Consider the following 144179-nt stretch of genomic DNA (forward strand, 5'->3'; position numbering starts at 1 on the left):
AAATATGTGACAGGGGGCGATACACTCGTTTTTTATCTGACCTATTATTAGGCTATATTTATATAAATATATATTATAATTTTGGTAGCCTATTTTTGTATAGCACTTGCAATCAGTGGTGTAGTGGTCCCTGGAGAAGTGGGACTACAGTACTCTTCTCAAACTTCGAATTCTGACTTTAATCTCAGAATTCTGACTTTCTTCTCAGAATCCTGATTCAAAGTTATAATCTAAAACAGTTATTCACAATGTTGATTGAGGCTATGTCCATTTGGATGAAGCCTTTGCAGTATATAGTGACATTATGTGACATTGTTTGGATCTAACCTGCAATTACCACCCACCGCCATAGGTGTCACCCAACTAAAAAAGAAAAAAGAAAAATGCAAGTGACCCTAATAATCTCCGGCAATATTAAATTGTGTGGTATAAAAAAAAAAAAAAAAAAAAAAATCAGGCAACCCTATTTGAATTCCAGGCGACCCCACTTAGAGTCGCGATCCTAAGTTTGGGAACCACTGCTCTACACACGTATAAAATATATTTGTGTTGTGTCACATCTGGTCCATTTTCATGTGTGATGATGGCTTTTGGAGGCTGTGGCTCCAACACTGGTAGAATCTGACGTCGTTTACGTCTGTATTCCTTTCCTTCAGACTCTACCACGTATGAGCATGGCTCACCACACTTCCTCCTCACACCTCCCATTTTGTCATTTTGTCATGTTCTTCTTGTGTTTGGAAAGTACAAAAAGGCACGCACATCCAGTGAGGGATTTAAAACCAGGTGCAGGACTGAAGTGCAGATAAGTAATAAAAATAGAGTCCGCACACTGGCAGTTGCTCCCAAATATTTATTCGACCACAAAAAAGTGTGACGTTTCGGGCAAAGCCCTTCCTCAGACAAGGAAGGAAGGGCTTTGCCCGAAACGTCACACTTTTTTGTGGTCGAATAAATATTTGGGAGCAGCTGCCAGTGTGCGGACTCTATTTTTATTACTTCTTGTGTTTGGAGTCTCACCACTTGGTTTGGTGTTAGGGGAACAAGTGGCTTGCTTGTCTTGTCTTGTCTTAGCAGCGTTTCTGAGCACTTCACTTCTTTGTGAGCTGGCTGTTGTTTTTGCTGCTGGTTTCAAAAGCTGTTTGCAGATGGGCAGTGTTGTCCGAGTCCGTCTGGACAGAAGTCTTTGTGCAGGTGATCCCAGGATATTGTCTCTAGGCACATTCCGTATGTTTAGCAGGTTCAGATAGAAGTCTGTTCCATCTCTTTTTGTTGTTTCCAACAGTTTTCTCCCCGCACTCCTCACAGCTCTTTGATTGAGAGTCTGCTTCAGCTCGGTGGGCATAGCATTCCACATATGAGAGCCCTCAATGGAGAAAGCAGTCTGCCTGAAGGAGGTCTTATGCCGTAAGACTTACAGTGTGCAATTTCACAGTTACCACTAGCATGCGCCCCCTAGTGGCTCTAGTGCCACTATGTCTTTTAATAGATTTGCACAGAACCTCAGGATCCAAATTATGCAGACATTTAAAAACTAATTTAAGAGAAGAAAATGTTAAGAAGTTATCCCAACTGAGCAGGTTATATACTGCTTCAGTATGGCAGTGATGCCAGCTCATAGGTTTTTTTTACATTATTTGTAGAGCTGTGCTTATCTTGTCTGTGTTTCGGTCAGTGTGCGTGATGCGTATGTCACAGGTTTACCATCTTGAAGGAAGCAGCTCCTAAGCCATACTGAGATGCATTACAGGTGAGAGTCACTGGTTTGTGCACATCATAGTAGTGAAGCACAGGTGGGCTGCTGACACATGTCTTGAGATTGTCAAAAGCGTCCTGTTGATGCTGTGTCCAGCGCCAAACCACATCCTTGTGCAGCAGCTGGCAAAGTGGTACTGACAGTTCTCTTAGGTTTGAGAGCGGGCTATCTCAAGCCAGCAGTATCAGTCTAAACTTAGACCTAGACTACCTAGACCTAAATTAGCAGTATAGTATTAAGTCATCCTAGTAGCATGGACAGAATATCTAATATCCGCTGAATAAACTTAGTCCTGAACTGCTGAGCAGGCTGTCTCAAGCCAGCAGTATCAGTATAAATCTAGACTTGATTTTGTAGTATAGTATCAGTTGTCCCAGCAGTATAGACAGGAAATGATTAGCTCGAACCTAGTTCCACCTCTGAGCAGATTCCTCCGTACTGGCTCTCCCCCCTTCTCTCTCTCCTCCTATGGCCTGACTTACATCTCTGAAAAAGAAGAAGAAAATCTGCACACTGATTTGCAGCTCCCAGAGTATTTTAATGACTTAAAAACAACGTTGTTTTTAAGTCATTAAAATACTCTGGGAGCTGCAAATCAGTGTGCAGATTTTCTTCTTCTTTTTCACTTATGGACTCTATGAATATCCAGCACCTGGCCTGACAGAGGATTGGATGTGCGCACAACTACTCTGTCTCTCTGACTTACATCTCTGCCCGCCACCGCAGCCCTCCATCCGATCATCATCGTCCTGGCCACCTGACGTCACTCTGGCCCATCTACACACTACTCCTTCGCCTGCCTGACGCCCTTCCCCGGCCTCATCATCACCCCTGACCCCTATCCTCCCCTCCTCTCCTCTTGGTCGATGCCAACAATGCGGACTCATGGATCCCTCAGATCACCCTCGTGGAACTCGTGATCATTTTCCCCCTTTTCACCTAGCTAATTAGCTAGTATTTCCTGAACTTACTAACACTTAAAGACTCCATTTTTGTTTTTGGACTCTACCTTTTTACATTTTCAACTTTCCTCCCTGATCTTAGGAACATTTAAAGACTACATTTTCGTATTCCTTTTTTGGACTCTTATTTACATTTTAAATTTTCTCTTTTTTGTATTTCTATAATCTGAAACTCTGTAAATGGTTTAGCCCGGCATCATCTCGGCCTATCCCGGAGGGAGGTCCCCAGATGGGGTCCATAGTTGGGCCCCTACAGTACATCGGCCCTCACAAGGTTCCTCCTCAGCCAACAAGTCACTGAGGCAATCCATGTGGTGGAAAGGTTTTCTTGCGCGCACTGGGGGTGAGGGGGTGCCGCTGTGTCCCGACCTGGCCTTCTCTCCCACGCCTTATGTGTATGGGGGTGGGGGCCGGGGTGGGGGGCATCGGTGCTCTCCATCGCTGGTAGAGGGATGCCGGTAGGTTAGAATAGCTTAGGTTAGGCGATAGATTAGCTACAGCCTAGCTATAGGCTGTAGACCTGTTATAGTGTTCAGGCTAAAATCAGACTAGAGCAGAATAGGACAGGGCAGACTAGGCTGTAGATTAGCTAGATTCCCTGTGTTCAAGTTAGTTTCGGTAAATGGCTAGAGTAGTCAGACTGTCTGAACTGCCCCTCCCCCCTTTTCCTGCTCTCTCCTTTCTCACATTCCCCCTGCTCTCCTCCCCTGCTCCCTCCCCACCTCCTCCCTTTCCTGATCTTTCCTCCCCCACTATTATAAAGCATGGCATCCATTCTATCTAAATATAGTAGAGTGGCGCACACCCAAAAAGTTTGAAGAGGTGCAGACTAACGAAAATTCAAAGTAACATAAAGAAAGGCAGTTGCCGGGGGCATCCTCAGTGTCCGGACACTGAGGATAGCCTACGGCTGAAACGTTTGTCTTGTTGCTGTTGTGCAGAATAAACTTTGTGCAAATCTACTTGTGAGTGCTGCCGTGGTCTATTGACTATAGACTCCTATTATCTTCATGTTCTACTGGGCCGGCACCCTAAGGATTTAAAGACAAGAGTCCTCTGGAGGTGACATTTCACTGACTGCTGTGATTTGTGTTGGATCTGCTTTAAGTCCATCGTCTGTGAATATATGTGATAGCTCACCTCCTTGAGCCTGAACTTGCACTTTTTTGGGTTGAGCCTGAGCTTCACCTGTCTGGCTCGATCCAACACTTTCTTCAGACCATGCTCCTTTTCTCCCTGGCCACCAATGATGATGTCATCCACGATTATCCGTGTACGGGTATCCAGCAAAGATTTAGCTGCACGTCATATGGCTGCTCATTTAGACTGTGATGTAGATTCACTGCACCGATCAGCTTGATCATGGCTCCTCCAAAAGCAACAAGTTTAACTTGCTTGTGTGGCTTGTACAATTCTTTATTTTGCTGTATGACTTTGTATGTATCAAGAGAAATGACATTACATTTGGCACCTGTGTCCACTTTTAACTCAAGTACGGCAACCATTTTATGGCATCCTCCTCCGTCAGAGTATAGGCTATCGTTCCTCACTCTAAGCGTTGTCAGTTGTCATGTCTCCTAGTAAACTATATGGAGTGTGCTCTGAAACACCTTCAGTCCTCACACGAAAATGCTGTCATTCTTCCTGCATTACTGTTTCACTCCTCACGCGTCAGTCATCGCACAATATGGCATCACTCGTCAATCATCAGTCCTCATTCCTCAGTCCTCACTCATCAGTCCTCACTCGTCAGTCCTCACTCGTCAGTCCTCACTCGCCAGTCCTCACTTGTCAATCATCAGTCATCACTCCTCACATCTCACACGAAAACGTTGTCATTCCTCCTGCAAACTAGCTGTCAGTCATCACTCCTCACGTCTCACATGAAAACGCTGTCATTCGTTGTTTTGGTTGTTCTTCCGTGTGTGATGGGGAAACCGCAAGAATGCCTCTGTGAATTTAGCAACAATTTTTTACAACTTCACTTCCGGTTGAATGAGTTTGCCTTCAAAATAAAAGCGCAAGTTTTTATATATTTACAATATAGATTAAAGTAGTAATCTATGAGACCCAACTAGTCTAGTCTATTGTCATCAAACATTAAACTAGATGTTCCTCTTAGTGTTACTATGTTAATTATGTTGGGTCTCATAGATTACTACTTTAATCTATATAATATTGTAAATATAAAAAAACTTGCGCTTTTATTTTGAAGGCAAAATCAAAGCAAGTGGGCCAGATGGCATTCCAACCTGGCTGCCTAAAGAACAGGCAGAGGACCTGGCTCCGGTCATTAGCTGTTAGCCATCAACATTCGGCCATATTACCTGCCGAGGGAGATTTCGCATGTCATCGCGATAACGGTGTACATCCCACCCTCTGCTGATGCCAGTGCAACCTGTAAGCTCATACATGATGATGTTGTAGCACGGATGCAGACCTCACATCCACAAGCCGCCCTCCTCATCTCCGGTGATTTTAACCATGCTTCGCTGTCCTCCTCTCTCCCTACCTTCACCCAGTATGTCAAATGCCATACCAGAGACAATAAAACACTGGATCTACTGTATGCAAACATTAAGGGCACCTATAGATCTTCACCCCTCCCCCCACTGGGCCGCTCTGATCATAATCTGGTGCAGCTATACCCCATTTACATTCCCATGGTAAAAAAACAACCCCCAACCACAAGAACAGTAAAGGTCTGGTGTGAACAAGCCAGTGAGGCGCTGAGGGACTGTTTTGAAATCACAGACTGGGAAGTGCTCTGCAGGCCACATGGTGAAGTGCTTTGCAGGCCACATGGTGAAGTGCTCTGCAGGCCACATGGTGAAGTGCTCTGCAGGCCACATGGTGAAGTGCTTTGCAGGCCACATGGTGAAGTGCTCTGCAGGCCACATGGTGAGGTGCTTTGCAGGCCACATGGTGAGGTGCTCTGCAGGCCACATGGTGAAATGCTCTGCAGGCCACATGGTGAGGTGCTTTGCAGGCCACATGGTGAAGTGCTCTGCAGGCCACATGGTGAAGTGCTCTGCAGGCCACATGGTGAGGTGCTTTGCAGGCCACATGGTGAAGTGCTCTGCAGGCCACATGGTGAGGAGGACATTGATAGTCTGACTGAATATATCACAGACTATATAAACTTTTGTGAAGAGAACACTGTGCCTACCAAGAAAGTGAGGTGTTTCTCTAATAATACGCCGTGGGTGACCCCTGAGCTAAAGACCCTGTTGACTGAAAAGAGGAGGGTCTTTTCCAGAATTTCCCCTATTTCCAGAATTTCCCCTTCGGGGATGAATAAAGTACTCTATCCATCTATCTTTACATCCGGAGATAAAGAGGAGCTGAGGAGAGTACAGAAGGAACTTAAGAATAAAATAAGGAAAGCTAAGGACGGCTACAGGAGGAAGATGAAGAATCAGCTACAATAAGACAATGCTAGAGGAGTCTGGAGGGGCCTGAAAAAAATCTCAGGCTACAGCAAGGGCAGCAGTGGGGGCCTAGAATCCGGTGACCGTGAACAAGCAAACAACCTGAATGTGTTTTTCAACAGATTCGATTTGGGTTCCACTGACCCCCCCTCCTCCTCCCTCTCCCTCCCCCACCTATTGGACTTCAGATGAGCCAGCATCACCTCCCAGGGCATCTGGGACAACTGCATCACCCTCACACGTCTCCATCTCATCCACCCGTCCTTCCTCCAGTCTCACCCTAACTGCTGACCAGGTGAGGTGGGAGTTAAGAAAAAACAAAGGAAGGAAGGCCACGGGCCCTGATGGAATTAGCTCCAGACTGCTTAAAGACTGCGCTGACCAGCTCCGTGAAGTGGTTCTGTATATTTTCAATCTGAGCCTCAGTCTGGAGTGAGTCCCTGTGCTGTGGAAAACCTCCTGTTTGGTTCCTGTCCCAAAGGTCTCTCACCCAAGGGAGCCCAATCACTTCAGACCGGTGGCCTTAACTTCTCACCTCATGGAGACTCAGGCCCGGTTCTACGGGGGTGCAAAAGCATGCATTGCACCCTTATTTTAATTGTCTGCATGCTCAGTTGAAAAGTAAAAAAAAAAAAAAATCATTCTACTTCATTCTTCATTCTTCATTCTATCATTCTACTTGAAATGATGGTCAAATGCATTATTTTTAGTAAAATAACATGTCAAATTTTCTTAGGCCGGGCATCTGACCCTTCCTATCTAGGATGCACCCCTAGTCATCTTGTTCTGGAACCGGCCCTGTGGAGACTATGGAGAGGATCGTACTCAAACACCTCCGTCCTCTGGTGAGCTCTGTGATGGACCCACTGCAGTTCGCTTACCAACCGGGCATTGGGGTTGATGACGCCATCACCTTCTTTCTGCACAGATCCCTTTCACATCTGGAGAATGCTGGGTGCACTGTGAGGGTCATGTTTTTTGACTTTTCAAGTGCATTCAACAACCGTCTTTGCTCAGGGTGAAGCTTGAGGAAGCAGGAGTAGACTGCCCCCTAGCTGCATGGATCATCGACTACCTCACCAACAGGCCAGAGTATGTGAGACTGCCTAACTGTGTGTCTGATGTGGTGCTGTGCAGCACGGGGGCACCCCAGGGGACGGTGTTTGCCCCTTTCCTTTTCACCCTGTACACAGCAGACTTCAGACACCACACGAACAGCTGCCACCTCCAGAAGTTCTCCGATGATACAGCCATCGTTGGGTGTGTATCAGGGGAGGATGAACAGGAATATAGGGGGGTCATCAAGGACTTTGTTGACTGGTGTGAGCATAACCATCTCCAGTTGAACGGCAGTAAGACAAAGGAGATGGTGATTGACTTGTGAAGGAAGAAGCCCCAAACTCCATCACCGGCGAACATCCAGGGAGTGGACATCGAGGTGGTAGGAACCTATAAATACCTGGGTGTTCACCTCAACAATAAACTGGACTGGTCAAATAACACTGACATCCTCTACAAGAAGGGCCAAAGTCGTCTCCACCTTCTGAGGAGGCTGAGGTCCTTTGGTGTATGCAGATCTCTATTAAGCACTTTTTATGACACTATTGTGGCTTCTGCAATCTTCTATGCAGTGGTCTGCTGGGGAGGAGGGATCACAGAGAGGGACAGGAAAAGGCTCAATAGACTGGTGAAAAAGGCTGGCTGGGTCCTGGGCTGCCCTCTGGACCCCATTGAAGTGATGAGTGAGAGGAGGATGCTTGCCAAGCTGACGGCAATCAGGGGCAACTCCTCTCACCCCCTGCATGAGACTGTGGGTGCCTTAAGCAGCTCCTTCAGTGCCAGACTGATACACCCACGGTGTAAGAAGGAGCGCTACCGCACATCCTTTGTCCCTACGGCTGTCAGACTTTTTAACATCCAATAATAGTTCAGCACAATATAGCACTGTTGTTGTTGTCGTTTTTATTGGTAACTATTGTTATTGTGTGCTGCTGGCTATAGTTTTGCACTTTATAGTGTTGCACTTTACATTCTAATGCCTTTGCTGCTGTTGCTATTGTTAGTTGTTGTTGCTGTTCTTATCTTTTTGTGCGTGTATTGGATTTATCTTTGTGTTTATTTTTAGAGCTGTTTTTATGTCTTCCTTGTGAGAGCTGCTGTAACGAGTAAATTTCCCCACTGTGGGATTAATAAAGGCAATCAATCAAAAATCAATCAAAAAGGGTCTATTGCAGGCGCTTGTTTTGGAGGAAGTGCTGTTTCCTTTTTACATAGACTCAGACTAGATACATTTGTCAGTCTGAAATTTCACATTGTTTGTGCGTCAATTCATAGACGATTCTATGGGCTTTCCAACCAGGGGGTTCACCATCATGGTCCAAAGTGTAGCCCGACTAAGAAATGTTATACATATTAAAGTAAAATGCATTCATCTGGTGCACTCTGAGAGCAAAATTAAGGGGCTAGATATATGAAGAACTACACACATCACACTAATATCCTCTTCATTATGCTGTCGCTTTACAATGATGAAAAAATATGAGTGACTTGAGTTGAGAGATCAAGTACAGCATACAGATTTATTTTATTCAGAAACACAAACAATGAAATATAGATATCTACAACACATTATATATATATATATGTAGTTCTCAACGTAAGTTCAAGCAGGAAGACTATAATATCTTTTACACTTCCTTAATTCACTTTATATCTCCACTCTTCAATCTACTCACAAGATCATAATAAGCTGTCAATTTCCGGGTTTCAATGAACAATCAGCTGGTTGCCGCCCAGTCTCTGTTAACCAATTGCATAGTGTCACATCACTGCTCTCATCACCTCTCACCCTACGCACCTCCAGCATAAGCCTATCACGTTGCTCCACAACCCAGTCGTAAGCCAATTGCTTGGAGGCGGGTTCCTTAAATATGCTTGTTTCTGTCTCATACAGCCTCTCAAACACCGCTGCTGTCAGGATCGCACCCTCCTCCTCCCCTTCTCCTCCCGGTCATCGCAGACCTATCCGATTCCAGTCGGAAGAGTCTCATGATGAGTCTCAGAAGGAAGATCACCAGCACCACCAGTATCTAGACACTGCAGGGGGATATATCTGGATGCTGATCTGGGCTGATGCTGCTCTCTCAAGATCTCCCTGCGGTGTCTAACCGCCAAAGACTAATAACAATACTTTATTCTCAACATTCTTCTGTAGTCAATTATTCACTTTATTGTAATAAATATCACTTTATTCATACTTTGGTCTCTAGTCTCTCCTGATTGAAATATATATATATATATATATATATATGTATATATATATATATATGTGTGTCTTACTCTACGTACCAGAGCCCTTCCCCCCCCCCGGTCCCGGCAGAGTAGTTCCGGAGCAGCGGATTGAGTGGCCCTGACTACGTGACCACCTTCGACCCTTATAGAGGGCTGACCGTGGGTAGCTACTGGGACGTAAGTTGGGGCTTGGCCAGCCCTGGCTGGGTCACCTGGGCGAGGGTGTATGATGTTGCGAGACCCGAAACATCCTATGACCCCAGGGTACATCACTGAGGATACGTCCCAGTTGCATCCATGCAATGTTTTCTCTATAAGCTTCATGTTATGTTTATATGTTTATATGATATGTTTATTATTATTGGAACAATGACAAATACTGTCCAGAGTATTCTTCAGAATAACCTCAACGGTGTGCATGCTGAACCATACTGTATAGTGAAGTAGAAGCATATAGGCTACTGTAGTAAGCTGCATAATTAGCCTACTGGTTCATCTGAAGAAAAGAGCACAGGAGCAGCTGTCTGCCAGCTCTCTCCCCCTCTCTCTTTCTCTCTCCATCTCTCTATGACTCTGGTCTGATCGCCCTGTCTGTCTGTCTGTCTCGCTCGCTTTCTCTGCCTCTCTCCCCCCCGCGCTCCGTCTGTCTGTCTCTCTCTCTTTCTCTGCAACTGTCTGATCGCGCCCTCTCTCTCACTCAAAATGTGGGACATTTTCTCAATTTTAAGCTGAACTTGCCAACATTATACCCATTTTCTTCCTCCTTTTCTGCTTACCGGGGTTTCTTTCTGCTTGCTATCAACGTTACTGCTTCCTGATTTCCCAAACTACGGGTCAGACCAAGGCTCAAACTTCAAAGAAAGTGCATGCGTTAATCGCGCGTTAAAAAAAATAGAGGCGTTAAAAGGAATTTGAGTTAACGCGCGATTAACGCGTTAACGCTGACAGCCCTAATATATATATGAAGAGTTCATTTGCAAGAACAGGTATCTCCGTTTGGATTTTTTATCATTTTATTTTATATATTGATGTATTTATACTGTAATTCATTTATTTTTGGGGAATTTGTATTATCAATCATAACTAAACATATTGATCTGGTAATTTTCACATAAACCACCTCAATAATGTTTTCTGCTGTATGTGCACTCCACGGAGTATCAAACATATGTTGTTTTTTCATTTTAAGAATGGCGTTTACCGGTTTTTGCAAATGAACTCTTCATATATATATACCGTATATATATATATAGGGTTAGTTTTTGTTTAATAGATTTTCGTATTTTTTTATCTGGCCACAAGATGGCACGTGCATCCCGTGCACCGATGTAAAATCGCCAGTGCGACCTATTATTGTTTGTGTTTAAGGATTACACAAATAAAGATATTAAAATGTGTGTGTGTGTGTGTGTGTGTGTGTGTGTGTGTGTGTGCTTGCGTGTGTTTCTCTCAGACTGACTGAAGTCCAGAAGATGAGTGTGTGTGAGGAGGAAGAGGAGAGCAGAGCAGAGTCTCCAGTACCCAGCTGTCTGACTCCGTTTAAGAAGACTGACTGGTCTAAAGACATCGGCAAAGACTTCAGTGATGAACCTGGACCTTCAGACACAAAGTAAGATGACTGTTATACCAGAGGTGCCCAATTATTTTCTATGAAGGGCCAAACATTATTCTGGATGGAGGACCATGGGCCCCCAAAAAAGGTGGATGAAATCCCTTGTGCTGATGCCAAAGAGGGCGTGACTTTGGAACTCTATAGATCAGTGGTTTTCAAACTGTTTCACGTCAAGCTCCCCTAAACTGACACAAAATTAGACCACGGACCCCCATTTGATTAAAACATTTTTTTTAGAGGTTTCAGTACAGAAAGTGTATGAAACCCATGCCCACAGTCGTACATTCTGTCACTGTGTTACTTATGCAATTATAATGAAAATAAAATGTTCCCCTTTCTGCTAGGGACCCCCTGAAACCTCCTTGGCTGGCCTTGGGCACAAACAGTTTGATGAATAAATAATAATAAAATATAAATAAATAAATAAATAAATAAATAAATAAATAAATAAATAAATAAATAAATAAATAAATAAATAAATGGCAGATGAAATCGCTTGTGCGGATGCCAAACCCAGAAGAGGGCGTCCCTTTGGCATTCTATAGAGCAGTGGTTTTCGACCATGTTCACATCAAGCACCCCTAAACTGACACAAATTAGACCACAGACCCCCATTCATTAAGATTTTTGCTTTTAGAGGTTTTATCACAGAGAGTGCATGAAACATAGGACCAAAAAAGTCATACATTCTGTCATTGTGTTACTTATGCAATTATAATGAAAATAAAATATTCCACTTTCTGCTGGGGACCTCCTGAAACCTCCTTGACTTGCCTTGGGCACAAACAGTTTGAAAGCACTACAGTAGCACACATGAGACAGGCCAATCAACACATGACAGAGAACATGAGCACCGTGCTGAAACCATCACATTGAAGCAAACTAATCAAGACCTACAGTGTGGTCTTCATCACACTAACGAACACACAATACATTGCAATATGCAACATCACATGCATTGTTGTCTGTCTTTACTAGAACTAATGATGTGTATAACACATGTCTGTTTCAGAGGTCAGTACCACAGGCAGAGAGCAGAGTCTCCAGTACACAGCTGTGTGTCTATGAAGAGTGACAGGTCTAAAGACATCGGCAAAGACTTCAGTAATGAACCTGGACCTTCAGACACAAAGTAAGGCTGCTTTCTCACTGGGAACGATTGCTTTCATTCTGTTCCATTCCGTTCCGCACCCGGGAACGATTGCCCCCATCCCCTCTCCCCTCTGGTCAGCTTTCACATTACAACATTTATTCCACGCTCGGAAACAAAACAGAGTGCACTTGCGTCATCAACTATGCCTGCAGTGTATCCTTACTCCGTTTGTTGTCTATGAGGTTCCACCACCCCCACCATTGGTATTTAGTAGGGTCCAGAACGGTTGCTCAGTCTTTGCCTGTCCAGGTCTGGAAGAGGTGGCGGACGACTCCCGGTGAGACACACGTGTGGATCAGCATGGAGGAGGAGAAAGAAAGGAGCTTCTATAAACCACAGCAAAATGATAGAAACATGTTAACTCAAATGTGTGCACTCAAATGAAAAACACGATATCAATAATGCTACTAAATTTTGACCATGTTTGAAACAAAGCCTATGTGTCAGTTTGTTATGTGGTGGTGGTGATGATATGTGTATTGTAAACGTAAAATATGCTACAAACTAACTGATGAACAAAGGGAAAGGCATTTTGTAAGGGTGTTTTACTGACACGATGTGTGACGATTTGGTGCAGCCGTCACAATAATGTCTAATGATGTGTATAACACATGTCTGTTTCAGAGGTCAGTACCACAGGCAGAGAGCAGAGTCTCCAGTACCCAGCTACCTGTCTATGAAGAGTGACTCGTCTAAAGGTTTTCTTCATCCAAACTTCAGTGATGAACCTGGACCTTCAGACACAAAGTAAGAGGACTGTTATACTGTCAGCCTACCTGAGAAGACTTGAGTAATGATGATGAAGGAACATGTTCTGTAGAATTGGTTCCCTTCACTGTTACTTAGTTCAGTGGTTCTTAAAGTGGGGTCCCTGAGGCAATTCCAGGGGTCCCCAGCTAAAAACGGCAATAAGTTAATTTCACTATTCTTCCATTCATAAGTAGCACAATGACACAATGCATGACTATTTTGGTCATGGGTTTCATACACTTTCTGTAATAAAACATCTAAAAGCAACAATCTTATCATATAGGGGTGTGTGGTCTAAGTTGTGTGATGTGTGACTATTTTGGTCATGGGTTTCATATAGGGATGGGAATTTCATGCATTTTCCTTAACCCTTAATTGAATACGTTAACAGTCAATTAATCGGTTAATCATTAACGCTGCATACCACAATGAATAAATAAATAAATCAGTGTGGCTTGTGCTTTGGGGGGACGCGACAGCCTGGTTCTCAATGTAGTTCAGTAGCTCACAAAATCCCTCACAGTCCACCATGTTTATCTGCATCATGTCCTTTCCCACCATGAAGCAAATCCTCTGAGTTATTGTCTCTGTTGCATCACTACAGCTTCTTCTAAACAGTCAGATGTGAGTTTAACTTCTGCCTCACGTCAGGTACAACATTGACAATGCAGACTACTGGAGCTGTATTTGAGAACGGCATCGCAATATACTTCATTATTTCTTGAATTACCTTTGACTACTCGCTCGCTCCACTGGAAATAGGAACGTATCAAATCCACCGCGCCAGTTCAGCTCACCCCAAAGTGCTGTGTGTGTGTGTGTGTGTGTGTGTGTGTGTGATTGTCTCTGTTGCATCAATACAGCTTCTTCTAAACCATTGAGAATTTGAGAACTGCATTGCAATAATATATATAGTTATAATATTGTAGCGATGTGGGGTTGTCAGTAAACATGTGATTGTCTGAGTGTTGGGTTGGTTCGCTGGGGGGGTTGTAGAGGGTGTCCCACCGCACTTGAACGCGGCTGGGAATAGTGTAACGCACCTGAAGGAGACATGGAGTCATGTGGGGTGGCTAGCTCGCTGGGGATTGGTTGAGCGGGACACGGCCATTTTGTCGGCGGGGAAATGTGTGTGTGTTGTCAGTCTAGTTATGCGAGGGAGCTAGAGCGGGTGTCTGTGTAGAGCAGGGGTGGCCAAACTACGGCCCGCGGGCCAACTGCGGCCCGCTGCCCGTTTTTAAGTGGCCCGCCATGAATTTAGAAAAAAAAAAAAATTGTTAAAAAAAAAAAAAAAAAAATTGCTAAAAACGTTTTTCCGTTTTTCTGTTTCAAAGTTTAAAACGGAAAACGAAAACGAAAACGGGGGAAAAAACGGAAAAACAAAAACATTAAGAAAAATAAACAGAAAAACAAAAACAAAAAAACGGATTCCCCCTATTTCATTTTTTCAATTTAAAACCATTGAAAATGGGTTATACTTGGGCACCCTGACCTGGTCTATTTATTTAAAAAAAAATATATATACTGAATGAATGTTTAATACTAATGTTATGTTAAATTATCTCTGTCTTAACCTGTTGGCACAGGAAAATAAAATTTGACAGAAATACCCATTGTAATAGGTGAGCACATCAATAAACTATGTGTCATATATTTATTTAGGTAGAAATAAAAATTTTGATGGCACAAGGGTTTTCTGGTCCAATTTTTTTGCCGCGAAAACTGACGCGCTTAATATTGTTTGGCCCGCGACTCCTTATATTTTTCTGTATGCGGCCCACAACCAAAAAAGTTTGGCCACCCCTGGTGTAGAGCTAGCTGAGAAGCTAGCTGCTAGGAGCTGCATGAGCCTGTCAATAAAGAAGCCGGTACCAACCCTGGTTTCTACATCATTACATTGGTGTCAGCAAGTGAAGCGGTAGCGCCTCTGATTCGGTCAAGAGGGGAGAGAGTGAGGAGGAACGGGGGAGGAAAAGTTGGAATCGACGGCTGACGGCTCGAGCGACCTAGCGGTAGCAGGCTAGCTGCGTGTGCTAGCTGCTAGGGGCGTCACGTGCGATGGTGCGCGACGGAGAATGGCCGTTGCTGAACGGGGAGAAGGAGCTTGTGCTGGCTCCCCTTATACTGACGTTCGGCTCGATGCTGGCGGGCATGAAACCCCGGGTGTTGAAGGAGGTCAGACGGCTGTTGGAGGCGACGCCGGCCTGGGCAGAGGGGCTTATGGAGCTGCTACGGGAGGTCGCGCAGCGCGGAGAGAAGCGGACGGAGGAGCCGCAAAGACTGTGTTGGACCTGTGGAGAACCGGGCCATGTGGCGAGGTGGTGCCGAGGCGGTCCCGGGAGACGGACCGGGTATGCAGGACAACGACATGGACAGCAGGGAGCCTGCTGGGCATGCGGCGCGATCGGACATTTAGCCAGAGAATGTCAAGAAGCTGTCGGGGACTGGAAGACAGCGAGAGAGGAGAGACGTGCAGGCGGCGGACAGGTGAGGCTTTGTTGGACTTGCCAGTCGCCTGAACATTTAGCCAGAGACTGCACTAAGAGTGTGAACGCTGGAAGAGACACACAGCTGGGGGAGCAGCCGGAGCAACAGGCAGAGGAGCAGCGGAGTAGCAGAGCAGTGGAGCAGCCTGAGCAACAAGCGGCGGAGCAGCGGAGCAGTGCAGAGCCGGGCATTCAGGTCGGGAGAGTAACGCTCGTGTCTCCGGGTGAGCGAGAGGGGTTACCGCCGGAGGAGCCGGCCCAGCCTAGCTTCTACACACCCCCCACGGTTGCTGAGCAGAAAGCGGAGGTGGAGATCGCTACCGGTGGTGTTCTCCCTGCTGTCCTGAACATGCCGCCCCCCGGGGGAGGGGGACGGGAGGACAAGCGAGTGCAAGAGGCGGAGGAAGAGGAGTACTGTTCAGATGTGGACCTGGAGGATGATGACATGGACATCACGGATGTCGACGTGGATGAGTGGAGACGCAGGCAGGTGGAGGACGCGGACATCAGTCAGATGCTCGCGTGTGTGGCGATCGGACACCGGCCCCCTGTGGAGGAGACGCACATGTTTTCCGGTACAACGAAGGGACTGTGGAACATGTTCACCGACCTGCGTCTGGGTAAAGAGGGGCTGTTGGACAGGACAGGGCACGGGATAACGGGGGTTCAGAAGGTTGTACCCAGCCACCTGCGGGTATTAGTGTTACGGTGGGCTCACAGGGGACTGAGAGCGGGTCATCAGGGGGTTCAGGAGACGCTCCGCAGAGTTCGGAAACATTTCTATTGGAACCAACACAAGGAGGATGTGCGGAGCTATTGCCGTGCATGTGGTGTCTGTAGAGCACAAGGGAGGGACTAGAGTGCTTCAGATGGGACAGAAGCTGTGAAAGGGGGGATAGAAATGTGTGTAGAATTTAAAGGAATGGGAATGTTAAATTGAAAATGTCAATGATGTAGATGATGGTGTGTGAAAAAGAAAAGAAAAGACTGTTGTGGGGAATTAGAATTTAATGTGGGGATGGAAAAAAAAAGATATTGGGGAAAAAATGTTGATGTTGTTGTGCATGTTTACTGTGCCACTTGGGACAAGTGTTTGTTTAAAAGGGGGGGCTGTGTAGCGATGTGGGGTTGTCAGTAAACATGTGATTGTCTGAGTGTTGGGTTGGTTCGCTGGGGGTGTTGTAGAGGGTGTCCCACCGCACTTGAACGCGGCTGGGAATAGTGTAACGCACCTGAAGGAGACATGGAGTCATGTGGGGTGGCTAGCTCGCTGGGGATTGGTTGAGCGGGACGCGGCCATTTTGTCGGCGGGGAAATGTGTGTGTGTTGTCAGTCTAGTTATGCGAGGGAGCTAGAGCGGGTGTCTGTGTAGAGCTAGCTGAGAAGCTAGCTGCTAGGAGCTGCATGAGCCTGTCAATAAAGAAGCCGGTACCAACTCTTCGCCTGGTTTCTACATCATTACAATATATAATATAGTTAATTATTTCTTAAATTCTTCTTGACTACTCAGTCGCTCCACAGGAAAAGTGAAGGTATCAAATCCACCGTGCCAGTTCAGCTCACCCCAAAGTGGTGTGTGTGTGTGTGTGTGTGTGTGCGTGTCTGTCTGTCTGTCTGTCTGTCTGCCTGCCTGCCTGCCTGCGTGCGTGCGTGTGTGTGTGTCCGATCATTCCCATGCTGGATTTAACGCTACGTTTTGACCGCTTCTTGCCAAACCATTTCTGTTTCCATGGCCCATCACTAACATGTAACCAGATCATACAGTGACATCTCAAAGCAACAATCTTATCAGATGGGGGGTGTGGTCTAAGTTGTGTGCGTTTATGGGTCTTTAACATGAAAAGGTTTGAGAACCACTGGTTTAGTTGACACAGTATGAGATGATTGTATTCCTGAAGCAAAGCTTGTAGTGAGGATATGATGGAAAGTAAAACATAACTGTTCACTGTTCTGCAAAACAGCTATTCAACAAAAATAGATATTCCTCTGGATTATGTTTTCCCAAAACTATATATCTTCTCTCAGCAAAATACTACACTCAAGACACACACATTCATGTGTTCCACATTTACATTCACAATAAAGATTCTGAATTAATAGAATAGAATATATATATATATATATATATATATATATATATATATATATATATATATATATATATATATATATATATATATGGGTGGGCGATATGGCAAAAATATCATATCACGATTTCTTTCAGGCAGGATCACGATCCACGATCTTATCATGATTCTTTTTTATATTGGTTTTTAAGACTATTTTGCAAGTTACTGAACAGTACAAGTACAACCAAACTAATTCCAGGGTACGTACGGCCATGAGAAACCTCGAAAACTCATGGAAATTTAAAATACAATTTGTTTTATAAATATTTTCATGTCATTAATTTACGCTGAGTTTCCAATAATTCATGTGCTAAAAAAGAATGTTCACAAGCATGCAAACACTATCTATCTATCTATCTATCTATCTATCTATCTATCTATCTATCTATCTATCTATCTATCTATCTATCCATCTATGTCTTGGTTCACTGTTATTTATACAGTAGGTTTGGGCAAAGGGACGAATATATTGGCTATCTGCGATTGAGTTGCGTGATTGTCATTTGTCAATTTGCTAATTTAATGGAGAGAGAGAGAGACCGACAGACAGAGCGTGGGGACAGAGCAGAGACATGCGGCTCAACACACACACACACACGCACACGCACGCACACACACACACACACACACACACACACACACACACACACACACACACACACGCACACGCACACGCACACACACAAACAGCGTTGAGCTTTAAGCAGTGAGAGAGAGGCGGGGGGGAAGAAAATAAGGTGGAGCAGAAACGTGCTCTCCTGAGAATACGAGGCAGCAGGATGAGGGCAGATTAGGAGCAAATATGCGTCCTCACATTTAAAATAACTGCCAAGTCTGACTGAAGCAAATGGAACTCAAACTATCAAAAAGAGCAGCCGAGATTCAGACACTTTTTGCGCGAGTTCCGCTCTATCTGCCTGTTTGTCTCTCTGCCAGTGCCTGGGAGGTCCTTCGTGTTAAGGCAACTAACAATTCTAACTATCTGTCTGGAAAGGCAGATCGTGAACGATCTAAGATCAACAGTGCCCGCATGTCTGTTTAGCGTGTGTGTGTGTGTGTGTGTGTGTCTGTGTGGCATGTCATTTTTAACGCTGTTCACTGTAACGAGCAGAGCGTGTGTTTAGGCTATCGTCCGGCTCCGTCCCCAAATTAATTAACGCTATGATGATACACCTGGGATGACGGGAGGTCCTTCGTGTTAAGGCAAGCCCTGGTTATGTGTGTGTGTGTGTGTGTGTGTGTGTCTCGGTGTTGTCATGCTGCTGCACTTTGCAAAGTGAAAAGGGGGAGGGGAGGAAAACTTGGGAAGCGTCTTTCACACATAGAAATGCAACTGATAGAATGTGCACTGCATGTAACGCGATTCTAACGATCTGTCTGGAAAGGCAGATCGTGGAACCATTCTGATCGTGAACGATCTAAGATCATCATATCGCCCACCCCCATATATATATATATATATACCGTATATATATGTGTGTGTGTGTGTGTGTGTGTAAAGAACCAATGATGATATGTATCAAACATTTGTGTTTGCAGAGGTCAGTACCACAGGCAGAGAGCAGAGTCTCCAGCACCCAGCTGTAAGAGTGACCACTCTAAAGGCAGACCTCCACATAATGAACCTGGACCCCCAGACACAAAGTAAGAGGACTGTAGCACTCAATAACATCATAATATCTGGAAGATGTAGTAAAATCTGCACTTAACTTGATCCAAAATGTAATGAACCTAATAATGTAATAACTTCACCAATAATATAGTAAAATGTCCTGGCTGATATTGTAATAATATTTTACTGATGGGATGTAATACCTTTCAATATAATAGACCCCAATAATGTAATAAGTTGAGTCAAAAGTTTAAGTGGGATCCTTGCAGGTAAAAAAGGAGTGGAGAGCAGGAGAACTTGGAAAAACTCCAAGGCAACAACTGTTTCAGAAGTAATAATGAAAAAGCCTTTATTGTGGCACGGCTAACAAAGTTCAAACAGGGACCTACGTGTTTCAGCTCAGCAGAGCCTTCATCAGGGTAGAGGCCCAACACAACAATGCATATATATATATATATATATATATATATATATATATATATATATATATATATATATAGTGACATCACTCAGCAATCAGTGAGTAGTAGACCTCCCAGACACACCTGTGTCTCACAGAGAACCTGCATCAACAATCATTGTGAACAATAAGGCATCAATACATGATGCATAAAATAAAGAAGATCCATAATAAAGTTTAAAAACAAAAAGTGGGTACCCAAAAAAAGAGAGACACAGAATGCAGTAAATGCACTGCAAGTGGGAGCAGTGCTGAAAACACTGCCCACAGACTAGAGGTAGTAGGAGGAATCACAATCCCAACCTGGCAGGGAGAACTATATACAATCAACAAGGATACAGCCTACAAAGGTGAGGCAATAGAGGCCCTCACAAGGAGCCACAAATTGAAAAGTAATATAAACAGCCCAACAATGGAATGTAGCTGAGAAAAACAATAAAAAATGAACAAAAAACAATCTCAACCTCACATTGAGCCCAGATTCCATTAGTCTACTGTGGGCTAAGCCCAAGAAATGTACTTTAACTACTTAAATCATGATGCAAATATGAATGTAGTTGAACTACCTGCAGGTTGCTGCAAAATGTAGTTAAACTACTAGTTCAATTACATGTAGTTCACTACTCTCCATCACTGAAAATAGAAAAAAAAAACAGTTTAAAACAAAACACTTTGCATGTCTCTATGTCCCCATTTAGAAATAGAAGGATAAAATAGCATCAATTACTGTAATTTAAATTGATACAGCATGTGTTGACACCTGACCATGCACATATTACACTGACTTCCTCACATAACAAATTATGCCCTGCCCTCTACTGTCCTAAAGGGTGTATTACACTTAATGACAGTTAATGTGTAAAGCACACAGGATGTTGCACAGAAGGTATGAAGACAGCTTAATCTAAGACAAAACACTTGAAAAGTTCAATTCATTTTGAGGTACTGGTCTAAATGATTAAATCATGGAAAAGACTTGAACTGCCCGACACTAAGAGCCCTGAACAGACCTAAGTTTGCTGCAGTGAAAGAAAGGCACAGATTCAATAGAGCCAAAGTCAAGCCCACTTTAGGTATATGAACCATAGATGTGAACCAAGGGATTTCATCCTCCATTCCTTTTTGCATAGATATTTTGTCAAATGCTGATAAAAATACTTTTACTTGGTCAAACCAAGTGATTCAGCTGCAGGTGTTACTCAATTAGTTTGACCACTTTTCTGCTGTATTGCTGCAGTACACAGCAGCTCAGCAGCGCCCCCTCACTGCTGCCACAGCAGCACCCCCTCACTGCTGCCACAGCAGCTCAGCAGCACCCCCTCACTGCTGCCACAGCAGCACAGCAGCGCCCCCTCACTGCTGCCACAGCAGCTCAGCAGCTCAGCAGCACCCCCTCACTGCTGCCACAGCAGCTCAGCAGCACCCCCTCACTGCTGCCACAGCAGCTCAGCAGCACCCCCTCACTGCTGCCACAGCAGCTCAGCAGCACCCCCTCATTGCTGCCACAGCAGCTCAGCAGCACCCCCTCACTGCTGCCACAGCAGCTCAGCAGCACCCCCTCACTGCTGCCACAGCAGCACAGCAGCACCCCCTCACTGCTGCCACAGCAGCACCCCCTCACTGATGCCACAGCAGCACAGCAGCTCAGCAGCACCCCCTCACTGCTGCCACAGCAGCTCAGCAGCGCCCCCTCACTGCTGCCACAGCACCAAAGAAGCACCTTGAAAACATTGAAAATGTGGCAGTAAGACGGCAAAGTTACATGAGTAAAATCTGTATTATTGGAATCACAAGAGACCATAGAACATTTCACTCAGAACAAAACCGAGTGCTTTGACCAAGTAAAACTATTTTTATAAGCATTTAATGGCAGATGAAATCTGTTCGTATGTCTAAACTGGAAGTGGCCGTGACTTTAGTTCTCTATTGTGGAGTCGATGCACCAGCTCGTGGGGAAAGTGTTTGTTACATAACAGCAAAACGTCATTAAAATTACACCATAAAAAAAACAGTTTTGAAGCCAAATTAGAAAAGTCCAAAACGTACTCATTATCTGCTAGATTTTACACACTTTTTCAACACTGGCTCACAGCCACAAGTGTAGCAAGCCAATAATGTCTTGAAATGCTCTGAAATACTGTGATTAGGCCTCTGAGTAGAGTGTGCTGAACAACCCAGTTAGGGATGCATTAGTCTCACTGGCCAGCCTCCCCTCCCTACCGGGAGAGGAGTCTGGGATAACTGGGATAAACCCTCCCCTGCTCTACTCTGCTGTCCCATTGGAGCGACTGTTTCAGTCGCTGTCGGATGTCCGCTCCCGGCTTATTACAAGCTCTGTCATTGGCTCCGACCATGTCAATCAGAGCGGCTTCCGCTCCCTCCTCCCTGTGTGTCGCTGTAAATAGCGCCCTGCCGCCGCAGTGAAAACAACAACGCTAAGTAGCTAGCCAGTTAATGGCACAAACCTCCACGCTAGCTCATTGCTACATGCTGAAAACGGCAAGTTGGATTGTTGGAAACTATTTTCCATGGGCAGTGCCGCTAAGCGCCCATGGCACCGCCCATGGCAATCCCATTATGGAGACCTGCGGTGCCAGACTCTCACGGTAGGGAGGGGAGGCTGGCCAGCGAGACTAGGGATGCATCAATATGAAAATTGTGACCGATACCGATAACCGATATCAACTTTGCTGTTATGGCCGATAACCGATATTTGCCAACATTTATTTACTCAAAAGGAATTTCAGCATTTCAGTTTAATGTGTTTCCAAACGCAGCTGCTTCTTTTAATTAAATACTGCTTCACTACCCTGTTTAATTTGATGCAGCTTTTAACACTACTTTTAATCAATAGCACGTCCATCATGTGTCAATCAAATTGTCTCATCCCGCCCACCAGTAATGTGTTCACACTATGATCTGTGTACTCAGTGATCCACTGCACTTGACAGGTTTATGTTTGTGTCATCAAGTTAGCAACAAAGATGCTACATGTCTTTCTGTGAAGAGATGCAGGAACAGAGAGACAAGACGCTTCTCTTTTGGCCCAGCAAGTAGCTGGAGCCGCTTATTTCCGGGTACTCTACATATTCCATCGCTGCTCACAAGATAGACTGAATCACTAAGCCAGAACGTGGCAATACCTCAACACATATCCCATAGTCCTTTGCAGGCCATGTGACTGTGACCCTCCTTGCCCAAACCTGTACTCGTGATTTATGTCCACTAGATGTCACCACAACTGATAGTTTCCATTAATTCCATACTCTGCTTGCTAGCAACAAAAGATAGTTAAACCCTTTTATAGTTGTTTTCCTACCTTTATAAACTCTTCTAATCTGTATGAATGAATTGCCTTCACCTCCACAGAGAGAGGAAGACGAGTGATGACAGACGAAGACCTGGACTGCAGACATCCAGCCAAACCAGCATCGTCCAAAGTAAGACTTGGAGTGTATCTACTGTTGTCACCATTTCTACAACCAGGACTTATTGTGTTGCTACAGACACATTGTTCTTTCTCATGCAACATACATACATACACAGTGTGTGTGTGTGTGTGTGTGTGTGTGTGTGTGTGTGTGTGTGTGTGTGTGTGTGTGACATCCCAGTGTTTGACAATAGCCTATTTTGTTTCCTGTGATATTTCTATGTATTGTTGGTTGATTCTCTCATTGTATCAGCTATACTGTATTTACCTTTTAATCTGACTGGTGCTTGCACCTGTCCCTGCACTGGATGTAAGTATGTATGTGGTAACTTTTCATTGGCTGGGAAGTGATGATGCAGTAATCATGCCCTGCCTATGAGAAGTCCTGATTTACCTGCAGGGGAAGTATTTATACCTGTCATCCTTCCCATGTCTCTGTTTGACTCTGAGGAAGACACGTTTAGTGTTGAAACGTTAGTCATTATTTGTTCCACCTATTAAATTTGCTAAAATTGACTGTTTGCTCCAGATCTCATCTCTCATTTTGAATCATTTGTCCCTGGTCTGAGAGGCACCAGTCTGCAACGTTCGTCGGCTGAGGCGCGGATTTTCCCTTCATGTAAGACTTGGAGTGTATCTACTGTTGTCACCATTTCTACAACCAGGACTTATTGTGTTGCTACAGACACATTGTTCTTTCTCATGCAGCATATATACATACACAGTTTGTGTGTGTGTGTGTGTGTGTGTGTGTGTGTGTGTGTGTGTGTGTGTGTGTGTATGTATGTATACACACACACACACACACACACACACACACACACACACACATAACATTAATACCAGAGCCCTGTACTACGAAACTAGTTTAACAGATCCGCGATAAGTCCCTTTGATCTAGTTTGACTGAACAGGATCAAAGCTATCTAGTTAACTGATACTACGACGCTGGTTTTTTACTAGGTAAGTGGACCTGGGATCTGCCTGTGCACGCGCACGTTTTTCGCTCGTGCACAGGCGCGCGTCCACGCGAAAGAGGTGCGCTAGCCAATCACATTATGAACAGCTGAGTTGATCCACGCCCACACCCATTTCCACACCCATTTCCTCGTTCCATGAAAGCGCAGTGCATGATCAGAGTTTTAGCGGATATTTAATGTATCCGCGATTTAATGTCAGAAAGAAAATCCGCGTTGGATAGTCTGCTGAAGGGCTGTCTAAAGCAGCAGCTTATATTCACATCAGTCATTTGATTTACTTTGATCAGCGATTTCTGTCTGATACAGCTGCATACATTGATACAGCAGCAACAAATGTAAATGTGTAATCTCAGTCTATACATTTCCACAATCTGTAAGCCTATTTAGACCATAGATTTAGAAACGCATGCTCAATGAATAATGATCTCTATCACTCATGTGTGTGGTTGCACTGATCGAATAATTCATATATAAAATAGCCTAGTATAAAGCCTAATAGACTACTATAAAAGAGAAAACTGCTGAACTGAATTGAGACGATGCGGGCATAGTTATCATTGATAAAAACTAGCCTATTTTTGCTCATATATTGGCATACAGCCTACAGGACACAGTTCCAGCTGAAAGATGCAAGAATAGCCTGCATATTTAGTATTGGGGCTATCCACATTTATCCCATATCTATATTATATGTATAGGCTTTTCTGGCATGTAGGAGAATATCACCCTCACTCCATTTGAGGGTCCATTCATGATATGCGCGTGATTAATAGTGATCATATTTCTCCACGCATCGTTGAGCTGTTAAGACATAAAGTGGTAAGTAGGCTTAATTTAATTATGTAGCCTACAGAGCCACAAATGTTTTTCTTGTTATATTCTCAGTTGACTGCAATCTATTTTTCATATGGCGATCTTATATGAACGGTGAGTGACTCCAGAGAGCCGATTATATGGGTCTGTCATGGATTTTGATCTTATCCTCTGAAGCTAACCTGGTCGCGACCAGGTTAGCTTTGCAGCGTCAGTTGCCATGGTGATTGAAAGTTAACTTGCTTTGTAGTACGGCTAAACCAGGTTTAAACTCAAACTTACTCGTATAAGGCATTAAACTAGCTTCGTAGTACAGGCTACAGATACTATACAGTATTTGAGTAACCCTTATTTACTCCTTCATGTCTTCCAGTGGACGGTGCTCTGCAGGTGGTCTTAGATGAGCATAAGATCATTCTGATTAAGAGATGTGGATTTGTGACAGAAGGAACTGAAGCAGGAACCATTGAAGCAGGGACTGTAACCTCCTTCAACAGGATCTACACTCTGCTCTACATTACAGTGGGACGAAGTGAAGATGTTAATACCCAACATGAGGTGTGGCAGCTGGAGACAGTGTCCAAGATGAAGACCCTCCATGATGCTCCACTCAAACAGGAGACAGCATCCAAGATGGAGGAGACCCATGAAGCTCCAATCAAGTGCCACGACATCTTTAAACCCTTACCTGGCCAAGAGAATGAAAAGAAAGAAAAAGAGATAAAAATCAGAGTAGTTCTGACACAGGGCATTGCTGGCATTGGAAAAACCTTCTCAGTGCAGAAGTTCACTCTGGACTGGGCAGAGGGCTTGGAAAATCAAGATGTCAGTCTTGTGATTCCGCTTTCGTTCAGGCAGCTGAACTTGATCAAAGATGAGCCGTACAGTCTTCTCACGCTGCTCCATGTTTTCCATCCAACATTACAGACGGTCACAGCAGAGCAGCTCTCTGTCTGTAAAGTTGTGTTCATCTTTGACGGCCTGGATGAAAGCAGACTTTCAATGGATTTCCAGAACACAGAGGTTGTTTCTGTCGTCACACAGGTATCATCAGTAAATGTGCTGTTGACAAACCTCATCAAGGGGAATCTGCTTCCCTTGGCTCTCCTCTGGATAACTTCCAGACCTGCAGCAGCCAATCAGATCCCTCCTACATGTGTTGACAGGGTGACAGAGGTACAAGGGTTCACTGACCCCCAGAAGGAGGAGTACTTCACGAGGAGATCCAGTGATAAAGAGCAGGCCAGCACAATCATCTCCCACATCAAGGTATCCAGGACCCTCCACATCATGTGCCACATCCCAGTCTTCTGCTTCATCACTGCTACAGTTCTGGAGCACATGTTGACTACAGACCAGAGAGAAGAGCTGCCCAAGTCCCTGACTGAGATGTACTCACACTTCCTGCTGGTTCAGACACAGAGGAAGAAGCAGAAGTATGAGAGACGTGAGAGGAGTCAACAGGAGCTGACGAAGACTGACAACGAAGCTCTTCTGAAGCTGGGGAGACTGGCGTTTGAACATCTGGAGACAGGCAACCTCATGTTCTACCAAGAAGACCTGGAGGAGTGTGGTCTTGATGTCAAAGAGGCATCATTGTTCTCAGGAGTGTGCACAGAGATCTTCAAAAGAGAGTGTGTGCACTTAAAGAAGACGGTCTACTGCTTTGTTCATCTGAGCATTCAGGAGTTTCTCGCTGCGGTCTACCTGTTCCACTGCTACACAAACGGGACTGAGAAAGTACTGGAGACATTCCAGGGAAAAGACTGGCACAAAGAAGCAGAAGACCGGTACAGGCAGAGATACAGGGGTAAAATGAATCAATCCCTGCATGTCTTCCTGCAGAGAGCCATGGACAAAGCCCTGCGGAGTAAAAATGGCCACTTGGACCTCTTTGTCCGCTTCCTACATGGCCTCTCACTGCAGTCCAGCCAGCGTCTCTTAGGAGGCCTGCTGGGTCAGACAGACAGCAGACCAGAAAGCATACAGACAGCCATCAGCAACCTGAAGACAATGAACACCTCCAGATCCTCTCCTGACAGAAGCATCAACATCTTCCACTGTTTGATGGAGATGAATGACCAGTCAGTACATCAGGAGATCCAACAGTTCATGAAGTCAGGGAACAGATCAGAGGAGAAACTCTCTGAGATCCACTGCTCAGCTCTGGCCTACATGCTGCAGATGTCAGAGGAGGTTCTAGATGTGTTGGACCTGAAGGCCTACAACACATCAGATGAGGGACGGCGGAGACTGATCCCAGCTGTGAGGAACTGCAGGAAGGCTCGGTTAGTCCTGGTATCTTATTTATTAGTTTGTTTGTTTGTTTGTTTGTTTGTTTGTTTGTTTGTTTATAAATAAGGATCCCCATTAACTCATGTCTATGGCACCAGCTAGTCTTCCTGGCATCTGAATCCAGTACATCATATTCATACAACATCACATTTGTGTTGTATATGTTCATCAATAAAAAATGTTGATGAGTTGAAATACTTGGACGTTATTTTAGATCTGACTCTGTGCTTTAAAAAACATATAAGGAAGATGAGCCAAACACTGAAATATAATCTAGACAATTTCAGACAAATCAGAAACTCGCTCACTACTGTGGCATCCAAGATCTTTTTAAACACAATTATTTTTTCTCATTTCTCCTATTGTATGACATGTTGGTCATAATAAATCCCTAAAGCTGTTTGAGTCTCTTCATAAACAAGCCCTGAAAATATTTCTCGCCGTTCTCCATAAACAATCTCTACTCATCAATTAACTCAACCTCAACCTCCCATCCCTGCCCTCCTTTGAACACCTTGCCTTCTCACTTCCCAACTCCATCACTGCCCTTCTTCTTTACCGTCCGCCCAAGCCCCACCCTCTTTTCTGTCTGATCTCTCTGAACTCCTCACCATCACTTCTTCTCTTTCCTCCCGCCTCCTTCTCACCAGTGACCTGAACATCCACGTTGACCAACCCGACTCCCCTCTGACATCTGACTTCCTCTCTCTCCTCAACTGTTTTCACCTCACCCAGCACATCAACTTCCCCACCCACACCAAAGGCCACATTCTTGATCTAGTCTGCTCTTCCTCTCTACCCATCTCCAACCCTCACCCTCTCTTTTCCCCTCTCTCTCACCACCACTGCATCCTCTTCTCTGCTCCCCTGCCCCCACCCCGCCGCCCCAACAAACGCACCATCTCCTCCCATAACATCAAATCCATTGACCTACCCACTCTCTCCCAGACTATATCCTCTGCCCTCCCCCCCCCTGACTCCGCCCCCTCCTCCCCTGATGACTATGCCACCCTCCTCAATTCTGCACTCACCGACTCCCTTGACTCCCTGGACTCCCTGGCCCCCCTGAAAACCTCCACAGTCTCATTCACCTCCTCCTCCCCCTGGTTCACTCCCCAACTCCGCACGATGAAATAGACTGGCCGGCAACTGGAAAGACTTCACAAGAAAATCCACCTCACTGTCCACGCCGAACTCTTCAAACAGCACCTCTCCTCCTACCGTGATGCACTCCTAGCCGCCAAATCTGCCTACTTCTCCACCCTCATGACAAGCACCAACAGGAACCCCCGCACTCTCTTCTCCACTGTCAAAAAGCTCCTCCAACCCCCGGACAATAACACACTCTCCTCCCCTGAACTCTGCAACTCATTTCTCCACGCCTTCAACAGCAAAATCTCCAAAATCCACTCCTCCTGACTGCCTCCATCGCCAACCCCTCCGCCCCTTCCCCCCCCACTATCATCTTCCCTCCCCCTGACCTCCTTCCTCCCTCACTGCCTTCTCCCCTGTTGACTCCTCCTTCATCACCGACATTATCACCGCCTCCAAGTCTTCCACCTGCTCCCTCGACCCCCTCCCCACCCCCCTGACCAAGGCCTGCCTCCCCGCCATCATCCCCCACCTCACTGCCCTTTTCAATCAGTCACTCTCCCAAGGTCACGTCCCCTCTGTCTACAAACTCGCCGCCGTCACCCCCATCCTCAAAAAGCCCACCCTCGACCACCCAACTTCACTCCCTCCTTCACTCCCACAACCTCTACAAACCCCTACAGTCTGGCTTCCGTCCCTACCACAGCACCGAAACCGCCCTCTCCCCAAAGTAATGGACGACCTCCTCACCTCCGCTGACTCTGGTGCCCTCAACATCCTAGTTCTACTCGATCTGACCGCAGCCTTTGACACTGTGAACCATTCCATCCTCCTCCAAAGGCTGCGCCAACTGGGTGTTGAGGGCACCACACTGGACTGGCTCACCTCATACCTCACCGACACACAACAGCTCATCTTCCTCTCCGGTCACCCCTCCTCCGCCACCCTCTCCTCTGTTTTGCAGGGGGTCCCCCAGGGCTCGGTCCTTGGCCCCCTGCTGTTCATCTGTTATATACTCCCCCTTGGTCACATCATCCGTCAATTCAACCTGGACTTCCACTGCTACGCCGACGACACTCAGCTCTACATCACCACCAAATCCCTCCAGAACCCACTCCTCACCCACATCGAAAACTGCATATCCACAATAAAAACCTGGCTAACCCACAACTTCCTCCAACTCAACAGTGACAAAACTGAACTCCTCCTCATTGGCACCAAATCCACCCTCAATAAAACCGGACCCATCACCCTCACCATTGACGACTCCACCATCACCCCCTCCCCCCTGGCTCGCAACCTTGGTTTCATCCTGGACCCCACCCTCTCCTTCGATCCCCACGTCAGCTCTGATGTTAAAACCTCATATTTCCATCTCGGCAATATCGCCAAAGTCAGACACTGCCTCTCCCCCCCTGCTGCTCAATCCCTCACCCATGCCTTCATCTCCTCCCGCCTCGACTACTGCAACTCCCTCCTCACCGGCATCACCTCCCGTTCCCTCCATAGACTCCAGATGGTCCAAAACTCAGCCGCCCGCCTGCTCACTCACACCCGGTCCCGCGATCACATCACCCCTGTCCTCCACTCTCTCCACTGGCTCCCCGTCAAGTCAAGTCAAGTCAAGTTTATTTATATAGCCCTAATTCACAAGCATGTCTCAGAGGGCTTCACAGAAAGTATGTCTAGCTGATTCTAGCTAACACAACAGTAACAAGAATATACAGAATAAAGATAACATTTGAACAATTGATAATATAGAAAATATAGAAATGAAGAGAGAGCAGAGGAGAGAGCAGGAGAAGGGGGAAGAGCAGGGGGAATTTTGAGAGAGTGATGGGGTGGGGAGGGAGTGGGAGATGTTGGAGGGTATTCCCCCTGCTCTGCGGAGCGACGAAGAGAAACTGTGTTAATTTGAGAGATCGTGGTATAATACGGAGACGGAGCGGCGGTGGTAACAGTCGGATTAATAACAATAAGGTTTGGGTTAGGATATTGCAGAGCGTTTATGGGTCGGTTACTAGTAATAGTGCGGCGCGGACAAAGCACAGTCTGTATTGGATAGACTAGGTTAATTGAACTAGCAGACTCCATAACCGCACAGGTAGAACTAACAGGCTGTCTAGCAGCCTGTGGCCCTGCATGTTGTGGGTGAAACTGTCAATCAAGGATAGTAGTCTGGGTTTGCCGTAGGCAACTATCCAGGTTTTTTGATAAAGTGCTGGCGCCCAATGGGGTAGGGTGGATGCCATCCATCTTAAGCATGCCAGTCATGCCTCTAAAGGAGGGCCAGTTATCTAAGAATAGGTAGCCCTTATCAGCACAGTGTTTGGCCAGCCAGTTGTTGAGCCAAAACAGCCTGCTAAAAATGTCAGAGTTAAGTGTGACAGGGAGGGGACCAGAGACAATTAATGGATGCCGACTCATCTTGCTAGCAAAAGCACAGGTCCTAGTTATGCTGTGCTTTGTGATCTCCGATTGTTTAAACCTAGCATTGTTTGTGCCAACATCTAGTATGATGTTATCATGGGTAGCCTGGGTAATTGTCTGTCTATGGCTGTTTGTTCGCACCCTAAGAGTAGCTTCAATGTCGGGTACTCTGGCCCCGGGCAGACAAACTATCTCGGCTGGTGTGTTAAGCTTGATATTGCGGGTTATAGAGTCTCCAATCAATAGAATAGAGGGTTTAATATTGTCGGGCGGAGCGGACGACGCAGCATGCTGAACAGGAGAGTTAGCAAGCGGCGTGAATCTATTCCGAATCTCAACCGAAGTGGTTTGTTGGGAAACGGGCTGCACAGCGACGGGCTGTGCACGTTTAACGCCACGGCAGCGTGAGACAACTGTAAACCCATCATCCACAGACTGTGGGGCCAACGAGACATTGGCCGGGTTGTTCTGCTCGTGCTGCGGGGTAGCATTAACGGGGGCACCAGCTGGACCGCAGCTAGCATCCTCGCTTAATTCACAATGCACATCAGCTACTGAGGTACATTGTAAATGATCAGGGAAGCCAGTCTGGTTAAGTGTAACAAGACTATCATTAACTCATTGAGTGCCAGCCACTTTTGGAGAACGACGCTCCCAGTGCCAGAGTTTCAGAGCGTTTTCAGTGATTTCTCGAGGCCCACAGAATATTGTGTGATATTACTATGTAAACACCGAACATGCAAAAAGAACAAGGAGACTCTATTGTATCATCAGCAAAAAAAAGTTTATTGATACCATTTTCCGTTCTTTAGTTATGAGCCGGAGAAGATTGTTTGTTGTTGTTTTCAGCGTTTTCAGGCATTTCAAATTATAAGCTGAGATATTCACCCTTTTGTGAAATGAAGCATTTCAAGCACATTCACTGACTCTAGCTAATATTTTCTGATGTAGTGATGTGGTGTAGTTGTGTCCTGCCCTGCGTGCACCACCCCCCTCTCCCCCCCTCAGCTGAAAACTCCTCCCCACACTAGTAACACACAGCCTCACGCACCCAGCGTCTATTTTCGGAGTGCTTTTTGTGCGCGCCTCCCAGGCAGGCAACATGGAAAAGCCACACGCGGACTGCAGGGAAAGGTTTGGCTTTTCAGTGTCGGCTGCTGCTTTTCTAGCGGCTAATCGTGTGGAGAAACTATGCTGACAGACAGACAGAGGCAGAAGGGCTCAGTTGTGTGCGCGGATTGACTGTGTTCGCAGGCACCGTCAGTTGCAGCCAGAACAATCTACATGGCTCTGGGCTGCAGCATGAGCGGGTTCTCTTTGATCACAGGGCTTTTTCAGGCTGTCATTGGCACTCAATGAGCTAAATGGGTGACTATACTATAAATACTAAACGTGATTTAGCGGGTTCCTTTTATCAGTTTGACTTGAAACAATGTCACAGGCTGGGAAAGGGTCTGATCTAATGTAAACAAGCAAAACATGAAAGTACGTCCGAGTACGTCCTTGGCACAGAACGCCATTGTAAAAAGTACGTCCGAGTACGTCTTTGGCAGAGAATGAGTTAAGTGACTGGCGTTTATCGTTCTCTAGTTGGGAAACACGGTTTTCTAATAGATTAATCATATCTAAGAGAGAGTGGATAGTAAGAGTTGGATCGATCTTACCCGATTCGGGAGGGGGATGGCTGGCTGTCGTAGTGCTGCGGCCAGAAGCAGCTCACGCCGGTGCGGTGCCCGGGGACCTGAGGCCTTGGGAGCAGAGGCTGGTAGCCTAGGTTGACGGACCAGTCGCTCGGATGTTGTGGCTAGTTGTTAGTTGTTACGCGATGAGGACCCGGGATACTGAGGGAGCTGGTGTTGAAGTAGTATCAGGCAGCAGCTTGAAGAAAACTTCATCATCCGAAAGAAATGAGCGTGATTCCACGGATCCACTAAGCGTTGTCGTATTGAATAGTCCCGTAGCATGGTGATTATCCGGGGGGGGAGAGCGAGGGCATTGTAAACAGTTTAGCGTTAGCTGCTAGCTGGTGGCTAGCAGCTCTTGTTTACGTTAGCCTAGCAGGCGGCTAGGCTAACGTTTAGCGATAGAACGGTTGTTTCAGATGTCCGCGGATTGAGAGAGAAGAGTTATTGAGTAGATAGTCAAGCAACGTATCAACTTCAAACTACTACTCCTCACCTTCAAAGCCCTCCACAGCCTAGCCCCCCCCCTACCTGACTGACCTCCTCATCCCCCATCGCCTCTCACGTACACTCCGATCCTCTTCTACTGCCACCCTCATCATCCCCCCATCCAGACTCCAAACCTTTGGTCACCGTGCTTTCTCCCGCACCGCACCTGTCCCTTGTATCTGTTGCCTGTTGCCTGTATCTGTTGCCTGTTGCCTGTGTGTGCTGCCTGTTGCTTGTCTTTTGTTTTACTGTTAAGCGTCTTTGAGTCTTGAAAAGCGCTATATAAAATAAATAAATTATTATTATTATTAAAGGGGCCCTATTATGCATTTCTTAATTTTGTATTATATATATGTTGTTACAATCTTGGATGGTCATATTAAACATGGGCTAAGCTTCAAATAAATATGTGAAAGTGTTTTAATGTTACCCCCATGAACCCCCCCTCTCGCCCATGAACTCTCGTAGATGAGATGACATGGATTCATGCCGATTTTGTGCGAGAACCATAGTTTTGGTGACGTCAGGCAGGACTTGTTACCCTGGCAACAAAGCGTTGCCGGCGGCCGGGGCGCAGCGCGCGCACGCCCTAGCCCCGCCCTACCCTCTCTTCCCTGTTCTGTGCTCCAGTAACCTAACCCCGTGTCACCACTCACCAGGCTCTCTCCAGCCTGGCTGTCTGGGACTAACACAACAGTAGTCTCATGGAATAACGGATTCCAGACCGCAAAAACAAGGAGACGATCATGGAAGTGAGCCAGGATGTAGGACTGAAGTGGTAAGTTCTGAAAATATGTGTCTCATTCCAGCATCGGTCCAATGTGCTGCTAGGAAGCGCTAACGTTACTTACCGGCTGGGTAACGTTAGCACTTGCTATTATGTTAGCCTAGCAGCACAGCTGCCTTATAGACATATGAACAACCGATGAATGACGAAAGGCACACATTTTCAGAACTTGTAACGTTAGTCCAACTTGCTGACTTCTCCAAGTCCTCATTTTGGTTTGGTCCGTGTAACCTTTGCTAGGAGAGGCACACTTATAGTCACAAGCATTTTGATAGCTAACTAGCTACATTAGCTAGTGTGAAGCTCTCCGGGCAGGGTGTAACGTTATGGCGGCCGCGGTAATAGAATCCCTGTTTGGCCAGCCACCGAAGGAAATGTCCGGGTGCAGCCCGGGCCTAGCCGAGCTGTAGATAGCTAGGGGGATGTTGATATAGCTTGCTTTATGTCCAAGTCACGTTTTTCATCGATGGTCAAATTCGTTTTGACAATCCGTTGCTCGTTGATATAATTGTTTTACAACTACCAAATTTAGTAGCCATAGCAGAGATCGCCTGTCTGTTTCTGTTATGCATGACTATCTATCTATCTATCTATCTATCTATCTATCTATCTATCTATCTATCTATCTATCTATCTATCTAGATAAGATAGATAGATAGATAGATAGTCAGACAGACAGACAGACAGTCTCGCTTCTACAGCGCTAGCTCTCTGGGCAGAAGTTTGCAAACACAAAAACTCCTCGCGCTGCCCGCCTGGAGTATTTCCCGGAGGGTGGGGGTTTAGGGACAGGACCTAAAACAGAGTGTTTCAGACAGAGGGTGAACTGAAGGGGGCAGTGAGAGCCAGTACAAGATAAACTGAGTTTTTTCAACTATGACTGATGCAATAAGTTACTCTAGTGGAGGCCAACAATAAAATAATAATACATTATATTAGCAAAATATGGGCCCTTTAATATCACCACTGCCGTATAACCTCCCAATAGAAAATGTTACATTTTGAAAATACAATCATGTATTCCAATATCCATATGGTGTTCAAGATAATACATAATGCTGCTCCCTTTGTCCAACTCAGCAGCAGAACAAAGGTTTTAAAGTAAACCATAGTTTATAGATATTGGTGCAGCCCTTTCAGAGGCTGTGCATATTGGATAGTAATCCCTCACGTCAGCGATGACTGAAGATTGTTTCTACTTCCTGTCACCAACCATGGCCACGCCCCCTTGCACATCACTCCCCTTAAGCGGCCGCATGTGGGGTATATAAGGCGGGCGCACATCGATCTGCTCCCAAAATAGTAATTTTTCTTCACTATTCTGTGGAGCAGTGTGCCCAGATCTGAAAGGGCTGCGCCAATATCTATAAACTATGGTTTACTTTAAAACCTTTGTTTATATTCTATTGGCTTCTATTATATTCTATTCTTGATTTGAAAGAGCTATCTAGAGACTTGGGGATAAAGGAGGGATTTGGCAACAAGGTGGCTGATCCTCCATCTGCTCTGATAGACAGACACGATGGTGCCACTGACAGAGCGCCCAAGGTGGCTGATCCTCCATCTGCTCTGATAGACAGACACGACGGTGCCACTGACAGAGCGCACAAGGTGGCTGATCCTCCATCTGCTCTGATAGACAGACACGACGGTGCCACTGACAGAGAACAAGGTGGCTGATCCTCCATCTGCTCTGATAGACAGACACGATGGTGCTGATCCTCCATCTGCTCTGATAGACAGACACGATGGTGCTGATCCTTCATCTGCTCTGATAGATGGACACGATGGTGCCACTGACAGAGCGCACAAGTCACTCACTCTTTTGGCTGAAGGGAGAGCCAATAAGAGGGCCGTTTTTAATGAGAACATTTTGAGCCATATTTTGTCTATCGGCACAAAAGGACTCTCTCCTAGGCCGCGCAGTACCAAGGGCAGGTCCCACTGGAGGGCCAGTGAGCGCACGACAGGTCTGCTGCGTCTCAAACCTCTCAAGAATCTCCTCAGAAGGTTATGGGAGAAAACTCTTCTATCACCAAAACCTTCATGGCATCACGAAATTGCTGCTGCATAACCTTTTATGGTTTCTGAAGCCAGATTTCTGGAGCCAGGGACTATAAATATGAGAGGATAGTGGGGAGGAGACACGATGTGGGTTCCACTCCCTTTCCCTCACACCAGGCTTGGAACGCAGCCTATTTTGCTGCATAAACCGTGGTAGTGGAAGGGGCTCTGGCGTTCTGAATGGTGGCCCAGGGCCTGAAATTCAATTTGCAAAATAGGGGGAAATGTTCTTCAGATAGGGGGGATTTATAGATTTTGGGGGGATTTATAGATTTTGGGTGGGATTTATTCAGTCACCGGCTAAAATCTTTGGTCGTTTGAAGCCAGTGATGTCATTATTCAGTCTTAACTATCAATATTTGGTCCTTTTCTCACTCACTCCCATGTCACCACCTGCTCTCCCTGCAGGGCTTGAAATGAACTTTCTTGATCAACAGCCAATATTGCTGCTAGATTTTAAAGTTAGCAGCCAAATAGAATTTCCACTAGCCAAAATGTTTTTCTTGAAATAAACCAGAATATGAGTGCCACTGGTTTAATTTAAGCATAAGTATCAGTAAAAATGACTTACAGCATAATTCATCTATAAATTACAGTATTTCACTGGTAAATTGTGTGATTTTAAATTGTGTACAAATGTTTTTTACATGTAAATTAGTAGGAGGGGAGCACTTCAAGTGTGATTACCCTGTGTTAATCGGGGACACCTCGGCATTCCGAAATGTCGGCACTCCGAAATACTGGCATTCCGACAAAATTGAGATCTGTCTCGCCATTGCGAAAGAACCCTCCCCCAGACCCTAACCCTAAACCTAACCTCTCCCACCCCCCACGCCTAAGCCTAACCTAACCTCTCGGCGAAACATTTTTTGGAGATAAAAAAGGGCCGCCTCTCCGAAAGCATAGAAGTCAATGATCGGAATGCCGACACTTCGGAATGGCGAGGTGTCCCCGTGTTAATCCATGCCTGACTGTATGTAACTTTTTTTTTTATAAATAATTATGATTGGGGTTCCCTCTTTTCACTTATACACCTGGGGCGACATTACAGAAACTTCCTAAATTCCAAATCCTATCCTAAATGATTGATAACCATGGTAATTAGAGTTAGGACTTGATTTAGGAAAACACCCATTACAGAACAACAGTTCCTAAGTCAATATTCTCATCCTAATTTAAAATGGGAAAAGCGTATTTAAGCGTCCCAACTCCCCAAAATCTTAAAAAAGCTCTCCTAACTTTAAGATGCCAGCTATGCTGTCCTAACTAATTTACGCTATTTTCAACTGGAACAACAGCCATCTTGCATCTCGTTATAATTTATAGCCTATTTATAGCCTACCTACCTTATGGCTGCGCTGTTATTACATTTGCAAAACCAACAAAATGTCAACAGGCGCAATTTATTTGCCGAAAGGCTCATGCGGGACCCGAATGACTGGCCCGGGACATGATACTGCAGCTAGCCGAGGAGCTGAGACCTGTGTTGGAGAGACCGACTAGGCGACACGGGGCTCTGCCGGTTGTAGTACAACTTACAAATGCACTTCGGTTTTTTGCAAAGGGAGATTTTCAAACTGAAATGGCCGACATATCCAAAATATCTCAGCCTGCTATGTCACGTAATTTAACTGAGGTAGCAACAGCCATCAGCAATTTGGCTCCTCGGTACATACAGTTTCCAAGGGAGGAGGAATGCCTGATGCGGCAGAGACGGTTTCTGCTATTTTAGCCCATTCCCTCTCTTTCACCTCCCACGTGAGGGTGGCTGAAAACTTTCCGAAAAGCACGTCTTTAACCTTTTCTACAGCGGTCACTAAGACCTCCAACTCAACTGCCTTGAAGTTAAATAACCTTCGTTTTTGGTCCATTGCCCCACAATCTAAAAAATGTTCGACAACAACAACACACATCGTTAGCCTACTAGCTAATAGCAGGCTACTAGCGCTCCTACTTCCCCCGCGAGTTGAGAAAGGAGGAGGTGTCTGTTGCTAGTGGTTGCTAGGGTAACAGACAGAAAAGTTGATAACCGATGCTGGATGAGTATTTAGGATTTCCTAACAAGACATAAGATAGGATTTAGCAAGATAAGATAGGATTCCTAAAGTTAGTTAGGATTTGCTTCTGTAATACGAAATCAGAAAAAAATCCTATCTTAAACTAGTCCTATCCTAACTTAAGATATAAGATAGGGAGTTTCTGTAATGTGGCCCCTGGTCCCCAAAATGGCTGCACATCTCTGGCTGCATCTTACTCTCAATGCAGCAGCTCACTCATATTTATTTTTCTGTTCTCCTCTCTATCTTTCTCTCTCTCTCTCTCTCTCTCTCTCTCTCTCTCTCTCTCTCTCTCTCTCTCTTTCTTTCTCTCTCTCTCTCTCTCTCTGTCTCTCTCTGTCTCTCTCTCTCTCTGTCTCTGTCTGTCTCTCTCTCTGTCTCTGTCTGTCTGTCTCTCTCTCCTCTCTCTCTCAACAGTCACTACTGTATCTGTAAGTTCTTCACAATAAAAATTGTCCAGGTTTGTCAATGAAAGCTCGCTTTTTTATCAGCAAATGTTCAACATGGCTCCACATGGCTGAAAGCGATCAGGATCACGCCTGGCACGGGTGCGGCATGTCAGGATCGTTAACTTCATTCTCATTCTCTGAATCAACTGGCACTCAGCATCGGGAGGATTAACGTTACTATTAACGTCGTTATCGATATCAGCTTCTTCATCATAACATCACTGACACTAACGTTACTCTCCCCCTTCTGACGACGTAGTGTTTGCAAGCAGCTGTCCACCGAGAAATCATCAGAGTAGTGTCGAGAGAGGACAGAGTGAGCGTGCTATCACGGAAGTGAAATTTGGTCCGTCGGTCGTGTAACCATCTCACGTGTCCGACGAGTCGTTTGAATGAAGAGCAACGTTCTGCACCAAAAAAGTTGGTTTACGCAAACCAATGCAGGATTATTCCCCCTTTTTCAATTCACAATATGTGGGAATTCAATAAAATATGCACGAATCCGGCAAACCTGTGCCCAAATTCAGGCCCTGCGTCCCACATTTGGTGACAGGCCTAGCCTTGTCAAATGCTCCCGTTCAGCAGCCAGGCCCACAGGTGCTGTCACAGCACCGGGGGCTGGAGGATGGCTCTGTCCAGTTGTGACAGAGCGTCTGTGCACCAAGGGAGTCACCACAGTCTGCCTCTCAGGAGTCACCACGGTCTGTCTCTCAGGAGTCACCACGGTCTGTCTCTCAGGAGTCACCACGGTCTGTCTCTCAGGAGTCACCATGGTCTGCCTCCTCTTAGGAGTCACCACCTCTCAGGGGTCACCACGGTCTGCCTCTCAGGAGTCACCACGGTCTGCCTCTCAGGAGTCACCACGGTCTGCCTCTCAGGAGTCACCACGGTCTGCCTCTCAGGAGTCACCACGGTCTGCCTCTCAGGAGTCACCATGGACTGCCTCTCAGGAGTCACCACGGTCTGCCTCTCAGGAGTCACCACGGTCTGCCTCTCAGGAGTCACCATGGTCTGTCTCTCAGGAGTCACCACAGTCTGCCTGTCTCTCAGGAGTCACCACGGTCTGCCTCTCAGGAGTCACCACCTCTCAGGAGTCACCACAGTCTGCCTGTCTCTCAGGAGTCACCACGGTCTGTCTCTCAGGAGTCACCACCTCTCAGGAGTCACCACGGTCTGCCTCTCAGGAGTCACCACAGTCTGCCTCCTCTCAGGAGTCACCACGGTCTGCCTCTCAGGAGTCACCACGGTCTGTCTCTCAGGAGTCACCACCTCTCAGGAGTCACCACGGTCTGCCTCTCAGGAGTCACCACGGTCTGCCTCCTCTCAGGAGTCACCACGGTCTGTCTCTCAGGAGTCACCACCTCTCAGGAGTCACCACGGTCTGCCTCTCAGGAGTCACCACGGTCTGCCTCTCAGGAGTCACCACGGTCTGTCTCTCAGGAGTCACCACGGTCTGCCTCTCAGGAGTCACCACGGTCTGCCTCTCAGGAGTCACCACAGTCTGCCTCTCAGGAGTCACCACGGTCTGCCTCTCAGGAGTCACCACGGTCTGTCTCTCAGGAGTCACCACGGTCTGCCTCTCAGGAGTCACCACGGTCTGTCTCTCAGGAGTCACCACGGTCTGCCTCTCAGGAGTCACCACGGTCTGCCTCTCAGGAGTCACCACGGTCTGTCTCTCAGGAGTCACCACCTCTCAGGAGTCACCACGGTCTGCCTCTCAGGAGTCACCACAGTCTGCCTCCTCTCAGGAGTCACCACGGTCTGCCTCTCAGGAGTCACCACGGTCTGCCTCTCAGGAGTCACCATGGTCTGTCTCTCAGGAGTCACCACAGTCTGCCTGTCTCTCAGGAGTCACCACGGTCTGCCTCTCAGGAGTCACCACCTCTCAGGAGTCACCACAGTCTGCCTGTCTCTCAGGAGTCACCACTGTCTGTCTCTCAGGAGTCACCACCTCACAGGAGTCACCACGGTCTGCCTCGCAGGAGTCACCATGGTCTGCCTCCTCTCAGGAGTCACCACGGTCTGCCTCTCAGGAGTCACCACGGTCTGCCTCTCAGGAGTCACCACGGTCTGCCTCTCAGGAGTCACCACAGTCTGCCTCTCAGGAGTCACCACGGTCTGTCTCTCAGGAGTCACCACCTCTCAGGAGTCACCACGGTCTGCCTCTCAGGAGTCACCACGGTCTGCCTCTCAGGAGTCACCACGGTCTGTCTCTCAGGAGTCACCACCTCTCAGGAGTCACCACGGTCTGCCTCTCAGGAGTCACCACGGTCTGCCTCCTCTCAGGAGTCACCACAGTCTGTCTCTCAGGAGTCACCACCTCTCAGGAGTCACCACGGTCTGCCTCTCAGGAGTCACCACGGTCTGCCTCTCAGGAGTCACCACGGTCTGTCTCTCAGGAGTCACCACGGTCTGCCTCTCAGGAGTCACCACGGTCTGCCTCTCAGGAGTCACCACGGTCTGTCTCTCAGGAGTCACCACGGTCTGCCTCTCAGGAGTCACCACGGTCTGTCTCTCAGGAGTCACCACGGTCTGCCTCTCAGGAGTCACCACGGTCTGCCTCTCAGGAGTCACCACGGTCTGTCTCTCAGGAGTCACCACCTCTCAGGAGTCACCACGGTCTGCCTCTCAGGAGTCACCACAGTCTGCCTCCTCTCAGGAGTCACCACGGTCTGCCTCTCAGGAGTCACCACGGTCTGCCTCTCAGGAGTCACCATGGTCTGTCTCTCAGGAGTCACCACAGTCTGCCTGTCTCTCAGGAGTCACCACGGTCTGCCTCTCAGGAGTCACCACGGTCTGTCTCTCAGGAGTCACCACGGTCTGCCTCTCAGGAGTCACCACGGTCTGCCTCTCAGGAGTCACCACGGTCTGTCTCTCAGGAGTCACCACCTCTCAGGAGTCACCACGGTCTGCCTCTCAGGAGTCACCACAGTCTGCCTCCTCTCAGGAGTCACCACGGTCTGCCTCTCAGGAGTCACCACGGTCTGCCTCTCAGGAGTCACCATGGTCTGTCTCTCAGGAGTCACCACAGTCTGCCTGTCTCTCAGGAGTCACCACGGTCTGCCTCTCAGGAGTCACCACCTCTCAGGAGTCACCACAGTCTGCCTGTCTCTCAGGAGTCACCACTGTCTGTCTCTCAGGAGTCACCACCTCACAGGAGTCACCACGGTCTGCCTCGCAGGAGTCACCATGGTCTGCCTCCTCTCAGGAGTCACCACGGTCTGCCTCTCAGGAGTCACCACGGTCTGCCTCTCAGGAGTCACCACGGTCTGCCTCTCAGGAGTCACCACAGTCTGCCTCTCAGGAGTCACCACGGTCTGTCTCTCAGGAGTCACCACCTCTCAGGAGTCACCACGGTCTGCCTCTCAGGAGTCACCACGGTCTGCCTCTCAGGAGTCACCACGGTCTGTCTCTCAGGAGTCACCACCTCTCAGGAGTCACCATGGTCTGTCTCTCAGGAGTCACCACGGTCTGTCTCTCAGGAATCACCACGGTCTGCCTCTCAGGAGTCACCACGGTCTGTCTCTCAGGAGTCACCACGGTCTGCCTCTCAGGAGTCACCACGGTCTGTCTCTCAAGAGTCACCACCTCTCAGGAGTCACCTCTCGGTCTGCCTCTCAGGAGTCACCACGGTCTGCCTCTCAGGAGTCACCACGGTCTGCCTCTCAGGAGTTGGATCATAGTTGGGAACTACGACGCATTAGTACATTCTGGTGCTGCAGTATCAAAGATAGGCCGTCCTCCTGAACCTGTGTTAGGAGATGTGAAATCAGGGGGACAGGAGGGAAGGCATACAGGAGGGACTTGGACCAGGGCTGATGGGAGAACGCGTCTACCCCTAGAGGGGGTTTGTCTCGTGTGTTCAGGAAAAACCACAGAGGACATTGCACATGTTCTTTGCTTGCAAAGAGGTCCACCTCTGCCCTGCTTCTTGGACTAGATCAGGTAGCAACTTCCATTCTCCTGGACGAGGACCACCACGTGACATAAGGTATGTGGCTTGATTTTCCACCCCTGAAATAGAGCTTTGAGGGATAGCAGATGTGTTTGTGTCCACATCAGCAAATCCCTTGCTATTTCCAGGAGTGTGGCAGAGTGTGTCTCCCCCTGGCGGTTGATGTACGCCGCTGTGGTTGTGCTGTCTGTTCTGACCAGCACGTGATAACCTGACAGCTGGGGGGCAAAGTGCTTCCAGGACATTTATGTGCAGGGAGAGCACCACCCCCCCCCCCTCCCACGAGAGGGGTCTTAGGACACCCCTCTCGTGGCGTATCAAATCTACCTTCATTCGATTGAACCACCACGACGTGACTCAATGCCATTGTCCCCAGTAAGTGCCTCACAGTGAGGGCTGTCACTGTGGCTCCTGGGTCAAATTGATGGAGGAGTGAGAGTAGGACTTCCACCCTTTCTGAGAATAATCTCCCTCTCATGACCCTGGAGTCGAGGTTTATCCCCAGATAGGTCATTGTCTGACTGGGGAGGGGAGAGCTCGTCTTCCAATTTATGGCAAAACCCAGTGATTGGAGGAGCTCTACTGTCTCCATCGTATGCAACAAGGCAGTCTGTTCTCTTGACTTGTCCAGCAGAATCAGGTCATCCAGATAGTGGAGGACCCTGATATACCTCTCCTTCATAGAGGGGCTAAGGCTAGCATGCACTTGGTAAAGGTTCGAGGGGCTAGCGGGTAACCGAAGGAGAGATGGTTGTATTGATAGGCTACCCCCTGAGAGGAGAAGCGCAGGTATTTGCAGTGTGCCTGGCAGATTAGAATGTGGAAATATGCATCCGCCACGTCTATTGTCACAAACCAATCGTGTTGTTTTCTGCACGACATCAGATGTCTGACTGTCAGCATGCCAAACTGACACTTTATTATGAAATTGTTGAAATATGACAGATCCAGAATCGGTCGAACACCACCTGACCTCTTGGTTGTGAGGAAGTAACAGGAATAGAAACCGCGGTTGCGGTTTATAATTGAGGGGTGAATACAGCCGTGCTGTCAATCTGGCTGTATGACCCGAGTTATAAACTGGAAACCGGAGTACGTTATAAACGTTATAAATATAGTCACGTTATAAACAACTAATCAATGCTGGGGGCCCGTGTGGAAAGTGGAAATCGACATGGTTAAAAGTTCAAATCAATTTGGTCATTCAGTGGCGTTTTACTGCCATTTAAAGTAACGACAAGTAACAGTTAGCCGCTAACATTAGCCACACTACAGCCGATTACCCATCAGCACACTCTTCTGAACAGGTTGCGTGCCGCATTCCAGTGGGCATTCCCATGCTTTCACATGGATGTGCATCGCTACGACCGGGCGTAGTGTTCAGACGTAAGCCCTGTTGGTGCAACAGGCGTAAGTGCACTCTGAAGACTGGTGGTCTTAACCGACGTAGGAGTTACGACCAGGCATAGTTAACAGTCCAACATAAAATCTCTCAAATAAAATTAAAGCAAGAGCTTGTCCTCAAATAAAATGAATATAGCCTAGTGCAATTCAAAATAAAATAGTAGAATAAATAAAATGCAAGTCACTTTCCGGGAGGAATACCAAAAACCTTGTGCAATGTCAACTGAGTTTAGCAGCAGTCCAACATAAAATCATCATCTTACAGTACAATGGTGTGCAATTTTCAGTAACAGTGCTCTTAATTTTGGAGAAAGACAAAATGCTCCATGTAAGATGGTCAGACATCATCCAGACACAAGACTGTGTCTGTAGCATCCACACCCAACATCGGTTGCACCAACTGGTCTTAAAGAGAATGAGATGGTTAAATAAAATACTGAAATTGAGAAGTTTTTGGTTATTTATTTGTTTTGGGTAAATTTATTGTTATATAATAAAAAAAATTAAATAAAAAATAATCCTTAGATTAACACATTGAGTGCCAGCCATGTTTTCAATCCTGTGGGTAAGTTGTGCCAGGGGTGTTTTTGACGATTCTGGCTCATTTTACAACAGCCGAGGATTATTTTCTGTTAAGAATTCATGAACACCAATCATCTAAAAATAACTAATAGAATGTGTGCTTTCTCTGTCTAAAATAGTTAGTTTGCAGAGTTAGTAGTTATGTAGATATTAGCCGTTGAGTACAGCATGGTTTCAGCGTCTGGAAATTTATTCAGAGATAAATGGCTTTTTGTGAAACAGTCACTTTAACCATTCATTTTTGGCATCAGTAAGACCGTCAGACATTCTAAACAATAGTTTTGAACAGTAATTTCCTCCATAACAACAGGAAACACCCCTCTCATTCAAACTCCTCCCTCCATGTGTCTTCTCCTCCTTCCTCCTGGCTGTACAGCGGGCGTGTCAGAAGCGCGTTGCTGCTGCCTGCCTGCCTGCCTGCGTGCCTGCCTGCCTGCTTGCCTGCGTGCGGACGCTCCTTGTGCGAGTCAAGATGGGCCGGGGAATGCGTGGGCGATGGGCAGATGTTGATTCTGGCCTTTCTGAGGTGTTTCAAAGTGTGTTTCACCTATAATCTATTTTGCAAATCGCTCTCCGCTCTCTGTGTGCTGCTGCCGGTGCGCGGCCGCTCTCAGGAAAGACAAGTCTTGAATGGATTACTGTAAAATCGCCTCGCCATTTCCTTGAACGGCTTGCTCCCGCGGCAGTTTTTTCTTTGATTTCGGTCGTCTGGGGGAGCACTGTCAACACTTAGTGGGTCGGTAACATAGATTATACACATTCTCTTGCTCCAATAGTGATCCCCGCCTACAGTATGAGAATGAGGCTCCTTCTTTTCTGACTGTAAAATCGCCAAGCCATTTCCGCGGGAGGCGGCTGCTTTTGGTCCACGGGTCCCGTGGCTGTGGCTTCTCTCTGTCTCTGTCGCCACTTAGTGGTCGGTAAAATAGATTACACACATTATCTTGCTCCAATAGTTATCTCGAAGATGTAAAAGGGGTTGATTGATGTCCCACCGTCAAAAAAAAAAAATGTTTATGTAAGACGAGTTAGCTCGTCCTTGGCACTCAAGCGCTGGATTATGTAAGACGAGTTAGGTCGTCTATGGCACTTAATGTGTTAATCGACTAATCGAAAAAATAATTGTTAGATTAATCGATAAGAAAATAATCGTTTGGGACAGCCCTACTTCACTTCAAGTTTCTGCTGTGGTAAAAGTGTTTAAATGTGATTAAAACAACTGTTATTATGATTATTACAATTATTATGACTAGGATTATTATCATTGTGATTATCATCATCATCATCATCATAGGTATATTCATTCAGCATACATTTTTTGGTATGCTTGTTCTCAGCTCTGTTTTGATAATAACTGAGCTGGCTACAACATGGAGACTCTGAGGTCAGACATGCTGTCAGTTCTTTGTTCATTAATAGATGTTATGAATATCATGCTGACATTTAATGTAAAGAACACAGGAGGTGGAGATGAGCACCCAGAGACTTCAGGTGAGGTGCAGACTGTCTGAAGAAGGCGTCAGGTGAAAAGATGGAGAACTGCACACTCTGTTATGCTTCTATATTTAAATCAAGTTGTGACCTGATTAAATCTGTCATCACAGACTTGGTGACTGTTCGCTCTCAGAGACTCACTGTGAAGTCGTGGCCTCAGCTCTGAAGTCCAACCCCTCCCATCTGACAGAGCTGGACCTGACTCACAACAAGCTGGAAGATTCAGCAGTGAAGCTGCTGTCTGCTGGACTGGAGAGTCCACACTGTCGACTGGAGACTCTGAGGTCAGACATGCTGTCAGTTCTTTGTTCATTAATAGATGTTATGAATATCATGCTGACATTTAATGTAAAGAACACAGGAGGTGGAGATGAGCACCCAGAGACTTCAGGTGAGGTGCAGACTGTCTGAAGAAGGCGTCAGGTGAAAAGATGGAGAACTGCACACTCTGTTATGCTTCTATATTTAAATCAAGTTGTGACCTGATGTTTCAACACACTGTGCCTTCATCAAGGTCACAAAAAGTGTAGACTTTACAGCCTAACTTAAGAGATAAATAAGGTTCAGTTGGTACAACAGTTACCCTCTTTCCTCTAAAACATTGTATTGCTCATGTAGTTTCCTCATTGGTTTTACTGTATCTTTATTGTTTTATTGCATCTGTAGTGATGGTGTCATTTGGTTAACTTGCTACATTTTAATGTTTCTTTTCTGGATTTCTCTGTGTGTCATCACACCCTGAAGAAGGTGCAAGCCGACACGTGTTGGTGTATTTTAATGATTCAAGCCCATTAAATTAAAGGCCTTTTACATTTTCAAACCTCCTTGAGTGCCTACACCTTGAGTTTTAGGCCCTTTTGCTTATGAGTCTTTGTTTTCTAAGAGGCGGAGTGTTTCGGGGGATGATGCTCTAGCTGTGGTATACACTAAATACCACAGCTGTGAACCAATCAGATTGCTTGATTTGAGAGAGCCATTTTATAATTACTCATAGACCCCAAAGCGTGGGACAAGCTGGATGCGGAGCTGTGTGTGTGTGTGTGTGTGTGTGTGTGTGTGTGTGTGTGTGTGTGTGCGTGTGCGTGCGTGTGTGTGTGCGAGCACATAGGAGGAACCATCGGGGCAATAGCTCTTAGCTCAGGCAAGACAACAGGGAGAGTTAGCTGAAGTCAGACAGGGAGAGGAGGAAGAGTTCAACAAACTGGTAGTTGAGGAGGAGGAGGAGGATGGTGATGAGTAAGAGGACAGTTTGGCCTCGGTTCATCTTGGTTCAATTGTTAAAAACAAAAGGAAGAAGAAAAACAAAAAATAAGCCTCATCCATGTTTTTATTTGTTTGATCGCTGTCAGGCGGGGACCTTGAATTTAGCAATATTACATGAGAGGGTGTACTTTACCGTGGTTATTGGCACGACGGTGATGCAGCAGTGTGCGTCACTGAAGTGCCAATAACCACGGTGAACAGGGCACTCCTGAAAAAGAGAGCATTGCTCTCAGTGAGACTCCCCCTGTATTTAAAATATATATCGGCATGAAAACCGATACCGATATTTTCCGATATGAAATTCTTATGCTAATATCGGTAGGCCGATAATATCGTACATCCCTACCAATAACCACGATAAAGTAGACCCTCTCATGTAATATTGCGATTATCCAACAGTCCCCACCCCCCCCGATTTTTTATCCCATTTTTATCCCCCATTAGTGCTAACGTAATTTCTTTATCCTGGTTGCTACTCCACCCTCTGCCGATCTGGGGAGAGCCAAAACTGGCTCCATGCTTCCTCCGAGACATGGGCAGTTAGCCAGCCGCTTCTTTTCACCTGACAGAGGAAGCTTCACCGGTAGGACATAGCACGTGGGAGGTTCACGCTATTCCAACCAGTTCCCCTCCCTCTGAACAGGTGCCCTTAATGACCAGAGGAGGAACCACATTAGCAACCAGGATATTGCATGTTTTTGTGAAGGGGGTTCCTATATGAAGGAAACCCCCGGGAGGCACGGGGAGAACATGCAAACTCCACACAGAAAGGCCCTTTTGACGACCCCACCCGGGCATGGGCACTCGAGGACATGCGGACGGGCACGCATTCCTTCACCGTTCACATCGTCCCAGGTGGGAATCGAACCCACGACCTTCGAGCTGTGAGGCGATAGCGCTTACCACTACACCACCGTACCTACCAATTATCCAACAGTTACCAACAAAATACAAGCTATAAACAAAAGGTGTTCATATTTTGGGGCCATTTGCTCTCAAAATAACAAAGTTTTTGCCTAGTGTGTTAGTCCGAGACAAGAAATGGTGTCAGCCAGCCAATATGCTCATCACATGAGTTAACTGTAACAAACACCTGTGCAGAAAGCAGCATCTAGCTTACAGCGTTGATGCAAAATGGATTGTTTTGTTGTTTTAATTTATTTGGCGGACTTACTGTTGATGAATGGTTGGAAGGAAAGATAAACAAACAAGCTGCTGGTTTCATCTGGCAGCGTCAGGTTAGGACGGTAACGTACAGTATCAGACTGAAAATACTACTGCCTGTCTGAGATGAAAGAGGGTTGAGAGGCGGGCCATAACCCCACTGGGGTTGGCGTTGGCTAATCCTGGCGTGTTCTGCCCCCAAATTGGGTGTGTTCTGGCGCTAAGCGAGTGGGTTCCAAGACAACCAGGCTCTCTGAGGCACGCGCCAACTACGTTAATCTGGAGCAGTGAGGTGAATACAATATTCCTGGAATGCGAGTTTAATAAACTAGTTACATGTCCTATCTATGCATTCTACATCAAATGAAGACATTAGTTTGTTTTATTTAGTATGTTACATACTTATTGGCCAAGTTATTAGTTTATGGGATAGAAATTATGTGGGGTTACAGGCCATGTTGCCTGCAGAATTTTGGCCGCTGCTGTTCTCTGCTGAACAGACTGGCCGGTGGAGTGATATTTTAGTGATGAGGCCGTTCTCAAATGACCGATTTGAGAACAGCTAGGTGTGCTGTTATGCTCATTTGAGAACGGTCCTTGACCAATCAGATTGCTTGGTGGGAACTACATGTTGTATAATTAAGCAATAGTACACGAGAGGGTGTACTTTACCCTGATTATTGGCACGACGGTGATGCGGCAGTGCCCGTCACTGAAGTGCCAATAACTACGTAAAGTACACCCTCGAGTGTAATATTGTGATTATACAATATACATTACATATATCTCTGCCACAATGATCTTAAAAAGACAATGCTCCACCTTTGACACCCCCCCCCCCCCCCCCATCCATGTGTTCACAGGTGTAGGACAATCAGTCTCTTGTGGGAGTGTCTCTCAATAATTGACAGGAAGCATTTGTCACCTTGAAGAGACCCAAGACAAATTGAAAGAAGTGCAACATCACAACAAATACACATAATTATGCCGACAGTAATTCACGCATACTATATTTACATGAATATTTACAGAGGAGCACAACAGATGAATGAAGACATCAGCCTAGTTGCAGCTTTCATAAATCATTCAAAAGTGTGCCACATTTATGTTGAATACTCCACCAAACAAGATATATTGTAAACCCAGAAAGTCAGAGTTTCTGGGTTTACAATATATCTTGTTTGCTTGTTTGCATGACATGCCATGGGATCTCATCATTCAATCCTTTAGGGGAGAACGTTTGCAAGTTATAGATCCAGAACAATTCTCTTCTGTTCAGAATGGCATCAATGTTACGGGAGCGTACCTATGTTCCCCGGGTCCTATGTTCCCCGTTTTAACACTCTCCGTAACATTTGGGGTGTCTATCCGCTATGCCGACCACCCGCAATGCCGACCTTAGGTTTAGGCGTGAGGAGTGGGAGAGGTTAGGTTTTGGGTTAGGGTCTGGGGGAGGTTAGGAAGGGTTCTATGTTCCCCGGTCCCACAAAAACGGGGAACATAGGACCCCAATGTTACCACCAGAGCCGGGTCGGCCCTATACGCACACTACGCAGCCTTAGTTGAGGTGCTAACGCAGCTTGGAATCTCTTTCTCTAGCTCGCGGTAGTCTGTCTGTGTATGTTTGCTAACCTAGTGCTTGTTGTTGTAATGCTAGCCACAGTTCCAAGGGTGTGCAGTGTTCTCTGTGACTAGTATAAATGCCAACTTGCAACGGTGTTCATAGACTAGGCTACTATAAACACGTCGCGCGTGCACAACAAAATTATACTAGCATTTATTCAGCAAAATAGACTGGATCACTCCTCATAGATAGATCGATAGATAGACAGACAGACATATAGATAGATAGATAGATAGATAGATAGATAGATAGATAGATAGATAGATAGATAGATAGATAGAGACAGACAGACAGACAGGCAGGCAGGCAGACAGACAGACAGACAGACAGACAGATAGATAGATAGATAATATTCTCAGGGAGAAAATTATCTTCATAGTTGGGGGTGGTGCACTGCGCACACAAAAAAGAAAGGCACAATCCAAAATAACAGGAAGACAAACAATAACAAGGACAAAAACTACATTGACAATAATAAACAAGGTAATCTAGAGTCTATCAAACTCAGTCAAGATCTACTCTGGACTAATGCAAGATGGAAAGCAAGGTATTGACATTGACTAAATAGCTATTGATTAAATATCAACTTTGGGCATACCTGTAAGCTAATTGCACAGCTTTATGTTTAATATTTTTTACTGTTACTACTATTTGGAGACAAAGCTGCCTGCAGCCATACTGTAGCCTATAGGCTTATGTTTACATTGTACAGCCAAAGCTAATTGTGTGAAGACTAGACTAATTACCAGGCAGCAGAGCCAAAGCTCAGTGTTGTATTTTTCTACATTTTATATTTTCTACTATTTCTTGTTTATATTAACACGTTGAGTGCCATAGCCGAGATATCTCGTCTTACATAATCCAACGGTTAAGTGCCATAGACGAGCTATCTCGTCTTACATAAACATTTTTTTTTTGACGGTGGGACATCAATCAACCACTTTTACGTCTTCTATATCACTATCGGAGGAAGAGAATGTGTATAATCTATTTTACCGACCACTAAGTGGCGACAGTTCTCTCCCAAGACAGAGAAGCCACAGCCAGCCACAGCCAGAGCAGCCAGCCAGCGCGCTGGAGAAAGCCACAGTGTAATTTTCAAGGAAGCAGCTCGGCGAAAACTCCCTCGATCCCACACACACACACACACACACACACACGCGCGCGCGCGCGCACACACACACACTCGAGCACCCCCGCGCATAAATAAGACCAGAATCGCAAAAGCTTACTCAAACCTCAAGAAAGTTTTACAGTCCAGACGGCCGCGGAGAATCCTTCCCCCGCAGCACAGACGGAGGGAGGAGCCCGGAGACACACACACAGAACGGACAGAGATCCCCTCCCCCCAGAGCCGCGGAGCAACGCGCGAACACACACACACACACACACACACACACACACACACACACACACACACACACACAATACAGTATACAGACTCGCCCAAAGGCACCCACAATCACAGGCAGGTGACTGTTCTGCTGAATTTCACAAAACTGCGATTATCTCAGCTTGCTGTCTCATACGCTAAAACCATGCTGTACTCAACGGCTAATATCTACATAACTACTAACTCTGCAAACTAACTCTTTTAGACAGAGAAAGCACACATTCTATTAGTTATTTTTAGATGATTGGTGTTCACGAAGTCTTAACAGAAAAGAATCCTCGGCTGTTGTAAAATGAGCCAGAATCCTCAAAAAAAAACCTGGCACAACTTACCTACAGGATTGAAAAAATGGCTGGCACTCAATGTGTTAATGTTAATATTCACTTATCTTAACACGTTCACTGCCGTGGACGAGATATCTCGTCATAAAAAATCCAGCGGTTGACTGCCGTGGACGAGATATCTCGTCAAACTGTTTTTTCAGTGGTTTCCACTAGCTGGCGCCCTTGGGCAATAGGTGAATGTGGATCCGACGTCTCCCGCTGCTCCAGAAGTACTCTAACAAAGATTTGTATATAAAGAAGGCGGGATCCTTTGTTCCGGGTGGGTTTATAGTAGGTTGGTGAGATTAAGAGAGACAGCATTACATAGCGATTTATAGATAGAGAAATTCAGCAATTTAGCAATTTATAGTCAGATTTAGAGCGAGTTGGTTAGCGTAGTTGATTTAGTTTGTTAGTTGTTAGTACAGTAGTAGTGTTTAGTATAGTCTTTATAGTAGATCTTTAGTTTAGATAGTTAGCGCGTAGTTACAGTTAGTGTTCATTGTAGTTAGCTTAGCTCATTTAGCGTTAGCGTTAGCGTCAGTTCATTTGAGTATTTAGCGTTTATTCTACTTCAGTTTGATCGAGTTGGTAGCCGGTAGATTAGCCTTATTTCAGTTCAGTTTGATCTAGTCGTAGCAGTAGTTGTTTTATTTCAGTTTAGTTGGGAGTGGGTGCGTGTTTGTGCCATGCCGGCCAAACGCAAGCGGTCTTCGGCCAAACGCAAGCGATCGGCGGATCAGAGATCATTGCTCGATTTATTTTCCGTCCGAAATGAGCTTGTGCCGGAGACCGATTCCGAGGTCTCGGATGATGAACGGGGTGAGCCCATGCATGTCGCGGCTGCGGCTGCTGGGCTGAGTGAGTCGAGTGACCTCACGTCTTCTCCAGACGCGGAGGATTCTGGAGAAGAATGGGCCCCGTCCAGGAGCGAAGCTCCACAGAGCAGTGGTAAGACGATGTTTGAGATGACTTGTGTAACTTGTGTAAATGTAATTACTATGACTGTACAAAAGCCAGCAGTCAGTCAATTCATTTTACTGAATTTCAGACTCTGAAGATGAGCCTGTAGCCAGCTGTAGCGGTACAGCATCTGGTGCCACAGCCTCTGGTGCCAGGAAAATGGATAAGATCACACTTCAGAATCAGGTTTATTTTCACATCACAGGTTCCAGCCAGAATTCCAGAAATTCTAGAACTCCAGAATTCAGTACCACACATATAAAAAACACTATTTTATGGTAATTATGTATTTCTATAATTTGCAGATTGTGGCAGTGGAGCTGGAAGTGGGAAACGTCCTCAGCCTGCAGGTCCTCCTGAGTGGTGTGACCTTGACTGGGAGCCAACCCACATCCCCTTCACAGCAGAACTGGGTCCTCATAGTGGTGGTGCTGCTCAACCAGTGGACTTCTTCCAGCTCTTCCTGAATGATGAGCTGCTCCAGGACATTGTAGAACAAACTAACCTGTATGCCCATCAGTGCATCAGTCAGGTCAGTGAGGCTCTGCCACATTCAAGGCTTGGGAAGTGGAAGGACACGACAGTGGCAGAAATCAAGAGCTTCTTGGGACTATACTTCCTCACTGGGATCGTCAAGAAGCCTGAACTGTCCATGTACTGGTCCACAAATGAACTGATTGCTACCCCCCACTTCAGCAGAACCATGTCTCGCAACCGCTTTCAGCTCCTAACACGATTCCTCCATTTCAGTAACAATGATGATGTTGATGATTCAGACAGGTTGTTCAAGGTCCGACCAGTTTTGAATGACCTGTTAGAAAAGTTCAGAGCCATGTTCACACCAAGTCAAAACATCAGTATTGATGAGGGGATGCTCCTGTGGCGTGGGCGGCTGGCCCACGTACAACCCACAGAAACCCATAAAGTATGGGATAAAGTCCTACATACTCTGTGACTCCCAGACAGGTTACTGCTACAGTATGAAGCCGTACTGTGGTGAGCGGTCCTCCCTAGGCGAGACAGTGGAGTTCCTCCTCGGGGACTTGGCAGGGCAGGGTTACCACTTATACATGGACAACTACTATAACTCTGTTTCAATGTGTGCACAGCTGCTGGAGTGTCAGACCCATGTCTGTGGCACTCTGAGGAGGAACAGGGGCGAGCCACCTGCTACCATGGTTACCAACCACACCGTGAAGCTGGGGGAAACGGTCATGCGCCACAATGGTAGCACCATGGTTCTGGCCTGGCGCGACAAACGAATCGTGAAAATGGTTTCCACTATGCACGACGACACGATGGAGACAGTGCAGGTCAGGCAGAAAGGCAGCAGAGATAGGGTCCCACACGCAAAACCCAAGTGCGTTGTAGACTACAACAAGTACATGAATGGGGTCGACAGATTGGACCAGAACATTGCGTACTATCCCTTTGCCAGGAAGACATCCAGGTGGCCGTTCAAATTTGTCATGTACATGTTTCAGATGTCTTTTTATAATGCCTTTGTTCTGTACAAAGCTAAACACCCTCAGAGAAAGTGTAAAACTTTGATGGATTTCATCCTGAGTGTTGTCTGTGCATGGACCAGACCTGTGGTGGGGGAGGAGGTGGGGGGTGGCTGGGAGGAGGTGGGGGGTGGCGGGGAGGAGGTGGGGGCTGGCGGGGAGGAGGTGGAGGAGGTGGGGGGGGGGGGGGGGGGGCAGTGACCAACCTGCAACCATTCCCCGGGCACCATACCTGGACCCTCAAAGCAGGCTGGAGGTCAAGCTAGTGGGCCATGTAATGGTCATCATACGAGCCACACCCAAAAAAGATGCCCCAACGAAGAGGTGTAGGGTTTGTGCAAGGAATGATGTTAGAAGCGAGACATGCTACTATTGTATCAAATGTGAGGTCCCATTACACAGGGCTCACTGCTATGAGTTGTACCACTCGATGGAGAACTATGCTCAGTGGTGCTGAGTTAACCTGACGCTGCCAGATGGACGGTATAGCTCCACATAGGTTTCACTATTAACCAGTCAATCTGGGTTTGAAGTCACCAGACCCGCTGACGGAGGCGGGCACTTTGTCCAAGCTACTTGGCAGGTGATTGGATGACCCATCTGTCTATCACCGCTGGTGGGTGTTAACTTCAACCAATCAGATCGCGGAAGGTGCCTGTGGATGATCTCTGTGGTATTCATTGATTGAGTCCTCGCAGTCGTAAAGTCACCTTCGAAGCATTTAGTTAGATTATAACGAACTAGTTGTGTGGCTTAGCCTTCCCAAATGTTGAGGGTCGTTTTTTAGAATTTAATACATAGAATTGGGAACGTTACATTCAATTTCATTCACGGCCTGTCACTTCCGCGGCGGCAGCCATGTTGACGAGTGAAAAGAACTACAAAGAACATGTACCCACTACTTGCCCAGACGAGCCAGAGCCCGCCTACGGCCGCCGCTGATTGGTCGAGCCGGCATGGCTCGACCAATCATCTTAACTCCCTGTGCAGGTCCAGACCGTCACGGAGAACCAAATGCAATGTGAGTTCACGTGACGGGCGGTTTACCAGGCTAGTGCTGAGTAGGCATGGGTCGTAAAAAAAAAAAAACCTGCCAGGGAGGTTTTGTTTTTGATGCTCTTTGTTTGATTGTTTGCTAGCTAGCAGGAATACATAAAAAGTAGCTGCCGATTTTCATGTAACTTTGTGGATGGGTGTAACATGGGCCAAGGAAGTACCCATTACATTTTGGAGCAGTTCTGGATTCGGTGTACGAGCCCAAACCGGTTTGATCACGAACCGAAAAAACCTATAAAAAATAAAAATAAACTATAAAAAAAAAAAGCTGAGTGACCTGTGGTCTGCTCTTGTTTTGTATTTATTTTGACATTTATTTATTTGATTATTGTATTATTCCTCTATTATTGAAAACAACTATTGTTCAGATGTCTGATGTCTCACTGATGCCAAAAATAAATGGTTAAAGTGACTGTTCTGCCTGTTTGATTGAATTTCACAAAACTGCATTTATCTCAGCTTTGCCTCTCAGACGCTGAAACCATGCTGTATTCAACGGCTAATATATACATAACTACTAACTCTACAAACTAACTCTTTTAAACAAAGAAAGCACACATTCTATTAGTTCTTTTGAGATATTTTGTGTTTACAAAATCCTAGTAGAAAATAATCCTCGGCTCTTGTAAAATGAGCCAGAATCCTCAAAAAAACCCTTGGCAGAAGCTACCTACAGTATTGAAAAAAGGGCTGGCAGTGAATGTGTTAAGATTATATTCAAAATATTATATTGAATAAATAATGTTTGTTTATAGCTCATTCTATTCTGTATGTCTACTTACTCTGAGATTGACAGATGGAGCAAACTGTTTTAAAGGAGGGAGGATTGTAGTGGGAGCACTGAGGGTGTCAGGTGCGACTGTGTGGCAAAGGCAAAAGGCCAGGTAGCAGTCTTGCTTAGGGCCTGTGGGAGGTCAGGACCGGCACTGGTTACCACTACTCTCAGGCACAGTCACTTTCTCAATGCCTTGGAAACTGAATGATGTGATATCATGTTTAAAGTCATTGAAATGTAACTGCTATGTGGTCATCTCTATCATTCCTCCTTATGGAGCTATTGTGTTCACTAATTATGTGTTTTAATTGACGTGATGTTTTACCCTAACCCTAACCCTGTCTACAGCGGCAGCGGTAAGCGGCACGTAGCCTCGCGGCACGAGTCTTTCTGCGGGAGTCCATCGAGGGGAGGCCATAGAATAGGGTTTTTTGCTACCTCTCTTATTCTACCTACTCATCTACCTAACTATGTGTTTTCTTCCCATCCCTGTTGTAACCTCAGCCCACAGACGCCGTAGACACGGCTGCTTCAGGTGTAGTAACTCCGGTAATCTCTCCCACCCTAAGCGCGCAAACAGTCCTTTTACTATTGCCGGAGGTCTCTGGAACTGTCAGTCGGCTGTTAAGAAAACTGAGACCATCTCGGCTCATGCTCTATCTCAAACCCTCCACTTTCTAGCTCTCACAGAGACCTGGATCATTCCTGAAAACACTGCTACTCCTGCAGCTCTCTCTGTTGCCTATTCCTTCTCGCACACCCCTAGAGCCTCTGGCCGTGGCGGAGGCACTGGTATCCTCATCTCTCCCAAATGGACCTACACTGTCACCTCTCTCTCTCATCTGTCTATCTCATCTTTTGAGTCCCATGCAGTTGCCGTATCCCTACCCATCAAGCTCAACATTGTGGTAATCTACCGCCCGCCTGGTCCGCTTGGTGACTTTCTGGACGAGCTGGACACCCTCCTCTCCGTCTTTCCTGAGGATGGTACTCCACTCATCCTTCTGGGAGACTTCAACATCCAGCCAGTAACCTTACAATCTCTGCCTTTCCTTAACTTCTTCTCATCCTTTGACCTTTACCTCTCTCAATCTCCTCCTACTCACAAAGCAGGGAATGTGCTTGACCTGGTCTTCACCAGATCCTGCTCCACCTCTAATCTCACTGTGACTCCTCTTCCTGTATCCGACCACCACTTTATCACCTTCTCCCTTCCCATCCCCCTCCCCTCCTCCCACCCATCTCCCCCTCACTCTACCACCACCCGGCGCAACCTAAAAACTCTCTCACCCGACTCCCTCTCTTCTACCGTCCTCTCCCTACTTCCCCCTGCCGAGCAATTTGCTCTCCTGTCCACTGACGAGGCTTCCACCACTCTTCTCTCCTCCGCTCTTGATTCTCTTTGCCCACTCACCACTAAGCCTGCCCGATCTTCTCCCCCTTCTCCTTGGCTGACTGAATCTCTGCGAACTTATCGAACTGAGCTTCGGGCAGCTGAGAGAAAATTGAGAAAATCACATCTCCCTGAAGATCTCTCTTCCTACCACCTTATCCACTCAAACTTCACTGATGCTGTCTCTAAAGCAAAAACCTCCTTCTTCATCTCTGAAATCCAGTCCTCTGCATCCAATCCCAGTAAACTGTTCTCCACCTTCTCCATGCTCCTCAACCCTCCCTCCCCTCCCCCTCCCTCCTCCCTCTCTGCTGATGATTTTGTAACCTTCTTTACTAAAAAGGTGGATGACATCAGCTCCTCCTTCCATCCTCCAGGCACCCTCACTAACACTCCCGACTCCAATCCTGCTCCTCGGCCCCCTGTCCCTGGATTTCCTTCCTTCTCTCCCCTCTCTCCTGATGAAGTGCTTAAACTCATCAGCTCGAACCGAGCCACTTACTGCCCCCTCAATCCTATCCCTTCCTCTCTCCTCCAAACCATCTCACCTAACATATCTCCCTTCCTCACTACCTTCATTAACACCTCTCTGTCCTCTGGTCTTGTTCCGCCTGCTCTAAAGACTGCAAGAGTCAAGCCTCTGCTTAAGAAACCCTCCCTTGACCCTACTGCTATTCACAACTACAGACCTGTCTCTCTTCTCTCATTCCTTTCCAAAACCCTTGAACGAGCAGCGTCCGAACAACTTTCTCTCTATCTCTCCCAAAATGACCTCCTGGACCCTCTGCAGTCCGGTTTCAAGGCCTCTCACTCCACTGAGACAGCTCTTCTTGCTGTCACAGAGGCCCTTCACACTGCTAAGGCCTCATCCCTCTCTTCTGTTCTTGTCCTCCTTGACCTGTCTGCTGCCTTCGATACAGTCAACCACCAAATCCTTCTTTCCACTCTGTCTGACCTCGGCATTTCAGGTTCTGCACTCTCCTGGTTTGCTTCCTACCTCTCGAACCGCTCATACCAGGTCTCATGGAGAGGGTCCCTCTCCAGATCCTGTCCTCTTACCACCGGTGTCCCCCAGGGCTCAGTCCTGGGCCCCTTACTTTTCCTTCTCTATATCAGATCTCTTGCCTATGTGATCTCTTCTCATGGCTTTTCTTATCACTGCTATGCTGATGACACCCAGCTTTTCCTTTCCTTCCCCCCCTCCGACACTCAAATCGAGGCTCGCATCTCTGCATGCCTCAAAGACATTGGCGACTGGATGTCTGCCCACCACCTCAAGCTCAACCTTGGTAAGACAGAGCTACTCTTCCTCCCAGGAAAAGACTGCCCTCTCGCAGATCTCTCCATCTCCATTGACAACACCACTGTACTTCCCTCCCAAACAGCTAAGAACCTTGGGGTGATCCTTGACAACCAGCTGTCTTGCTCTGCCAACATAGCTGCTACAGCACGCTCCTGTAGGTTCTCTCTCTACAACATCCGCAAAATCCGTCCCTTTCTCACAAGAGAAGCGACTCAACTCCTGGTCCAGTCTCTTGTCTCCTCCCGCCTGGACTACTGCAACGTGCTCCTGGCCGGCCTAGCTGCCACCGACATCCGACCGCTTCAGCTCATTCAGAACGCTGCAGCCTGTCTGGTATTCAACCAACCCAAATTCTCGGCCCGCATCAAATTCAAGAAACTGGTACTGGCCTACAGGGCAGTACACCAGTCAGCTCCCCTGTACCTGCAATCCATGGTCAGGTTCCAAACCTCTCAGCGCTCCCTTCGCTCCTCCACCAGTGCAGGTCGCCTCGCCCCTCCTTCGCTACGGGGGCTCAAAAGTCGCTCATCCCGATCTCGACTCTTCTCGTCCCTGGCACCTCAATTGTGGAACGAGCTTCCACCTTCGGTCAGGACAGCTGAATCACTGCCGATCTTTCGGAAAAGACTAAAGACACACCTTTTCAGGCTACATCTGGGCCCTTCTTGATCTAACTTCGTTCTCTCTCTTTCCTTATTAAAAAAAAAAAAAAAAAACTAACCTTGTACCACTAACCTAAACTTGTACCACTGTTCCTTCAGAAGTTGTAGTTGTCATAGACTGTGCTCCATAGTTGATTGCTCTATTGCTGACAAAAAATGTGTTATTGTAAGTCGCTTTGGATAAAACCGTCTGCCAAATGACGTAATGTAATGTAATGTAATGTACCCACATAGGCTAGCCCACACGGACATGTGATCAAATAAACAACATGGCAAGTGGAACATGTGATGACATCATTGATAGGATACTTTTTCCCAGTATGAGGATGAGAGAAGTAGTAACTTTTAACGATATTATTACATTGAGCACAACCTGTGCATTTATAACAGCCATTTGGAAGAGGTTTGAACAAGGCCTGTGTGCTCTTTTTTAACTGATTGTAAATTAACATGCACAAGGCTATATCTCAGATTGCTTCCTCTTCGATAGACTATTAATGGTGGTTCTTTAAAATCCATGGGTAATGCTGGATCTGATGCTAGTATCTACCAATGTTTTTTTTAACAATAATATAGCTCAGTTTCTAACAGTTGGGGGTATACGTTGTGCTAAACATGATTGAGTATTTGATTTTAGTTGGAGATTTTTTGGTAACAGTTCATTTTTTTCTTTCTGTAAAGTCGTTTGATAGGCTTCCTCCACACAGTCACCTGGATACCCCCGTTCCAAAAACCTTTGTTTAATTTCTGCTGATTTTTCAATGAAATCCTCTGTAGTGTGGCATATTCGTCTAAGTCTGAAGAACTGACTTCTTACACCTCGTTTCAGGTGTGTGGGATGATAGCTGTTTGCCAGCAGTAAGGTTTGTGATCTGTATCTTTTCTGTAAAGAGTAGTGTATAAAACACCAGATGTTTTCACAACCCACATGCCCATCTGTTGTGCTCCTTCTGTCAATATTCATGTAAATATAGTATGTGTGCATTACTGTATTTGTTGTGGTGTTGTTGCACTTATTAAAATTTGTTTGGGTCTCTTCAAGGTGACAAATGCTAATGTTTTTCAGCTTTCATGCTATGATGTTATGGTACATGCTTTAATCATTTCCGCTCGCTCGGTCTCCCTCTCTCTCTCTCTCTCCTGCTCTCTGCTGGTGAGTAATCACACTGAGGAAAGACAGACATCTGGGTTGTGCGCTTTGGTTAAAAAGTAAATAAAAATAAAACTGGTAAATAGAAACGTGTTTGGCACGGGGAATTTACGGCCCTGAAATTCTGATTACAGGGACACAAACATCTTTTTGCAAGTGGCTACAATGTACAAGTTTAGCTCTGTGTGTTGAGTTGAGTGATGCCACTCTTTCAAGTGTAAGTTTGTTCCACCAGCCACAAATTTACATTCTCATCTTTTTTTTATTTGTTTCTGCTGATTTATTTTATAGTGAAGTGAAGCAGCAGCATGTTGACATTCATATATATATATATAAAATCTGGTAAATATATATATATATATATATATATATATATATATATATATATATATATATATATATATATATTAGGGCTGTCAAACGATTAATTTTCTTAATCGCGATTAATCGTGCGATTACTTATAATTAATCGCGATTAATCGCATCTTTGTATCGCATGTTTAAAATGCTATATTTTGCATTGCAAAGCATTTTTAATTAGATATTAATCATTATTACCAGTGTGTCGTGATTGGGAATCAAATGAATGCAAAGAAATGAACTTGAATTTTAGATTTATTTTCAATTCAATAGAAGTGCAATGTAGACAGGAGGTCACAAAATGAATCTTGAATAGAAAATAAATGCACAATAATTGTAAACACTCCAGAACGCTCCAGAACCGATACTTCCGGCGGCGGCGCTGTGGAGCAGTCGAAACCCAAAATGACACAGCCGAAGAAGGCTGTATCTGAGCTAAAAACTTTGGCACTTCCATGTGAATAATGGCTCGGTATTGGAAACTGTGTATTGATAACGTGCATATCGCGTGAAGCCATTGGAGCCGACCTCCCAGTGGTTAGAGGACCGGCGCATCCGAGACTCTGAAGGAAGAATGAGTGACGAGTCTCGCGCTAACTAGCTGGCTGCTAGCTGGCCGCTAGCTACTTTTAGGTGATCGCTCGCCTCAAACTCGATACTTCGGTGATATTTTAATTCCGTTTTACACAAGGCGCAAACTACGGCTCTCGACTTATCCACTGTGCCATTTGGGAAGTAAAACGAGCCATTTAAAAGCGTATTGCTGTCGTTCTCGCCTGCACAAGCAGGAGACAGGAAACCGAACTGCTTGACTACAAGTACGGGTGCGCGAAGAGACAAAATAGCGGCATGCGATTAACGCGATTAAAACAAAATAACGCGTTATGATCGGCGCGCGATTAACGCGTTAACGCTGACAGCCCTAATATATACAGTATATATATATATATATATATACCAGATTTTTTATCCCATTTTTATCCCCCGTTAGTGCTCATTTTAATTTATTTATCCTGGTTGCTGCTCCACCCTCTGCCAATCTGGGGAGAGCTGAAACTGGCTCCATGCTTCCTCCTAGACATGGGCAGTAGCCAGCCGCTTCTTTTCACCTGACAGGGGAAGCTTCACCGGTAGGACATAGCACGTGGGAGGATCACGCTATTCCAACGAGTTCCCCTCCCTCCGAACAGGTGCCCCTAATGACCAGAGGAGGCACCACATCAGCGGATATTGCATGTTTTGGTGAAGGGGTTACTATATGAAGGAAATCCCCAGGGGGCGTGGCAAGAACATGCAAACTCCACACAGAAGGGCCCTTTTTCACGATCCCACCCGGGCGGTGGGCACTCGAGGACATGCAGACGGGCACGCATTCCTTGAGCGCTCACAGCGTCCCAGGTGGGAATCGAATCCAGGACCTTCTAGCTGTGAGGCGACAGCGCTTACCACTGCGCCACCGTGCCCCCCCTGTCATTCATATTGATGAGTGCTGCTTTCTCCTTTTTATGTCTTTTTGAACCTGGCAGCCTGTTGGCTTCAAATGCTTTCAGTTGACTTCACCATTTTAGAAACATGTATTTAAAACCTCCACAGCTCTGAGTGGATTATGAAACATGGTTTCAACCAGGTTTTCTATACAGGAATGTTTTATTTTATATCTATGTTTTATTCTTTATTCAGCTTGGAGCGCTGCAGGTTGTCAGAGAGCAGCTGTGCTTCTCTGGTATCAGCACTGAAGTCCAACCCCTCCTCCCATCTGAGAGACCTGGACCTGAGTGTCAACAAGGAGCTGAAGGATTCAGCAGTGAAGCTGCTGTGTGATCTTCTGGAGAGTCCACACTGCAGACTGGACAGACTGAGGTCAGACAGCATTTTTTAATGATGTGCTGACATGAATATTATTAATGTCGGCTCACCGCAAGAAGATCCTATAGGTTAATTTCAACAGCCACCGTGTGTGTGTGTGTGTGTGTGTGTGTGTGTGTGCGTGCGTGTGTGCGTGTGTGCGCGCGCGCGTGCGTGCGTGCGGGCTTAGTGTTTTGGGGGCCTAAGGTGAACACAGGCATGATGGGGTCCTGCACATCCGTTGTTCTCCCCTTGTACCTGAAGCCTCATCATGCTTTTATTTGTTTGAACATAATTAGATGTTATGGGTCCAGTGTTTCCCATACATAAAGGAATTTGTGGCGGGCCGCCACAATAATATTTTGACCGCCACAATAAGATGTTGACCCAATTTTTTTTAATTTTTTTTACAGTGCACCTGAACGCAACATGGAAGATATCCGCTGAATAAGTGTCCAATAAATGTTCATGTCATTCTGGCCAATACTTCTGTTATAGCATTTCAGTCTGGAATATGGAATATCTTTCAATAATCTATGATTTAGCTGCTAAATTGTCAAATACCTCCATCTGCTCGCTACCCAGGCACTTATGTATGTACTTAACCTAACTAACTTAACCTAACTAACTATCCGGTGTGCACAACACTGTCAGCCTAAACTCCGGCTGACACCCCAAAAACCTACAATCCGCTACAGAAAAATGTATATTGTTTGTTTATTAACTGGCCCCTCGCCTTCTATCATTTCACGAAAGTGGCAAAGCAAGTTGAGTATCCCTGACCTATAGGGAGAAATTTAGTTTGTCATTGTAAACCCACAGCACACTAATGATGACATGTTCTTCATAGATCTAGCCTTTTAATTTTGCTCTTAAGCTTTCTCAAAGTACACCAAATTCATGCATTTTACTTTAAAATGTTTTAAAAAATCTCGCGGGGAGGCATGCCCCCGCACCCCCATAGGGGGTCTGCGGTCCCCCACCACAAATTCTCAAAATCCTGTGGGAAACACTGTGGGTCTGTTCCAAACTGCCTGTCTCTATCACTTTCTTTTTTCTATGGTGAATTTGAAAAGTATACCAGACCAACAAATACATGCAAATGCAAGGTTGAAATTGCGGCATAAATGTTTTTTAGCGTTCATGCTATGTTGTTGTGGGTACATGCTTTAATCCTTTCCAGGCTTGTTCTCTCTCTCTCTCCCTCTCATTCTCTATGTCTCTCTCTCTCTCCTGCTCTCCTGCTTGATTTCTTCTTGGGAGGTTATCACTGGATCCCACAAAGCAGTGGCGTCAGTTCAGTAAAGGCCAAGGTATGGCAAGGTCCGCGGTGGGGGGGTTTAGGGGGGGTACCCCCCCAGGCTTGAAGATTTTTTGTGAAATCAGTTGTGCAATAGTCAATTTTCATGAGTTGTTTCTATGCAATTAATTTATATGACATAATGTCAACCTTATAAGGTGAACTAAGGAGACAACTACAGTATAAGTAGTAAACATATTTTCTTTATTCCAGTCACTGTAAAACTATAACAAGTGCATTTTATGAATGCTGAACAAATCTGCACTGCAGGGAGGCAGACCCATGGACAGTGAAAAAGGTGACAGCAGGGCACTGCAGGGCAGACACAAAACAACTCAAAAGCCATTCACTTTTAGTCTCCTATTTTTGAATGAAAAAGCGGCTGTCACCTAAAGGTGACTAGTTTTGCATTCCTGGCAGTGTTAAATAGCTGGCTTACTTCACAATCGTGGGTGACATTAAGTCTGGTTTTTCACTAAAATAATATATAGAACATGTTTGTATTGACATGACATGCACTTGTTCATGAATATGTACATTTGAATAAACAGTGGTATGGCATTTATACAGTGTGTAATGGAGAGAACAATGGACTAGGTGCTAGTTAGGGGTTTGTCACCAAGTTCACGCCGGTGTGTCGGCCAGGACACCACTTCAAGCCTCCAGGTATGAGGAATAAAAAGCTGAGAGAGGATGGTGTTTCTGTCTTTCTTTACTGGCACTGTGCAGCAACACATACAGGTTGTGAGTTTGGGATAGTTGTGAACAGTTGTGGATAGTTGTGGTTTTTCTATAAAGAATAACAAAAATACAATGAGTGTTCAAACACAAATAAATCCCATTAATATCCCCATCTGCATAAATATACTATTACTGATCCATAACATTAATTATAACAGGATGAAATCAAATGGCTACAATTATACTTCCCTTACTATTACAGAGCCAGAAATAAATGCCATTCACTTATTAACAGGTTTCCACAAACATATTAGCTACTGGTCATTTATAACTCACGTTTTACTAGCGAGGCCTTTATTGTGAAAATCCACACTTCCTGTTGCAGTTAACTATCTTAGCTTAACCTAGATATAAACGCAGGCATTAATAATCACTTCGAGAGGCTTGCTCCATAATAAAACATCATTCCACAAAATACCAACAACAGGTAATGAATAATATAACATAAGAACATGTTTAGGACTCGACATGACATATTTAACCGACGTGCTGCGTCGGGGGCTGTCAGGTGAGAGGACAGGAGGATCATTAAATAGCGCATTTTTTGAGGGCCAGAAGCCAAGGTATGGCGGCTGCCATATCTTGCCATACTGAATTGACGCCCTTGCCACAAAGTGTTCTGTATTTACCAAGGGAGGAGGTTGGCCCAGGGCTAATACACCTGTCCAGTAGAACAGCAGCTTTTAGACTAGTGGATCCAGAAATGACTTTATGTGAAAGGCTGGGCGGTATTCAGGCAGGTTGCAGAGACACTCTTAAAACAGGTGGAGGGCTGGGTCTGGGCTTGTCACTTTTCTTTGTGAATCTTAACGCACTGTCACTCAATGATGTTGCACCCTTTGATAGAGGTCTGCTAAGAGTATGATGACTGATGAAGGTGCTGAGAGCGGTGCCTCTCAGCTCGGTGGAGTGGCTGCTGGAGGAGCCTCTGGTTTTTGGGGCGAGGCTGCTGGACATCACCACAGCGGCCACGCCAGGACTTTGTGGGACCCTAAAGGCAGCCAAGGTGGTTACCCTGGGCCACCTGGTGGGCCTTGGAGGGAAAGACATCATTGAGGCAGGGGCGGTGGCTGAGCGGCTGGACGTGAGATCGATGGGAATGGCTCGACTGATACTTGGTCAGTAGTACAGGAGTGCCCTAACTGCAGAAGACTGGGGGCTGTTGCAGGAGGGGGACAGAGGGGACACGGGGTTTGTATTATCACAGGAGGAGGACAGAGGGGACACAGGGTTTGGATTATCACAGGAGGACAGAGGGGACACAGGGTTTGGATTATCACAGGAGGACAGAGGGGACACAGGGTTTGGATTATCACAGGGACAGAGGGGACGCATGGTTTGTATTATCACAGGAGGACAGAGGGGACACAGGGTTTGGATTATCACAGGAGGACAGAGGGGACACAGGGTTTGGATTATCACAGGAGGACAGAGGGGACACAGGGTTTGGATTATCACAGGAGGACGGAGTGGACACGGGGTTTGTATTATCACAGGAGGAGGACAGAGGGGACACAGGGTTTGGATTATCACAGGAGGACAGAGGGGACACAGGGTTTGGATTATCACAGGAGGACAGAGGGGACACGGGGTTTGGATTATCACAGGGACAGAGGGGACGCATGGTTTGTATTATCACAGGAGGAGGACAGAGGGGACACAGGGTTTGGATTATCACAGGAGGACGGAGGGGACACAGGGTTTGGATTATGACAGGAGGAAGGGGGACACGGGGTTTGGATTATCACATGAGGACAGAGGGGACGTGGGGTTTGTATTATCACTGAAGGGGACAGAGGGGATGCAGGGTTTGTATTATCACAGGTGGAGGACAGAGGGGACACAGGGTTTGGATTATCACAGGAGGGGGACAGATGGGACGCATGGTTTGGATTATCACAGGAGGACAGAGGGGACGCGGGGTTTGTATTATCACAGGAGGACAGAGGGGACACAGGGTTTGTATTATCACAGGAGGACAGAGGGGACACAGGGTTTGGATTATCACAGAAGTACAGAGGGGACGCGGGGTTTGGATTATCACAGGGGGACAGAAGGGATGCATGGTTTATATTATCACAGTAGGAGGACAGAGGGGACAAAGGGTTTGGATTATCAAAGGAGGACAGAGGGGACGCGGGGTTTGGATTATCATGAGGACAGACGGGACGCATGGTTTGTATTATCACAAGAGGAGGACAGAGGGGTCACAGGGTTTGGATTATCACAGGAGGACAGAGGGGACACGGGGTTTGTATTATCACAGCAGGACAGAGGGGGCACGGGTTTGTCTTAACACAGGAGGACAGAGGGGACACGGGGTTTGTATTATCATTGGAGGACAGAGGGGACACAGGGTTTGTATTATCACAGGAGGACAGAGGGGACACAGGGTTTGTATTATCACAGGAGGACAGAGGGGACACAGGTTTGTGTTATCACAAGAGGACAAAGGGGACACAGGGTTTGTATTATCACAGGAGGACAGAGGGGACACAGGGTTTGTATTATCACAGGAGGACAGAGGGGACACAGGGTTTGGATTATCAAAGGAGGACAGAGGGGACGCGGGGTTTGGATTATCATGAGGACAGACGGGACGCATGGTTTGTATTATCACAAGAGGAGGACAGAGGGGTCACAGGGTTTGGATTATCTCAGGAGGACAGAGGGGACACAGGGTTTGTATTATTACATCAGGGCAGAGGGGACACGGGTTTGTCTTAACACAGGAGGACAGAGGGGACACGGGGTTTGTAATATCACAGGAGGACAGAGGGGACACAGGGTTTGTATTATCACAGGAGGACAGAGGGGACACAGGTTTGCATTATCACAAGAGGACAAAGGGGACACAGGGTTTGTATTATCACAGGAGGACAGAGGGGACACAGGGTTTGTATTATAACAGGAGGGCAGAGGGGACACGGGGTTTGGATTATCACAGGTGGACAGAGGGGACACAGGGTTTGTATTATAACAGGAGGACAGAGGGGACACGGGGTTTGGATTATCACAGGACGACAGAGGGGACATAAGGTTTGGATTATCACAGAAGGCCAGAGCGGACGTGGGGTTTGTATTATCACAGGAGGGGGACAGAGGGGACCCGGGGTTTGTATTATCACAGGAGGAGGACAGAGGGGACACAGGGTTTGGATTATCACAGGAGGAGGACAGAGAGGAAGCGGGTTTGTATTATCACAGGAGGGGGACAGAGGAGATACAGGGTTTGTATTATCACAGGAGGAGAGAGGGGACACAGGGTTTGGATTATCACAGGAGGAGGACAGAGGGGATGCAGGGTTTGGATTATCACAGGAGGACAGAGGGGACGCGGGGTTTGGATTATCACAGGAGGACAGAGGGGACGTGGGGTTTGTATTATCACAGGAGGGGGACAGAGGGGACGCGGGGTTTATAACAGGAGGAGGACAGAGGGTACACAGGGTTTGGATTATCACAGGAGGAGGACAGAGGGGACGCGGGTTTGTATTATCACAGGAGGGGGACAGAGGGGACACAGGGTTTGTATCATCACAGGAGGGGAACAAAGGTGACACGGGGCTTGGATTATCACAGGAGGGGGACAGAGGGGACACGGGGCTTGGATTATCACAGGAGGACAGACAGTAGCGGAGCGTACACCGGGGCAGAGGGTGCGCCCGCCCCGGGGCCGACTCGTCAGTGGGCCCCCATTAATTTTTTTTTTTTTTTTTTTTTTGCATGCCAGGCCATGCCAGGCCTGAGTGTGAGAGCAATTCAATACATAGACAATAACATTGGTGTCTTTAAAATGAGCTATTCCACTAAATATGGCTAAAACAGATTCAAACATGCAAAAAAGGCAAATGTTTCTTCGCCGCCGGCCTTGATTGATTTTTTTTTTTTGGGATGGGGGGCAAGAGCTTTGCCCCCCCTGGGCTGATAGGTTCGCTCCACCCCTGAGGACAGAGGGGACACAGGGTTTGGATTATCACAGGAGGGGGACAGAGGGGACGCAGGGTTTGGATTATCACAGGAGGGGGACAGAGGGGACACAGGGTTTGTATTATCACAGGAGGACAGAGGGGACACAGGGTTTGTATTATCACAGGAGGGGACAGGGGGGACATGGGGCTTGGATTATCACAGGAGGACAGAGGGGACACAGGGTTTGTATTATCACAGGAGGGGGACAGGGGGGACACGGGGCTTGGATTATCGCAGGAGGGGGACAGAGGGGACACGGGGCTTGGATTATCACAGGAGGACAGAGGGGACACAGGGTTTGTATTACCACAGGAGGGGGACAGGGGGGACACGGGGCTTGGATTATCACAGGAGGGGGATAGAGGGGACGCAGGGTTTGGATTATCACAGGAGGACAGAGGGGAAGCAGGGTTTGGATTATCACAGGAGGACAGAGGGGACACAGGGTTTGGATTATCATGGGGACAGAGGGGATGCATGGTTTGGATTATCACAGGAGGAGGACAGAGGGGACACAGGGTTTGGATTATCACAGGAGGACAGAGGGGACACAGGGTTTGGATTATCACTGGGCAAAGGACAGAGGGGACACAAGGTTTGGATTATCACAGGAGGGGGACAGAGGGGACGCATGGTTTGGATTATCACAGGAGGACAGAGAGGACACAGGGTTTGTATTATCACAGGAGGACAGAGGGGACACAGGGTTTGGATTATCACAGAAGTATAAAGGGGACACAGGGTTTGGATTATCACAGGGGGACAGAGGGGACGCGGGGTTTGGATTATCACGGGGACAGACGGGACACATGGTTTGTATTATCACAAGAGGAGGACAGAGGGGTCACAGGGTTTGGATTATAACAGGAGGACAGAGGGGACACGGGGTTTGTATTATCACAGGAGGACAGAGGGGACACAGGGTTTGTATTATCCCAGGAGGAAAGAGGGGACACGGGGTTTGTATTATCACAGCAGGACAGAGGGGACACAGGGTTTGTATTATCACAGGAGGACAAAGGGGGCACAGGGTTTGTATTATCACAGGAGGACAAAGGGGGCACAGGGTTTGTATTATCACAGGAGGGGGACAGGGGGGACACGGGCTTGGATTATCACAGGAGGACAGAGGGGACATGGGGTTTGGATTATCACAGAAGGACAGAGGGGACACAGGGTTTGTATTATCACAGGAGGGGGACATGGGGGACACGGGGCTTGCATTATCACAGGAGGACAGAGGGGACACAGGGTTTGTATTATCACAGGAGGGGGACAGGGGGGACACGGGGCTTGGATTATCACAGGAGGGGGACAGAGGGGACAGGGGGCTTGGATTATCACAGGAGGACAGAGGGGACACAGGGTTTGTATTATCACAGGAGGGGGACAGGGGGGACACGGGGCTTGGATTATCGCAGGAGGGGGACAGAGGGGACACGGGGCTTGGATTATCACAGGAGGACAGAGGGGACACAGGGTTTGGATTATCACAGGACGGGGACAGAGGAGACGCAGGGTTTGTATTATCACAGGAGGACAGAGGGGGCACAGGGTTTGTATTATCACAGGAGGACAGAGGGGGCACAGGGTTTGTATTATCACAGGAGGACAGAGGGGACACAGGGTTTGTATTATAACAGGAGGACAGAGGGGACACAGGGTTTGTATTATCACAGGAGGACAGAGGGGACACAGGGTTTGTATTATCACAGGAGGACAGAGGGGACACAGGGTTTGTATTATAACAGGAGGACAGAGGGGACACAGGGTTTGTATTATCACAGGAGGACAGAGGGGACACAAAGTTTGTATTATAACAGGAGGATAGAGGGGACACGGGGTTTGGATTATCACAGGAGGACAGGGGACATGGGGTTTGGATTATCACAGAAGGACAGAGGGGACACAGGGTTTGTATTATCACAGGAGGGGGACAGGGACACGGGGCTTGGATTATCACAGGAGGACAGAGGGGACATGGGGTTTGGATTATCACAGAAGGACAGAGGGGACACAGGGTTTGTATTATCACAGGAGGGGGACAGGGGGGACACTGGGCTTGCATTATCACAGGAGGACAGAGGGGACACAGGGTTTGTATTATCACAGGAGGGGGACAGGGGGGACACGGGGCTTGGATTATCACAGGAGGGGGACAGAGGGGACAGGGGGCTTGGATTATCACAGGAGGACAGAGGGGACACAGGGTTTAGATTATCACATGAGGGGGACAGAGGGGACGCAGGGTTTGTATTATCGCAGGAGGACAGAGGGGATGCAGGGTTTGTATTATCCCTGGAGGACAGAGGGGACACAGGGTTTGGATTATCACACGATGGGGACAGAGGGGACGCAGGGTTTGGATTATCACAGGAGGACAGAGGGGACACAGGGTTTGTATTATCACAGGAGGACAGAGGGGACACAGGGTTTGTATTATCACTGGAGGACAGAGGGGGCACAGGGTTTGTATTATCACAGGAGGACAGAGGGGACACAGGGTTTGTATTATCACAGGAGGACAGAGGGGACACAGGGTTTGTATTATCACAGGAGGACAGAGGGGACACAGGGTTTGTATTATAACAGGATGACAGAGGGGACACAGGGTTTGTATTATCACAGGAGGACAGAGGGGACCCAGGGTTTGTATTATCACAGGAGGACAGAGGGGACACAGGGTTTGTATTATGGTAAATGGCCTGCATTTATATAGCGCTTTTATCCAAAGCGCTTTACAATCAGTAGATAGTCTACATTCACCCATTCATACACCGATGGCGGCAGGATGCCACGCAGGGTGCCTACACACCATCGGGAGCAAGGAGGGTTAAGTGTCTTGCCCAAGGACACAACGACAGCAGCTGGGAGGGAGCGGGGATCGAACCGCCAACCCTTGCGTCATTGGCCGACCCGCTCTACCTCCTGAGCTAAAGCCTGAGCTAAAGCCGCCCCGCTAAAGCCGCCCCCCTTTTATAACAGGAGGACAGAGGGGACACATGGTTTGTATTATCACAGAAGAACAGAGGGGACACAGGGTTTGTATTATATATATATATCTTTTTTATTTAGCCTTTATTTATACAGGGAAGCACTTGAGAGCGAGCTCTCATTTCCAAGAGTGCCCTGTTACAAAAGAACATATACAGAAGTTACAGACAGACAAGATTACAAAATTCACACTCAAAAACACGAGCATTATTCCTGAAGAGTGCTCTGTGAGAGCGCTTTGAAGGCTTCAAAGGAGACAAAGTGGTCCAATTTCAATGTGTTCTGAAGACTGTTCCATTTGTCTGGGGCATAATAAGAAAAGGCAGTCTTGCCTTGCTCCGACCTCACACGCGGAATAAACAGTCTGATGTGAGAACGTGAGCGTGTTTGATGACTTGTGTTGATATGGGTGAGGAGTGAGGACAGGTACAATGGGAGCTTTCCGGTTAGAGCTTTATAGATGAACAATAAGCAGTGTTGCTCTCTTCGAACCGTCAGGGAGGGCCATCCCACCTTATTATATAAAGTGCAATGATGTGTACGAAAGCCGTCACCTGTGATGAAACGCAGAGCACTGTGGTATACTGCGTCTAGTGGCTTCAAAATGGAGGGTGAGGCGTACATATATATATATATTATAACAGGAGGACAGAGGGGACATGGGGTTTGTATTATCACAGGAGGGGGACAGGGGGGACACGGGGCTTGGATTATCACAGAAGGACAGAGGGGACACGGGGTTTGTATTATCACAGGAGGGGGACAGGGGGGACACGGGGCTTGGATTATCACAGGAGGACAGAGGGGACATGGGGTTTGGATTATCACAGAAGGACAGAGGGGACACAGGGTTTGTATTATCACAGGAGGGGGACAGGGGGGACACGGGGCTTGCATTATCACAGGAGGACAGAGGGGACACAGGGTTTGTATTATCACAGGAGGGGGACAGGGGGGACACGGGGCTTGGATTATCACAGGAGGGGGACAGAGGGGACAGGGGGCTTGGATTATCACAGGAGGACAGAGGGGACACAGGGTTTATATTATCACATGAGGGGGACAGATGGGACGCAGGGTTTGTTTTATCACAGGAGGACAGAGGGGACGCAGGGTTTGTATTATCCCTGGAGGACAGAGGGGACACAGGGTTTGGATTATCACAGGAGGACAGAGGGGACACGGGGTTTGGATTATCACGGGGACAGAGGGGACACAGGGTTTGTATTATCACAGGAGGACAGAGGGGACACAGGGTTTGTATTATCACAGGAGGACAGAGGGGGTGAGGTGGGTCGTTCTTTCCCGAGGCTGCTGTTGAGGTCCTCCACCACAGGGGGAGTGGATGGGGCCTCTCTGGACTCTGTCAGAGGAAAGAGACTCTACAGACTCTGTGTGAAAATAGTCAACAGAGACAGGCTGAGCAGCAGGCCGACCAGCCTCGGGGTGGGGTCGGAGGTCAAGCCTGCATGGACCACATTGTATAAGGGGCCCTTGCCAAAATAGGCCGGGGACTTACAGTGGAGGGTACTACATGGGGCACTGCGAGTGAATGCTTTTGTCTCTGTGGTGAACTCTGATGTGAACAGTGGCTGTCCTTTCTGTGGGGTGAGAGAGACGATATGTCACTGCTTCAGAGACTGTGTGAGGCTCAGGCCTCTCTTCAACATGCTAACTTCTTTCTTTACTTTTCTTGCTGCTGTTTTTACTTTTTATGTCTTTATTTTCAGTTTCCAGTGTAGCAAGAGCAAACAGAGGATGGGGCATATTGTAAATGTCTTGTTGGGGCAGCAAAGATGGCTGTGTTCCTTAGCAGGAAGAGGAAAATAGATGCAGACGTCCAAGTATAGGCCTTGTAGTCTTGTTGAAGGCTCTGGTTAAGGAGAGTAACCATAGACTTTGAGAACTACAAAAGGATGCAGGACATGGGAGTGTTTCAGAGCAGCTGGTGTCTGGGGGAAGCTGTGTGCATGTTCAAACAAACTGGCATAAGCCAGCAGCGAGCACACTCACCGGTGTTTTCAAAGTTTCGGTGCACGGCACAGGAGATACTTGGTAGGAGAGAGAGAGCCAGCACACAAAAATGTCCTTTCGTTTGGTTTATTCCAGCTTAACACCAGGTACAGCACACACACGGACGTTTCAGCCTAACGGCCTTCTTCAGCGTGTTGCTGTGTCAGGCGGAGATGACGTTTAAATACACCAAGAACGGAAGTACTTTCAATAAACGAAATATCAAAATTCAGTTACAATATATAAAGAATTCAAGAACCAAGCAATACACAACACAAAAATTCCATTATCAAAGAAAATGTCTACATACCACAATGTATGCATATATAAATACAATAGTTTGGTCAGTCCCACTATGTGGGAGAGCAGAACCAGGCCTAGGTAAAGGCCCTGCTGTATTCAAAGTGACAGGTAGGCGGAGTAAGTCAGGTCTGGACTACAGATAGATACAAAACAAAATACAGAATACAATATAAATGTTTTAAAACAAGAATTATGCTTAAATAATTGCATGTTTCCACTATAATGGCCTAGAAAGAGGTCCAGCTGTATTGTGATAACAGACAGGAGAGATTAAACTAGGGCTGGAATGCATATTACTAAGTACATTAAAAATAGACAATACAAATATGTTGCAAAATTGCACATTCACAGAAAGCAGCCCAATAACAGTTCCTCATTAAGTCCTTTTGGATGCTCTGTCTGAAGAGTGTGAATCCAAAAAGCCTCTCTTTGTAGCAAGGCCCTATCTCTATCCCCACCTCTTTTCAATGGACCGACAGTTTCAATGCCCTGGAACCTCAGGGTGCAAACCTCATGTCCCATAGCATTGAAATGTCTCGCTACAGAATATTTTTCATCCTTATTGCGAATTTTGCTTTTGTGCTCGGAGATACGGGTTTTGAGTTCTCTACGAGTTTTCCCCACATAAACATTTGAACAAGGACATTTTAACAAGTATACAACGAATTTAGATCTACAAGAAATTTTACTTTTAATGTTGTACTTCTTGCCAGAGTGTGGGTGAGTGAAGGATTCACCTCTGATCATCGCATTACACTGCAAACAGCTCGAACAAGGAAAATTACCATTAGGTAAATTGGATAAAAAATGTGTAGGGCGTGTATAACAATCTGCCCTGACTAACATATCTCTCAGGTTTTGAGCCTGTTTCTGAGCAAAAATAGGGGAACTTGTGAACGCGTGTCCTACCAAGGGGTCACTGCATAAAATATGCCAGTGGCTGAGAACAGCGTTTTTTATTTCATGCGACACCGGAGAAAAAGTTGTGGCACATACAATTTTAGTGCCGTGGCCCGAGGGAGATTTGGGAGTGAGCAGGTCATGTCTGTTTAAATCCCTGACCTTCTGAAGGCTCACATCCAGGTCATGGCTGTTGTAGCCCTTGGCCCGGAAACGGTCACATAAATCTGAAGCTTGTTGCTCAAAAAGTGTGTCATTACTACAGATTCGTTTAACTCGAAGGAGCTGGCTGTAGGGTAAACCCCTTTTGAGACTGGGGGAGTGAAAACTAGAAAAATGCAAAAAGCTATTTCTATCAGTCTGTTTTCTAAACAGATTGGTGGTCAGTGGTGCAGTGTTGTGGACCAAAACATCCAAAAAAGAAACTGATTCATAACTGTATTCTAAAGAAAACTTAATCGATGGCAGTCTCGAGTTAATGTAATTCCTGAATCCCTCGAGTTCACTGAGAGAGCCCGTGAAAATGAAGAAGATGTCATCTATAAATCTAAACCAACAAAGTAATAATTCTGAAAAGGGGTTATTAAGATATACAAAGTCGTCTTCAAATTTACCCATGAACAGGTTGGCATAGTTTGGAGAACAAGGACTTCCCATACTAACACCCTGACACTGCAAGTAAAATGCATTTTCAAACCTAAAATAATTAATCTCTAATACCAGTCTAGCCAGATCCGTCAAGAAACCAGTAGGGGGTGTCGGAGTGTGTCTTTTGTCTAGAAAGTGTGCCAGGGCTTGCAAACCCTCCACATGGGGCACATTTGTATACAGACTATTAACATCCATTGTGCATAGAATGCTATTTTCTACAGTGTGTTGTAAAGAACTCAACTTATTAAGAAAATCAGTGGTGTCCTTAACAAAAGAAGGAAGTGTGGCCACCATACTTCTGATGTGTCGGTCAATATATTGTGAAATGGGTTCAGTGATGGATTGGCTTCCAGCGACAATGGGCCTCCCAGGGACCGTTTCTGTACAGCTCTTGTGGATCTTAGGCAGAGTGTAAAACACAGGGCGCACAGGATGTTTCTGTATCATGAATTTATGTTCATCTGGACCAGGGCCGATTCTAGGGGGGGGCAGGTAATCTTGCCCACCCAAAAAAAAAAAAAAAAAAATCTCCCTTTTTGAATTCCAGGCGACCGCACTTAGGGTCGCGACCCGAAAGTTGGAGACCACTGGGTTAGTTAGTTTAGGGCACCTAACAGTAGTTATAGCTTTAATTTGATTTGAGAAATAAGCTCATCCAATGAAAATAAATATTATGGAGTTGATTATTTTAAACTGGATGAAGTATTTTTATTTATTTTTAGGGTAAGTCAATCTGCTTTCAAAGTAGTTTTCTTTGTCACTTTTCAGTTTGAGTTTGAATAAGACTAAATGTCTTGGAAAATAGCAATAGTTTTGTAAATACCGTAGTTAGTTTGTACAGTTTGCTAATAGTTTTGACAATAATAATGTAAACATTGGCCTGTCACCTGAGTGAAAGTTCCTACTTACAGTTTGGTGACCCAAAACAGAATGGTGACTCCTACTGGAACAATTTGGTTCAGTGTTTATGCCTGTGTTGCTGTCTGTTGTAGTGTAAAACGACTACACGGAGAGCAGGTGGTTACATGAAAGTGAGTGAGAAAAGGAGAAGATACTGAATCATGACATCACAACAGTAGAATCCTAATGTTAATTTAAAATTAAATATTCTTGGATGAAAGTCCAAAAAACGTCAAATTTTCTTCGCCGCTGCCCTTGCAGGCAGCACCGAGAGTCTATTCCTACCTAAAAGTACTTCCAGCGCCACTGAATATTTAACAAATTTACCACGAGAGGGAGGGGGTTGTGGCCACATTTACCACTGGTACAGGGTTGTGGCACGAGGCGAAGCCGAGTGCTATAAACCCTGTACCAGTGGTAAATGTGGCCACAATCCCCGACCTCAAGTGGTAAATTTGTTTTCTACAACAGCTACCAAATAATATAAAAAATACACAATTGTAACATCCAATCCATTTATTTACAATCATTACTGGTTTAAGAATACATTTATCCTTCCGCCACAGAATATAGTTCCATACACAAGATCAATGATTGCACTAAACATTTAGTTACCTTTGAGCCAAAAAACAACTAACCTATTCCTTAACGGGATTCACAGTTATTGATACATTGCCTGTAAAAGTACAGTTATTTAAACAGTTATCTAAAGCAGCCCGTTTTGGTGGTGGTGTGTTGATATCTGGTGACGGCAGAGGGCGTTTGTTTGTTTGACAGTCCCAGGTTCGGGGTCCGGGCGCTAGTCCGACCTCCCGCTAGTCCGACCTCCCGCTAGTCCGAACTCGTGACAACTCAAGCTCAGCCAGTTCTCTCTCCCCAATTTCACCATGTCATTCTTTGTTCACTTCACCTTCATCTTCATCTAACCACTGCTCAAAACTCAATCCACCCAGTAAATCAAACGTTACTACGAAATCGGACAATTTCCTTGTTAGAGATTGGCCATTTCCTTGTTAGAGATTTGCAGACTGACAGGCTAACAGTGGGCGGAGTCAGCACAGGGAGCGGAGTCAGCATCAGGGAGCGGAGTGATACTGCGGTTGGAGCCGAACTGTAGATTGTTGGCCTATTTACCACTGTTGCTAGCCAATCAGAATCCAGTATTCACTCATGCTGTTGTAGAAAATGCAATTTAATCCCCATCCCCGAACCCACAACCTCTGGCAACCTACCGCCAAAGTTGCCCCCTACCAGCCCACCCTAGTGTGGCAGTCTAGATACGGGCCTGATCTGGACTAATAAATGAAGAACTCAAAGCTGAACTTAAAAAAGCATCGACCCTCTGTAGAAATTTAACAGTAGGGTCCCCCATCAAAGGAGTGTAGAATTCACACATACCAAGCTGTCTCAAAATCTCTGTTCTATAGGATTCTTTATTTTGGACAACAATGACCCCTCCCTTGTCAGCAGATTTAATAACAATAGAGCAATCACTAGACAGTGACAAAAGCGCTTTCTTCTCTTCTTGTTCAATGTTGGAGTAAAGTCTTTTTTTATTGTTCTCATGTACCTTCTGCATGACATCCTGCTCAACCAGTCTGCAGAAGGTGGACACAGAAGAGTTCAAAATGGGCGGAACAAATGTACTTTTGGCCCTCAGGCGTGTAGGCTCAGGGAAGGATTCGGGTTCAACACCCAGAGTCTGTGTGGAATTAGTCTGTGTACGGGGAGGGCCCTTATCAAAAAAAGCACGAAGCTTAATATTTCTTAAGAATTTAAACATTTCTACTCGAGTCTTAAATGGGCAGTGTTGGGCAGTAGCTTGCTACAAGTAGCGAAGCTACATAGCTTAACTACATTTCTCAGTAGCTTGGTGGTAGCTTCACTACTTTTGAACCAAGTAGCTTTTCCAGTAGCTAAGCTATTTATAGACCCAAGTAGTTTGTAGCTTCCCGCAAAAGCTACAAGCTACTCGCCAGAGAAAATCCACGAGCAAAGCACGCAGTGGAGATTTCTGCTGCGGTTTGGATTAAACAGGAGGAGACATTGCATTATGTCAAGTGTGCCTGTGTAGCCAATAAATGAAGAAGATGTTCAGGTTTTATTGTCTGTTTTTGAATATTGTGCCAGTGAGAGTTTCAGTGTGTTTTAAATAAACAATCAAAATTAGATTTTTTTTTGCCTGCCTATTTGTTTGGTGGAAAGTTGTTCTTTGACATGAAGTTGATTATATGTGAGAAAAACAGTAGCTTTGATGTAGCAAGCTGCTTTTGCCATGTTGCTCGTAGCTTAGCTTGCTACATTTCTCTGGGGATAGCTTCAATGTAGTTTAGCTATATTTAATCAAGAGTAACTGATAGCTTAGCTTACTACATTTTCCAAGTAGCTTGCCCATCACTGTAAATGGGTCAGCTTTAGAAGAAGGAACAAAAGAGAGACCTTTTGACAGGATGGAGATCTCCTGCGACGATAGGGGTCTGCTGGAGAGGTTGATCACGTTTTGCTCCCCCGCTTCTGCCTTCCTCTCCCTCTGTAGGCGTGATCGGTGGCGTCTGCCACCCCTGCGAGTGGGTCGTCTCTTGCTACCCGTCTGGTGTAGTATCTGCTCTGCGTCGTCGTTGGTCCTAAAAAACGCCGCCGTCTGCCCGTCGTCTGGTCCTCGCTGCCCGACTCCTCCGTGGACCGGCCGCTGGACGCGTTGTACTCCTCACGTCTGGGGCGGTAACGATGATGAGGCTTGAACCCGTCGGAAGACAGCCAGGAATACACCCTGTCGTTCTTATAATCCAGGGTGTCTTCTGTAGTGAGACATTTCAATGCTATGGGACATGAGGTTTGCACCCTGAGGTTCCAGGGCATTGAAACTGTCGGTCCATTGAAAAGAGGTGGGGATAGAGATAGGGCCTTTTCTACAAAGAGAGGCTTTTTGGATTCACACTCTTCAGACAGAGCATCCGAAAGGACTTAATGAGGAACTGTTATTGGGCTGCTTTCTGTGAATGTGCAATTTTGCAACATATTTGTATTGTCTATTTTTAATGTACTTAGTAATATGCATTCCAGCCCTAGTTTAATCTCTCCTGTCTGTTATCACAATACAGCTGGACCTCTTTCTAGGCCATTATAGTGGAAACGTGCAATTATTTAAGCATAATTCTTGTTTTAAAACATTTCTATTGTATTCTGTATTTTGTTTTGTATCTATCTGTAGTCCAGACCTGACTTACTCCGCCTACCTGTCACTTTGAATACAGCAGGGCCTTTACCTAGGCCTGGTTCTGCTCTCCCACATAGTGGGACTGACCAAACTATTGTATTTATATATGCATACATTGTGGTATGTAGACATTTTCTTTGATAATGGAATTTTTGTGTTGTGTATTGCTTGGTTCTTGAATTCTTTATATATTGTAACTGAATTTTGATATTTCGTTTATTGAAAGTACTTCCGTTCTTGGTGTATTTAAACGTCATCTCCGCCTGACACAGCAACACGCTGAAGAAGGCCGTTAGGCTGAAACGTCCGTGTGTGTGCTGTACCTGGTGTTAAGCTGGAATAAACCAAACGAAAGGACATTTTTGTGTGCTGGCTCTCTCTCTCCTACCAGGAAGCTGTGTGCAGGCTGGAGGGAGGAGAGCTGTTTTTTAACACACAGATGGGATGAGGAGGGCTTGACAATGTGTATGATTGTCCATGACTGATCTGTTTTGTTTTGATTGCTGTTGTTTTGTTGATTTTTTTGGGGGGGTTACATTGGTTCTGATTTTATGTTTTGTGAAACTTGTTTGTCCTCTGCCATGATGTACATGTCTTAGGTAAAGGTTTCATTAAAGGCTTGTTAAAACTCAAACTCTCATGCCCTCTGCTGGTGAGTAATTATGCTGAGGAAAGACAGAGATCTGGGTCGTGCCCTTTGGTTAAAAAATAAATATAAATAAAACTGGTGAATAGAAACGTGTTTGGCACGGGGAATTGACAAGCCTGAAACTCTGACTACAGGGACACAAACATATTTTTGCAAGTAGGCTACAATGTCCAAGTTTAGCTCTGTGTGTTGAGCTGAGTGATGCCACTCTTTCAAGTGGAAGTTTGTTCCACCAGCCACAAATTTACATTGTCATCTTTTTTTATTTGTTTCTGCTGATGTATTTTATAGTGAAGAAAAGCCTCCACTCTCTAACTCACTCTTCAGTCTCTGCTTGTTTATTGAAGCAGCAGCATGTTGTCATTCATATTAATGAGTGCTGCTTTGTCCTTCTTATGTCTTTTTGAAGCTGGCAGCCTTGTTGGCTTCAGCTGCTTTCAGTTGACTTCACCATTTTAGAAACATGTATTTTTAAAACCTCCACAGCTCTGAGTGGATTATGAAACATGGTTTCAACCAGGTTTTCTATACAGGAATGTTTTATTTTATATCTAGATGTTTTATTCTTTATTCAGATTGAGGCGCTGCAGGTTGTCAGAGAGCAGCTGTGCTTCTCTGGCCTCAGCTCTGAAGTCCAACCCCTCCTCCCATCTGAGAGAGCTGGAACTGAGTTACAACAGGGATCTGGAGGAGTCAGCAGTGAAGCACCTGTGTAATCTTCTGGAGAGTCCACACTGCACCCTGGAGACTCTGAGGTCAGACAGCATTTTTTTACGATGTGAATGAATATTAATGTCGGCTCACAGCAAGAAGATCCTAGGTTTATTTCAATAGCCACCGTGTGTGTGTGCATGCTTGTGTGTGTGTGTGTGTGTGTGTGTGTGTGTGTGTGTGTGTGTGTGTGTGTGTGTGCGCGAGCTTAGTGTTTTTTTGGGTTCCTAAGGTGAACACAGGCATGATGGGGTCCTGCACATCCGTTGTTCTCCCCTAGTACCTGAAGCCTCATCCATGCTTTTATTTGTTTGAACATAATTAGATGTTATGGGTCTGTTCCAAACTGCCTGTCTCTATCACTTTCTTTTTTCTATGGTGAATTTGAAAAGTATACCGTACCAACAAATACATGCAAATGCAAATATAGGTTGAAATTGCTGCATAAATGTTTTTCAGCTTCCTTTCATGCTATGTTGTTGTAGGTACAGGCTTTAATCCTTTCCAGACTCTCTCTCTCTCTCTCTCTCTCTCTCTGTGTCTCTCTTTCTCTCTATCTCTCTCTCTCTCTCTCCTGCTCTCCTGCTTGATTTCTTCTGGGGAGGTTATCACTGGATCCCACAAAGTCTTCTGTATTTACCAACGCTAATACACCTGTCCAGTAGAACAGCAGCTTTTAGACTCCAGTTGATCCAGAGATGACTTTATGTGAAAGGCTGGGCGGTATGGAGGCAGGTTGCAGAGACACTCTTAAAACAGGTGGGAGGGCTGGGTCTGGGCTTGTCACTTTTCTTTGTGAATCCTAACCATAGACTGTATAAATAAATATGGACAGAGCGACTGCATTGAATTCATCATCTCTGGAGGAGTTCAAATCATAAACGAATTGGACGTTGCCATCTTGGTTTTAGTGCGAAGGTGGGGGTTGAGAGGGTGGAGCTAGGAGGGGTGTGAGATGAGCACTGATTAGCATAACCTATGGGGGTGAACCTACATGCTGACAAACACGCCCACCTTGCTTCCTACGTGCTGACAAACACGCCCACCTTGCTTCTCAAGATAGCGGCCCCATGGCTAGCTAGCAGACAACCTGCTAACATCAAGCTAGCTAACACGGCTATCCATACCATAGACTGTATGATCCAGACCACCCAGTCACACGAGGCTACCCACCTTTTCTCCCGTTGCGCCGGGACCTTGAGGCAGTGGTCATCCCACATAACGTTACATTGAGGTAGGCTAAATTTACACGAAATTACAATAAAAAAGTTGAACCAAAGATTTATCATTTATCGCTATTATAACGTACTAAGCATATAGTGGGCAATTGCAGAATTATGGCCAGATACTAGCTACTGTGAAACAACAATGTATAGCCACCCCTGACCCCATTATGTAACTTTTTCATGTCATTTTACTTCTCCAGTTTTTCTTGGGTGAGTGTGGCACTGTGTGCTGCAAGGTCTTGTGTGGATCTCCTTCAAGTGGACTGGTCTTCGGTCTCCCGTCCAGCAGCTGCAGATTTCATCATCAACGTCATCATCAAAGTCTTCATCCACGTTATTGATGATTATTTATAAAATAAATCTCATTGTGTAAATATTTTGTGAAAGCACCAATAGTTAGAGAAGGAAACCTCTCTTTGCATTTTATTTTGTTTGGTGTTTTAATAAAAGTACTTGTGATATCTCACGTGGCTTTGATTTACCATTGCAATTTTAGCCCAATTTGTAGAAAATGCAGATGAACAGGTCTAATGACAAATATGGAATATCACCCAAGGAAATACCACGGTTTAATGCCAACAGATAAACCATACAGATTTGTTTTAATTGTAAACTAATAAGGGAGCAGAGACATCGTTTTCAAGTATAACACAATGTACAACTTTTATTCAAAGACAGGATTGAAAAATATAGTTCACTTGCATTCACCTTAGACAAGATGGGACACTACGTTAAAGCCTCCAAAAATCTACTGTAGCTAGCTAGCGTCAGCTACATCTGTAACCACGCTGAAATGCGAGTGCATTAATGTTAATATTTCTAGCTAGGTCAAACACACCATAACGTTATGAGTGTGGCCGTTTTTGATTAACATTAAGTCCACGATCAAGTCTAGCATTTCGGTATATTCCTACCTCTTAACATCTAGCTAGCTAGGTTGGACCTGGAATATGATAACAAGGCTTGATACATTTGATTTTACTCCTAAAGCAGTGTGGAGCTTAACATCTAGCTAGGTTGCATCTGGAATATGATATCAAGCCATCAATGTCAGGTCTCAGTCGCATTCACGTTAACCTATTGACATCTAGCTATAGCTAGGTTACATCTGGATTATGTATAATATACAGGATAATACTATGTTAACGTTATAGCATCCAAACCTGTTCCAAACCGATGCTCCAAACATCTACTGTAGCTAGCTAGCTAGCGTTAAATAGGTCACATCTGTAACCACGCTGAAATGTGAGTGCATTAACGTTAATATTTATATTAGGTCAAACACACCTTACCGTTATGAGTGCGGCCGTTTTTGATTAACATTAGCGTAAAGTCCATGATCAAATCTAGCATTTCGATACATTCAGTGTGTGTGAAAAGGATAATATCATGCTAGCATTATTAGCACAGAATGTATACAGTCCATGGTAAAACATTAGCAGTGACCACCACCGACAACTTTCACTCACCGAAAAAAGTAGAAACCACCTTTCTTTGAGGTACGGTTAATACAACCAACTGCATCGCAAGAAAACATATTTACTGTCCAATATTGACAAAAAGACCGCAAAACCACAAACGCGACCGCCAGGTCAGACAATTAGCCTAACGTTAGCCACAGACAGTAGCCTACTAGCAAACAGGCTGGGCTGTGGCAGCAGAGCTAACCTCGCGTCACCAGGCTCTTCTACAGCAGAGCAGCGCTCACTCACTCAGACACGCCCTCAATTATGCATAACTTTAAACCCTTATCAAATGTACACAGGCAAGTTACCAAATATATCCCCCCCCACACATGTTATGAAAAAGTTAAATCAGCTATATAGACCAAAACCGTGTTAAGGACCGGGCGGTAATATGTTTAATTACAGTTAGAAGTTGGGCATTTAAACAGAAACAACGGGACTACTGAGCCCTGCCTCAAGTGGCCATTTGAGGAATTACAGCTTAAATAATAGACTTTCGCGTCCTCAGGGGAAAGGGGGTGGGGTTGCCCCTTGATCCTAACACTGTCACTCAATGATGTTGCACCTTTTATAGAGGTCTGCTAAGAGTATGATGACTGATGAAGGTGCTGAGAGCGGCACCTCTCAGCTCGGTGGAGTGGCTGCTGGAGGAGCCTCTGGTTTTTGGGGCGAGGCTGGACATCCCCACAGCAGCCACGCCAGGACTTTCTGGGACCCTAAAGGCAGCCAAGGTGGTTACCCTGGGGCACCTGGTGGGCCTTGCAGGGAAAGACATCATTGAGGCCGGGGTGGTGGCTAAGCGACTGAGCGTGAGATCGATGCGAGTGGCTGGACTGATGCTTGGTCGGTACAGGAGCGCCCTGACTGCAGAGGACTGGAAGCTGTTGCAGGAGGGGGACAAATGTCTTGCAAATGTTTTGTTGGGGTAGCAAAGATGGCTGTGTGTCTTAGCAGGAAGAGAAAAATAGATGCAGATGTCCAAGTAGGTCTTGTTGAAGGCTCTGGTTAGGGTGAGAGTAGCCATATACTTTGAGAACTACAAAAGGATGCAGGACATGAGAGTGTTTCAGAGCAGCTGGTGTCTGGGGGAAGCTGTGTGCAGGCTGGAGGGAGGAGAGCTGCTTTTTAACACACAGCTGGGATGAGAAGGGCTTGACAATGTGTATGAACTCAAACTGTCCTGCTCTCTGCTGGTGAGTAATCACACTGAGGAAAGACAGAGATCTGTGTTGTACCCTTTGGTTAAAAAATAAATAGAAATAAAACTGGTAAATAGAAACGTGTTTGGCACGGGGAATTGACGAGCCTGAAATTCTGACTACAGGGACACAAACATATTTTTGCAAGTAGGCTACAATGTCCAAGTTTAGCTCTGTGTGTTGAGCTGAGTGATGCCACTCTTTCAAGTGGAAGTTTGTTCCACCAGCCACAAATTTACATTCTCAACTTTTTTTATTTGTTTCTGCTGATTTATTTTCTTGTGAGGAAAAGCCTCCACACACTAACTCACTCTTCAGTCTCTGCTTGTTTATTGAAGCAGCACCATGTTGTCATTCATATTAATGAGTGCTGGTTTGTCCTTGTTATGTCTTTTTGAACCTGGCAGCCTGTTGGCTTTAGCTGCTTTCAGTTGGCTTCACCATTTTAGAAACATGTATATTTAAAACCTCCACAGCTCTGAGTGGATTATGAAACATGGTTTCAATCAGGTTTTCTATACAGGAATGTTTTATTTTATATCTACATGTTTTATTCTTTATTCAGATTGGAGTACTGCGACTTGTCAGAGAGCAGCTTTGCTTCTCTGGCCTCAGCTCTGAAGTCCAACCCCTCCTCCCATCTGAGAGAGCTGGACCTGAGTGGCAACGAGGTGAAGGAGTCAGCAGTGATGCTGCTGTCTGATCTTCTGGGGAGTCGACACTGCAGACTGGAGACTCTGAGGTCAGATATAGGGATGGGAATTGATAAGATTTTAACGATTCCTATTCCATTTTCGATTCTGCTTATCGATCCGATTCCTTATCGATTCTCTTATCGATTCTCATTGGGCAAGGGTGAAAAAAGAGTACAAACGGGTTTATTAACATACATTTTCTTTTATATTATTATTATTATAATTATAATATTATAATTGAATAATTATTATTATTCAGCTCTGAGATCAGATTGCTCTTTTCAATCCCATACCAAGCAGGGATCCGTGTGTCTGTTAAACTGGCTCTGTTTGGGGGTTTGTATTTTGGGTTGAGCATCTTTGTCATCTCCCTATAGAATTATTAATTAATACACAGGACAAGATGTTACTATCCCTTGTGCCAAAATCCGAGGAAAAAACACATTTAGAAGCCCAATCCAGAATAAAACAAGCTAACAGGCTAACAAACTAATAAACAAGACACAAATCACCAGTTACCTATAGCCAACAGCAGTATGGAAGCATGTCATTGGGGTTTTCAAGTGGGCACCTTCCTTCACCGACGTTTCGTTAAGTTAGGCCCACGACACCTCAAGAAGGCTTAACGTGTGATCCAGCATCCTGGAAACACCCCCCTCCATGCTACCACCGCACAACTGCATATTACCTCACTATCTAAGCCTAGCTATCCAGGTCGGTTCGGTATGACATTCCTGACTACACCACCACTGTCAATGATTCAGCCCTGTTGATGCGGACCGTCAATCATGACCAACAACAAACAATCCCTAACTACACCACCACTGTCAATGATTCAGCCCTGTTGATGCGAACCGTTAATCATAACCAACAACAAACAATCAATCTGACCTTAGCGAGCTCCCCAGCTAGCATGTTTCCTCCTTATCCACAGCCATTCACTTGCTCGTTCTGCTGCCTGAGACATGTTGCTAACCGCAAGTTTCAGGCTCCGTCCCCGAATGCCCAACTCAGTTAGTAAGGCAATAACGGACTTTGCCACAAAACCACGGCAGCCCACCTCTACAGGCCGCACTCGGGCCCTCCAACCTCGCTGCTCTGCCTCTGCTGCCATTTCAGCATACCTAGCTTTCTTGCGCTCATAAGCCTCCTCAACTCGATCTTCCCACGGGACTGTGAGTTCGATAAAATAAACTCTCTTCTCTACCTCAGACCACAGTAACAAGTCCGGACGTAGCCGGGTGCTAACTATATATGCTGGGATGACTAGCTGTTCATTCAAGTCAACCCTCATTTCCCAGGCTCCACCTACACTTAGCTGCCCTAACTTGTGCCTGACCTTAATTGGTCTAATCTTTTCTCCCTCACGTACAAATTTGATCTGTCTAGTCTCTTTGCTAGCAACTAGAGAATTTACTTCTAGCCGCGAAAATATATAGTGGGAATGAATGAAACAGAACTACTGGTTAGAATGACAACATGCAACTTTGACATTTTACTTTAGCTGGCATGTCAGACAAACTTAGTCACTGCTCTGTGACATTCGTTTCCCCTCGCCTCGGTCATTTTACTCTTCCCTGCCTGGGTGAATGGAGGGGCTAGAGGTGCACAAGTAGTACTCACTGCAGCCTCTGACCCAGAGCGACTACCAGCCTCTGAACCAGTCTGACTCTGAACGTCATCATCCTCTCAATTAAATGGATGGAAATGGAGTATTGGTGAAATCTGGTTTACACAATGAAACAAATGGCACAAACACTAAACACACAATAGTCAAGTCAAGTCAAGTTTATTTATATAGCCCTAATTCACAAGCATGTCTCAGAGGGCTTCACAGAAAGTATGTCTAGCTAATTCTAGCTGACACAACAGTAACATGAATATACAGAAAAAAGATAACATTTGAACAATTGATAATATAGAAAATATAGGAATGAGGGGAGAGCAGAGGAGAGCGCAGGAGAAGGGAGAATAGCAGGGGGAATGTGAGAGAGTGATGGGGTGGGGAGGGTATAGGAGGTGGGGAAGGAGCAAGAGGAGAGAGCAGGAGAGGGGAAGGGAGGGGAGGTGTGGGGGAGAAGAGAGCAGGGGGGGGAGGAGGTGGGGAGAGAATGAGCAATATAGACGGAGGAGAGGGGGGAGGTGGGGAGAAGATAGGAATGTGGAGGAGGAGAGAAGGAGAGATGGGGATGCAGGGGAGGGAGAGCCAGGGTAGAGAAGCAGGGGGAGCGTCCCACATCCCCCCCCCCCCCCCAGAGAGGACAGAGAGGAGACGAGAACAGAGAAGGAGAGGTGGGAGGGTGCAGGGGAAGGAGTGCAGGGGGAGAGGAGGAGAGAACAGAGAAGGAGTGCAGGGGGAACACGGGAGGAGGAGGCGGGGGAGGGAACAGACCTCTCCGCCCCCTCCTCCCCCCCCCCCGAGAGGACAGAGAGGAGGAGAGAGCAGAGAAGGAGAGGTGGGGGGGTGTAGGGGAAGGAGTGCAGGGGGAATGTGAGAGAGGGGAGAGGACAGGGAGGAGGAGAGAACAGAGAAGGGAGAGGTGGGAGGGTGCAGGGGAGGGAGAGCAGGGGGAACGTGGGAAGGGGCGGCGGGGGAGGGAAGAGCATGGAAAGAGAGGGGGCGGGGGGGGAGTGGGAAATGTGGGAGAGTGGGGAACAGGAGGGGGAAGAAGGGAAAGGAGCGGGGGAAAGAGAAGGAGAGGGGGGGGGAAGATCAGACAACTGACTACTCTAAGCATTAACCAGAGCTAGCTGGGACATAGTATCTAGCTAGTCTACAGCCTAATCTGGCCTATCCTACTCTGCTCTAGTCTGATCTTTGCCTGAACACTATAACAGGTCAGCCTTAGGCTGTAGCTAATCTATCGCCTACCTAAACTGTTCTAAACCAACCGGCAGCCCTCGACCAGTGATGAAGAGCACCGATGCCCCCCGCCCCGGCCCCCCGCCCACATAAGGCGTGGGAGAGAAGGCCGGGCCGGGACACAGCGGCGTCCCCACACCCCCAGTGAACGCAAGAAAACCTTTCCACCAAATGGATTGCCCCAGTGACTTGGCTTGGCTGAGGAGGAACCTTGTGAGGTCGTTGTGCTACAGGGGCCCAGCAATGGTCGCCTGGGTAAGCCCACCCCCCACGCGACCCGCTCCCAGACCCGCCCCCAGCTAGTGACTGGGAACTGAGAGAGCAGGCCACGCAGGCCACGCGGGCCCACCCAGGCAGTGGACCCAGTGCTCCTCCAGACCCAATAGACAGGGTCTGGAGGAGTTTACTCTCCATATTAACAGATGACGCGCTAACGTTAGCCGCGCTGCTGTTAGCCACGTTATGGTCACTCCGTAGCGCATCAAAAACGTGATATTCCTCCAAAATTGCATGCTGTGTGGACAAATGTTTCTGCATATTGCTAGTATTTCCCCCCTTTGACGAAATAGAGGTTTTGCAAGCATTGCAAGTGGCACTGTGGTCATCGTTTTGCTTCTGCCTAGACGCCATGGTGGCTGCGGTCTAAACAAAACAAGGCTGCGTTGCGTGCGTGTCGCAGCGTGTGACGTCACCGCGCATGGAATCAATAGTGGAATTGTTAAGGATTTTGGCTAAGGATTCCAAGGAATTGATCACTGCGACCCGGTTCTCAACAAGAACCGGTTCTCGATTCCCATCCCTAGTCAGATAGGCTTTATTTCACGTGTGTGTGTGTGTGTGTGTGTGTGTGTGTGTGTGTGTGTGTGTGTGTGTGTGTGTGTGTGTGTGTGTGCGCGCGTGCTGTGTTGGACTTAGTGTTTTGGGGGCCTAAGGTGAACACAGGCATGATGGGGTCCTGTCCTGCACATCCATTGTTCTCCTGGTACCTGAAGCCTCATCATGCTTTTATTTGTTTGAACATAATTAGATGTTATGGGTCTGTTCCAAACTGCCTGTCTCCATCACTTTCTTTTTTCAATGGTGAATTCGAAAAGTATACCAGACCAACAAATACATGCAAATGCAAATATAGGTTGAAATTGCTGCATAAATGTTTTCAGCGTTCATGCTATGTTGTTGCAGGTACATGCTTTAATCCTTTCCAGGCTCTCTCTGTCTCTCTCTCTCTCTCTCTCTCTCTGTGTGTGTCTCTCTCTCTCTCTCTCTCTCTCTCTCTCTCTCTCTCTCTCTCTCTCTCTCTCTCTCTCTGTGTCTCTCTCTCTCTCCCTCTCTCTCTCTCATTGTCTCTCTCTCTCTCTGTCCTGCTCTCCTGCTTGATGTTTTCTGGGGAGGTTCTCACTGGATCCCACAAAGTCTTCTGTATTTACCAAGGGAGGAGGTTGGCCAAGAGCTAATACACCTGTCCAGTAGAACAGCAGCTTTTAGACTCCAGTGGATCCAGAAATTACTTTATGTGAAAGGCTGGGCGGTATGGAGGCAGGTTGCAGAGACACTCTTAAAACAGGTGGGAGGTCTGGGCTTGTCACTTTTCTTTGTGAATCCTAACACACTGTCACTCAATGATGTTGCAGCCTTTGGTGGAGGTCTGCTAAGAGTATGATGACTGATGAAGGTGCTGAGAGCGACACCTCTCAGCTCGCTGGAGTGGCTGCTGGAGGAGCATCTGGTTTTTGGGGCGAGGCTGGACATCACCACAGCAGCCACGCCAGGACTTTGTGGGACCCTAAAGGCAACCAAGGTGGTTACCCTGGGCCACCTGGTGGGCCTTGCAGGGAAAGACATCATTGAGGCCGGGGCGGTGGCTGAGCGGTTGGGCGTGAGATCGATGCGAGTGGCTGGACTGATGCTTGGTTGGTACAGGAGTGCCCTGACTGCAGAAGACTGGAAGCTGTTGCAGGAGGGGGACAGAGGGGACACGGGTTTTTATTAACACAGGAGGGGGACAGAGGTGACACTGGGTTTGTATTATCACAGAAGGGGGACAGAGGGGACACAGGGTTTGTATTATCACAGGAGGAGGACAGGGGAGACACAAGGTTTGGTTTATCACAGGAAAGGGACAGAGGGGACATGGGGTTTGGATTATCACAGGAGGACAGAGGGGACACAGGGTTTGTATTATCACAGGAGGACAAAGGGGACACAGGGTTTGTATTATCACAGGAGGACAGAAGGGACACAGGGTTTGCATTGTCACAGTAGGAGGACAGAGGGGACACAGGGTTTGTATTATCACAGGAGGACAGAGGGGATGCGGGGTTTGGATTATCACAGTAGGAGGACAGAGGGGACACAGCGTTTGTATTATCACAGGAGGACAGAGGGGATGCGGGGTTTGGATTATCACAGGAGGACAGAGGGGACACAGGGCTTGTATTATCAGAGGAGGACAGAGGGGACACAGGGTTTTGGATTATCAAAGGAGGACAGAGGGGACACAGGGTTTGCATTCTCACAGTAGGAGGACAGAGGGGACACAGGGTTTGTATTATCACAGGAGGACAGAGGGGACGTGGGGTTTGGATTATCATGGGAGGACAGAGGGGACACAGGGTTTGCATTGTCACAGTAGGAGGACAGAGGGGACACAGGGTTTGTATTACCACAGGAGGACAGAGGGGCCGCGGGGTTTGGATTATCACAGGAGGACAGAGGGGACACAGGGTTTGTATTATCACAGGAGGAGGACAGAGGGGACATGGGGTTTGTATTATCACAGTAGGAGGACAGAGGGGACACAGGGTTTGTATTATCACAGTAGGAGGACAGAGGGGACATGGGGTTTGTATTATCACAGGAGGACAGAGGGGGCACAGGGTTTGCATTATCACAGGCGGAGGACAGAGGGGACACAGGGTTTGTATTATCACAGGAGGAGGACAGAGGGGACACAGGGTTTGTATTATCACAGGAGGAGGACAGAGGGGACACAGGGTTTGTATTATCACAGTAGGAGGACAGAGGGGACATGGGGTTTGTATTATCACAGGAGGACAGAAGGAACACAGGGTTTGTATTATCACAGGAGGAGGACAGAGGGGACACAGGGTTTGTATTATCACAGTATAGGAGGACAGAGGGGACACAGGGTTTGTATTATCACAGGAGGCCAGAGGGGACACAGGGTTTGAATTATCACAGGAGGACAGAGGGGACACAGGGTTTGTATTATCACAGTATAGGAGGACAGATGGGACAGAGGGTTTGTATTATCACAGGAGGACAGAGGGGACACAGGGTTTGTATTATCACAGGAGGACAGAGGGGACACAGGGTTTGTATTATCACAGGAGGACAGAGGGCACACAGGGTTTGTATTATCACAGGAGGACAGAGGGGGTGAGGTGGGTCGTTCTTTCCCGAGGCTGCTGTTGGGGTCCTCTGCTGCAGGGGGAGTGGATGGGGCCTCTCTGGACTCTGTCAGAGGAAAGAGACTCTACAGACTCTGTGTGAAAATAGTCAACAGAGACAGGCTGAGCAGCAGGCCGCCACCCCGTGGAGGACCAGCCTCGGGGTGGGGTCGGAGGTCAAGCCTGCATGGACCACACTGTAGGGGCCCTTGCCAAAATAGTCCGGGGACTTACAGTGGAGGGTACTACATGGCCAGTCAATGCTTTTGTCTCTGTGGTGAACTCTGATGTGAACAGTGGCTGTCCTTTCTGTGGGGTGAGAGAGACAATATGTCACTGCTTCAGAGACTGTGTGAGGCTCAGGCCTCTCTTCAACGTGCTGACTTCTTTCTTTACTTTTCTTGCTGCTGTTTTTACTCTTTCTGTCTTTATTTTCAGTTTCCAGTGTGGCAAGAGCAAACAGAGGATGGGGCATATTGTAAATGTCTTGTTGGGGCAGCAAAATGGCTGTGTACCTTAGCAGGAAGAGGAAAATAGATGCAGACGTCCAAGTAGGCCTTGTAGTCTTGTTGAAGGCTCTGGTTAGGGAGAGTAACCATAGACTTTGAGAACTACAAAAGGATGCAGGACATGGGAGTGTTTCAGAGCAGCTGGTGTCTGGGGGAAGCTGTGTGCAGGCTGGAGGGAGGAGAGCTGTTTTTAACACACAGATGGGATGAGGAGGGCTTGACAGTGTTTATGATTGTCCATGACTAATCTGTTTTGTTTTGATTGGTGTTGTTTTGTTGAGTTTTTTGGGGATGTGAATTGGTTCTGATTTTGTGTTTTGTAAAACTTGTTTGTCCTCTGCCATGATGTACATGTCGTAGGTAGAGGTTTCATTAACTCATTGAGTGCCATGGATGTCTTTCGACGTCCAATTAAATAGTGACGTAGAGTGCCAAGGACGTCTTTCGACGTCCAATGCGTTTTTTGACGGTGGGACGTCGATCAAAGCCTTCCGCATCTCCTGTACAACTATTGTAGCTATTGGAGGTCTATAACCTATTTTACAGAACCCTTAGGTGGCGACAGTGCTCTCCAGGTTAACAGAAAGGCAGAGAAAAACAGAGAATAAGTCGTTGGGGAAACGGAAATCGCATCGCATCCGTATGCATCGATATGCATGAAGCGTTTTAACGTTAGATCTGCCTGCAGCAGCCAATCTGCTCCCACAATTGAGCTCCTCCATGTCCGCTGCAACAGCCCATCCGCATGATCAGCCGTGGAGTTGTTATTATTCTCAACTGGAAGCATAGGAGCCGGTGACAAACACACGCGGAACGCTGTAAAAAAGCTGGATGTCGCGCACCCTTCACTGTGCACAGCAAACTCAGCAGAGAGTCACCAGAGACACTCCCACAGGAGTGTGCAGTTGAGGGGTGGGAGGGGGGGGGGGGCACGCAGAGCAGCACACAACACCCAGACAGACCCAGACAGCAGGACAGGATTGGCAAACGCAAGCCAGAATATCCGATGCCCACCAGCAGCAAATCAAGACCAGCAAGAAGCTGCAACCAGCAGCGCACGCAGGGGCCAGCGCTGCTGGTTGCAGCTAAAAATATTATTCTGCCGAACAAAATTCCCTGGCCTTCACTGTTTTATTGAAGGAAATTATTTTTGAGGTGTGACTACATCAGAAAATTAGCTTCAGAGTCAGTGATGTGTTTGAAATGTTTAATTTCACAAAAGGGCCATTATCTCAGCTTCTAGAAAAAAACGGCTCTTTTTGGTTAAATCAAGCTATCTTCTCCGGCTGATAACTAAAGAACGGAAAATGATATCAATAAACCTGTTTTTGCTGATGATAGAAAAGAGTCTCATCGTTCTTTTTGCGTGTTCAGTGTTTACATAGTAATATGACACAATATTCTGTGGGCCTCGAGAAATCACTGAAAAAAGCTCTGAAACTCTGGCACTGGGAGCGTCCGTTCTCCAAAAGTGGCTGGCACTCAATGAGTTAAAGGCTTGTTAAAACTCAAACTCTCCTGCTCTCTGCTGGTGAGTAAACACACTGAGGAAAGACAGAGATCTGTGTCGTGCCCTTTGGTTAAAAAATAAATATAAATAAAACTGGTAAATAGAAACGTGGGAAACGGGGAATTGACGACCCTGAAACTCTGATTACAGGCACACAAACATATTTTTGCAAGTAGGCTACAATGTCCAAGTTTAGCTCTGTGTGTTGAGCTGAGTGATGCCACTCTTTCAAGTGGAAGTTTGTTCCACCAGCCACAAATTTACATTCTCATCTTTTTTTATTTGTTTCTGCTGATGTATTTTATAATGAAGAAAAGCCTCGACTCACTAACTCACTCTTCAGTCTCTGCTTGTTTATTGAAGCAGCAGCATGTTGTCATTTATATTAATGAGTGCTGGTTTGTCCTTGTTATGTCTTTTTGACTTCAGCTGCTTTCAGTTGACTTCACCATTTTAGAAACATGTATATTTAAAACCTCCACAGCTCTGAGTGGATTATGAAACATGGTTTCAATCAGGTTTTCTACACAGGAATGTTTTATTTTATACCTACATGTTAGTCAAGTCAAGTCAAGTTTATTTATATAGCCCTAATTCACAAGCATGTCTCAGAGGGCTTCACAGAAAGTATGTCTAGCTAATTCTAGCTGACACAACAGTAACAAGAATATACAGAATAAAGATAACATTTGAACAATTGATAATATAGAAAATATAGGAATGAAGGGAGAGCAGAGGAGAGAGCAGGAGAAGGGAGAAGAGCAGGGGGAATGTGAGAGAGTGATGGGGTGGGGAGGGAATAGGAGATGCTGGAGGGTATAGGAGGTGGGGAAGCAGGAGAGGGGAAGGGAGGGGGGGTGTGGGGGAGAAGAGAGCAGGGGGAGGGAGGAGGTGGGGAGAGAATGAGAAATATAGACGCACATCTTGCAAACGGACATATGTCAATTTCTTAGCAACCAAACTATGCCTAATTTAATTGGCTGCAAGCCTTTAGTAGTGAGTCCTTTTGCCAAATAAGCACATGTTCACATATAGAGCTTATGGGTGCCTTGCTTTAGGGAAGAGTGGATGCCATGCTTTGAATAGTGGCGAGATACTAAGAGCATGGGTGCCATGCTTTAAGTAGTGGCGAAATATTGGAGATGGGTGCCATGCTTTCGAGTAGAATGTGTACTATGCTTTAGAGTAGTGGGGGAAGGGGGGAGGAGGAAGAAACACCGGGAAGAGGAGAAAGCAGGAGAGTGAAGGAGGGAGGGAGAGCGGGGGGATGTGAGGGAGAAAATAGGAAATGTGGAGGAGGAGAGAACAGAGAAGGAGAGATGAGGGTGCAGGGGAGGGAGAGCCAGGGTAGAGAAGCAGGGGGAGTGTGAGGGAGGGAGGAGGCGGGGAGAAAACGGGAAACGCGGAGGAGGAGGGAACAGAGAAGGAGAGACGCAGGGGGAAATGCGGAGGAGGAGGGAACAGAGAAGGAGAGACGGGAGGGTGCAGGGGAGGGAGAGCCAGGGTAGAGGTAGGGTCTAGGGTTGGGGGGGGGGGAGTAGGATACGGGCCCGGATTAGGGCGAGGGTGGGGAGAAAATGGGAAATGTGGAGGAGGAGAGAACAGAGAAGGAGAGGCGGGAGGGTGCAGGGGTAGGAGAGCAGGGGGAATGTGAGAGAGGGGAGAGCAGGAAGTGGCACGGATTCGGGAAAATAGGGGAGAAGAGGAGAAGGAGAAGGAGCAGAGGGAGGGAGAAGGAGGTGGGGAGAAAATGGGAAATGTGGAGGAGGAGAGAACAGAGAAGGAGAGATGGGAGGGTGCAGGGGAGGGAGAGCAGGGGGAATGTGAGAGGGAGGAGGTGGGGAGAAAATGGGAAATGTGGAGGAGGAGGGAACAGTGAAGGAGAGATGGGAGGGTGCAGGGGAGCGAGAGCCAGGGTAGAGGTAGGGTCTAGGGTTGGGGGAGGGGAGGCAGTAGGATACGGGAAAACGGGAAACGCGAAGGAGGAGGGAACAGAGAAGGAGAGACGCAGGGGGAAATGCGGAGGAGGAGGGAACGGAGAAGGAGAGGCGGGAGGGTGCAGGGGAGGGAGAGCCAGGGTAGAGGTAGGGTCTAGGGTTGGGGGGGGGGGAGGGGGCAGGATACGGGCCCGGATTAGGGCGAGGGTGGGGAGAAAATGGGAAATGTGGAGGAGGAGAGAACAGAGAAGGAGAGGGTGCAGGGGAGCGAGAGCCAGGGTAGAGGTAGGGTCTAGGGTTGGGGGAGGGGAGGCAGTAGGATACGGGAAAACGGGAAACGCGAAGGAGGAGGGAACAGAGAAGGAGAGACGCAGGGGGAAATGCGGAGGAGGAGGGAACGGAGAAGGAGAGGCGGGAGGGTGCAGGGGAGGGAGAGCCAGGGTAGAGGTAGGGTCTAGGGTTGGGGGGGGGGCGTGAGGGGGCAGGATACGGGCCCAGATTAGGGCGAGGTTGGGGAGAAAATGGGAAATGTGGAGGAGGAGAGAACAGAGAAGGAGAGGTGGGAGGGTGCAGGGGAAGGAGAGCAGGGGGAATGTGAGAGAGGGGAGAGGACAGAGAGGAGGAGAGAACAGAGAAGGAGAGGTGGGAGGGTGCAGGGGAAGGAGAGCAGGGGGAATGTGAGAGAGGGGAGAGGACAGAGAGGAGGAGAGAACAGAGAAGGAGAGGTGGGAGGGTGCAGGGGAAGGAGAGCAGGGGGAATGTGAGAGAGGGGAGAGGACAGAGAGGAGGAGAGAACAGAGAAGGAGAGGTGGGAGGGTGCAGGGGAAGGAGAGCAGGGGGAATGTGAGAGAGGGGAGAGGACAGAGAGGAGGAGAGAACAGAGAAGGAGAGGTGGGAGGGTGCAGGGGAAGGAGAGCAGGGGGAATGTGAGAGAGGGGAGAGGACAGAGAGGAGGAGGGAACAGAGAACGAGGGGCAGGAAAACGCTCCTCCTTCGGGAAACGCGAAGGAGGAGGGAACAGAGAAGGAGAGACGCAGGGGGAAATGTGGAGGAGGAGGGAACGGAGAAGGAGAGGCGGGAGGGTGCAGGGGAGGGAGAGCCAGGGTAGAGGTAGGGTCTAGGGTTGGGGGGGGGGAGGGGGCAGGATACGGGAAAACGGGAAATGCGAAGGAGGAGGGAACAGAGAAGGAGAGACGCAGGGGGAAATGCGGAGGAGGAGGGAACGGAGAAGGAGAGGCGGGAGGGTGCAGGGGAGGGAGAGCCAGGGTAGAGGTAGGGTCTAGGGTTGGGGGGGGGGAGGGTGCAGGATACGGGCCCGGATTAGGGCGCGGGTGGGGAGAAAATGGGAAATGTGGAGGAGGAGAGAACAGAGAAGGAGAGGTGGGAGGGTGCAGGGGAAGGAGAGCAGGGGGAATGTGAGAGAGGGGAGAAGACAGAGAGGAGGAGAGAACAGAGAAGGAGAGGTGGGAGGGTGCAGGGGAAGGAGAGCAGGGGGAATGTGAGAGAGGGGAGAGGACAGAGAGGAGGAGAGAACAGAGAAGGAGAGGTGGGAGGGTGCAGGGGAAGGAGAGCAGGGGGAATGTGAGAGAGGGGAGAGGACAGAGAGGAGGAGAGAACAGAGAAGGAGAGGTGGGAGGGTGCAGGGGAAGGAGAGCAGGGGGAATGTGAGAGAGGGGAGAGGACAGAGAGGAGGAGGGAACAGAGAAGGAGGGGCGGGAGGGTGCAGGGGAAGGAGAGCAGGGGGAATGTGAGAGAGGGGAGAGGACAGAGAGGAGGAGAGAACAGAGAAGGAGAGGTGGGAGGGTGCAGGGGAAGGAGAGCAGGGGGAATGTGAGAGAGGGGAGAGGACAGAGAGGAGGAGAGAACAAAGAAGGAGAGGTGGGAGGGTGCAGGGGAAGGAGAGCAGGGGGAATGTGAGAGAGGGGAGAGGACAGAGAGGAGGAGAGAACAGAGAAGGAGAGGTGGGAGGGTGCAGGAAGTGGCAGGGGTTCGGGAAAATAGGGGAGAAGAGGAGAAGGAGAAGGAGCAGAGGGGGGGAGAAGGAGGAGAGAGCAGGAGAAGGGAGGGGGGGGGTGGGATGTGGGGGAGGAAAGAGCATGGAAAGAGAGGAGGCGGGGGGGGGGAGTGGGAAGTGTGGGAGAGGGGAGAACAGGAAGGGGGAAGAAGGGAAGGAGCGGGGGAAAGAGAAAGAGAGGGGGGGGGGAGATCAGACAACTGACTACTCTAAGCATTAACCAGAGCTAACTGGTATCTAGCTAATCTACAGCCTAATCTGGCCTATCCTACTCTGCTCTAGTCTGATCTTTGCCTGAACTTTGCCTGTTTTATTCTTTATTCAGATTGGAGTCCTGCTACTTGTCAGAGAGCAGCTGTGCTTCTCTGGTCTCAGCTCTGAAGTCCAACCTCTCCTCCCATCTGAGAGAGCTGGACCTGAGTAAGAACTACGATGTGGGGGAGTCAGCAGTGAAGCTGCTGTCTGATCTTCTGGAGAGTCGACACTGCAGACTGGAGACTCTGAGGTCAGACAGCATTTTTTAATGATGTGCTGACATGAATATTATTAATGTCGGATCACAGCAAGAAGATCCTAGGTTAATTTCAACAGCCACCGTGTGTGTGTGTGTGTGTGTGTGCATGCTTGTGTGTGTGTGTGTGTGTGTGTGTGTGTGTGTGTGTGTGTGTGTGCGTGCGTGCGTGCGCGCGCGCGCGTTCGTGTTCGTGCAGACTTAGTGTTTTGGGGGCCGAAGGTGAACACAGGCATGATGGGGTCCTGCACATCCGTTGTTCTCCCCTGGTACCTGAAGCCTCATCATGCTTTTATTTGTTTGAACATAATTAGATGTTATGGGTCTGTTCCAAACTGCCTGTCTCCATCACTTTCTTTTTTCTATGGTGAATTTGAAAAGTATACCAGACCAACAAATACATGCAAATGCAAATATAGGTTGAAATCGCTGCATAAATGTTTTTCAGCTTTCATGCTATGTTGTTGTGGGTACATGCTTTAATCCTTCCCAGGCTCTCTCTCTCTCTCTCTCTCTCTCTCTCTCTCTCTCTCTCTCTCTCTTGCTCTCTATCTCTCTCTCTCTCTCTCTGTGTGTCTCTCTCTCTCTCTATCTCTCCTGCTCTCCTGCTTGATCTTTTCTGGGGAGGTTATCATTGGATCCCACAAAGTCTTCTGTATTTACAAAGGGAGGAGGTTGGCCAAGAGCTAATTCACCTGCCCAGTACAACAGCAGCTTTTAGACTCCAGTGGATCCAGAAATGACTTGATGTGAAAGGCTGGGCGGTATGGAGGCAGGTTGCAGAGACACTCTTAACACTTTGAGTGCCACGGCCCTTGGGCAAAAGGTGCTGTACTGTGCCACATAGGCCGCAATGCATTTTAAAACAGTCATATAATTTATTTAATAATTACTGTTAATTAATTAATGTAAACACTGAACACGCACAAATAACGATGAGACTCTCTTCTATCACCTGCAAAAAAAAGTTTATTGATCCCATTTTCCGTTCTTTAGTTATCAGCCGGAGAAGATAGCTTGATTTAACAAAAAAGAGCAGTTTTTTTCTATAAGCTGAGATAATGGCCCTTTTGTGAAATTAAACATTTCAAACACATCACTGACTCTGAAGCTAATTTTCTGATGTAGTCACACCTCAAAAATAATTTCCTTCAATAAAACAGTGAAGTCCAGGGAATTTTGTTTGGAAGAATAATATTTTTAGCTGCAACCAGCAGCGCTGGCCCCTGCGTGCGCTGCTGGTTGCAGCTTCTTGCTGATCTTTATTTGCTGCTGGTGGGCATCGGATATTCTGGCTTGCGTTTGCCAACCCTGTCCTGCTGTCTGGGTCTGTCTGGGTCAGTGCTGTGTGCTGCTCTGCGTCCTCCCCCCCTCCTCCTCCCCCCCCCCGTTGTGGGAGGAGTGTCTCTCTGCTCTGCTCGGCTCTGCTGTTTTCTCTGCGTGTGCTCAGCACTGAAAAAGTCCGCTAGATCCACCTTTTTTACAGCCGCGTGTACCAGCTCCCATGCTTCCAGTTGAGAATAATAACAAATCCACGGCTGATCATGCGAATGGGCTGTTGCAGCGACATGGAGGTGCTCAATTGTGATAGCAGATTGGCTGCTGCAGGGGCACAGCTAAACGTTATGCTTCAATGAAGCAGCTGCATACGGACGGATGCGATGCGATTTCCTTTTCCCCAACGACTTCTTCTGTGTGTTTCACTCCACGTTCTCTCATCTGGAGTGCGCTGTTGCCACCTAAGGGTTCTGTAAAATAGGTTAGACACATTCAATAGCTCTCATATTGTAAGAGGCGATGTAAGAAGCTGAGATGGACACCCCCCCCGTCAAAAAAACAATTTCGAGTTATTGACGCCATTTGGCGTCGCTGGCACTCTACGGTAAATTTCTAATGACGCCATATGGCGTAGCTGGCACTCAATGTGTTAAAACAGGTGGGAGGTCTGGGTCTGGGCTTGTCACTTTTCTTTGTGAATCCTAACACACTGTCACTCGATGTTGAGAGGTCTGCTAAGAGTATGATGACTGATGAAGGTGCTGAGAGCGGCAACTCTCAGCTCGGTGGAGTGGCTGCTGGAGGAGCCTCTGGTTTTTGGGGCGAGGCTGGACATCACCACAGCAGCCATGCCAGGACTTTGTGGGACCCTAAAGGCAGCCAAGGTGGTTACCCTGGGCCACCTCCGTGTCGCTTGAAGTGAAGCTACTGAAACCTGTAGCAAAACTGATTGCTCTGCCTATTTCTTATATTATTAATCTAAGTTTAGACAAATGTATTTGTCCATCAGAATGGAAAATAGCCAAAATCGTTCCACTAGAAAAAAATGGTAAAGAACCATTCTCAGGAAAAAATAGTCGACCAATTAGTTTATTACCAGCTTTAAGTAAGATTATGGAGAGAATAGCATATGAACAAATACAAAATTACTTCTGTAAAAATGAATTAAATACTGTGTATCAACATGCTTATAAAAAGGGGCACTCCACAGCTACAGCATTAAATCAGATGACTGATGGATGGATGAAAGATATTGATGCGAAGAAAATTGTTGGTGCTGTATTGCTAGACTTTAGTGCAGCATTTGATATATTAGATCACATGTTGTTATTGAAGAAATTGAACTGTTATGGCTTTGAAGCACCTGCTGCGGCATGGATCGAAAGCTATCTCACAAATAGGAAATATACTGTACTTTTTAATGGTAGTTATTCTGAGGTAAGTGCATTAAGCTGTGGGGTGCCTCAAGGGAGTTGCTTAGGACCACTTTTATTTTCAATTTTTACAAATGATTTACCTTTGATTTTGAATTGTGCCACCATTGCAATGTATGCAGATGATTCAACAATATATACATCATCACACACACCGGGAGAACTTGGGAGGATCCTAAATGAGGAATTAAAGCTAATAGAGCATTGGGTAACGGAAAATAGACTGGTTCTTAACACTGAAAAGACAAAATGTATGGTGGTTGGTTCAAAACATTCATTAAAAGTTATGCCATCCCTACACTTGACTATAGGGGATAAACTTATAGAACAAGTCACTGATGTAAAGTTGTTAGGGATCACTATTGACAGTAAACTATCTTGGAACAGTCAGATTGACCAATTAGTAGTAAAAATTGGAAGAGGTATGGCTGCAATAAAACGCTGTCGAAAATTCATGCCTAGCCATTTAATAAAACAATCAATGCAAGCGTTGGTGTTATCACAGCTAGATTATTGTTCGGTTATTTGGTCAAATACAACAGAAAATAATTTAAACAGGTTACAGGTAGCTCAAAACAGAGCAGCACGTATTGTTCTGCACTGTCCATATAGAACGAGTGTAAGTATAATGGATAATAATTTAGCTTGGTTAAGTGTAAAGAGTAGGTTGCATTATTCTCTCGTGTGCTATGTGAAAAATATAATCATAACTAAAACCCCAAAAATACTTTATAGTAAATTGTCATTTTTTGCAGATAGTCATAATTATTCTACTCGCCAGTCGTCAGAAGGTCGGTTTTTGTTGCCTCCATGCAGAACTAGTCTATTTCAGAGAACAGTTTATTACAGAGCAATGGTGGCATGGAATTCTTTACCACATTTTTTGATTTCACAAAGTAATAAAACATGCTTTAACAAAAAACTAAAATTATATCTGTTTACACAAGAACTGTAAAATATAACATGACCTTTGTTTTTGAGCTTTTCATTCATTGTTATAAAGGAATTTATTTTCTCACTTATTCAATTAATTACATATTCAATTATTATATAGAGCAATTGTATGTATTACATAAGTTTTGAGCTAGTGTTTGTGGTTATGTGTTTTGTTGGTTTTTGCCTTGTGTGTCTAAGTGGTTGTAGTAGCATGTATGAGTAAGAATGATACAGATATGTATATTTGTAAATAATGTTTGTATGTGAATATAATGTATTTTCATAATTGAAGTATTGTAAAATATTAATGTGGACCCCAGGAAGAGTAGCTACTGTTTTTTTACAGTAGCTAATGGGGATCTAAATAAACAAACAAACAAACCTGGTGGGCCTTGCAGGGAAAGACATCATTGAGGCCGGGGTGGTGGCTGAGCGGCTGGGCGTGAGATCGATGCGAGTGGCTGGACTGATGCTTGGTCGGTACAGGAGTGCCCTGAATGCAGAGGACTGGAAGCTGTTGGAGGAGGGGGACAGAGGGGACGCGGGGTTTGCATTATCACAGGTGGGGGACAGAGGGGACATAGGGTTTATATTATCACAGCAGGGGGACAGAGGGGACACAGAGTTTGTATTATCACAGAAGGGGGACAGAGGGGACGCAGGGTTTGGATTATCACAGGAGGACAGAGGGGACACAGGGTTTGTTTTATCACAGGAGGACAGAGGGGACGTGGGATTTGTATTACCACAGTAGGAGGAGGGGACGCAGGGTTTGTATTATGACAGGAGGACAGAGGGGACACAGGGTTTGCATTATCACAGGCAGAGACAGAGGGGACATAGGGTTTGTATTATCACAGGAGGACAGAGGGGACACAGGGTTTGCATTATCACAGACGGAGGACAGAGGGGACGCAGGGTTTGTATTATCACAGGAGGAGGACAGAGGGGACACCGGGTTTGTATTATCACAGGAGGACAGAGGGGACGTGGGGTTTGGATTATCACAGGAGGAGAGAGGGGACACAGGGTTTGTATTATCGCAGGAGGACAGAGGGGACACATGGTTTGTATTATCACAGGAGGACAGAGGGGACACGGGTTTGTATTATCACAGGAGGACAGAGGGGACACAGGGTTTGTATTATCACAGGAGGACAGAGGGGACACAGGGTTTGTATATCACAGGAGGAGGACAGAGGGGACACAGGGATTGTATTATGACAGTAGGAGGACAGAGGGGACGTGGGGTTTGTATTATCACAGGAGGACAGAGGGGACACAGGGTTTGTATATCACAGGAGGAGGACAGAGGGGACACAGGGTTTGTATTATCACAGTAGGAGGACAGAGGGGACGCGGGTTTCTATTATCACAGGAGGAGGACAGAGGGGACACAGGGTTTGTATTATCACAGGAGTACAGAGGGGACACAGGGTTTGTATTATGACAGGAGGAGGACACAGGGGACACGGGGTTTGTATTATCACAGTAGGAGACAGAGGGGACGTGGGGTTTGTATTATCACAGGAGGACAGAGGGGACACAGACTTTGTATTATCACAGGAGGAGGACAGAGGGGACAGAGGGTTTGTATTATCACAGTAGGAGGACAGAGGGGACGCAGGGTTTGTATTATCACAGGAGGAGGACAGAGGGGACACATGGTTTGTATTATCACAGGACGACATAGGGGACACAGGGTTTGTATTATCACAGGAGGACAGAGGGGACACAGGGTTTGTATTATCACGGGAGGAGGACAGAGGGGACACAGGGTTTGTATTATCACAGTAGGAGGACAGAGGGGACGCGGGGTTTGTATTATCACAGGAGGAGGACTGAGGGGACACAGGGTTTGTATTATCACAGGACGACAGAGGGGACACAGGGTTTCAAGGGAAGTCTAATAGGTCTACCAAAACGTGAAGTTTTTACATTATTGTCAGCGCTCACACTCTCATTTCTCACTGTTGACCTAGGCATGACAGTTTGTGGTGGCGGTGACCTTGCAGGTAAGTGTCTTTCTTGGTTGTCACGTTGTTCTGACTCTGTTCCTGCAGGCTGCTGTCCATCCTCTATCAGCTCTGGTGAGTCAGGTGGTACATTGTCAACAGTCTCAGTGTCTTTTGGAAAAGTCCACGTTTCATTTGTTTTCCGTATGTGCCGTCTGTTCCTTCTGTAGATTTGGTCATTGTCGGTCTGTACGATGTATGACCTCGGTTGTTCATGTTTCTTCAGTATGACAGCACGTCACTCGTTTTGCTGTCTGATTCTCACTCTTTCTCCTTCTTTCATCTCTGGTAGCTTCCTTGTCCCACGGTCAAAGTAGTGCTTCTGTTTGCTTTGTCTGTCATCAACCTGCTCCGTACACGTTTGTACAGTTGTGGTTTTAACAGGCTCTTTGACACAGGTATTTTTGTTTTCAGCCTCCTACCCATGAGCAGTTGTGCAGGGGAGTAGCCTACTCCATCCAGCGGCGTGTTTCTATACTCCAACAGAGCGATGTACGGGTCTGTGAGACTGTCCTGTGCTTTTTTCAGCAGATTCTTGACCGTTTGAATGGCTCTTTCTGCTTGTCCATTTGATTGGGGAAACTCAGGGCTTGAGGTGGTGTGTTTGAACTCCCAGTTGGTTGCAAACTCCCGCATTTCTGCACTTACAAGTAATAATAATAATAATAATGATTGGATTTATATAGCGCTTTTCTAGACACCCAAAGCGCTTCACAGAAATCATTATTCATTCACACCAGTGGTGGTAAGCTACGGGTGATGTAGCCACAGCTGCCCTGGGGAAGACTGACGGAAGCGTGGCAGCCATTTTGCGCCTACGGCCCCTCCGACCACCACCAACATTCATAGACATTCATACCCATTCATACGAGGCAATGAGGGTTAAGTGTCTTGCCCAAGGACACAACGACAACAGCTGGGAGGGAGCGGGATTCGAACCGCCAACCCTTGAGTCATTGGCCGACCTGCTCTACCTCCCGAGCTAAAGCCGCCCCTAGTCTCCCATTATCATAAAAGAGTTCATCAGGTACTCCATGTCTTGCAAATATAGACTTTAGGGCTGTAATGATGTGCTTGCTTGTAGTCCCATTTAACTTTGAAATCTCAGGATACTTAGAATAATAGTCCACGCACAGAAGATATTCTGCATTATTGAAATGGAACAGATCCATTCCAACTTTGGACCACGCTCTCTCAGGGACTGGATGAGATATCAAGGGCTCTCTGGGATTGTGATTTTTGTGTTTGTTGCACACGGCACATTTCAGTACAACATCCTCGATCTCTTTTGCCATTCCCGGCCAAAACAGGATATCTCTGGCTCGTTCTTTACTCTTCACAATTCCCATATGCGCCTCATGAATTTTCTCTAGCATCTCTTCTCTCATTTTTGTAGGCACTACCAGCTTTTAGTTTTTGAACAACAGTCCCTCAGTGTATGTCAACTCCTCTCTAAAAGTCCAGTACTTTTGTATTGACTTTGGAACTTGGCTCCGCGACTCAGGCCATCCATCCTGTACTGCGGCTCTGACGAGTCTCAGTTCCTCATCCTGCTCTGTTGCATCTTTGAACTGCTGTTGCTTCTCCTCTGAAACTGGTAATTGTTGAATTATATAGCTCACATCCAACTCCTCTTCCTTTGTGTCATTTGAGAGATCCTTCAGGCTGGCTCTGCTCAATGCATCAGCAATGTGCATTTCTTTACCAGGTTTATATTTCACCTGCAGGCTGTATCTTTGCAGTCTCATTAACATATTTTGCAGCCTAGCTGGAGCCTTGTGGAGTGCTTTTTTGAAAATCGTCTCCAATGGTTTGTGATCCGACTCAACTTGAACTTGCCTCCCATACAGGTATTGGTGAAATTTTTCACAGCCATATACGATCGCCAGCAGCTCCTTTTCAATTTGAGCATATCTTTGTTCACAGTCTGTTAGCGACCTAGAGCCATATGCTACAGGATGTCCTTCTTGTAGGATCACTGCTCCCAAACCACCTGCACTGGCATCGACTGACAGTGTGGCAGGCTTTTCAACATCATAATACTTCAACACTGGCGTGTTACTCACAAGCTCTTTCAGTTTTGTGAAGCTCTTTTCTTGTTCACACTCCCAATGCCAGATGGTTTCTCCTTCCAGTAGCTTTCTGAGTGGAGCAGACACTTCTGAGAGATTTGGGATGAATTTTGCCAGGTATTGAACGATCCCCATGAATCTCTGTAGTGCTGTTTTGTCTTGTGGCTCTGGTATTTCTTGTATTGCTCGCACTGTATCCATGTTTGGTTTCAATCCATCTTTGCTCAGCACATGTCCTATGTAGCTGAGTTCACTTAGTCCGATTTTGCATTTGTCTCTGTTTAATTTCAAGTTTATGTCTCTTAGTCGATCCAACAGTTTCCTCAACCTGTTGTCATGTGACTCTTTGTCTTTTCCCCAGACCAGAATGTCATCCATTACATTAACGACTCCTTCCAGTCCTTCCAGATGCTGTGACAGGCACCTCTGAAACACCTCTGGTGCTGAAGATATTCCAAAAGGAAGTCTCTTAAACTTGTACCTGCCCAACGGTGAGTTAAACGTACACAATTTGGAGCTCTCTTCATCTAACTGGATTTGCCAGTAGCCTTGATTGGCATCCACGACTGAGAATACTTTAGCTTCCGGCATCTCTGCATCTACTTCCTCCACTGTTTTCAGAGGATAGTGCTCTCTTTTTATCGCTTTGTTTAAGTCCTGTGGATCCAGGCATATCCTGATCTTCTTAGGTTTCACTATAGTCACCATGCTGCTGACCCAATCTGTGGGTTCTGTTTGTTTTTCTATGACATTCATGCTTTCCATTCGTTTTAATTCTTTCTCTATGTCTTTTTTCAGTGCTATTGGGACTTTTCTCGGTGGATGAATCACTGGTGGAACTTCTGGGTTTAGTTGAATATGGTGAACTCCAGGAACACAGCCCAGTCCTGTGAATAAATCTTCATATTCACTCAAAATGTCTGTCTCTGTTCCTTCTTCCACTCCATACAACCTTTTCACCATTCCTAGTTCAACACTAGATGAGCTTCCAATTACTGCCCTTGCATCTTGTTTTATTACTTGAAAAACCAGATCACACTCCTTGTCTTTGTATTGGCATTTTATGGTCTTCTGCCCTAGTGGTTTCTCTTTTTGTCCAAAAAAGCCCACTAGCTTGTAGCAAGATTTTTGCAGTTTATTTTTTATCCAGTTTCAACTCTTCCAACTCTCTCTTGGATATTACATTACAGTCAGCACCTGTATCTATCATCACTGTGAGTGTCTGGTTGTTTATTTTCAGCTTTACTTTCCAGTCATCTCTATCTGTTTGCACATGACATATGTCTGTTTCTTTCATTTTAACTGTCCCAATAAACATGTCATCATCATTTGCTGTGTCACGTTCTATTCCTTGTATTTTCCGTCGGTGCTCTGTCTGCCCGCGGCTCTTACACATCTTGGCATAGTGATTCTTTCTGTGACACGAGTTACACATTTGGCCATATGCAGGACACTTCATAGGCTCATGTTTATATCCGCACCTTCCACAGTCAGCTTGTGGCTTATCTCTCTTTGATTGTGCTGTTTGTGGCCTCTCTTTGTTTCCATATGATTTTAGCTTGAATATTTTCTGAACTGGCACTTCAGTTTCTTCATGTAGCTTTTTAAGCTGGCTTTGGCTCACTTCGCTTGCACGGCATATGTCAACTGCTCTTTGAAGTGTTAGCTCCGGTTCTCTTAGCAGTCTGCCTCGGATCTGATAATTTCTTATCCCGCATACAACTCTGTCTCGTATCAATGACTCATTTAAGTCTCCAAACTCGCAATCTTTAGCTTTGTTTTTTAAGTCTGTGACGTATGCATCAATTGACTCTGCATTTCCTTGCACACGTGTGAAAAACAAATGTCTTTGGTACGTAAGATTCTTTCTCGGCTCACAGTACCTTCTGAAGAGTTCTTTCAGGACTTCCAGGTCGTCAACATCATCGTCAAACTGAAAAGTATTGAATACTTTCAAGGCGTCGTCTCCCGCGACCTGAAGAAAAGTGGCACATTTCACTTTCTCCGACTTCTCAGCGATTCCACTTGCGACAAGATATATTTCAAACTTTTGTAGCCACACTCTCCAGTTTTCAGACAGATTTCCTTCCAGGCTCAACGTTCCTGGAGGTCTTTGCTGCTCCATTTTTCACTTCACGGGTTCGTTTTCGTCTTTTTTGCAGACTAATTCTGACACCATGTGTTGTATCAGACCCAAGCATGAGACAGCGTGTAGCAGACTGAACGGTGTTTACTTGTGTGACCTCAATATATACAGCACAGCATACTCATTGTAATGTTACAGTGCCATCTATTGGTAACCTCCAGTACAACAACATTATACATGACACTACCTATACACACATACAATGATAATATATTACTCTATAAATTACACTTCACTATTACACTATAAATATGTGGTGTTGTTCACGCTCATTACTGCTGCCACTTACCATGTACCTGTAAATATCTGTCAATAGTTTTATATTCTTTAGATCTTATTTGTTTATATTGTATATTTGTTCTAATCTATTAGATGTTACCTGAGCACCAATCACACCAAGACAATTTCCTACTAGTATATGAAAACATACCTTGTCAAATAAAATAATTCTGATTGTTGTTGTGTGTAGCCTATAGGTCACAATGTAATTACCATCTTTGTGGTAATTACATTGTTTGAATTGGATCTAGTCTGTTTTTGTTTGTGCTGAAAAGCACAGTGACATGCTAATTCCCATGATCGCATCCGCCATCATCACCTCTACTTCTTTTTCTTTGACTTTCACTCTCCTCCTCAGTTCGTTTTCCAAAGCTGAGCTTTGTTTGATGGAATCTTTTCATGGTCTCTCTGTGTTAGTGAAGAAAGCAAACACATCCACGGTCAATTGATATTCATGTGTGAATACCAGCCTCTGCTAGGATAATCTAGCAATGAAAAAAGAGGGGACCTCATTTCAAGATGAATTTCAACCATTTACACACACTGAATTGAAAGTAAAACATGTCATTGACGGTCTACTATTGAAATGAATGTTTGAATTAACTAGCGTTAGTTAGCAGTAGTAGCCGCCCTCCCGCCCACCGCACTGCTAGGCTAAGGCTTCATTCATTCATTTTAACGTTACTTTCATGCAAGCACAGGCTGTTACTTTCATGCAAGCACATTGTCCTTGCATGAAAGTAACGTTAAAATGAATGAACGGTCTACCATTGAAATTAATGTTTGAATTAACTAGCGTTAGCAGTAGGCCTAGTAGCCGCCCTCCCGCCCACCGCACACTGCTAGGCTTCATTCATTCATTTTAACGTTACTTTCATGCACAGGCAATGCCTATTACTAATTCTAAGACACAGTTACAAGAAGCAAGCAAGCAGCCCACACTATTATGTTACCTCAGGTCGCTGTATATTCCTTCCTCCTCAGTCCTCACACACGCTGGCTGCACAGTCACTGCTGACAAAATACAGCCGAGCGAAGATCGTCTATGACTTGACGACTCACTCCATCAATCACCCGAAGCAAGCATTAGTACTGGCCGTCCCACAAATTATGCACCGCGTCGACGAAAGATAATCTATTCAGAAGAGGAGTCACTCCATCGTAATTTTGGCGTTGTAATATCTTTGCCGCACGAATATCAAGTTATTTTTTGTTTGGAAAAAATACCGAGGTCATGACCTCGGTATCCTCAATGGTGGCTATGGGCCTGGGTTTGTATTATCACAGGAGGACACTTTTGTCTCTGTGGTGAACTCTGATGTGAACAGTGGCTGTCCTTTCTGTGGGGTGAGAGAGACGATATGTCACTGCTTCAGAGACTGTGTGAGGCTCAGGCCTCTCTTCAACATGCTGACTTCTTTCTTTACTTTTCTTGCTGCTGTTTTGACTTTTTCTGTCTTTATTTTCAGTTTCCAGTGTAGCAACAGCAAACAGAGGATGGAGCATATAGTAAATGTCTTGTTGGGGCAGCAAAGATGGCAGTGTACCTTAGCAGGAAGAGGAAATAGATGCAGACGTCTAAGTAGGCCTTGTAGTCTTGTTGAAGGCTCTGGTTAGGGTGAGAGTAACCATAGACTTTGAGAAATACAAAAGGATGCAGGACATGGGAGTGTTTCAGAGCAGGTGGTGTCTGGGGGAAGCTGTGTGCAGGCTGGAGGGAGGAGAGCTGCTTTTTAACACACAGCTGGGATGAGGAGGGCTTGACAGTGTGTATGATTGTCCATGACTGATCGGTTTTGTTTTGATTGGTGTTGTTCTGTTGAGTTTTTTTGGGGGTTGCATTGGTTCTGATTTTGTGTTTTGTGAAACTTGTTTGTCCTCTGCCATGATGTACATGTCTTAGGTAAAGGTTTCATTAAAGGCTTGATAAAACTCAAACTCTCCTGCCCTCTGCTGGTGAGTAATTACGCTGAGGAAAGACAGAGATCTGGGTCGTGCCCTTTGGTTAAAAAACAAATAAATATAAATAAAACTGGTAAATAGAAACGTGTTTGGCACGGGGAATTGACAACACTGAAACTCTGATTACAAACATCTTTTTGCAAGTAGGCTACAATGTCCAAGTTTAGCTCTGTGTGTTGAGCTGAGTGATGCCACTCTTTCAAGTGGAAGTTTGTTCCTCCAGCCACAAATTTACATTCTCATCTTTTTTTATTTGTTTCTGCTGATTTATTTGATAGTGAAGAAAAGCCTCCACTCACTAACTCACTCTTCAGTCTATTTGTATTTGTATTTGTATTTATTTAGCACATATTAAAATAATCGGCATACAAAGACACCATCAAATGCAATTTAAATAAAAGAAAACATGCAAGGAGATTCCAAAAAGCCCTCAAGGGGCTTGACAAAGCGGCATCCCCCAAAATATCTTAAAGGCACAAAAAAGCATAGCATAAAAAACAAAAATCAGAACACGCTCGCGCACACACACACACACACACACACACACACACACACACACACACACACACACACACACACACACACACACACACACACACTCTCTGTGTCTCTGGCTCTGCTTGTTTATTGAAGCAGCAGCATGTTGTCATTCATATTAACACATTCACTGCCAACAGTTTTTCCAATACAGTAGGTAGCTTCTGCCAAGGGTTTTTTTGAAGATTCTGGCTCATCTTTCAAGAGCCGAGGATTATTTTCTGCTAGGACTTTGTGAACACAAAATATCTCAAAAGAACTAATAGAATGTGTGCTTTCTCTGTCTAAAAGAGTTAGTTTGTAGAGTTAGTAGTTATGTAGGCATTAGCAGTTAGTAGTTAGTTAGGGTAAGTACTATCTAGAAAAATTAAAAAAATGAAAAATTCAGGTGGGCGTGGTTTGGGCACCTTACGTCATCAAAGGGGGCGTGGCTTCTTCTTTTGTGAAAAGTCAATTTTTCACTTGTTCCTCAAAGGGCACTTCTATTTATTTTTTTGCCTTGTGCTTAAAAAGCCATTATGTGTAAAAGGCTTTATTTCACTAGTTCCTCAAAGGGCACTTCTATATTTTTTTTGCCTTGTGTTTAAAAAACACTTTTCTTGTGGAAAGTGTTTATTTCACTACTTCCTCAAAGGGCACTTCTATATTTTTTTGCCTTGTGTTTTAAAAACACTTTTCTTGTGGAAAGTGTTTATTTCACTAGTTCTCCAAAGGGCACTTCTGCATTTCCCCCCCATATCAGCAGCTCGCAGCAGCAGCGTTTTTTTTATCTCGGCCAAAATACAATTTGGATCATTTAGCAACTACTAAACTAGCCTAATATTTATTCACACCGGAGCCCATTTTCACAATCTCAATCAATCTCTGACTCGCCCATATGATGTTGGCATCATATCAACTAGTTGCTTGCGAGTTTAATTTCCACCTAGCAACAGCCAATGCGACTTCCGCATCACGCATCTATGTCACGAAGGAGAGATGCGCGTCCCTCCCTGATGCAATGACAGGAAACCCCTCCCCTTTATAAGCCAGTAGGGTAGTCAGCTGACAAAGTTTTGATCTCGGCCAAAATGCATTTTGGCCCATTTTAGGATCTGAAACTAATATTTTGTTAACAGCGGCGACCATTTTCACTGTCTACAGATTCCTCTGACTCACCCATAGAGACCCAGGCTTCCCCTGCCAGCCCATCCCATCCCATCCCCCACGTTTTATTTGTCTATTACCATGGCCGGTGTTCTGTCGATTTCACAATCACCTCCGTTTATAATAAACTTGTTTGTTTTTGACCGTCAGGCGGGCGTTCCCGGCAGCACGTAACACCCCTTGAAAGCTACGAATAGTGGCGAGATCAGGTGGGCGTTCCCGGCAGCACGTAACGCCCCCTTGAAAGCTATGAATAGCTGCTTGCTCACGTATTTCTCTGACTCACCCATAGAGGCCCCACAGGTTCCCCCCTGACAGCCCATCCCACCCCATGCCCCCTTATATCCTTTGCGTGCCTGTCAAGGCCATCTTATACCAATGTATCCACCATTCAAATATTCCATAATTGCATGTTGTGCATGCAATTATTCCATAATTGCATGTTGTGCAGGCTATCTTATACTAATGTATTGCTGTTAGGCATAGCAATTCTGTCAAATATTCTGTAGATTCCATCCGGGCAACACACACACACACACACACACACACACACACACACACACACACACACACACACACACACACACACACACCCACCCACCCACTCACACACACACACAGACATATTCACAGCCAGCCACAAACACACGCACCCACAAATTCACAGGTAAACATGACACACTTCATCATCCATGTGTGATATTATGTATTTTCCCATGTTTTTCCCACTCCGGATCCAATTGTGACATCACCATGATAATTTTGATATTGTCTGATTGGCGGAATGAATTAAATTGAATGAAATGCGACCCCCAGCGGGTGCCGGGGGAGTTTCCGAATTTGCCCTGTCTCCCTTATCACCGTAATGCATTATGGGTAGTCAGATACTACCGGTACTTTGGCTAATGTAGCGGCTAACGCTACTTACTTTGCATTACAGTAAAATGCCACTGAATGACCAAATTGATATAACTTGATTTTTTATTTAACACCAGCGTTAGTTTGTTGTTTATGCGTATGCAATAACGGATGCGTTATTATATTTACTGGAATACATACACACGCCAACCTATGTGTCCTATCAGAGTTCGTTACGTTATTGTACAGTACAATAAACAAAACAACATGATAGCATCAGCTGCATCACTATACGTGTGAGCGTAAGTATTAATGGTTTGCAACTTGTTTGGCATTTGGTTCAAACATATGGCGACATTGAATCAGTGTTAGCTTAGCGCTAGCTAGCTAGCATACACTACGATCTGTGAATAGAATTGGCCTGGTCTTGGTCGATATGACCAAAAATTGATATAACGTTACAGTAGCATGGACCCCTCTCATTTTTTTATTACAGTTGAAGATTTCACAATCTCAACCACTCTCAATCTTGTTACAACCCAGACCCCGGATATCCGTGACCTACGGGTATTATTTCAAAATATGGAATATGGAACGTGAACAAACATCTTAGCAACCCAACAAACCCATTGTTTTTATTTTTCGTATTTTATATGATTATTTTAATAGTTACTAACTATTAATAGTAACTAACTAGTCCTCCACACAGAATTGGTTAATTTACTGTGAGACTTTATGTTTTGTAGACAAGCACCAAGTATATATATATATATATATAATAATAATAATAATGGTATATAATAATAATAATCTTTGTAATACAATTGTTATAAAATTAAAATGTATATCACACTTACAATATGTTTGTTGTATGTATTACAACTTAATTCAACTTTGTCTCTCCTCTCCTCTCCTCTCCTCCCCTCTCCTCCCCTCTCCTCTCCTCTCCTCTCCTCTCCTCTCCTCTCCTCTCCTCTCCTCTCCTCTCCCCTCCTCTCCTCTCATCACCTCTTCTCTCCTCTCCTCTCCTCACCTCTTCTCTTCTCTCCTCTCATCAACTCACCTCTACTCCTCCCCCCTCCCCCTCTTCCCTCTTTCCTCTCTTCTCCTCTCCTTACAAGCCTATAGATGAGGGATTTCAGACAATGTGACTATTGTTACAATATTGTCAACAAAAATAGTACCATTCTAAATAACATAACTTAATTCAACTTTTGCCTCTCCTCTCTTCTTGCTTAACATACACAAATAGTGTAGTAGCCGTACCGTACCGCACTGCAGCTGCTACCATTACGTATGTCTAATGTTTAATTGTATGTCTAATAAGATACATGCTATTTGCACCTGTATGTCAAATACGTCGAATTTAAAATGTTTAAGCACGTCTAATGTATGCACATGACATGTGCATCTATGTGCAGTGAATATGCCACTGTCTCAGACTTGTCTTATCACTATACTGCCTTATTGCTTATTGTTGCTTATTGGTGCTTATTACCATATTGCTTATTGTTTTTGCACTCACGCCTTGCTATATTTGTACTATGTTGTAAACGGAGTCCACAGCTCCCCTCTCCCCATCCTCTCTCCTCTCCTCACCTCTCCTTGTCTCCTCTCCAGGAGGGTGATTGAGGTGAAATTTGGATCCAGATGTTAACTGCATACATAATGTTATGTCTCGAAAGACAAGAGCTATGTAGCCTACTTTAAATCAGATCACTCCGGTGCACAAACATACATTGGTTGTCTAATAAAGTTTTACAAATCAATTAATTTGGTTGTCAACCATCGTTAAACTAAACTTAGTAGTTGTAAACTAAGTAGTTGTATCGATAAAGACTCTGATCGTTAAGCAGTCTCGAAAGTGGGGTCAATATCAATCTAGAATCTAGATTGATTTGATTCACTAATTTGGCGTTCTCTCATGCAAAATATCCAACATCCAATATCCAGAAGTAGTGATTACTACACAGAAGTAACTTTAGTTCCACCATTTGCTATTTGCTTCAAACATAATTTGGATCAGTTGTAACTTTGACCATTTCTAACAATTTCTAGGCAGTGAATTTACACAAGCACTTGAATGAAATTCATAGTACCTATAGGGACTGTGATTGAATGAACGCATATTGTCAGATTTGTATACCAAACCCCTATCCTGGTGCCTGCAAGGGTCGTCTGTACCACTAATGTCAGCCACTATGTGTTACAATATTGGGCTGGTTTCATAGACCTGGCCCAAAAGTACATACATCACGTATGCTGCATATATCCATATATGCCTCTACCGTATGGGTTAGTCATAATAGTCAAACATGGTTTTTCATGTTCTGACTTGCTGAAATGTGTGCTGCATATATACATGTTAGTTCACTAACTATGACCAAGCCACAAATAACTGATAGTTTGTTAGGGAGAATGGGGATGAAGGGATGGGGGAAGGGATGGGGGGAGGGGTTGATGGGATGAGGGATGAAGGGATGAGGGGATGAGGGATGAAGGGATGAGGGATAAGGGGGTGAGGGATGAGGGAAGGGATGGGGGGAGGGGGTGATGGGATGAGGGATGAAGGAATGAGGGATGAAGGGATGAAGGGATGAGGGATGAAGGGATGAGGGGGTGAGCGGATGAGGAATGAATGGATGACTTGGAGGAAGTATGAGTAGATGTCTCGAGGAACCAGGGAGTGAGACTCTGGATGGGGGAACTGCCTCGGCGATGGAATCTTCATGGTCTTGATGGCTCCATCTTATCCCTGGTGGTTCCTAGGCTGAGATAGAAGATTAAGGGGTTGGGTGGGAGGGATGAGTTTGGTCTTGAGACGAGAGAAAGGATCTTGGTTTGGGGCGTATATATAGGTGGAGCGAATGATTGAATCCGGGCGGAGCAAGGGATTGCCTGATTGAATGATTGACTGAGTGGTTAGTTGTGGCATGGCCTTGTTCCCGAACTTTAGTTATAATGTTATTATAACTTCATTTAATAGTCAAACATGGTTTTTCATGTTCTGACTTGCTGAAATGTGTGCTGCATATATACATGTTAGTTACACATAATAGTCAAACATGTTTTTCATGTTCTGATGTGCTGAAATGTTTTACACGTCACGTAAAACAGTTTTTAAAACAGTTAATTAGCCTACACAGTGTGTCATTTCAGGTTATTGTAAGTTATTGCATAGTTGCAATCTTTCATACTTGCATACTTACAAGTGGGTTGTTTTTAATGGCATGTGATTTGCGGTTCTAATTACCCAATGTGTAATTTCAGGTGATTGTAAGTGTGTCATACATACCTACAAGCCTGCATATCAGTTGGCTGTGTCAATGATTTTCTGTACCTCTTGGTGCGTCATCATTGTCTTTGTCAGGCTTAGAAGCAATGTCTAAACAGTAAACAGTTTATGACAAGTGGTGGCAGCATGCTATGCTACTACACAAGACGTGTTATGGTACATAAATAATATGTAGCGTGTAATAATCTGTAGAACTCTGTCAGAGTTCTACTCTGTCATTATTTTTACATTTGACTTTGAGAACTATGATGAACTACTGTTAGTCAGTACTCTGTACTGATGTACAAAAGTAACAAGATTGAGGTTTTGAAATCTTCAACCGGAATAAAAAACTGGATATAATATAACTGAATCAGTTAGGCCAAACTATTATCAGTCAGGTCGGTAATGACCGGGGGGAAATTATATGATTATTGTCCATTGTGTGTATGATACAACTTTGTTTATCATTCTGTGTCACACACTATACAGTCTGTTTTTAACTCAACACACTGTACCTGCCCCTTGACCTCGGAGGGGAAGAAAGGATATTGTCAAGGATAGTGTCATAAGCTGATAGCAAGGTATGGTGATCACAAGCATTGTAATAAATATTGTGGTAAATGAAATTGGTAAATTGGTTAAGCAAAGCAAGTAATGCTTTTGCAATGAAGTTTGTAAGATGTATTTTACAAGATATTTTCTGAGATTTGGTTATATTAACTTATTATTTATATTATTATTCTATTATTATTATTCTAATTATTATCTAATTATTATCTACTATTATTCTAATTATTATATTATTATATTATTCTATTATTCTATTATTATTATTATTAGGGGTTATTATGTATATTAACTATACATATTAAAGTATAAATGATTGTTTTGCCCACCTTATTTGGTTGCCTTATCAAAACAAATGTATAGCATGTTAAAGTTTTAAATAAAGTCAAGTCAAATCCAACAGGTCTTAATGTCAATTAATTTAGCTTTAACGTGTTTTGTGAAACACACACACACCCACACATTGACCCCTCTCATATATACGTAACTGCCTATAACTGTACATATATTCCTTTCACACACACACACACACACTTTTCAAAATAGACACTCTTTCATATTGTGATTCATAGTGATTCTTGTTTGTTTTATGTGATCCCGGTTTTTAAGCAAACCGGATCCAGTTTCCTTGTATGTGTACATCCTGTACAAGGTACATCCTGTACAAGGTACATACTACATTGGACTCAATGATCCACAGATGTATCAAACAAATGTATGTTTTACTGATACAAATGACCAAATTACCACAAATTCAACATGTAATGCCATTTTCTCAATAATTTTGATCAAAACATTTGGTGTGACCCAGATCAGTCCTTGTAACGAGGACCTTGTTATCACTGGTGTATATCCAGACTTGGCACATTGGATGTGCCCAAGATCAGACATTGTAATGAGGACCTTGTTATCACTGGCGTATAGCCAGACTTGGCACATTGGATGTGTCCCAAGATCAGACATTGTAATGAGGACCTTGTTATCACTGGCGTATAGCCAGACTTGGCACATTTGGGGTGCCTCAGGTCAGTCCTTGTAATGACTTGATCAAAAATATTACAGACAATATATATATATATATATATATATATATAGTAAATATAATTCTATAATATATTCAAAGTATTGTTAATTGTTAATTATTATTATTCAAAAACCTGAAAATACTGTAAATACTGTAAATAAACTAAACTAAACCTAAAACATGCTAAGTTGTACTGTGTGTTAATTGAATGTGTTTTGAAAACACATACATATAAAATCTCAAGTGAGATTTTGAGAAAGAAAAAGAAAAAAAAAGAAAAAAAGTTTAAAGTATATAAACCCTTCCCAGCTATGTGATTATGTCTGACACCTAGAGGCGAAAAGTGGTACTGAATTGGCCACCCAAATAGCACGTGGTAACCTACTTTAAACTAAGTACTTATCAAAGTAACTTATCAAACTCTTCATAACACCCTGACTACTGTAACAGTAGTAATACTGACAGGCTACAATTAGTCCAATTAGTTCAATTAGTTTAACTAAAACCAAGAAGAGAGGTCACATAACTTTACATCACATAAATTTCACTGTTTTACTGATTTTCACTGATTTACCTTTGTTTATTCTTCATGTGTAAAGCGCTTTGAGCTGCATTTTATGTATGAAAGGTGCTATACAAATAAAAGTTTATTATTATAAACAAGCTATTTTGTACTGGTCTCTATAAAACTTTAACTTTAAAGTACACTTTGCTTGGAAAACAACTCTTCTCGAGCAGTTTGTGTAATTGTAATTGCATTTGCCAACACTGTCCCACAATCAAACCTCTGAAAATTCCTGTCCCACCCTAAACCCTAAACCCAGCGTGGTGGAGACCATTGACGTATATATTAATGGACCAAAAGGAGCTCATTGACTTTGACACAGCAAAATGAAGCTCACTTCCGGATATTGTTTCATTTCGTTTGATGGGTTGAATGAATTAAATTGAATGAAATGCGGCCCCCAGCGGGTGCCGGGGGAGTTTCCGCTGCCGTAATGCATTATGGGTAGTCAGATACTACCGGTACTTTGCCTAATGTAGCGGCTAACGCTACTTACTTTGCATTACAGTAAAACGACACTGAATGATCAAATTGATTTAACTTGATTTTTGATCTAACCCCAGCGCTGGGTAGTTGTTTATAATGTGACTATATTTATAACGTTATAACGTACACCGGTTTCTGGGGTGAATCCAATGGTCTGAATACAGAGTTAAATCTGAATACGTTAAATGGTCCACCATGTTATGGACGTTAGATGTATGGTAGCTATATAGTGATGTGTGTCTACTAACATAAGATAACATATGATAATTTGCTCAACTATTACTTGGTACCTGATGCCTTGCGGTGTTCTTATTCTTACTGTTCTTATTATCCGATGTTTGTCGTCAATTTTACTCGAAATGGGGGAGGGCCCGTTGACAGAAGAGGCCCGTTGGCTGAGGGGGAGGAGTTTGAGTGTGAATAAATAGCCATGCCCCTATACGATTTCTGCACGTTACTAAGCATGGCATGCATGGAAGGACACGGATGTAACTATGAAAAACGCCACATGCATAGCTTCTACGTTAAGGCGGAGAATAGCGTCACTAGGTGGTCACGTTCGTGCGGAAAACCCTGTACCATCGAGAAATCGATACAGCAGCTGAGAATCGGCGCCAATCCCTTGGGGTTGTATCCTCTGATCACCAGAGAGGATGGAAGCATGCTAGCGCCACATGCTCCTTGTGGCATAGTCAATGTTGGCGAAACGCTCACCCTCAAGCTGATTAAGTTCGATGATATACCGAAGCATTCTGACAAGCTGTTGTACCCCGACGAGCCGTTGGATAGTTACAGCACATTCTTTGTGAATGTAACGTGGAAAGACAAGGGGCGCCAAATGCTAAACAGCAAGGTGCTGAGGAAGATGTCCCGACGGGAAAAGCTGACTCTGCAAGTGTATGCGCTAAAGGGAGAAAAGCTTCAAGAGGCATTGAATCGGGATGGCCGGTTCACCGACCAGGTGAACCATAGCGGGTGTTATCTGGTGAAGGAGGAGCGAAGAGACGGTTCATGTTTCATGGGATGTTTTGCCGACTTTTACCAGGACCGGCACTTCCGATTCCGGTACGAGCGGGAAAAAAAAGAAAAAGAAAAGAGCTGACGCAGGCTGACGCAGGCTCTGTGGCGACGGCGACCGATGAGCAAGGAGGAGAAGCTCAGCGTAACTGTACGATTATGCCCATGGTGTATTTGGTGACGTAGGTTTACACCGGTGGTGACAATATTTTTATATACAAAATGTTTATTGAATACTGTCTCTGTTCAAATAAACAATAAAGATAATAAAAAGAAATAACTCTTTTCACGTTTTTTCCCTTCGATACCCCAAACCTCTGGAAATCCCTGACCCAAACCCTGACCCAAACCCTGACTCAAACCCTGACTCAAACCCCAACCCTAGCCCGTGACCAGTTCCCAAGGGGTAAATGGAGTCTGTGTACGTACAATGTTGAACAATGAGAGTCTGCAACTTATATATTAGAGGAGCAATATTTAGAGGAGCAATATTTAGAGGAATATTTAATTTTAAATTAACATTAGGATTATATTGTGTAATAATGTTATTCATTATTTCATTACAACAGACATTTGTACAATATTAATATTATTAAGGAAAAAACAGATTATGATGAGAATCAATTTTATTTTATTTTTTATTGTCACAGTATACAAGTTACATACGAGGAATTTGAATTTATATTTCCCTCAGTTCATGCAGAAAAGCTTCCGAAGTATCCTGCACTCTTGAAGGGGTAGCATGCTGGTGCAGGCTTTTATAATGTTCAGAAAAGTAAAACTGAGCAGTCCATCTGGCTGGTCCAGAGTCAGGGGCGAGTTCGGAGGAGAAGGAAGGTCTTCCGGTGACGAAGGTGGGGTAATGAAGAACAAGGGTGATGACGACGCGGAACATCCGTACATCAGACGGTTCAACTCTTCTTCTTCCGCCGAATCAGAGTGGCTGTGAGTTGTAATGAAGGACAATGGTGACGACGACGGGGTCTCCATGATGATGGTATCTGTCTTTTTTATTGTGTAAAATGGTATGAGTCTCTTTTGAATCCGTCTCTTTTATCCTTATGTTGTGATGAGGAGGAGGAGCTAGGTCTAGGGGAGGGCGTGGCGTAGGGGTATGGGAGGAGATCATCAAAAATGGCGCTGACCGGAATTTGTTAGAGAACAAATGTGAACAAATGTGAACAAAAAGTAAGATGGAGGGCGTGTTCATATAGCTGTATAGGGGTGTCTGAGAGAGATTGGTGTTATACGTTCAGCTAAATCGCCCCTTTTGATCATCCGTAAAACATGTACGGTTATGCCCGGGGTGTATCTGTTGCCGTAGGTTTGTCGTATGTGATCTATTGTCTCCAGGACGCCAGCATTCTCCAACCGGTTCTTTGGGATGGTTCGAATGTCATCCAGAAAGTTTGGCTGTAACATGCACCACTTGAATTTTTTGAACTCATTATCATCCAAATCCTTCAAGGCCGCCACCTCCTCTCTAAATTGGCGTTCCATGGCTAAGTCCAGAGTGTATTTTTGGTGTATGTCTGTACCTGGGGCAGCACAAAGAACTACAAAAAGCAGAGCAAGTAATGCTGGAACGTTTAACGTTGTCTGAAACACCCCCAGAGTTGCGGGGTCCTGCCCCTAGGGACAGGGTTTCCGGTAGAAAGGGGGCGCGGCTTTCTTTTTTCTTTCTCAAAATCTCACTTGAGATTTTATATGTATGTGTTTTCAAAACACATTCAATTAACACACAGTACAACTTAGCATGTTTTAGGTTTAGTTTAGTTTATTTACAGTATTTACAGTATTTTCAGGTTTTTGAATAATAATAATGAACAATTAACAATACTTTGAATATATTATACAATTATATTTACTATATATATATATATATATATATATTGTCTGTAATATTTTTGATCAAGTCATTACAAGGACTGACCTGAGGCACCCCAAATGAGTCTGGCTATACGCCAGTGATAACAAGGTCCTCATTACAATGTCTGATCTTGGGACACATCCAATGTGCCAAGTCTGGCTATACGCCAGTGATAACAAGGTCCTCATTACAATGTCTGATCTTGGGCACATCCAATGTGCCAAGTCTGGATATACACCAGTGATAACAAGGTCCTCGTTACAAGGACTGATCTGGGTCACACCAAATGTTTTGACCAAAATTATTGAGAAAATGGCATTACATGTTGAATTTGTGGTAATTTGGTCATTTGTATCAGTAAAACATACATTTGTTTGATACATCTGTGGATCATTGAGTCCAATGTAGTATGTACCTTGTACAAGATGTACCTTGTACAGGATGTACACATACAAGGAAACTGGATCCGGTTTGCTTAAAAACCGGGATCACATAAAACAAACAAGAATCACTATGAATCACAATATGAAAGAGTGTCTATTTTGAAAAGTGTGTGTGTGTGTGTGTGAAAGGAATATATGTACAGTTATAGGCAGTTACGTATATATGAGAGGGGTCAATGTGTGGGTGTGTGTGTGTTTCACAAAACACGTTAAAGCTAAATTAATTGACATTAAGACCTGTTGGATTTGACTTGACTTGACTTTATTTAAAACTTTAACATGCTATACATTTGTTTTGATAAGGCAACCAAATAAGGTGGGCAAAACAATCATCTATACTTTAATATGTATAGCCAATATACATAATAACCCCTAATAATAATAATATAATAATTAGAATAATTAGAATAATAGTAGATAATAATTAGAATAATAATAATAGAATAATAATATAAATAATAAGTTAATATAACCAAATCTCAGAAAATATCTTGTAAAATACATCTTACAAACTTCATTGCAAAAGCATTACTTGCTTTGCTGAACCAATTTACCAATTTCATTTACCACAATATTTATTACAATGCTTGTGATCACCATACCTTGCTATCAGCTTATGACACTATCCTTGACAATATCCTTTCTTCCCCTCCGAGGTCAAGGGGCAGGTACAGTGTGTTGAGTTAAAAACAGACTGTATAGTGTGTGACACAGAATGATAAACAAAGTTGTATCATACACACAATGGACAATAATCATATAATTTCCCCCCGGTCATTACCGACCTGACTGATAATAGTTTGGCCTAACTGATTCAGTTATATTATATCCAGTTTTTTATTCCGGTTGAAGATTTCAAAACCTCAATCTTGTTACTTTTGTACATCAGTACAGAGTACTGACTAACAGTAGTTCATCATAGTTCTCAAAGTCAAATGTAAAAATAATGACAGAGTAGAACTCTGACAGAGTTCTACAGATTATTACACGCTACATATTATTTATGTACCATAACACGTCTTGTGTAGTAGCATAGCATGCTGCCACCACTTGTCATAAACTGTTTACTGTTTAGACATTGCTTCTAAGCCTGACAAAGACAATGATGACGCACCAAGAGGTACAGAAAATCATTGACACAGCCAACTGATATGCAGGCTTGTAGGTATGTATGACACACTTACAATCACCTGAAATTACACATTGGGTAATTAGAACCGCAAATCACATGCCATTAAAAACAACCCACTTGTAAGTATGCAAGTATGAAAGATTGCAACTATGCAATAACTTACAATAACCTGAAATGACACACTGTGTAGGCTAATTAACTGTTTTAAAAACTGTTTTACGTGACGTGTAAAACATTTCAGCACATCAGAACATGAAAAACATGTTTGACTATTATGTGTAACTAACATGTATATATGCAGCACACATTTCAGCAAGTCAGAACATGAAAAACCATCTTTGACTATTATGTGTAACTAACATGTATATATGCAGCACACATTTCAGCAAGTCAGAACATGAAAAACCATGTTTGACTATTATGACTAACCCATACGGTAGAGGCATATATGGATATATGCAGCATACGTGATGTATGTACTTTTGGGCCAGGTCTATGAAACCAGCCCAATATTGTAACACATAGTGGCTGACATTAGTGGTACAGACGACCCTTGCAGGCACCAGGATAGGGGTTTGGTATACAAATCTGACAATCTGCGTTCATTCAATCACAGTCCCTATAGGTACAATGAATTTCATTCAAGTGCTTGTGTAAATTCACTGTCTAGAAATTGTTAGAAATGGTCAAAGTTACAACTGATCCAAATTATGTTTGAAGCAAATAGCAAATGGTGGAACTAAAGTTACTTCTGTGTAGTAATCACTACTTCTGGATATTGGATGTTGGATATTTTGCATGAGAGAACGCCAAATTAGTGAATCAAATCAATCTAGATTCTAGATTGATATTGACCCCACTTTCGAGACTGCTTAACGATCAGAGTCTTTATCGATACAACTACTTAGTTTACAACTACTAAGTTTCGTTTAACGATGGTTGACAACCAAATTAATTGATTTGTAAAACTTTATTAGACAACCAATGTATGTTTGTGCACCGGAGTGATCTGATTTAAAGTAGGCTACATAGCTCTTGTCTTTCGAGACATAACATTATGTATGCAGTTAACATCTGGATCCAAATTTCACCTCAATCACCCTCCTGGAGAGGAGACAAGGAGAGGTGAGGAGAGGAGAGAGGATGGGGAGAGGGGAGCTGTGGACTCCGTTTACAACATAGTACAAATATAGCAAGGCGTGAGTGCAAAAACAATAAGCAATATGGTAATAAGCACCAATAAGCAACAATAAGCAATAAGGCAGTATAGTGATAAGACAAGTCTGAGACAGTGGCATATTCACTGCACATAGATGCACATGTCATGTGCATACATTAGACATGCTTAAACATTTTAAATTCAACGTATTTGACATACAGGTGCAAATAGCATGTATCTTATTAGACATACAATTAACCCTTGTGTGGTGTTCATGTTTTTGTTACTCAGCCAATGTTTGCGGGTCTGGTGGACCCGCCGCATTATTGGGTTTTTAAATCAATACAGCCATAACAATTTATGTAAAGATACTTACCAGATGTTTAATTTATCCCAATTACTAGCAATGAAGAGAGCATATGGTTAATATTGATCATTTACCTCTGTTAGATCACATTTATCAAAGTGCTATCCGTTTTTTATGATAAAATGGGAAAAAAGGAAAAAAGCTTCTCTCTCTTCAAAAATGATCTCTAAGGCCCTCTGAGCAGAGAATCTTTCCGCCATCTTGAGATGCAGAGCCACACAAAGCAATGAAGGCAGCGCAAGAAAATACAGAATGGTTAATTCATACATATAAGATGTCCGGGTCCAGTGGACCCGGACATCTTATATGTAATAGAAATGTGTAGGGGGGGTGTATGGTGTGTGGTCATTAAATATGTATTCTGATATATGTTCTTCACAGAAAATGAGCCAAAGTCAGTGAGTCTCAGTTTGAAAAATTAATTAATTGTATCATTTTTCTTTTAATAAAAAATGAAAACGGGTCCCACAGACCCGAACACCACACAAGGGTTAAACATTAGACATACGTAATGGTAGCAGCTGCAGTGCGGTACGGTACGGCTACTACACTATTTGTGTATGTTAAGCAAGAAGAGAGGAGAGGCAAAAGTTGAATTAAGTTATGTTATTTAGAATGGTACTATTTTTGTTGACAATATTGTAACAATAGTCACATTGTCTGAAATCCCTCATCTATAGGCTTGTAAGGAGAGGAGAAGAGAGGGAAGAGGGAAGAGGGGAGGAGACGAGAGGAGACGAGAGGGGAGGAGAGGAGAGGAGAGGGGAGGAAAGGAGAAGAGGGGGAGGGGGGAGGAGTAGAGGTGAGTTGATGAGAGGAGAGAAGAGAAGAGGTGAGGAGAGGAGAGGAGAGGAGAGAAGAGGTGATGAGAGGAGAGGAGGGGAGAGGAGAGGAGAGGAGAGGAGAGGGGAGGAGAGGGGAGGAGAAGAGAGGAGAGGAGAGACAAAGTTGAATTAAGTTGTAATACATACAACAAACATATTGTAAGTGTGATATACATTTTAATTTTATAACAATTGTATTACAAAGATTATTATTATTATATACCATTATTATTATTATTATTATATATATATATATATACTTGGTGCTTGTCTACAAAACATAAAGTCTCACAGTAAATTAACCAATTCTGTGTGGAGGACTAGTTAGTTACTATTAATAGTTAGTAACTATTAAAATAATCATATATAATACGAAAAATAAAAACATTGGGTTTGTTGGGTTGCTAAGATGTTTGTTCACGTTCCATATTCCATATTTTGAAATAATACCCGTAGGTCACGGATATCCGGGGTCTGGGTTGTAACAAGATTGAGAGTGGTTGAGATTGTGAAATCTTCAACTGTAATAAAAAAACGAGAGGGGTCCATGCTACTGTAACGTTATATCAATTTTTGGTCATATCGACCAAGACCAGGCCAATTCTATTCACAGATCGTAGTGTATGCTAGCTAGCTAGCGCTAAGCTAACACTGATTCAATGTCACCATATGTTTAAACCAAATGCTGTACAACACAAACAAGTTGCAAACCATTAATACTTACGCTCACACGTATAGTGATGCAGCTGATGCTATCATGTTGTTTTGTTTATTGTACTGTACAATAACGTAACAAACTCTGATAGGACACATAGGTTGGCGTGTGTATGTATTCCAGTAAATATAATAACGCATCCGTTATTGCATACGCATAAACAACAAACTAACGCTGGTGTTAAATAAAAAATCAAGTTATATCAATTTGGTCATTCAGTGGCATTTTACTGTAATGCAAAGTAAGTAGCGTTAGCCGCTACATTAGCCAAAGTACCGGTAGTATCTGACTACCCATAATGCATTACGGTGATAAGGGAGACAGGGCAAATTCGGAAACTCCCCCGGCACCCGCTGGGGGTCGCATTTCATTTAATTTAATTCATTCCGCCAATCAGACAATATCAAAATTATCATGGTGATGTCACAATTGGATCCGGAGTGGGAAAAACATGGGAAAATACATAATATCACACATGGATGATGAAGTGTGTCATGTTTACCTGTGAATTTGTGGGTGCGTGTGTTTGTGGCTGGCTGTGAATATGTCTGTGTGTGTGTGTGAGTGTGTGTGTGTGTGTGTGTGTGTGTGTGTGTGTGTGTGTGTGTGTGTGTGTGTGTGTGTGTGCGTGTGTGTGTGTGTGTGTGTGTGTGTGTGTGTGTTGCCCGGATGGAATCTACAGAATATTTGACAGAATTGCTATGCCTAACAGCAATACATTAGTATAAGATAGCCTGCACAACATGCAATTATGGAATAATTGCATGCACAACATGCAATTATGGAATATTTGAATGGTGGATACATTGGTATAAGATGGCCTTGACAGGCACGCAAAGGATATAAGGGGGCATGGGGTGGGATGGGCTGTCAGGGGGGAACCTGTGGGGCCTCTATGGGTGAGTCAGAGAAATACGTGAGCAAGCAGCTATTCATAGCTTTCAAGGGGGCGTTACGTGCTGCCGGGAACGCCCACCTGATCTCGCCGCTATTCGTAGCTTTCAAGGGGTGTTACGTGCTGCCGGGAACGCCCGCCTGACGGTCAAAAACAAACAAGTTTATTATAAACGGAGGTGATTGTGAAATCGACAGAACACCGGCCATGGTAATAGACAAATAAAACGTGGGGGATGGGATGGGATGGGCTGGCAGGGGAAGCCTGGGTCTCTATGGGTGAGTCAGAGGAATCTGTAGACAGTGAAAATGGTCGCCGCTGTTAACAAAATATTAGTTTCAGATCCTAAAATGGGCCAAAATGCATTTTGGCCGAGATCAAAACTTTGTCAGCTGACTACCCTACTGGCTTATAAAGGGGAGGGGTTTCCTGTCATTGCATCAGGGAGGGACGCGCATCTCTCCTTCGTGACATAGATGCGTGATGCGGAAGTCGCATTGGCTGTTGCTAGGTGGAAATTAAACTCGCAAGCAACTAGTTGATATGATGCAAACATCATATGGGCGAGTCAGAGATTGATTGAGATTGTGAAAATGGGCTCCGGTGTGAAGAAATATTAGGCTAGTTTAGTAGTTGCTAAATGATCCAAATTGTATTTTGGCCGAGATAAAAAAAACGCTGCTGCTGCGAGCTGCTGATATGGGGGGGAAATGCAGAAGTGCCCTTTGGAGAACTAGTGAAATAAACACTTTCCACAAGAAAAGTGTTTTTAAAACACAAGGCAAAAAAATATAGAAGTGCCCTTTGAGGAACTAGTGAAATAAACACTTTCCACAAGAAAAGTGTTTTTTAAACACAAGGCAACAAAAATATAGAAGTGCCCTTTGAGGAACTAGTGAAATAAAACCTTTTACACATAATGGTCCCTATCGTTGCATCGGCACTGTTTCTAGGTCGAACGCCTGGCGCAGCTCAAATCAGTGGGCGTGGACAAGCGCACTTGATATCGTCGTGCTGGCGCTAGACGCAGCCTCAACCATTACAACCACGCCTTTTAAGCGTAAAATTATGCACCGTCATGCTCATTGGATAACTGCAACAAACGAATTGCACGCTTGCCTTTTTAGCTCCAATTCCAGTGATCCCGCAAAACCAGACGAAAGCCAAACGCTCTGCCCCCCCCCCCTCCCTTCATCCAGTCTGTCTGTCTGCATTATAGGCTATTATTCCATATTATTATGCTTCTCAAACCAATCTAACTGCAGTTTCAATACTGCAAGCATGTAAATACGCTACACTATAGCAAGATCAAAGTGAAAATAATGTTCTAAAGGCATCAGCTACAAAAATATAGCCTATCCCTATATGATGAGATTAATTTTATATTGGTGAAAGTTTGTTCAGAACGATATCGTTTTCTCTCCCCTGCTGCAGGTAGAATGATGCACATAAATATACCCTACATTATGTAAAGTCATTGCATAAATGTGTTTTTATTGTAAAACTAAATGTGAAGTTGGGCCAAGTTATTGGAGCGGACATCACAGTATAGCACATGACAGTAGAAGGCGTTCTGAAGCGCGTTCCGCTGACACTTATCTAAATGACGTTAAATCGACAAAGGATATATATAGGCCCAGGAGGACATATATGTTTCACTTAGGGTGGTGTTTTAATTTCGATGATTTATTTGGTCCAATATTGAAATGTTCTACAATTGCAGGCTGTGTTACCATTACACATTATTTTAGATCGACCTTTTATATCTATTTCGCCTCATTTGGTTGCTATTTAGTAGCGAAATTGAGTACCCAATTGCATGCTGGGGCATTCACAGGCAGTCAGAGAGAGACAGTCGTATTGTGCCTGTCAGACTGCCTGCAGCCTCAAAGCGGTACGGACTGAGTTGTTTTACCCAGGCTGGACGCGTTGTCACACAGGCTTGTGACAGTAACTCAACGCGGAAGGATTTATTTCACAATAAACTGGTAAACGCACATCAATGCCTGCTCCTGTCAGTAGGAGATAGGGAGAGAGTGACACAGAGAAGGGTGACAGAGGAGAGAGGGGAGGGACTGGCCCACTGAATAGGCCTGCTTTTCAAAGGCGCAAAGCGCTAAATGTAGGCCAGGTGCGAAGATAGCAGTACGCCGGTAGTTAGCGCCGACACGCCCACTTTGGCCCATTCTGGGACTGCGCCACGCCCATTCGGCCTAAAGCGCATTTGGCAGCCTAAAGCCATATTGATATCGTCCCAAAACAGGCGCAAGGCACGTTTTTTTGCGTTTAAGGCCCGTTTTAGCGCCGAAGGCTTGTGGGAGAATAGGGCCCAATGGCTTGTTAAGCACAAGGCAAAAAAATAAATAGAAGTGCCCTTTGAGGAACAAGTGAAAAATTGACTTTTTACAAAAAAAGAAGCCACGCCCCCTTTGATGACGTAAGGTGCCCAAACCACGCCCACCTGAATTTTTCATTTTTTAAGTTTTTCTAGATAGTACTTACCCTAACTAACTACTGCAGTTGAATACAGCATGGTTTCAGCATCTGAAAAGGAAAGCTGAGATAAATGCCTTTTTGTGAAATTCGATAGAACAGGCAGAACAGTCACTTTAACCATTTATTTTTGGCATCAGTGAGACATCAGACATCTAAACAATAGTTCTGAACAGTAATTTCCTCCAATATAACAGCACCCACACAGCACCACGCAAACGCCTCCCTCCGTGGGTGTGTCTCTGGTGGCTGCAGCGTGTGTCACAGGCGAGTCTCTGCTGCCTGTCTGTGCTGCCTGGCGGCCGCTCGTCGGGCAAGTCTGGATCGGGCTCGTTCGTTTCTGGGGTTTCGGTTGTGAGCTGGGATGAAGCTGCGTGCGATTCTGGGCTTTCTGCTGCGTGTTTCAAAGTGTGTTGCACCCAGAGTCTATTTTTGGAATCCCCCACCGTTGTGCGCCAGCTCCCAGCGCGAAAGCGTTTTCGCCAAACCATTCTCATGAGAATGGTTTCCTCACACTTTTTCCTGCTGTTTTTGCTCGGCTTTCTCTAGTCTGGAGAGCACTGTCGCCACTTAGTGGGTCGGTGGAATGGGTTGTACACGTTCGGTGGCTCCCATATTTTTATAGGGGATGTAGGGGGCTTTGATCCACGTCCCACCGTCAAAAAAAAAAAAAAAAAAATTGACGAGTTAACTCGTCGACGGCAGTCAACCGTTGTTGTTTTTTTGACGAGTTAACTCGTCCACGGCAGTGAACGTGTTAATGAGTGCTGGTTTGTCCTTGTTATGTCTTTTTGAACCTGGCAGCCTGTTGACTTCAGCTGCTTTCAGTTGACTTCACCATTTTAGAAACATGTATATTTAAAACCTCCACAGCTCTGAGTGGATTATGAAACATGGTTTCAATCAGGTTTTCTATCCAGGAATGTTTTATTTTATATCTACATGTTTTATTCTTTATTCAGATTGGAGTACTGCAGCTTGTCAGAGAGCAGCTGTGCTTCTCTGGCCTCAGCTCTGAAGTCCAACCCCTCCTCCCATCTGAGAAAGCTGGACCTGATTGGCAATGAGCTGAAGGAGTCAGCAGTGAAGCACCTATCTGATCTTCTGGAGAGTCCACACTGCAGACTGGAGACTCTGAGGTCAGATAGGGTTCATTTTACGTGTGTGTGTGTGTGTGTGCTTGTGTGTGTGTGTGTGTGTGTGTGTGTGTGTGTGTGCGTGCGTGCGTGCGTGCGTGTGTGCTTGTGTGTGTGTGTGTGTGCGCGCATGCGTGCTTCCGTGTGTGTGTGTGTGTGTGTGTGTGTGTGCGTGCGTGCTTCTGTGTGTGTGTGTGTGTGTGTGTGTGTGGTGTGTGTGTGTGTGTGTGTGCCTGTGTCTGTGCGTGCGTGCATGCGTGTGTGTGTGTGTTGTGGTGGACTTAGTGTTTTGGGGGCCTAAGGTGAACACAGGCATGATGGGGTTCTGCACATCCGTTGTTCTCCCTTGGTACCTGAAGCCTCATCCTTTTATTTGTTTGAACATAATTAGATGTTATGGGTCTGTTCCAAACTGCCTGTCTCTATCACTTTCTGTTTTCTATGGTGAATTTGAAAAGTATGAGACCAACAAGTCATGCAAATGCAAATATAGGTTGTGTAACGGATCGATTGCAGCGAGCTAACTGTTGCTACCTGCTAGCACTACAGTTAACACAGTACACTGTCCAGTTGATGCAGGGAGCTAACGGTGTCTACTTAGCATTAGCAGCACCGCCAACACTGAACACTGTCCGCACCGCACGCACTGAATGACTGTACTCGCACTCGTGCAGATTCCACACTCTGCCGAAGCACTTCAGACAGCGGTAGACTCGTTAACTTATATTAGAAGTCAATTTTACCGTGCTCACGCGGAGAGCAGGGACACAACACGGCATGCTGCTTAGCTGCCGGAGAGAGAAGAGAAAGTCCTTCCTCCATACCGTCCTTCTCTACCCGCCCTCCAGCCAATGTAATAATGGAACTTGGACGTTACCACCAGAACAGACCAATGATAGGTAGAATACAAGACAACATTAGAACAAGCACGTTAGATTGCAACTGTAAACCTCTCAATCAACTTACCATGCTGCGTTCACTTGTAGTAGTAAACAACACATTCACAACTCGTCTCATTGTAAAGAGTTTACAGACATTTAGACACTTTCTTGTTCATTGAGAACATTGAAAATTGTAAGACATGGAAAATAATAAAGTTTGTGCCCAAAACAATATAAAAAAAAACCAGGGGGTTACAGTTGAAATTGCTGCATAAATGTTTTTCAGCTTTCATGCTATGTTGTTGTGGGTACATGATTTAATCCTTTCCAGGCTCTCTCTCTCTCTCTCTCTCTCTCTCTCTCTCTCTCCATCTCTCTCTCTCTCTCCCTCTCTCTCTATCTCTCCTGCTCTCTCTCTCTCTCTCTCTCTCTCTCTCCTGCTCTCCTGCTTGATTTCGTCTGGGGAGGTTCTCACTGGATGCAACAAAGTCTTCTGTATTTACCAACGGAGGAGGTTGGCCAAAAGCTAATACACCTGCCCAGTAGAACAGCAGCTTTTAGACTCCAGTGGATCCAGAAATGACTTTATGTGAAAGGCTGGGCGGTATGGAGGCAGGTTGCAGAGACAGTCTTAAAACAGGTGGAGGTCTGGGTCTGGACTTGTCACTTGTCTTTGTGAATCCTAACACACTGTCACTCAATGATGTTGCACCCTTTGATAGAGGTCTGCTAAGAGTATGATGACTGATGAAGGTGCTGAGAGCGGCACCTCTCAGCTCGGTGGAGTGGCTGCTGGAGGAGCCTCTGGTTTTTGGGGCGAGGCTGGACATCACCAGAGCAGCCACGCCAGGACTTTGTGGGACCCTAAATGCAGCCAAGGTGGTTACCCTGGGCCACCTGGTGGGTCTTGCAGGGAAAGACATCATTGAGGCCGGGGCGGTGGCTGAGCGGCTGGGCGTGAGATCGATGCGAGTGGCTGGACTGATGCTTGGTCCGTATAGGAGTGCCCTGACTGCAGAGGACTGGACGCTGTTGCAGGAGGGAGACAGAGGGGACGCGAGGTTTGTATTATCACAGGAGGACAGAGGGGACCCGGGTTTGGATTATCACAGGAGGGGGACAGAGGGGACCCGGGTTTGGATTATCACAGGAGGGGGACAGGAGGGACCCGGGTTTGGATTATCACAGGAGGGGGACAAAGGGGACGCAGGGTTTTGATTATCACAGGAGGACAGAGGGGACGTGGGGTTTGTATTATCACAGGAGGACAGAGGGGACACTGTGTTTGTATTATCACAGGATCACAGAGGGGACACAGGGTTTGGATTATCACAGGAGGACAGAGGGGACACAGGGTTTGTATTATCACAGGAGGGCAGATGGGACACGGGGTTTGTATTATCACAGGAGGAGGACAAAGGGGAAACAGGGTTTGGATTATCACAGGGAGACAGAGGGGACGCAGGGTTTTGATTATCACAGGAGGACAGAGGGGACGTGGGGTTTGTATTATCACAGGAGGACAGAGGGGACACTGTGTTTGTATTATCACAGGAGGACAGAGGGGACACGGGGTTTGGATTATCACAGGAGGACAGAGGGGACACAGGGTTTGTATTATCACAGGAGGGCAGATGTGACACGGGGTTTGTATTATCACAGGAGGAGGACAAAGGGGAAACAGGGTTTGGATTATCACAGGGAGACAGAGGGGACACAGGGGTTGGATTATCACAGGAGGACAGAGGGGTCGTGGGGTTTGGATTATCACAGGAGGACAGAGGGGACACAGGGTTTGTAGTATCACAGGAGGACAGAGGGGGTACAGGGTTTGTATTATCACAGGAGCAGGACAGAGGGGACACAGGGTTTGGATTATCACAGGGGGACAGAGGGGACACAGGGTTTGGATTATCACAGGAGGACAGAGGGGACACGGGGTGTGTATTATCACAGGAGGACAGAGGGGACACAGGGTTTGTATTATCACAGTAGGATGACAGAGGGGACGCAGGGTTTGTATTATCACAGGAGGACAGAGGGGACACAGGGTTTGTATTATCACAGGAGGACAGAGGGGACACAGGGTTTGTATTATCACAGGAGGACAGAGGGGACACAGTTACACACTTAAACAACCGTAAATAAACACCGTTTCCACCGTGCTTTTCACTGATTGGTCACAGATACTGTACACGTCATTGTCTGCGACACTATTTTGGTTAGTATGGACTTTAGGGTCTACTAGTTAAGATGTACCTTACGTCTCCGTGGTGCAACCAAACAAAGACACAACTTTAGTGTCAAACTAACTAGTTTGAACGTAGCAGTTAGTGTGGACTTTACACCCTAACTTAAGACAGAACTTACGTTCAGCTGGTGCAACAGGCTGCTGGACTGAATTTTTTTTTTTTTTTTTTTTTTTTTTTTTTTTTTTTTTTTAATTAACCAAAAAACTTCGAATATATTCGAACGAATTTCGGGCAATTAAAGTTCGTTCGAATTTTATTTTGGGGAAAAAGTGACAGCCCTAGAGGGGACACAGGGTTTGTATTATCACAGGAGGACAGAGGAGGTGAGGTGGGACGTTCTTTCCCGAGGCTGCTGTTGGGGTCCTCTGCTGCAGGGGGAGTGGATGGGGCCTCTCTGGACTCTGTCAGAGGAAAGAGACTCTACAGACTCTGTGTGAAAATAGTCAACAGAGACAGGCTGAGCAGCAGGCCGACACCCCGTGGAGGACCAGCCTCGGTGTGGGGTTGGAGGTCAAGCCTGCATGGACCACAGTGTATAAGGGGCCCTTGCCAAAATAGGCCGGGGACTTACAGTGGAGGGTACTACATGGGGCACTGCCAGTCAATGTTTTTGTCTCTGTGGTGAACTCTGATGTGAACAGTGGCTGTCCTTTCTGTGGGGTGAGAGAGACAATATGTCACTGCTTCAGAGACTGTGTGAGGCTCAGGCCTCTCTTCAACGTGCTGACTTTTTTCTTTACTTTTCTTGCTGCTGTTTTTAATTTTTCTGTTTTTATTTTCAGTTTCCAGTGTGGCAACAGCAAACAGAGGATGGGGCATATTGTAAATATCTTGTTGGGGCAGCAAAGATGGCGGCGTACCTTAGCAGGAAGAGGAAAATAGATGCAGACGTCTAAGTAAGCCTTGTAGTCTTGTTGAAGGCTCTGGTTAGGGTGAGAGTAACCATAGACTTTGAGGACTACAAAAGGATGCAGGACATGAGTGTTTCAGAGCAGGTGGTGTCTGGGGGAAGCTGTGTGCAGGCTGGAGGGAGGAGAGCTGCTTTTTAACACAGAGGTGGGATGAGGAGGGCTTGACAGTGTGTATGATTGTCCATGACTGATCTGATCTGTTTTGATTGGTGTTGTTTTGTTGAGTTTTTAGGGGGGCTTCCATTGGTTCTGATTTTGTGTTTTGTGAAACTTGTTTGTCCTCTGCCATGATGTACATGTCTTAGGTAGAGGTTTCATTAAAGGTTTGATAAAACTCAAACTCTCATGCCCTCTGCTGGTGAGTAATTATGCTGAGGAAAGACAGAGATCTGGGTCGTGCCCTTTGGTAAAAAAAAAAATATAAATAAAACTGGTAAATAGGGCTGGGCGATATGACGAAATATATCATTTTCACGATAGAAAATGTCCATCGTTTCATATGATGCTCTATCATTTATATCGTTGTGTTGCAAATCACACTCTTTATGGCAATATTGTCCGTCATTTGGACGACGCTGTGCTTTCGTCATTCTGTGTTTTTTTTACACTCACGTCCACAGTCCACACACGCACCAGACTCTGTCAACAAGCTGAGTGGCACAAATCGTAAAGAGCAGGAAGAAGTTACGTCCGCCTAGTCTACACAGGCATTTGCGCTATGTTAAGTCTGTGTTTGATCCATATTTGTGTGTGACCTCGTAATGTTAAAACTGGCAAAAAGTCTCCTCTCATCCTCTTGTCATCCCAAGGAAATCCATGGAGGAGCCGACAACCACACGTCTAGCTTGCTAAAGCTAGATAGTTAGCTTTAGCTTATAGCCATCGACTGTATAGCTTTCCTTGAGTTGTTTGTTAGATAACCGGGAAATCCCGGAGTGGAGTATGTTTGTTGAGTGAATTGAACTGGTAACATGGAAATCCCGAAGTAGAGGATTTGTGTTTCTTTATAAATGAACTGAGAGAACTGGACTGAACTATAAATCACTTTTAATCTACGCGTTTTGCTCTAATGTAATCTTTGAAAATTGAGCTGGTGGTGTGGTTCTTGTGTTTCATTCTACTGCCCTGCAACTCATTATACATTTGTTTGTGTTGTAAAGAATAGCCATGCTTATCTGTATTCTAAATGCATGTATCCTTTGTGGGATTTGATATTGACAAAATTTTAACTGGTTTAACAGTTGCATAAATAAATGGCCATGTGGTCATTTTATATCAACTATTCATTTAATTTATAGAAAATATGCTATATCGTGATGTATATCGTTATCGGGATATGAAATGCCCTATATCGGGATATGTTATTTTGGTCATATCGCCCAGCCCTACTGGTAAATAGAAACGTGTTTGGCACTGGGAATTGACGGCCCTGAAACTCTGATTACAGGGACACAAACATATTTTTGCAAGTAGGCTACAATGTCCAAGTTTAGCTCTGTGTGTTGAGCTGAGTGATGCCACTCTTTCAAGTGGAAGTTTGTTCCACCAGCCACAAATTTACATTCTCATCTTTTTTTATTTGTTTCTGCTGATTTATTTGATAGTGAAGAAAAGCCTCCACTCACTAACTCACTCTTCAGTCTCTGCTTGTTTATTGAAGCAGCAGCATGTTGTCATTTATATTAATGAGTGCTGCTTTGTCCTTGTTATGTCTTTTTGAACCTGGCAGCCTGTTGACTTCAGCTGCTTTCAGTTGACTTCACCATTTTAGAAACATGTATATTTAAAACCTCCAGAGCTCTGAGTGGATTATGAAACATGGTTTCAACCAGGTTTTCTATACAGAAATGTTTTATTTTATATCTACATGTTTTATTCTTTTTTCAGATTGCAGTACTGCAGCTTGTCAGAGAGCAGCTGTGCTTCTCTGACCTCAGCTCTGAAGTCCAACCCCTCCTCCCATCTGAGAGAGCTGAGCCTGAGTGGCAACGAGCTGGATGATTCAGCAGTGAAGCACCTGTCTGATCTTCTGGAGAGTCGACACTGCAGACTGGAGACTCTCAGGTCAGACAGAATTTTGTAATGATGTGCTGACATGAATATTATAAGAATATTGTGGTGAAACTTAATTTGGGGATGTCTATATAGAGTAATTTCATCTGAAATCAGACTTAGGACTCACATTGTCTTCCTATCGATTAAAATGTGAGATGGGTCAGTCAGAACTCTTTGTGCCAAACTGATGACCTTATTTCAAGATTCAAGATTCAAGATTTTTATTGTCACTCCGTGGTACAAGTATCACTTGTGAAATTCTTGTGCTGTGGACTCCGTTTACAACATAGTACAAATATAACAGGGCATATGAGTGCAAAAACAACAAGAGACACAACAAGCAATAAGGCAGTAGAGTGATAAGACAAGTCAGAGACAGTGGCATATTCACTGCACATAGGTGCACATGTCATGTACATACTTTAGACGTGCTTAAACATTTTAAATTCAACGTATTTGACGTACAGGTGCAAATAGCATATACCTAATTAAACATACAATTAAACATTAGACATACATAATGGTAGCAGCTACAGTACAGTACAGTACAGTACAGCTACTACACTATTTGTGTATGTTAACACATTCACTGCCAGCCGTTTTTTTTTTACTGTAGGTAGCTTCTGCCAAGGTTTTTTTTTTAGGATTCTGGCTCATCTTTCAACAGCCGAGGATTATTTTCTGCTAAGATTTTGTGAACACAAAATATCTCAAAAGAACTAATAGAATGTGTGCTTTCTCTGTCTAAAAGAGTTAGTTTGTAGAGTTAGTAGTTATGTAGGCATTAGCACTTGAATACAGCATGGTTTCAGCGTCTGAAAATTTAAACTGAGAAAAATGCCTTTTTGTGAAATTCGATAGAACAGTCACTTTAACCATTAATTTTTGGCATCAGTAAGACGTCAGACATCTAAACAATAGTTTTGAACAGTAATTTCCTCCATAACAGCAGGAAACCCCCCTCTCCTTCAAACTCCTCCCTCCGTGCGTGTTCTCCTCCTGCCTCCCTGGCTCTGCAGCGGGTGTGTCACAAGCGAGTTGCTGCTGCTGCTGCTGCCTGTCTGCTGGCGGTCGCTCTTTGGGCGAGTCTGGATGGGCTCGCTCGTTTCTTGGGGTTTCGGTTGAGAGCTTTGATGAAGCTTTTGCGATTCTGGTCTTATTTATGCTGCGTGTTTCAAAGTGTGTTCCACCCGTAATCTATTATGCAAATTTGCAATCCCCCACCGCCAGCTCCCTGTGCGAAAGCGAAAGCGTTTTCGCCAATCCATTTTCATGAGAATGGCTTCCTCACGCGGCTGTTTTTGCTTGGCTTTCTCTCGTCTGGAAAGCACTGTCGCCACTTAGTGGGTCGGTAAAATAGATTATACACATTCAATACCTCCCATATTTTAATATGAGATGTAAAAGGGGTTGATCGACGTCCCACCGTCAATTTTTTTTTTTTTTTTTTTAAGACGAGATATCTCGTCAACGGCGGTCAACCGTTTTTTTTTTTAAGACGAGATATCTCGTCAACGTCAGTGAACGTGTTAAGGAGTCTTGTGGCCTGCGGGAAGAAACTGTCCCTCAAGCGATTTGTGCGTGCTTTTGGGATGCTGTATCTTCTCCCTGAGGGTAACAGGGAGAACAGGCTGTTGTGGGGATGGTTTCTGTCTTTGATGATCTTCAGGGACCTCCTGAGGCACCGCTGGTTATATAGTTCCTGCAGTTCTGGCAGCTCACATCCTGTTACGTGCTGGGCCGCGCGTCTCACTCTTCGTAGCGGCCTGCGGTCCATGGTGGTACAGTTCCCATACCAGGTGGTGAAGCAGCCAGTCAGCAGGCTTTCAATGGTGCCTCTGTAGAAGTCCCTAAGGATTTCTGGCCTTAGCCCAAATTTCTTCAGGCGCCTGAGTCCGTGTGGCGGTGTGACCGGCCCATGTCAGGTCCTGGTGGATGTTGACTCCCAGGTACTTGAAGCTGTCCACCCTTTCCACCACTGTGTCGTTGATGGTGATTGGGGGGTGTGCGCCCCCCCCCCCCCCTCCTGTAGTCTACAATGATCTCCTTGGTCTTGGAGACGTGCAGAGAGAGGTGGTTGTCCTGGCACCATTGTTCCAGTGCCCCCACCTCCTCTCTGTAGGCCGTCTCGTCGCTCCTGGTGATCAGCCCCACGACTGCTGTGTCGTCTGCAAACTTCACGATGGTGTTCGAGGATTGAGTCGCCATGCAGTCGTGGGTGTAGAGGTCGTACCAGAAGGGGCTGGAGACGCACCCCTGGGGCGCACCTATGCTGATGGTCAGTGGGGAGGAGGTGAGGTTGCCCACTCTCACCACCTGGCGGCGATCTGTCAGGAAATCCAGGATCCAGTCACACATTGCTGTGTTTAGTCCCAGGACCTTGAGCTTGCTTACCAGCCTGGAGGGTACTATGGTGTTGAATGCTGAGCTGTAGTCCACGAACAGCATTCTCACCAAGCCAGTTACATGTAATTTGTACTCTACATTAAATTAAGACATTACCCTTCATTTCATTTTGTATTTTACATACTTATTGGCATATTAACATTTATGGGCTAGAAAATTCTGCCCTTGTAGTCAGCCATGTTGCCTGCTCAGAATTTTCTCCTAGCTTGAAAATTGTTGTCATGTCATGATATTATTGGTTGAAATCTGATAGTACCTGCCTTCAGCACACTTTAGATATTGTTATGAATGAGCTCAGTGTGGTCGACTTTTGATGTGGGAAAAATGTCAAAAACCAAATAAATTGGATTCATGTTTTGTGTGTGCATACATTGTTAAATAGGTTCACTGTATAACCAGGGATATGATCTAAAATAGAAAAAACAACAACATTTCAGCTCTACTTTAAATGCTTGAAATGGTAACACTTTACTATAAGGGTACAGTTAATGCTTAAAAAGCATTATTTAACCATTAATTAACAGGGTTAGTAAAGCTTAGTAAGCCTTAATTAACCCTTAATTAACATTAACTAATGTGCATTAAGTAAGGGTTGGTTAATGCTTAATAAGCATTAGTTAACGCCCTGTAATTAACATGACTAGTAGCTAGTGCTTAATAAGCCTCCATTAACCCTTATTTAATGTTAATTTGAGGTTTGCTGGTTCTGTTCCGTGGTTCATGTGGCCCTAACTTATATGCATGTTCTATAAACATTACTTAACTGTAATTAACCATTTAGTAATGCTGTTTGTAACCCTTATTGTAAAGTTGCAAACATATATCCCTTAAGTAACATTCCATAAAAGCATAAGTGTGCCTAATAAGCATTACTTACCCGTAATAAACCATTTATTAATGCTCTTTGTGACCCTTATTGTAAAGTTGAAAACATATATGCCTTAACTAACAGTTCATAAACGCATTAAAGTCCTGAAAAAACATTACTTAACTGTAAGTAACCATTCATTAATGCTCTTTGTGACCCTTATTGTAAAGTTGAAAACATGTATGCCTTAACTACCACTTCATTAATGCATTAAAGTGCTGAAGAAACATTAGTTATCCGTAATTAACCATTTATTAATGCTCTTTGTGACCCTTATTGTAAAGTTGAAAACATATATGCCTTAACTACCACTTCATTAACGCATGTAAGTGCTGAATAAGCATTACTTATCTGTAATTAACCATGTATTAATGCTCTTTGTGATCCTTATTGTAAAGTTGAAAACAAATATGCCTTAAAGGTCCCATTCCGTGCAAAAGCTGTTTTTACATGTAAATGCATATATACTGCTGTCAGCCCTCCCTGTAATGAGTGGTCACACGCTCAGAACTGCCACAGTTGGATTTGTCCCTATCCAGCATCCCTCTGCAGTCTCCTCCAAGCCACACCCCTAAACGCTTTGTTTGCCCAGAGGGGAATCTGGGGGAATCGGGACGTCACTAGCTTCCTTCTGCATACTGCACGGGTCTCTCTCACACAAGCTACCTGCACCATTTAGTCTATAGCCACAAAATTAACACTTCTAGCTGGAGCGACGCCAACTGTATGTGATCCAGCAACTGCAGAGGTGCATTCGGTAAGTCTAGGCATTTTGAGATGTCCTCTTTAGCGTAGTACCGTTTAGTTAACGATAACTCGCAACCTAGCGTGCTGGTCCACAGACGCTAATCTGATTGGCCGCTGGGAGCCTGGGGCGGGCTCTCCCTCAGCGGCCAATGGGAACTGTTAGTTCTGAATATATTATGGAAACAGCCCGTTCTTGGAAAGCGACCAGAAGAGGGAGTGAGAACTCCGTCACAACAAACGGGTTTGCTATATTTTCGACAGATTAATCCAGAATCATGTTTTATGGACCAGAGACACACGTTTTTAAGAGGTTACAGCTGCACGAATTGGGACCTTTAACAAACAGTTCATAAATGCATTAAAGTGCTGAAAAAACATTACTTATCCGTAATTAACCATTTATTAATGCTCTTTATGACTGTAGCATAAGTACTGGAATTCTGAAATAATAATAATAATAATAATAATAATAATAATAATAGAATATTAATATAAATGAGCATGGACAAGTACCAGATTTTCAGAATGACCAGAGCCCTTAAAAATTAATGACAGCAATGAAATTAAACAACACAGAGTTGTGGCTTTTAGCAAGATTATCTTAGTAAGACTTAGATGAATTTAAAGCCTTTTGTTTGTAAACATGAATTCAACACTTCAGGTTTTCACAGTTGACAATTTACAATTCCCTAAAAATAATAAAGCGCGCACACAAATAAAATATTCTGTCCCTTCAGTCCAAAAAATAAAATAAAAAATTGTTTGGGGCCAAAAGTCGATGGGTGTCTGTACGCGTCCCGATGAAGTTCATCCGCTGGACTGTGTGTGTAACGACCGCTCCAGTCGTACAGCAGGGTAGTCATTGATGCTACTGCAGTGAATGTGTGGATTGCTCTTCTAGATGCGTGGTGGGTCGCGCTGTATTCCCCTGGATCCTGGGATTCATCCTGGAAGTCCCCGTCTACAAAAATCTGACCTATGACAAGGTCACACCATTTCTCTTAATTTCTATTCTGTAATCAAATCAATTGGTACAGGCTACAATATTTATAAAATGTGTGTAATATCCCAGTAAACCCATAGTAATTCAATCTACAGGCTACAGTGACAATAAAAGGAATGTATTATTGCAGTGAACCTACATATAACTTAAATTTCAATCTCATTTTAGTTGTACAACAATGTGTGGATCTATACTCTCAGGTATAAAAAGTGCATGTTAGGATGACGTCATCATTCCTACTTCGACGTCGTCATTCCGACTATGATGTCATCGATCACTGATGATGTCATGGTTCATAAGTGTCTTTCATGCCTCTCGCTAGTGATGTCATAGCACAGGTGATGTCATGTCTCTGATGATGTCACAAATGGTATGATGTCATAGCACAGGTGGTGTCATGCTCGGATCTATAAAGGCCTGTTCCGGCAGGCTCTGGCCAGTGATTCATAATCTAAACTAGGATCATACCAATCTCAAGCAACGTCTGCAACCTGCAACCAACTGTTCCCAAACCCCGAACAGTGCAACACCCCAGCTATCAAGCTACCAAGTTCCACAACACCCCAGCTTCTCCAGACCTACCAAGTTTCCCGTGGTCATCAACTACCCGCGATTAGATCCACACTTCTCACTCCGATCCTGACAGTATGAATCACTCAGAAATGGATCTAGCGGGCAAATCTCTCACCCCAATCAAGGAGGAGGCCCCCAATCTCTCTAAAGCGGATCTAGCGGACACACTTCCGCCGGTCAAGGAGGAAGCCCCCGAGACCCCAGTTTTCCCGCCGGCCACGTCAGGTGGTCCACCAGACGACACCTTCCAAACAGCACTGATTTCTACTATTTCTGGCCTGGGCGCGCGACTCGCGGAGATGCAACGGGAGCAGGCGCTCCTCGATGACATCCTTCGGGACGTAGCTTTCAAGGCTTCCCAAGCCGATGATCGGCACGCCCAGCAGGAAAAAGCAATCCAGGCTCAGGCTTCCCAAGCCGATGATCGGCACGCCCTCCTGGTTGGCCGGCTGGATCGTCTCAATGGGCTAGGCCCCCAGGGCGTCATTCCGCAGTCTCCTGCCCCCCCTGCCCCTCCTGCCCCAGCTTCTGGGCGATCAGTCGCCCCAACGCCAGTTACCCGGCCAGTCGCTTCAGCTGACCCACCAGGCGGTCAGCTGGATATCTCCACTCATCCTGATACCTTCACTCATCCTGATGTCTCCACTCATCCTATCACGTTCGGAGACTTCCATGTCATACTTAAGCACCTAGATCGAAGGCTAGATCGTCTCGATAGAAGGCTAGATCGTCTCGAAGGGCTAGGCCCCCAGGGTGTCACCCCGCAGCCTCTGCAAGACCTCGCACTTGAGTCAAGACGCCTGATTGCCCACCAGGAAAAGGCAATCCAGGCTCTGGCTTCCGCAGCCGCTGATCGGCACGCCCTCTTGATTGGCCGGCTAGATCGTCTCGAAGCCCCAGCTTCCGAGCGCACTGCCGTTCCGGAGGTTTCCAGACCTGCCACTCCCCCGTCCACAGCGGCCGTTGCTTCTAGCTCTGCCTCTCGGCCGCCTCCAGCTGCTAAGGGCATATTCTGGGGGGGAGTTCGCGTCATCCCAGAGCAGGGGCAGCCACATTCGAGTCCCAGCAGCCATCTGTACCGTGATCTGACCGGCAGGGTTCGCATCACACCTGAGGAGAGGCAGCGCCGTTTGGACACCCGGAGCTGCCTGTACTGTGGCCGAGCCGGGCATTACCTCTCCTCCTGCTCCCGGCGTCCAGTAAGTGGTCCCACCGCTCGCCGGCCCGTGGTACTCTCTCTGGATCAAGACTCTACGTGTCCAGCCGAAAGATCTGTACGGTTGGGTAGCGCTCCCTGCAGGACCCAGGAGTGGCAGTGTGTCTCCAAGAGGGTTAACGAGTTGGAGAGGACTGTCGACCGTCTTTTTGGGAAGCTCAATCGCTGCCTGCAGATCGGCTCCGTCCCCCCGCAGGGGGCCTCCGAGTCTGCTGGCCCTGAGGCACAACCTGAGGCACAACCTGTGGACCTGCCCCTCGCCGAGTCTGAACCTGTACCTGAGGCACAACCTGTGGACCTTCCCCTCGCCGAGTCTGAACCCGTACCCCAGCAGCAGCCAATTCCTGTCCTTGACCAACAACTCATGCTGGACCAACAACTCATGCTGGGAGGCTCCCGTAGTGTCGTCAGCCCTCGGTCAAGAGCAAGAAGAAATAAGAGGCGTTTAAAGGAGGAGACGGTGAGTGACCTCCCCAAACTACAGGTCGGGAGGGCAGGCCTCGCTGTGTCAGATCCCCCT

At 45.5% G+C, this 144179-nt stretch overlaps 1 protein-coding gene across 1 annotated transcript; it reads left to right on the forward strand.

The window, feature by feature from the left end:
* Positions 1-15013: 15013 nt before the first annotated feature.
* Positions 15014-100310, forward strand: LOC310791995 (protein NLRC3-like; the record flags this gene model as incomplete). Its single annotated transcript, XM_083653678.1, has 9 exons — positions 15014-15130; positions 16028-16149; positions 23012-23082; positions 25239-27153; positions 45756-45929; positions 80640-80819; positions 85232-85408; positions 97930-98038; positions 100152-100310. The coding sequence occupies 9 exons, from the start codon at positions 15014-15016 to the stop codon at positions 100308-100310; spliced, it is 3024 nt and encodes a 1007-aa protein (XP_083509804.1).
* Between the last annotated feature and the right edge of the window lie 43869 nt (positions 100311-144179).

This window comes from Poromitra crassiceps (genome assembly GCF_964638095.1).
Source record: "Poromitra crassiceps genome assembly, chromosome: 17".
NCBI classification, from domain to species: Eukaryota; Metazoa; Chordata; class Actinopteri; order Beryciformes; family Melamphaidae; genus Poromitra; species Poromitra crassiceps.